Source organism: Dreissena polymorpha, chromosome 2, assembly GCF_020536995.1.
Source record: "Dreissena polymorpha isolate Duluth1 chromosome 2, UMN_Dpol_1.0, whole genome shotgun sequence".
NCBI lineage: Eukaryota > Metazoa > Mollusca > Bivalvia > Myida > Dreissenidae > Dreissena > Dreissena polymorpha.
Window position 1 is genome coordinate 42,208,017 of NC_068356.1, and position 120,000 is coordinate 42,328,016.

Here is a 120,000-nt window from a genome sequence, read left to right on the forward strand (position 1 = left end):
AATATTGGAATAGACCACAAACAAGCATTATTGGATTCGAAGATGTTCATATGGAGATAATATTGGAATAGACCACAAACAAGCATCATTGGATTAAAATTGTTATTTGTTATGAAACACCTGTTTTATTAACACACATAATCAGATTTTATATTCATCTAATCAGTTTTAGTAATAACATAGATACAAAACCCATAAATATACACACATATCAATACACACACTTTGTTTTTTTTATGCAAAAATACATGTTAAAAGGTATGTTTGCATAGTTAGTTGAAATAGCTTTTCATAAACATCACAGAATGAAACGGGGTCCCTGTCTCTGTCAATGTGGTTTTGATAATTAACTTGCCACATGTCACCTTCCGTGTGGTTTGATGGCGTTCATGTAGTTCTTAAACAGCTTCGAACCTTAAAAGCGTTACAGATCTTTCGACTAATCCTTTTCAAGTCTGAAAAACAATAGAAGTAAAACCCATTTTTAAGGATGTGCTCTTATTTTCTTTGTCATTCATTAAAAAATGGACCAAATTCAATAATCAGACAGAAATATCAATCATTATATTTATTTAAAGACAATAAGTAAACCAAAGAAATATTATATTTCAACATAACATGTATGCTTTTATAAGAATTATGTTCAGTTAAACATAAATTGTTTAATCATTACACGATTACTTCAGTATTCAATAATGTAACATTTGGTTAATTTGATATATTTTCAGGACAGACTAAAGTTTATGTTCTAGATTCTTACAAAACTGTGTTCATATTAAATGCAGAACTGACGGGCAAATTCTTGTATACCACACATAGCATTTAAAAAATGTGTCCCACACATAGCAGTATAACATTTATATACACACACTCAGAATTAGATGTATTTGCGCAATTATACAATGTAAGTAGCTTATATATGAAGAATAACAATGTCCGCCCTATTTTTTTAACCCTCGACAATATTATAATCAATGTTTTTGTTGATTGAACAAAAAATATACCACACATAGCATTTCACTTCATGTGTTTTCAAACTCGCGGTTGCACTTTTTAGAAAAAAACTTAACAAAGTTGTGTCTTTTTACAATGACCGGGCACTCGTCTTTGTTTTTTTGAAAATGGTTTTGAAATAATGAAGAAATAATCAAAAACGTTACCTGAAGCGACGTTTTGTTTACATCCGATTGTCCCACACATAGCCGAAAAAAATCACGTGGTTCAGGCACCTTGATCACAAGCGAAGAAAAACGATCAGATGATGCAAATGTGTACACTGACATTTACTTGTGTAAACATGTTTTTCTGAGGTGTTAAGGCTCCTCTACACGCCACAATGAGATACCCGGTATATGTAATAACTAAGTTCTAGATTGAAACATTTAAAGAAAGATTTTGATAATAATTTATTATGTTAACATATTGATATACTGTATGCAGCACAATTGTCCCCGGTAACTTTGCCATCTAAAATACTAATATATATATATATATATATATATATATATATATATATATATATATATATATATATATATATATATATACGCTTTAATATAACAGTTGTATATGCATGTTTTGCACGAAAATTTTATTAATTGAGTTGATTTTTTTGCTATCATTGTAATCCCACCTTGATCCCTAGGGATTCTTAACATATCATAGTAGTACAGCTATGAGATACTCAATAATGAAAATGACACCAATATTAATATTTTACGAACGCGTGTCAAATTCTTCGATATTTTCAATAATATTCTGTCCATGACAGCAACATCGGAAGCCTCATTTTGCCCTCGCATTGGATTTGCAAATGGTAGGATCGATTTTACACCATACCACTTTCAATTATTTGTGTATCAGCTTGTACTATGTTTGCTTTCTAACGCTATCAAACCATAGGCGGCCATATCGACATAATATAATGCCAGCATGATCTCAATTGTTAGAGATTAATCTGCAATAACGCGGCATTCTCTAGAGCTGCTAATGTTCGTGTCGTAAGCACGATAATAAATGTGTGAGTTCTGATCTCTAATTACAAATGACTTTTACTGGGAAAATGCACTTAAACACTCTTTATTCGGATATTGTATATATTTACACCTCTAATTAGTAAAAAAAAACCGGTATGCTTTGAGGCTTTTCTGTAAAAGTGAATATGCGAATTCATGTTTCTCTGGAAAGGCTATTGCACTGAAGCTGACTAGGAAACATCGCAAATTATGTTTGTCTCTTGGATACAACGTCGGAAACGCAGCATGAGGTATTTCTCAAATTCAGTCCTGTAGGAATTTAATTAGCGCTCCTCATATGAAGTTCTTTGACGTCCTTTCTGTGACAGCAAGTGTTAAAATTACCTCCACAGCGTTCGCAACTTAAGACATTCAGGAAATTGATTGTTTCGCGAGAAAGGAGGTGTGAAACGCATCCTCAGAAGTATCGAATGAATGATAGAACGTTGGTACGCAATTGACACATGGTGCCAAAATATCCTTAAATGGGATTATTGTGTGGAGTTTGCATGATGAAGATGTATGTGAAAAGTTTTTTCGATGTTAGATTTTGCTTTGCCGACTTCGGTATTTTTTTTGTTTAAAGTCTAAATTTGATACACTTAAATAACGATATAGATTTGCTAGTTCAAAGGGCTATTTTATCGTTCTAAAATTATATAAATACATTAATATGAACGTGTATGCCGTCGACGAAACGAGCCTCTATTCCGAAACAATAATTATTGTACACTCAAAGAAGCTCTTGATTACACTTCGTGTGATTGATATACAACTGTACAGTGTGCTGACTCATACAGACACCTATGGCGTACCATTTCGGTCGAAAGTCAACAATACCTTTTAGGTAAAAAGAGAAATGTACTTCGACGTACACAAATTGTACTTCGACGTACAAATATGAAATACACTTCGAAGTATATATTTGAACGTCGAAGTACAATTTGTACTTCGACGTACATTTTTGTACTTCGACGTACAAATTTTCTGGACAGCCAATCAAAACACTCGTCTCTTGAGCCGCCTTTCCTTCAGATTTATCAAAAATAAATGTGAAATATCTCTTTTTAATAGAGGACAAAATGAATAAGAATATCAAAATTGAAAACAAAAAAAGAAGTTTCAAGCATTTATTGCATTGAAACATATTATATACCAATTTGAAGATTCAATGTTACCTTTTATGAAATTAACATTATCAAGGATATTGTGATTATTTATTGACCATGCGGGGCGGAGTATTACGGTCCAGCGCATTACTGTGTAGGAAATTCCCAACGGTAACCAAACAGTTACCAAACGATTACGAGATTAAAAATGTATAATAACCTCCCTGGTTTGGTCGTATTTTGTGATAACCATTATTATTTTGCATACGTCAGAGGTTAATTCCGCCACGCCAGGTCAATAAATACCCACACTATCTACGAGTTAGCGGTCGATAGTCGCATAATTTAGTATAAATAATAATAATAATAATAATAATAATAATAATAATAATAATAATAATAATAATAATAATAATAATAATGTTCAATGTCAAATATCTCTAAAATCAACAGATGTAAGGCGTCTTCTGATTGGCTAACACTCAAGGGTCGGTAAAAACTGTACCTCGAAGTACAATTGTGTACATCGAAGTACATATTGTACGTCGAAGCACATTTCTCTTTGTACCTAGAAGTCTTGTTGACTTTTGACACAAATGGTACGCCATAGACACCCAGCTTACATCTGTTAAGTAGCGGGATGTAGCTTAATGTATGCCGCACTACATAACGCACGAGGTTAATTCCGCCACGCCAGGTCAATAAATACCCACATTATCTACGAGTTAGCGGTCGATAGTCGCATAATTTAGTATAAATAATAATAATAATAATAATAATAATAATAATAATAATAATAATAATGTTCAATGTCAAATATCTCTAAAATCAACAGATGTAAGGCGTCTTCTGATTGGCTAACACTCAAGGGTCGGTAAAAACTGTACCTCGAAGTACAATTGTGTACATCGAAGTACATATTGTACGTCGAAGCACATTTCTCTTTGTACCTAGAAGCCTTGTTGACTTTTGACACAAATGGTACGCCATAGACACCCAGCTTACATCTGTTAAGTAGCGGGATGTAGCTTAATGTATGCCGCACTACATAACGCACGAGTTCACCTGTAATAGAGATACTAGAGATAGAAAAGATAATACCTGCTATCAATTCAGTAAGACCTTTTGCGATGTTGTGAACGTTCAATCGCCACCAGCAGCCTATTAGAGATGTGTTTATGTTCTTTTATTCAATGTTCCAATTTTATTCATCTTGATAGGTCTTTAGCCGGAAAAGCAGAGATTCAAGTACAACATATTATCGCCGCACGGGTCGTTCATTCGCTTTGTGGTCGTGTTTCGAGCTGTTCTGGCAAGAAAGTTTAACGCGAGCTTCATTGAAAGGTGGCCCTCCACGCGCGTTAAGCACGTGGATTGAAGATTCCAGCTTTCAGTCATTTATTCTTTGTTCGTAGAGAGTATACGCGCGTGTGTGTAGAGAGACTAGTGAATCTGCTACATGGTGTAGTGACTGCGAGAGATGCCCAATATCAACGACTAGAGTTTGCGCTCCGTTTGATGGTAGCGTGGTGTCTCACGACAATCAACTCTCCATGTTCTGTTCTGCATGCGAGAGAATGCTGGTTATGTGTTTCAGAGTTTAGATAGGCAATGAATTAATTGGATTTAAAGGATTTAATTGGATTTACAGGATTTTTTTGAACTAAAATATTGAAACACTTTCACTCGGTGTTAGGTGAAAAGTTTCGTAGATAAAAAATGTGTTTCAAATTTTTCGATTGCTGTGATGGAATGAACAAAGCGGAGCGTGCGGCCTTTGAACGAAAGCTCCTGTTTGGATTTACGGCTTTGACCATTCTGGGTTACCTTCTGGAGATTATTGCAGTGAGCACCGACTCTTGGCTGCTGTTTTACATCGAGGGAGGACTGTACCAGAACGCCACCAACACGACCCTGATAAGGGTGTACAGCGGCCTGTGGCGGATCTGCAAGGTCAGCCGGCGAGTTGCAAACGACCCGTCAACACAAGGTAAATTGACTACGTTCAGTACCCGATAAGGTCATTCGACCTCGCTGTGGGAAAACGGGCTTAATAAATGTGCGTAATGTGTCATTCCAGCTTAACAATACTAAATAATAATAACATGTAAAGTCCGCATAGGCCAATGGACAACCAGGGACCACATTCTCCGCTTAAACTTGATTTTCACCTAGAAGAGACTTCCCTTAAAAATAAAATACCAAAAAAGGGTAAGTGCGTTTGCGGCCTCTCTGGTACGAGACTTTACGGGCATGCATTTAGCCCGGTTTTCCCAGAGCGGCCTCTCTGGTACGAGACTTTACGGGCATGCATTTAGCCCGGTTTTCCCAGAGCGCGGCTCATTTCTGTGAGCACGCATTTGATACATTATGAATCCGACAATTGACGAAAACTACGTACGAGCGAATGTCCATACCGCGATATGTGTGTGTATGGGTTTCCGTCTTGCAATTTTAACTGTGTGTTACAAATCTTTTACATTTTCTAGCCTGTCTAATCGAGATCTGGTCGCAAATATTGGATAACATCTAATTGATACAATATGTGTGTGCGTCTAATTTGTTAACAAAGAAGCTAGACATTTTGTGCATCTAGAATATGAGACATGTGATCCCTTTTCATTCTAACCATATGAGTCGCGTTCTGAGAAAACTGGGCATAATGCATGTGCATAAAGTGTCGTCCCAGATTAGCCTGTGCAGTCCGCACAGGTTAATCAGGGACGACACTTTCCGCCTAAATTGGATTTTTGTTATGAAGAGACTTCATTTAAACGAAAAATGCGGACTGCACAGGCTAATCTGGGACGACACTTTACGCACATGCATTATGCCCAGTTTTCTAAGAACACGACTAATATATTTTCAGCTCAAGAAGAAACATCAATGTTTATCGTGATTTGTTTCAAACGAATAACTCTTACAGTTTAATTGTTATGTTTGACCCACATGTGACATACGGTATATCAAATGTATAACATGTTTATTCACCGTTTTATCGATCAGAATACTACAGTTTTCAATGTGGGCGACGTTTCCCTCGATACGGCATACACACACGTTATACTATTAAAAGCATTCAATAATTCAGGCTATTGCGATTGTTTAATGATCACATTGTTAAGTAATAATTGTTATAAATATTACTTTCGCATGTAAAAGTCAGGATGTAACGTTATAAATATTACTTTCGCATTAATAAGTCAGGATGTAACGTTATAAATATTACTTTCGCATTAATAAGTCAGGATGTAACGTTTTAAATATTACTTTCGCATTTATAAGTCAGGATGTAACGTTATAAATATTACTTTCGCATTTATAAGTCAGGATGTAACGTTACCGTTATGGCGTCTCCGTTTTCACATTATATTTCATTTATAGTTGGTATATATCATTAAATGTGTCTGTATTATTACTTAAGTATTTCGTCACGTTTGTGTCTGTATTCATTGGACCACTGTTTGCAAATTTGATTTGCGGATTTGATGTGTTCTAGGGATTTGTACAGGGATTTTTGAAAAATATTATTCAATTTGTTTTCTGAAAAAAAAAACACTTTATAATTTAGAATAGTTTTAATAGTTAAAAAACAAGGAACATGTAACATTTCTCTGCGCTGGGTTTGAACCTGCAACCTCTTGAAGCATTTGCTGCAAGAGCTGCCACAACCCCACGCAGGCTAACGTTTATTTGCTGTTAGGGTTTGGTACTAAAGATGTTTACTATTTCCATTTAAAATTACCAATTTACGAACATTTAACTATAAGAGTTTTGAATGTTATGCATACATTCTGTTTTGAATATATGACAATTTTGTGGAAAATTGTCATTTACCAACTATGAACAAGTCCCTTCAATGTGCTCAGATGCAGTTGTAACGACCTGTCATGCATATGCATTGTTAACGTTATTTTCATCTGAACCTGCATGTTAGATGATAACACATGTGTTCTTGACAAAAAAGTTGGAATGTTAACAGTTAATTAGAACCGAAGACCATTCTAGACTTCAAGAGAAACCTTCTAACAACCATATGGTTCCTTCGGTTGGCGAACCACTTAACGACCGACAAGTTGAATGCCTGACATTTACTGTACACGCGTTCTAGTTAACACTGTTTTTTTCTCTACTTTGTTGCGCAATTCCACTGGATATATGAGTCGCTATCTGGGAATACCGGGCTTAATGCACCTAGGTATCGTCCCAGATAAGACTGCACATGCATAAAGACCAGCACGTTATTGTACGCATTTAATGGGCAGTCTCTTCTGAACCTTAATCCAGCCTATGCGAAGATAGTCGTCCCTGATTTGACTAGACCGGCTAAATAAAGCACATGTATTAAGTCCGGTTTTCTCAGAGAGCTTATATATATATATATATATATATATATATATATATATATATATATATATATATATATATATATATATATATATATATATATATATATATATACAGTGCTCCAGCTAGGATTTGAAAAGGGCAGGGGGGCTTTTTTGTCAAAAGGGCACTTTCGACGCGCAGTATTTTGTCAAAAGGGAACTTTCGACGCGCAGTATTTTGTGAAAAGGGCACGTTCGAGCGCGCTGGTGTTTCTGGAATGCTTCCTATTGCATGTAAATTTATATGTTATAAATAATTGTATTATTCCCATTATTATTAAACCATTCAAATATAATGTCTACAATGAGGATTAAACTAATTACAATGTATTAAGAGATTTATTAATTATCATATGTAAAAAAAAAAAAAAAAATTGAGAGGGGGGGGCAGGGCGGAGGTTCGGGGGGGGGGGGGCAGGGCGGAGGTTCGGGAGGGCAGGGCGCGGCGCCCTTCGATTTAGGCCTAGCTGGAGCACTATATATATATATATATATTTCCCATGGACATTTCTAATCCATGTATTATATCTACCCCTTAGTGTACAACATTCAATTTAAGTAATTACCTTGCGCTATATATCTCATTAAATGTTGACGCTGTATTAAAACATGCTACACTAGTTCGTCTTAATTTATGAGTACGAAACCAAAGTTAGTGGACAGTTGGCACGCTATCTTCTGCTGACATTCATTTCTCATCCCGAAACTAAAGTAATTATACTATAAATTATTCAACGTTCATATTTATGGAGCCAATGCCAGAGCGACCGTATAAATATTCTCAAATAAATCGGGTGGCTGTCTACGTCTCAATTATCAGCATTCTGTTGTAAATATTTAAACTATACTACATTTCGGACCCTGGCGTGTTCATGTACTCTATAAACTGGACTCGTCTTTACTCGGGTGTAAAGTTTTATATTTGTGATAAATGGACATATGTAATTATTATTTTTAAAATACGCTTTTTAAGGTAATTATTATTTTTGAAATAACATTTATAAAAAATGTAACAGACATGTATCTATATGTTGTGCTATATATCCCTTAACCACTCTCTTGCATAACACGATCCAATGTGTGTGAAATAACATCGAAACTAGAGTACAAAGGTTTGCATGATGGACCAACTACGCTACATCGTCATCGTGTTGTTTCTAACATGAGAATGCTGGTTGCAGAATTACTAGAATTTATATAAGGCTTACTTTTCCTTCTTTAACATCCCTCAAGTACATATGCATTTGTCCCCAATTTTCAAGTCTTAGTGGAGGGTTAAGTGGAGGGTAGCACCTCTGAGCAGGATTGAATATGAGCTCGGCTGTGGAAAAACGGGCTGGACAGTCAGTTACTCGCAGACTGTATATTTGGTTGAGAAGATACTTCATTTAATCGGACCATTTCATATATGCGGAAAGAGTCGCCTCTAAGGAAACAATGTAGAGTTCCTGGACTGCAAATACTAATCTGGGACCTTAAATTGCGCTTATGCATTAAGAAGCATCTCCTATATAATTGCACTGAAACTTCAATACTCTCTGGGTTCAGAATGTGTTTCTGCAATTTACCAGGTTCTCGTACCTATTGTTATGTTCGGTTATTCAATGAACACAAACTCAAGGTCGCCGTGGTGTAATGGATATGGTGTCCGCCTTGCGACCGGGAGGTCACGGGTTCGATCCCTACCGTGGGAGCGTTCTTTAGATCTCCCCCAAAGACACCATGTACTGGTTCTAGGCCCAGGAAACGGACTCGAGAGCGTTTATATAAGCCTAAGGCTTTCGACGCAATCGAGCTAAAATAAATAGGTTTAAACTAATGAACACAAACACCATTAAGTAAATATAAAATACATGTTTATCTGAACCGCTTGAACAGCACATCCAAAAGCGCCTGAATGTGTTTTACGGAATGAACCAGTCATTCAGAGCGAAAATGTTTAAATGTTTTCTGAAAATAATAAGGAACATATTTAATGTACGGTACTTGGAAATAAGCAGTTGTTGACATGTGGGAGCAATATGATCCCAAGGTTTTTCTCATTCTGCACGTAGATTGAGATGTTTGCTGCTGATAGCGTAAAGTTTCTGGTTGAGACGTCATGTTTCACTATTCACGGGTGTAAGCATTTTTTCTCGTCTTATTTTCTTTATAACTGCCACTACATGATTAATGTTTAAATATAACATAAAACACGTCTTCTTCAATGAGTTTATTTTTGCTATCGTAATGAGATTTAATGCGTAAATTCGTATTAATACTCAAATAATTTTCAATGACCAAACGAAGAAATTAAACACAGCATTAAATCTTGTTCTAAGATAGATAAGTTTCTGTTCTGCCAGTGCTCAAGCGAGTATATGTTCGCGGAGGTCATTCCGCGCCTGAGGCTGCATTAGTTGAGGACCCAGGAGGTTGTATCGGCGCTCTGAACTAATTTACTGACACGACTCACAAACATAGGGATGAATTTTGAATTTCTACAGCTTCCATTTGCAGTTTAATAGTTTTTACTGAAAGATATTCATATTTGGTGTGGTCTTGTCTTGTGGTGGGGTGGGGAAAACGGGCGTACCCTGAAGAATCCCATCCTGGACGTATGGAGACCAACAACAACACTCATCTCTGTCACATTGTGTCCAGGTAGCCTTGGTGAGTAGCGCTAGGTCCAAGCACATGAGCCAGTGATCATGTACATGCATAATTCTATCAATACCTGAATTGATCACCCGCAATAAATTATCTTGAACACGTTTATTTTATCTGACATATTTCTTGGGTAAAATTTCATATTAAATTTTATAGCTTATGAAATAGTTGAGACTACAGAAGTATGCTAAACTTAAATTGTTTGGGTTGTTATATAATGTTTTGGAAATGACCGGGAGTCACTTGTTTTCATTATATGAGTATATTGAACAATTTAAAGACCTTTGTTAAACCCTTAGGGCAATACTAATCCTTCTTTGCATTTAAGATTGTATCGTGGTCCTCTTTCAGTATAAAAAAGCATGACCCTGTCTGTATCAATAGATATCGCATAGTGGATCACTTTTTTATGTAAATTGTATATAGTAAACACTTTAAATCTATTTCTTTGAAACCACAAGGACCAAACGTTTTGAATTCGGCATGTGATCTCATATCTTGGTTCTTTGCCAAGTTCAAGCCACTGTGGTCAAGATTTTCCTCGCCAATGGTGATACTTTTTTCATGATATGTATTTAACGATAATTTGAAAAGCATCTTCTCTACAACCGCAAGGTCAAAAGCTTTAGCAATGCATTGGCGTCCAGAACCAAGTTTGTTCAAATCTTGCTCATTGGTACAAATCCGACCTGTTTTCCTTATGCTATCTTTATTTGTATAATAGTGAAAATAAAAATTCTCCCATGATATATAGTTGAATAGGAACCTATATATATACATATTCACAAATTGTCTTAGACATCATGTAATGGTAGGTACAAAGCTTTTTCAACTCTTTCCCAACTTTCCACTGGGATCATAACTTGCCTAGATCCAGAAGATCAAATGATATGTAAAGACTTTTACCGAAAAATACTTTGAAACTCTTCCCCTTTGAAAGTACAAGGCGCAGATGGTTCATACATATATTTGGTATTGCTAAAGCTGCTTACACCAGTACAGTTCCTTCGGGTCACAGGTGAGCGACCTTGGTCATCTGCCCCTTTTGTTATTTATTTAATTCGCATAACTAAATCGTATACCATACGCGTAGATTACCTAAATTTAATCAAGTAAACCAACCTAGTTTTCGAACCATTCATACCAAATATACATTGCAGATCTCACCACGTCACAGTCTCATGTTTCATTCTGAATTTAATCAGCTTATGAAAAATTCATCATCCAATCGAAGCAAGTGATGTTTCCAGTACCTCTTTACAAGTTCATGGTATATTCTGCGCAGTAAAGCACGAAATGGTTGCATTGTCTCTTCGCTGAATACTTGATTGCTAAGTAAAGTTCTCAATGAAAAACAAAACGAGTAGAAAGCGAAAAGTACAGTGATAATGGTTTAAGAGTAAACAAAGAATAAAGGTCTTTGTCGTAAAAAAACAGATGTCTCATATCGGGTTAATGTTTTTGGATTTATACTTGGCGTGACAACAATGAAATAACGTGCGTACTCTCCGTATAGATTTATATCCACAAACCGAATTTCAGCAACTTAACTGAAGTACTTATTGAGTTATCGCAGGGTGTGGATTCTAGTTTGACTTATTTCTGTAATCGTATCAAGCACACTTTTTCTATGAACAAAACAAAAACCAAAATAAAATGCAATTTTTGACGATGCTGGAACAGCGTCGTCTAAGGTTTGATAACCAGTAAAACAAATCTTCACAATTGGGACCTATGTAAAAGACCGAGCCAGTCCGATTGAGATAACTCGATTTTTCAGTTACTTCCCTTGGCATGCGCCACTTCGTAGGAGATTGCTCGTTGATTTTCATTGATAACATTCTCCTAGCAGAGTTGTCGTTCATGTTGATAAAGGTAAATATTAATAGAACAGCATATCCTGGGGAAACAGATTCAATAAGTGTATCAGAACGTTAATTTAAAATAAGTAATTTTACATCCATTTTAATTTTATGGACCAATGAAACAACTATATATTTTCTCTATTTTGTTTGATATTTGTTCTCGATTTAGTAAATAAATTGCGAATAAAAACATGTAATATTAACTTTTTACGTGATCACAAAACTAAAGAATGCGAACAATTTCGAACCTGCAAATTGTAAACGCTGCACTGCTATGATATATATAGATATGACAACATTTATTTGCGTAATTGTCCGTCCCGCTAGCGCAGTGGTAAGGACGTTCGCTTTTTCACCTTTACGACACCGGTTCGATTCCCGCTCCCGGCGCAATGTTATATTTTGTCTGTTTTGTGGTCACCATTCCGGACAGGTGTTTTTTTCCGGATAATCTCATCCCCCCCCGCAGCATTTGAGCAAATAAAAAATTAAAAAGTATTTCAGTACAAAACAAATAGCTGGAAATTGCAGCTATCATTCAAAATGCGTCCCAACTGTCGTCAATCTAATTAGGTAGGAGTGCTGGACACACTCCGGGTCCCAACATTATGCAGCCTCAGCGCGGAGGTAACTCATTTCCTTGGAAAAACACAAATACACAGACTGGGTGCAGCCTAGGCGCGTATAGACTCAAACAAGGCAACAAACTCAAGTGCGGGCACAATCATTTAAAATTTACATATTGAATACGATATTCTAACAGAAATTATACTACCACCTAAGTGTACATACCATGTTTGATATTTCGTTCGATTGTTAGATTTCAGCATATACATGTATAAGGTCATTTCGCTATTAGTTAACTTATCCATATGTTCGTGGGCGAACTCGGATAGTCAAGTGCTCATACGATTGAGCTCACATGGTCCGGCTATGTGCTCATACCTACTTTCGAGAATCATCATGAAGGTATTGCCATACTTAATGAACAAGAATGTGACCCGCCTCCCAGTTTCGCTCAATGGGTCAAGTTACCCACGGGTACTACTTCCCCGTACCCCTAAACTTTTTTCGTACCAAAAATGTTTCGTACTCAATTTTTTTTTCGTACCAAATTTTTTTTCGTACCCAAAATTTTCGTACCCAAATTTTTTATCGTACCCAAATGTTCGTATCAACATACACAATTGTGGTGATATAGATAGACTTAAATTGATGTTTTATATCCATCCTCTTCAAAAGCATCGTCACACCAGTACTGTCAGTACTTTGATTTACTACATGACCCTCGATGCAGACACCGAGTTTCATCAACCTTGCTTAAGAAATTTTAAAGAAGCGCATATGAAGCGCATATTCCAGATAAAAGTTTTCTTTTATTTCTGTTGCCATAGTACCCACAGAGTTGTCGTGCGAAAAAATTAAATACAATGACAATTCCCCATATGGCTCTGTATCCACATGTCAAATTTTATCAATCTAGCTTAATTACATTTGTGTCATCGAGAGGTATAGAAGAGTAAGTAACGCAACGTGTGGAGTGCGGTTTCCGTCTTCAATAATTTGCTTCAAAACGATCCCTCTCCCTTAATTTTTTTATATATTCTAAAGAAATTTGACGTGAATGATCTTTGGATGACTGGAGATTTGCTTAGAAGAGACTACATTGAAACGAAAAAAAAACACCAACCAAAGCGGAGAGTCTGGTCTCTGATTACTTTTGCGGACTGCACTTGCTAATCTGGCACGACACTTTACGCACATACATTACGCCCAGTTTACACAAAGCTTGGCTCAGATATATTCTACAAGATGCAACAAGGCACATACGTGCGTCATGTGATTTGCTTAGAACGGGAACTTTAGATCAAAAACGTAATCAATACTGCGTCGGTCCTTAACCCATTTATGCCTAGTGGACTCTCCCATCCTTCTAAATTGGATCAATTTATTTCCAAAATTAGGGATGTCTAGTATACTTATTTCTATATTTAGAATATTTATTACAGAAATTCCTTTAAGCAAACAGCGCAGACCCTGATGAGACGCCGCATCATGCGGTGTCTCATCTGGGTCTACGTTGTATACCAAGGCCTTTTTTCTAGACGCTAGGCATAAATAGGTTAAATTGACCATTGTGACAACTATAACGTCATCGTCTATGGTTAGAAAATGAATCAACCTTTAAAGAAATGAACTCAGTATACAAACCTAGAACAGTCGTTTAAAATTCAGTAATGTATTCACTAATGCAGTACATAATTACTTTACAGAGCATTCATATTGTTCCAATTTTTTAAACATGCTCTAGGTAAACTGTTATCCTTATTCTAAGAAACATCTTCCTGTTGTATGCGCAAAGAAAGTTTCCATGGTTTTACATCTGTAACAAAAAAGAACGCGCTGTCCTTCCAACTCGGTGACATATTGCTACTTCTTGCCAGGAATGTTGCATGTGCCGCTGGTGATGTTTTGTTTTATCTTCGACTAATGCACTTATACTGTTCTTATGTGAAGAGTAACGCTATCCATTAATACACTGTCTGCTGTGGAGTAACAGTATTACTGACGTTTGCGAGGAAACCGACTTATACAAGAGTTGCCAATAAAAAGTGGGTCGCATTTTAATCTTTGCTTCGTCTTATGTGGTTTGATGCTTGTATTTATGTATATGTTTTTTATATCAGCACATATAAACACATTCTAAACAAATTGTTTTTATCAAAAATGTTTTTATTTCGATTCGTACGAGGAATGCTCTTGTGATGCAGAACTTGTTTGCTTTACTTAAGAAAGCATTACTGATATTGACAATATCACTAACGGATTTCATCCGCCGTGGTTCAAACAAGCAATTTATCACAAACATGTGATCGGCACACTGCCCATCATAAATTTACCATGTAATGCATTACACTAAACTAAGCATACATTCAGAATTTTCCCTGATGTACTTATTCTCACTCTAGTTTGAACTGTTAAGAGGGAGAACTTTTGTTTAGTTTGACATGAAGGTTTCATTAATTGGCGACTTGTGCGCTATACTTGGCTCAAAGCTTAGATATGTCTTTGCCTCCGTGTTTCTCGCAATAAGAGATCACTGGCATAGTTAATTTGGTGCCGATGTCAAAGCAATAAATTTAGATCACGTCAAACCATTTGCACCTTCTATAGATATTAATCGTATAACGTACTCCATTATGATTTTATATACTGATGGTTTCTTCGAATCATCTGCCATATATGTTGATTTATTTCCTTTAGCAACTTCGTTGTTTACAAAGATTTGGGATGACAGAAGATACTTGGTACAGGTAATCGTAACTACTGAAGCTATCCTAACAACGACATTGTTGCTACGGTTTCGAATCACTTATACGCTATTAAGCTAAATGGCTTTGCGATTTACTGCAGTTATACACACAGCAATTCAAGCATAGTGACAATTCAGATACTCATAATCACTTATACGCTATTAAGCAAAATGGCTTTGAGATTTACTGCAGTTATACACACAGCAATTCAAGCATAGTGACAATTCAGATACTCACATTTCGTTCTCATGCTCTCTCTTGAGAGTGTTTAATATCGGCAAACTGATGTTGCTGATTCAGTTAAATCATTTCGTCTGCCCACGTTTGCATTGTTATTTGATTTTTTCGCTAAGTCTCTATGTTATCATACAAGTGCCTTTTGCGTTAAGGAAAGTTGCTTAGTTTTATTTTGTTTGTATATCGCACATCATAATTTAAATCGTTTTGTTTGTGAAATAAACATATCTAACGGTATATCTGTAGTGTATTTTAATCCAAGCAAGAACTTTGAAACCAACCCATCTATATATTATACATTTATTTCTAATAATTTACGGTGCGTAACACATATTCGATCATGTTGTTGAAACATGCTGTACTAGTTTGTGTTGGAGACCAAAGTTTGTCAACTGTTTTTATTGAAACTTCGAATGCGGTTGATTTTGTGAACCCGAACCAATCGTTCGCAGAACATGTCCACTCTTAAAATGTATTGAGCCAAAGTCATAAAGACGCTGAATAAGTAATCTCCGATGAATCACGTGTGTTATTATAGTCTCAGATTTCAGGATTCGGTTGTAAATATTTATGTAAGAACTGACACGTGTGGGATGTGAACTTTACGCGTGACTTTCAACTTTTGAACCCGTCCAAGGCGGTACACATGTTTATCGTCACGACCATAATTAAAGACATCCGACACTGCGTTCCATAAGTGTTACGGCAATTTAGCAAAAATTGTATTGCAACTGGAAATATTAAAGCACGAGCAAACAATATGTTTTTATATCTCGTAATATAAATACGCTTATGTACAAGCTTAGTAAATTAGTTAAAGTTTTTGAATAATTAAACAACGGATTATTTGTAGATGTGGCGAAAAGATTGGCATTGCATACGAAATATTAAATGTGGTAGAACACAAAATATTCAACAAAACATTTGCTCATTATGTCAGCTGGTGACATTTATATTCGGTATTTGCAAACACTCTCGAATAACAACATTCAGTACACTTTTACAAAATTAGTATTCATTCAATGAGCGAAAACTTTAAAACTGATTAGAAAATATTTAGCTTAAATAAAACATTATAACAAACTTGAATAAATGCCTTTGTTGATAGTTTACTTCGAAAAGCAGACATGTAGGAGCGTGGAAGTTCAAATAAAATAAAAGTATTTCCTCATAAATGTATCATCATGCACTTACATTTAGCTGTTTGCCGCTGATACTGTCAATATTCTTGAGGAGACGTAATTTTTCACTTTACGTATTGCATATATCGTTATAATGAACATTAACTTTATGAAAAATTGAATATTGGTTGCTTTTTTAGTAAAGTTGCTTAATTGTATTAGTCAGCGAAGTCTTTTTTTGAACTTTTAATATGGTAATTATTATATATACTACCAACATATATTTAGAAATAAAAAAATAGTGTTGAAACATTCATAATAATGTATGCTGTCCTGACCTTTTTACCTTCTAAACCGAAAATGGGCTTTGGGACATATCCAAACAATGTTGCATTAGATATTTATCTGCATCATTTTCTATGATGAGCAGTCATAATGTTCGTTAATGGAACCGCGAAACCTTGCGTGACTTCATATCGGGCATGGTAGCTCCTGACGCCCGACGCGACCCTTATGGACTGGCGTTTTCCTCTGATGTCAAAATCAATGCCGATAATAAAGCAGCTTATGAAAAATTAATCATCCTATCATCCAATCAAAGCAACTGCTGTTTTCAGTTATCTATTTAAAATGTTAGTACGGAAATTCTGCGTAATAAAACACGCCATGGTTTTTTATGGAATCTGTGTTGTTATATTTTTGACGGTTAGAATGCTTTGTAAGAATAATATACACTCATTTACGTAAAATAATAAAAAAAGATATTTTCCTTGGTAATACCAACACGGCGGTTAACTTTTCATAGAGGTTTCATTACAAGTATTTGTTAATTTAATTTAGTTCTGAATGAAAAGGTAATAGTAAGAAAAAAAATTACACAAAAATAACAATACTACACAATAATAACGTAGACCGTTGGTCTCAATAATCAACAAGGCAAGCCAATGTCAAGTAAACCGTTCGAACAAGCGGATCATAAAACGTACAAATGCCTTCAAAACCACTGAACCTATATTTGCGATGCTGAATGGATCCTAAGTACGACCATCTTTACAATCTGCAATACGAATAAAATAGTCCATAGTCTTAAACATTATACTCAACATAACAAAATAGAGACAATACATGTTTTTATAAATTCAGTAATGCTTATAGTTATGCAGTATATTTTGTATTCAGACATTATGCGATCATCGAAAGAAAAACCCTTTGTGAATGCACAGAGACAGTTCCAGGTTTTGATGCCAGTAACAATTGTTTAAAAAGAATTATCTGGCGTTCCTACTCTTCGGCATAATGTAAGACCTTGCCAGAAATGCTGCGATGACTTGTTTTATGAACGCCTTATGATGCAACTCTGGTCTTATCATATGTGCTGAGTAAAGCTAGTCGTACATCAACTGCATGTGGTGGATTAGCTTGCCGTGTCTGGAGATTGCACAATAACTGTGGAGGACTGAAATTGTCTGACTAACCAACAAAGCAAGGGGCCTCATGTCCTCCGTGCTTTGTGTAATATTGTTTAGTTTTTGTATGATTTCATGGTTTTAATGCGGACTCGTTATTTATATAAAAATGTATGTGTTAAAATAATACCAATTTCAACGTTGTAAGTTAAACTTAATTCAATACAATAGAACTTTTACTGTTTGGCTAGTTATGTTCATGAATTTTATAACTCAGCCACAATACTTATTCATTCATAAGAGCTATTCCATTATTTTGCATCAAATTTATAACGTCTTATTTTCACGAAAGCAATTTGTGTTTTCTACAAGATTTAGTGGGCGCTCTTTTCTCTTTATTTATTTGTTATACATCTGTGCTCCATTAATGATTTATTGATTGTATATCAATTTCTTAACCCGACGACAACAATGGGATGCCCCCAATTTAAAAATCAGATTTATTTGTACTGCGAGTCGTTCTAAGAATCAGTATGTCATAAAGTATTTAAAAAAGCCACGAATCGAGGTCGAACTTTGTATGCAGAGCAAATATATATAATTATAATTTAGAGGAATTCTTCAACTCTAAGGACACATCAATCAATCATTTAATTCTGCATGTTTTATCATATGTTATACCTGCTTTTTCATTGCAACCAGACGACACTCTCAACAGCACTTTCGTTACGGTAGAAAATCACTTCAATACCATTTAGTTCAATCGAATTTACTGCTGTTATACACTCACTAATGCAAGCTAACAGTTAAACTTTCAATGCAGATACACATCTTCCATTCTCTGTCTCTTGTACGAGAGATTATATTATCGACAGATTGTTGTTGCTCAGTCAGTTAATATGATTTTATCCGCCTACATGAATTGTGTCCATGTTAGTTGATTATACCGATCAATTACAAACAACGATGTGATGCGCCCGTTAATGAAAATGAGCCCTGATGTTTAGTCAACATTGCTTGTTTATTTAGCAGTCCTGTTGAGTAATGCTTATATTACAATTTGCATGACATGATGCAATGCTGGTTCATTGTTCATATAAAGGCGGTTCAAAAGCAATCTATATACATATATCACGAGCAACGATGGTCTTATATGTGCTTCTCTAATAACATTCGTACTCAAGACTTCCGGCGGTTATTTCTTTGGAAATGTGTCTCTTTTTATTGAATGACTGAGGTTACTCTAATTATTTTATTTCTCCATCAGTCTATACATAAATTATTCCTATTTGATACAATAAAAAATATATTTTATCGAGTATTGTCTTACTCGTAAGACATTGATAATTTATCTCTTTTGTAATTCCAATGATAAATCATTTTGCATTGTATCTTGGTTGTTATGTCTCTTCAGTAAAATGTTACGATCGTGCAATGACGATGATATTTTATTGTTCTTGAAATGCCAAAAAAATCATGCTTTTAAGAAATCCTTATGTTTATATTATAATGCATTTTGCTATGTCATGATTAATAATATCTCTTTTCATCATTCACTGTTTAAATGATTTTTTTTTTAATTGATAATACTTGTTTGAACAGAATCCTCGTTTTGAACTATAAAATAACTTGGCACCGACATATTGACTGTTTTATCTAATGTGTAGTTCTAGCAAACTAATCTTGCTCGGAATATATACACGATTTCATGTTTCATACGGTAGCGCCAATATGACGCCGAGACATAGCCAAGCTCTCATGGGATCTTTTCATATCAACGTTCAGGATTCAGCTCGTATATTATAATTATAATACTGATTTAAAAGATAAGAAGCTTTTAGTTGTGTAGCGTTATAAAACGAAAAGCATATTTTTGTAAATACGAGAGCTTGTGCCAAATTTGAGGACAGAAACTCTTTGAATGATTTGAGACGTCCAAGTAAAACTGCTTTCCGAGCGTGCTTTTGCAACTGAACGACCAATACCTCATATGTTGACTGAAACACTGTCTGTCGTAACAAGCAAGCAACATGTATAGATACTCGGCTGTAAAGAACGGACACTACAAACGCTTAATAACTTATCGTAAAATATTATGCTTTGTAGGATGATACAAATGTTGAGCATTTAATTATGGTCATTGCCATGTGAAAACGTACGTATGGTTAACGATGTGAATAATATAGAATAGTTCATTAATTTTAAGTTCAACTTAACAAAATAAATCCGTATTTATAATGATATATTTATATGCAACACGCGAGAGCTTCAGGGATCTTGACTTGCCTGCAAAATATGCGGCTACATGTCTGCATGTCTCTTTCATTTGTCTTAAATGGCTTGATTTGATGCTCACATCAATGTTTTTTTTATTCAGGACGGTATTCGTTCTCAATATAAATATGTAAAACAAACCAATGTATCCATGTTGTACTTTTCTATGCTTATTTCAAGAACGAAAAGTGAAATAATTGTTATACAACTTATTACAATACACAAAATGCAACACTAAACATACAATCAAGATTAAAGCTTGGGTCACGGCCTTGGAACAGTCTATGCAAACCAATGGGTTGTTTAACACCGGTTGAAGGGTTCCCCATCTTTATTAAGCTCAGAATTAATTAAAAAATATAATAGCATTTAAATGTAAATCATGACTGGTAGGACGAACTAATAAAAGGTTTTCGTCTGTTATTCTTATAACAAGCATACTTTACGTTGATTAACAACAGTGTTAGCAAATAACAAATAAAACGACTAATCAATACGAATCTCTAACATGTGATGGGCGGATTTACTTAATATGAAATAATCGTTCTTAGAAAAAAAGCGTCTTTTAAGAGACATGACGTTTGCCAAAGCTTTGTAATAAGGTTCTGGAACCAAAACTAAGTAGTAAGTACTTTGCTCATTGTTCTACGCAATACTATTTATCCTAATGTGTTAATCTGGCTTCAAACAGAGCCATAATAATTGCTTTATAATAATGTTGATGAACCAGATAACCTTTTCTTTCAACGAAATGTTAGTAAACATGTAGCTAGAAAATGTTAGTTATGTTTTATTAAACTTTCATGTCCATCGAATGCCAGTTGTTCCATTTTTGTTCATGTTATTCCCCACAAGATTCCAGATTAATCGGTATTCCAAATAATTGAACTTAGAAAGGCCATTTTACAATTTATAATTTAGGTTTAAATTCGGGATCAATATCCAGTTAGTTTTATAATGTCTTATTATTTGGACTAGATTGAACCATTGATATAAGTATGTAAGTACTGGCACTTACGAGTCCAGAAACTGCGAGCACGGTATGAACCTCCAATACTGTCAACCTTATGTATATGCACAAAAAATGTGCTTGTTTGATGCTTTATTTGTTATGACAAAAACAGCTACGTAATTTCAAAACAAAATTGTGCCATCGTAACTAAGTTGGATCTCTATCTGCACTCTATCAGCATCCGAAGAAGAGGTTTCCAATCAACAATGTAAATTATGCAACATGTAACAAATACATAGCTCCAGTATAAAAATTCTCATATTTTCGCAAATTAATTTAAATGCAAATGATAAAATACTTGCGATAATCTATGATTTCATTAAATATCATTTTTCGAATATACGCATTAGTGTGACGTTTTATCGTTGTGTTATGTAATATGTATGAGAGTGAAGACATACGCATGTAGTTACCGAAAGAAATATGTGTGCATGTACACTATTAATCGGGGACGATAAGAACATTTAAAAAACACAACTGCAACAATAATGCACGATACATTAAATAGACCGTTGGTCTCTTTGAAAAACATTGCTGTGTATGTTTTATTTTCTTGACGAAAACATGTGATCAAGGAGGTTGTAAATAATGCAAGTGTTTTGAGAACTACTGAAACTGTATTTGTGATGTTGAGTCTGTAAAATGTTGCAATCAATTATCTCAAGTTCCTACCCTCTCCTCGCCAGAAATGCTGCAGCTGCTGTTGGGGATGATTCGACTTCATATGGTGTATTAGCAATCTGTCTTGACTTTGCAAACTTATTGTGGGGAATCTCAATATTTAAACTAACCAGCACTGTCTGATGTTTTTGGTGGTTTCGTTAAGAATGTTTTTATTTCGGAAAGGTTTTCTATATAAATATTGATATGTTAACATATTTTAATAACTGAAAATAGCAAGGCTATAAATTAATCAAATTTCAGTTACATCAATTTACTATTTCGCTAGTAATGTTCATGAATGTTATATCACAACCAAGGTACTGATACATTTTTAAGAACTATACAAACATTTTGCAATAAATCATCATTAATCACGGAGGAGTATGTGTTAACAAGGTTATGTTGGAGCGTAATTTTATTCTTTTTGTATTTGTCATATATCTGCGTTCAATTAATGATTTAATGATTGTATATACTTTCTTACCCGATGGCTACAAAGCGATGTGCACATTTTATAGATCAAAAAGCTGTGAACATGCGGTTCATTTAAGGAATCCGTAAGCCAAATACAATGTGTTTGCTGTGGCCATGTCGGATATGACAAAGTTATCAACGAATTACAACCATTGCTCTTATAAGCAGTGTTTTAGTTCGTCCATATGCAAACCCATCGCTTAAATGTAATCGCTGCTTTTTCCGTTGGCATTACTGTTAAATAATGCCTGTAAAAGTAGAAATAAAATAAGGTTTAAGTTTTCACAGATGTTCAAGGCATATTTTTCCTAGTATTATAATTCAGGTGTAGGTTATGTGAACAATCTTCGTGAAAGTCTCGTAGTTTTAATTATCGATGGCTTTGTTGATGTTGTTTAATTGTGGTATATGATTTATTTTCATTCAACCTTGCTTTTTTATTGCGTTTCTACTGAACGTTGGGAACAAAGCGTATATACGGAACCAAAATCTATTAGGATTACCCTCTTAAAACATGTCTTACGGTACAAAATCAATTTCGCGCGATTAAGTTAAATGGATTTATGATATACCGTTTGCAAACGGTTTTGTAAACACAAAACAGGCCAATCATTCTCGCATTTGAGATACACATATTTCGTTGTTTCGTTCTCATGAGAAAGATTATAAATTTATCATATCGAGGGTCTGATATTGCTCATTCGGTAAATATTATTTCAACCGCCTACATAATGTTTCCCCATGTTGATATGATTATTTGCACGACATGATTCACTGCTTGTGAATTGCGCATACGAAGGCGGTTCGACATCAGGCAAGGTACATGTATCATGAACAACGATCGCATTACTTGTACACAACATGCATATTTAAAGCAATACAACCCCAAGATTTCCGACTATCGGTTCTATTGCACTAACCTGTTTGCACTGGTTCTCTTATGTCCCGCCTTTGACTTTATCGATGTTTGATTAACTTAATTATATTTGATGATACGCAAAAGAATGGCGTCGTATATTTTAGTACTCCTAGTGATTATTCTCATGTGTTACAGTTCCACAGATAGTGTAAATGCCAATTGACATATATTGCAATTACAATGATTATTGGTGCTGACTTGCGCGTGCATGTTGCATTACGTTTCACGATGCAAGTGTTGACTGCCGAATAAGACCGTCTTTATTTCCACATAATAATGTTTGGCTTAAGATGAATGATATTAATCTGGATGTTTCGATTATTTTTATTACAATCATTCAATACATTGTATATATAATCCAACCTCACTTTTACTTAACACTAATTTGGACTTCGGGTAAATCAAACCGTTCAAATAGTGGGAGGTTTCGGACTGAAAATGTTGTACATGTGCGTCTCTGAATGCATGAGCACTTTAATTATTAATATTACTCATGTTGTCAGTTATAAAGTAGCTGTGTTGTTCCAAATGTTAAACTGTTCACATAGCAAATGCATCATCTTAGACATTTCTAAACGAATATCGATACCATGTTTTTAATACTTCATAATCAACCACCATCATTTCAGAATAAAACAAAAACCGTAGAAGACGGGTGATGCTCCCCAATTTTTTTTCTTTTGTCACAATATTGCACTATATATTCAGATAAAAGGAAACGTCTTGAGGGGCATAACTTCGGACAAAATAATACGATGGATGGTTTAGCAACTTAAAAAATTCAAATTTCAAAGGGCCATTACTCTGAGAAAAATCATCCGACCATAACCGGCTGATAATATGCACATCTCCTGTTGGTAGTGAAGGTTCCCATAAAGTTTCATTGAATTCCCGTAATAAGTTGTTGAGAAATAGCTCGGACAAGAATTGCACTGTATGTAAAATGAAAAATTTCAAAGGGCCATAACTTTGTGAAAAATCATCCGACGAGAACAGGCTGATAATATGCACATCTCCTCTAGGTAGTGAAGCTTCCCATAAAGTTTCATTGAATTCCGGTCATTAGTTATGAGAAATAGCTCGGACAAGAATTGCACTATATGTACAAAGGAAAATTTCAAAGGGCCATAACTCTGTGAAAAATCACCCGACCAGAAACCGATGATAATATGCACATCTCCTCTTGGTAGTGAAGCTTCCCATAAAGTTTCATTGAATTGCGGTCAAGTGTTGCTGAGAAATAGCCCGGACAAGAATTGCACTATATGTACAGTCAATGGAAAATTTCAAAGGGCCATAACTCTGTGAAAAATCATCCGACCAGAACCCGCTAATAATATGCACATCTCCTCTTGATAGTAAAGCTTCCCATAAAATTTCATTGAATTCCGGTCATTAGTTTTTGAGAAATAGCCCGGACAAAAAGTGTACACGGACGGACGGACACACGGACAGATGAAGCGGCGACTATATGCTCCCCCCCCCCCAATTTTTTTGGGGGGGAGGGAGCATAAAAAGAATCCTCTTGCGCTAATCTAAATTCAAAATCTAGGCCCCGGAATCCCAGCAGCGTTTGAAAACCTCATCACCTAATTAGACCGAGTTATGTTTTCAGTTATCTGTTCGACCTTCTTTGCGGAGAATTATGTACTCTATGTGATTATTATTAAATATTGTCTTTACGGCATGCTAAACATGTTTGTTACAGTAAACACGTAATTCAACTAGGATCAGATCATAGGCATCTTTGATTAAACACATGTACACCTTCGTGGGATTCATTAAACACATGTACACCTTCGTGGGATTCATTCGTACGAGAAATACGGAAATTATATAGAAGTTGTTTGCTTCGGAAATTGCATACAAATAAAGCAACTCTAGAAACGTTTTCAGAACAGAAATGTGTGTATGCTTGTATTCTTTAACCCATTTATGCCTAGTGGATTCTCCCATCCTTCTAAATTGGATCAATTTATTTCCAAAATTAGGGAAGTCCTGTATATGTTTTTCTATATTTAGAATATTTCTTACAGAAAAACGCTGTTTGCCAATGCTTTTTTTTTAGACGCTAGGCATAAATGGGTTAAAGTCAAATTACACATCGCTTAAATAATACAAGACAATACATTGACTACTTCATTTAGGATGAAATCATGATTAAAGCAAGGGTCAATGCCTGGGAACGGTCGATGCAAAGCACTGGGTGGGGGGGGGGGGGGTCGTTGTTGAGCCGGATGAAGGACCAAACACCTAACACGTAGCCAAAAAAGAATCACATAAATTGCATGTGTAAATCATGGCTTTTGAGAGGCAATTATACATAAATTACGTCCGTACTTGTTTTAAAAAGCACCTCGTGCGTCGATTAACAAGAGAATAAGCAACTAAACAAACCCAAAACAACAAGCAATGCAAATCGCAAACATGTGATAATTGTTCAGTTGCAATTCATTTTAGTTATCATTCTACGTTCGTCAATAAAGAGTTAGTATATGAGCCGTGCTCTGTGAAAAGGGGGTTTAATGCATGTGCGTAAAGTGTCGTCCCAGATTAGCACGTGCAGTGCGCGGACTAATCTTGGACGACACTTTACGCACATGCATTAAACCCCCTTTTCACAGAGCACGGCCCATATATATTCTCCGAAAAATCATATGTTTTGTTATAGTCTCAGTTTAGCGATCTTTTAAACGAAATGAAAGCGGAAAGTGTCGTCCCTGACTATTCTGTGCGCACTGAACAGGCTATTCTGGGACACTTTTCGCACATGTACTAAGCCGTTTTTTTCCATAGCAGAGCTCAGATGAATTGATACTTGGAAATCATTGGAGCAGTCCATATCCTTTTGCTTTACGACTCCAATACACCCTGGTGCTACCATTCCCAGCAGCTTTAAAACACAAACAGGAGAATCAGTTTAACATTCCGCATTAGATCACATTAGATCATATCTATACCTTGGTCGATGAGACGGGCTTACTGTTCTATACTGGTATCGATCCTCTGACGGAAGCGAAAGCTTCTTCTTCCGGTTTTAGTACAATGTGGCCCATTGATAGATTTCTGATCTTATATACACAATAGCATTGCAATTACATTGTGTACTGAATGGAAATGTTGGTAAACGTTGAAAAGATAATTTTGAAAAGGCTTGATGGGATTTTTAGTTGATGTGAGCGATTTATCACAGACGCAAACTCGAAAAAGCATGTCAATATTACTGAGTACCAATACCGAACGGTATCAAAACAAACCATAGTTAATTTTAGAGTTTGTCTGTAATTAATTATTTATGATGTAATTTGATTGACGAGCTGTATACTTTTTAAAAATGTAGCTTTCCTTTTAATTTGTTCAAACATTCAAATATTCAATCGACACAATACTCATGTCCTCGAATATGGTGATATACATTTATCACAATGCAACTCGCAGTCTATTCTCGTTTTTTTTAAAGATAAGTTTTTAAGTAGACCAAAATAACTAACCGCGAATTTTTCGTCTTGTTGTTTTGTGAAAGCGTTTGTTAAATAACCGTTAGTTTATTGTGCATATAAATTATATGCAATAAATCTGCAAACGACTGAATAATCCTACTTAGAAAGCACTTATTGTCCCTATCCAGAAAGTACTAGTTGTCCTTACCAAAAAAACACTACATGTCGATACGCAGAAGCGTTATATATCCCTACACAAAAAGCACTGCATGTCCTTACCCAGAAAGCACTACATGTACCTTTATAGAAAGCACTGCATGTTGCTACTCAGAAAGCACTGCATATCCCGACTCAGAAAGAACTGCGTGTACCTTCATAGAAAGCACTGCATGTTCCTACCCAGAAAAAACTGCATGTCCCTACCCAGAAAGCACTGCATGTTCCTACCCAGAAAGCACTGCATGTCCCTTCCAAGAAAGCACTGCATGTTCCTTCCCTGAAAAAACTGCATGTCCTAACCTAGAAAGAACTGCATGTCCCTAACCTAGAAAGAACTGCATGTCCCTATGTAGAATGTACTACATGTCCCAACCCAGAAAGCACTTATGTCACTACTTACTAAGCGTTACATGTCCCTACCAAGAAAGCACTACATGTCCCTGTCTAGAAAGCACTACATGTCCCTGTCAAGAAAAAGACTTAGCATTCAACATTCATTTTGATTGATGACAAGTGCACGCAAACAATATTCGAATTCATTTTTGCATTCGAAAACACATATTACTTTTGAATATTGTATTGCTTACAACAAACTGCAAAATTGCATTGTTTATTTAGATTAGCTGATATATACGGAATATTACGCAAGTCAATTGTTCAAAGAGTTTGTATCACTCGAGTGGCTTGTGTGATGACGTATCACACGAGAGGCGGAGCCTCGAGTGTGATGTGAAATAGCACAAGCCACGAGAGTGATACAAACTCTTGGAACAATTGACTAGCGTAATATTCCTTTTATTATATACAACAACTAACGAAAACAGTTAACAAATGTTTTTTTTACTGTAACAAAACTGACAAAACAATGACTAAAACGGTACGCCATAGTTTATTTAAGACGCGTATGAATACAGTTTATGTAAATTAACGTGTAAACATTCGAACCGGGAAAACACAGGTTTCCGACACGCTAACCTTAATGCCATCGTTAATCCAATTTTTATAACTATTAAGTTGACAACTTTAATCCGATGTTTATAACAAAAACGTTTAAACGATATGCACTTCCACTTCTATCTTCCATGTCTTTATCGAAACTTAGTTTCAACCACACTATTTTATTGTATTCCTATCGAAATATACATTTATGCATGATAAACACACACTCCAAAATAAGTTTTTAACACATAGTTTACTGTTAAAAATCACCACGTCCGAAATGTCCTTACAGAGTTTAGATAAAACTATTGTGTTTTGTCACAGAAATGACGTCACACGATGTATTACATAATATATTTCGTAATATAAAATATTTATATTTTCGGTGCGTCTAATGTGACGTCAATAATGGGTCGAAGTAGTCCGGCTAGTATGGTAATACGGAATTGGAAACAGTGAGAAGCGTAATACGGGATTTTTTTATTTCAACGATTGATACAACCTGTATTTTGTTAAAAGCATTAAACAGGTATATAATAAAGTGTATTACATTAAGCTTGATTAGATATGCATTGGGCGAACAACATATTGTTTGTTAAACTTTAAGAGATGTCTTTATCCATTTCCTGAATATTTCAAAATGAAGTATGAAGGGCAATTTCAGGGTAACTTTTTAGAAATAAGAGATTTGTAGAATAATTATACTCCACCATTGGGTCAACGCGGTTTGGTACATGGTTGTATCTTTATCAAACCAAGAAAACGTGATTGTTCCGAAGACAATAATGTTAAATCAAATTAACCGTAGCAGGTTATAAATCGGCAAAATGGAATACTTGCTCAAATTTACAATCGCTCTATTTTCGAATAAAAAAGCTATCAGTGTAAAGTTTGTTCTGCAATCGCATAGAAAATTTAGTCAGAAGTACGCTATTGGTTATGTCAATACAAATCATATTACATCGTCATAACTTGTCTTCTTTATTGAATTAGTTAACTCCCAGATGAACTGCTTACTGATTGTTTCATCGATAACGGTTCTGTGCCGTTGTAACATTCTAACTAGTATTGTATCGGTAACGTCAACATGGGAGCTTATCGTCCTGGAGTTTTATGTTTGCTAAACATTATCAATGCCCGTTTACTTAATATCAAAATTCGCGTATTCATGTAAACCTAATAAATTGGACAGTTCATATACATTTCTCAAACATAATTATTAGTATTGCATCACACGAACACGCTTGCAATTGGTATGAACATCCTTTCTTTCGTTAATTACTTTTACCTTACAATTAACAATGAACGTTGAATGAACTTCTAAAAACTATGAAACGAACGTGCGACTTCGTGAGAAAACAAAAGGCCAACTAACGGTTACAGATCAAGATCAGCTGTGCGGTCGAGCTTGTTAATTACGTTACAGCGTAAGATAAACACTATCCAGAACAATAGCATTACTGTTATGGCGTTAGATAAACACCACACAGAACAACAGCATTACTATAAGTTATTACTTAATGTGCAGTCACAATCCACATTAACTGGATTGGCACTCAGCTCTGACTCCTCCGTTGACGGAGAACTATCGTACCTCGACCTGGATTCAGGACGCGTCATGACGAAACAATCAGAGGGTGAGCGAATTTCAATGACGTCATTACAATATGAGTCTATTATGTCTGAATTTCACACACTTGAAAAAGGTTTGAGTAAATTAGAAAAACTCGACAAGCTTGACCAGGTGGAAAGTACGTTAAAATTGCTAGATACATGACTTGTTGCACTGGAAAAGCGTATACTGGACTCAGAAAATAGCATTAAGGAAGTTGAAAACTCAATACAATTCGTGAGTGAAAAATTCGACGAAATTCCTGCAGAACGATATAATGATGATCTTAAGCTGAAAAATATTGATAGATCCTTTCATGACATTAGGCAGGAAAATGACGAAATACGGCGCGCTATTCTTGACATTAAACAATCAAATGCAGGCTTGAAAAATGACCTTGTTGATATTAAGAGCAGATTTATGCGAGATAATTTAGTGATTACAAACATTGAATACTGGCCAGACGAAGACTGTGAAAACGTTTTACGAAAATTTATTCGTGAAAAACTTATAATATAATATCGAACAGCATACAATTTGAGCGTGTTCATCGTTCAAACCCGAACACTGCCCGTCCCCACAAATTTGATAATAACGGGCGGCCTATCCCTTGACCAATCATCGCCAAATTCAGTTTCTTCAAGGACAGGGAGAGGATGCGCAAGAGTGGTTACATGTTAAAGGGCACCCCTTATGGCATACACGAACAGTTACCGGAAGAGATTGAGGCCACACGCCGTAAGCTGTATCCAATCCTCCGCCAAGCCAGGCGCGACAACAAGAAGGCCGTTCTTGTCAGGGACAGATTGTACGTCGACGGAACGGAGGTCAGAGCTGATGACCAAGCAATACCCGGACTGGGTCCCCAACGAGAACGCCGATCACCTTCGCAGCGCATGGCTTCGCGGAATACTTCCGGTGTGGAAACAACACATCTATAGGAAAGCAGTGGTGATCGTTAAAATACTGTCTCATTCTGTTGTGTGAATGTATGTGGACTGTCCTCTAAATTACTTGCTCCCGAGTTAACCGATTACATAACACAACATCATATAATTTGCTGTCTTGAAACATACCTTGATGATTTAGATTGTATTCAATGGCCTAATTATGAATGTATTTAAAAAAAAAATCGAAAACAGAACTATCTAAAAAATCAGGTGGAATTGCATTGTTTGTAAGAAATTCACTAAGTGAGTACTAAACCCAAGTATATACTGAAAGTGAATATGTTCAGTGGTTTAAATTAAATAAAATTATTTTTAAAACAAACGAAGATATCATATTTGAAGCTATATATGTACCGCCCGCAAATTCAAAATATTTTAAGCAGGAACTGTATGAAGAATTTTTGACCGAATATGAAATTTATTGTTGTAACAACTATGATGTAATAACTATGGGGGATATAAATGCGAGAACGGGAAATCTCGATGATATAACATTTGTCGATGAAAACATTTTTGATTTTATTGATGTTAACACGGATAACCTATTTGATGTTGATTTAATTAACGAAATCAATACTTACTGTTTTTTAGTTACGCGGAACTCGAAAGATAAATTTATAAATAAGGCCGGCAGAGATATTGTCAATTTTTGTAAAAGTAATGACTGTGTAATTTTGAATGGGCGAGCTTTAGAGGATAAAGGTATAGGTGAAGGTACTTGTCATGAAAACTCTGTTATTATGTTATTTCCTCATCATACTCACTAAGACTTTTCAGCTCTTTTAAAATTGACACTTTTAATGAGTTGCTATCTGACATCCACTGCCCCCTTATTTTCACTTTAAAGGTTCAAGATATTTGCAACAATGTCAATGTAAACCCCAAAAATGAAACGATTAAACCATGGAATGATGATAAGGCCAATATGTTTGAATTTAAAGTTGATGATGACAATACACGAAGGGTTGTTTCAAAAATGAATGATTGAGAAATACCAGAAAAACGATCGGCACACACAATCGTACAAATTCTTATCATACGAAACCAAATACACGTAAGCCTTGGTTCAATGACAAGTGCAAAGACGCTCGTAAAACATATCATTATTGCAAACGAAATTATCATTTCACTAAAAATCAGACAAACAAATCTGATCTAAACAAAGCAAGCAGGCATTATAAAAGAACATTACGCAACGAATTGTTAGTTTTTAAAAAAGAGTTTCGTAAAAAATTAAAAAGTATTAAATCTTCTAAACCGAAAGATTATTTGAATTATATAAATAGCATTAATAAGTAACAACGAATACCGGATGTTGATATAAACGTGTTTTATGATTTCTATAAGAACGTCAATGCTGATGAAACTGATAACAGTGCGGAACCTAATGTGGAATATCCCAGTATCGATTTCCAAAATAATCTTAATGCCGAAATATTAGTAGAAGAAATCCATAAAGCCGTCCGGACCCTTAAAAATGGAAAGGCATCGGGACTCGATCTCATCATTAATGAATATATTAAAAACAGTATAGATAAATAAACAGATTTATATTACAAATTATTTAACATGAACAGGTTATCTGCCAGAATCCTGGACAATTGGATGTATACTACCAATATAAAAATAAAGGTGACGTGCATCTGCCAGAAAATTATCGCTCAATAACACTGCTTAGCTGTTAAGGTAAACTGTTCACCTGTATTTTAAATAACAGACTTACTGAATATATTGAAACTGTTAATGCTTTAAACGTTAATCAAGCGGCCTTTTGAAAAAATACAGCACCATCGATAATATTTTTGTATTACACATGATTGCCGAGTATTTAAAAGTTAAAACGAATAAATTGTTCTGCGCATTCGTGGACTTTAAAAAGGCCTACGATTATGTATGGAGGGCAGGTTTGTGGTCAAAATTAATAAGATATAATATATGTAGTAACTTCCTAAATATTATAAAAATATGTATAGCTCCCAAAATTCATGTGTTAAAATATCTGGTAAGTGCTCTGAATTCTTTGTGTGTAGCATAGGCCTCCGTCAAGGGGAAAATTTATCCCCTCTACTGTTTTCCTTATACCTAAATGACCTTGAACATGTTATTACTACACGTAATGATAAAAGTATAGAGATATACGATGTAGATTTAGATATACTCGTCAAAATGCTTGTACTACTTTACGCCGATGATACAGTTATATTTGCAACTTCGGAAGAAAACCTTGTGTCTGTTTTGAACACTTTTTACTCGTATTGTTGCCAATGGAAATTAGAGATCAATTATGATAAAACTAAAAATATTGTTTTTGGTGATAAAATGAAACGAAAAAGGGATATAAAAACACATGAATAATCATTAGAGATAGTTGATTATTTTAAATATTTAGGTGTGATGTTTTTTAAAAACAGACAATTTTCCTTAGAAAAAAAGCATGTTGTAGAACAGGCAAGAAAAGCAATGTTTAGTCTATAAATAAAAGTAAGAAACCGCGATTTTTCTATTGAATGTCAATTGAAACTGTTCGACAATACTATTGTTTCAATTTTAACATACGGGTGCGAAGTAAGGGGGTTACGAAGACTTATCAATTATTGAAAAGGTTTACACAGATTTTTTAAAACATATTCTTGATGTTAAAAAAGGTACACCACATGTCATGATTTATGGGGATCTTGGTCGTTATCTACTATCAATTGTTATTAAAAAGCGAATGGTCGGGTTTTGGTATGACCTTGTTACAAATGATCAAAATAAGCTCAGCGCGATAATGTATAATGTAAAGTTCAAATGGATCGATAACATGAAATGTATCTTTGATCCGTGTGGAATGAGCTACGTCTGGAATAATCAATATTTTACTGGCACCAAGCATTTATTATTGGCAAAATTAAATAAAGTTCTCTGTGATAAATATATACAGCAATAGTCTTCCGATATAAATTCAATGCCTAAATGTCTCAACTATCGAATTTTTAAAGATACGTTTGAATTAGAGAATTATTTTGAGTTTGTACCTAATTATTATTTACCTTATTTTATAAAATTCCGTATGTGTAACCACCATCTGCCAATTGAAAAGGGCCGTTGGCAAAATATTGAACGTAACCTAAGAAAGAGTCAACTTTGTAATTTAAATGACATTGGTGATGAGTTCCATTACATTTTGAACTGTCCTTTCTTTGCAAACCAACGACAGAAACTACTCCCATAAATTAGACATAATACCAAAAATGCAATACTTTTTAAAAGAATCATGAATGAAACAGATAGATCAAAATTTTGTAATTTAGTAAAATTTATTAAGACTACTTTAGATTATTTTAAAAATACACCTGGCTGATATTGTTTATAAATAATTTTGCTGCTAGCTTTATGTAATGCTAATAACATATATATATATAAATAAATATATATATATATATATATATATATATATATATATATATATATATATATATATATATATATATATATATATATATATTGTTGATAATATACCGAGTGTCGTTGTACCCTTATTTTCTTGCTGCATCTGTATTTGTATTTATATACAAATATTATCTGTATTTGATCTAGTACTATGCTATTTGTTTATATTATCATAGTAACTGTGTTGTACAATAATATTGTATATGTTACCTTACCCATACAGCTTGACCTATACTTGAATTATTTTGAAACTCACCTTTATACCTTTTGTTCACATTGCAACAAATGTGCTAAGCGTATTAATAAACGAAACGAAACGAAACGGATAATGCGATTTGGTATTGAATACAGAAAAGATGATACGTTAAACGAGGAACGACTTGTGGTTATTTTTATATGTTTGTCACTAGTTCGATATGCCTTGTGCTAAAAACAAATGTAACATACATTTAATCAATCGAACGAAACGGAATATGATATTTACTTCCATACTCATTATGAGAGCTGTGCATCAAGTCGTTTTCTATTTCACTCAAAACTTTTTACGTCAATCAGACATGGAAGCACATGATACAGTGTTTTGCTTTAAAATTGGTCCTTCGATTGACCTTACTATTATATGCTAAATATTTCTCATGGCTGAGTAGTCTTAATCAGTTGAAGTCCATTTACGGTCTGTGATAGTGGAGTGAATCTGATATATCTATGCTTTGTTATTGAAAAATCGACCATACTCCGAGTGAGTAATTTTATATTCGCTTGTGCCAGTGATGAAAACACCAACACACACTTATGAAGATTGCAAACGCGGCATGCAAACGCATTAATAAATTAAACAACATTATGGTTCGCAGCTTTTCTCCCAAGTTGTTAATGATTTACGTTATATGCAATTACCATACACCCATTATTGCAATACAAATACAACTTAATATTATATTACACAAGCGCGATGTAATGGAGTGTTGACAATCGTTGAAACTGGCCTCTAGAGAATAAATTATAATATTGGCTTACCACACTTATGAATTACGCAAATGGAAACCAGACTGAATAAAAACACGATGAATAAAACTACAAGACCACAGGCTGAGCAAACAATAATACAAATCGCAGAAACTCATTTTGAGTTCCGCATGATCAATTGAGGTACAACATTTATCCGATATAATAGAGGCACGTTCTGGGATAGATGTGCTTAATGCATGGTCGTAGAATTTAGTCTCAAAATAGCCTGTGCAGTCCGCAATCAAATACTTGCTCCCCGCACAGACTTTATTGTTGTTTAGAAGTGGCTTCTTTTTAACGAAAACGTCTTAAAAGCGGAAAGTATCGTTCTAGACTATCATGTGCGGACTGCTTAGGCTAATCTGGAACGATGCACATGCATGTTTCATAGGCGAGGCCAAATACATCAGACAAGGTGGATCATGACCGCTTCATCAATACTTTGCCTTTTCTGTCGGGAGCATTGTTGAGCAACTCATGAATATGAGTTTTACACCGCAAAGGCGTTTGTTTTTAAACCCGATCTTACTTTGAACATTTTCCGTAAATAACACTTTTCAAAGTCATAGACGATTCAGTTTCATTCAGTAGGGACAATGGTAGAAATCAGCAACACATTATCAAAAACCTGTGAACATGTTATATTGTCCAGCGATGTATACGAAACTACGTTACCGTTTGCAACATCAAGTAACCTTCTAAAACAATAACAGGAAAATGTATCAGGGACATATTAGCTTGCGCCAGCACATTTAAACTTGAAACTTGAGCATTTGATTGAACGCCTATTTCTACGTATAAACATATTCAATGGCGTTGTACAATAGAAATAAAAACAAAAATTAAACACAAATAAAAAACATACAATAATATGGAGTGACACAGTAACCGATCCTCAACAAGCGAGCGAGGCAATCCTCTTCACAAGTTAAAGAACGAACAACAGTGCCAAGTATCAAACAAGTCTATACAAAACATTTATCAAAGGTACATCACGTATTACCTTTAAAATAATGCAAAAAAGTCATCGAAAAAGTATGTCTCAAGTTTTCTTTGAAAGTGTCTATTGAAGTACATTGTCTTAAACTCAAAGGTATGATGTTCCATAGTTTTGGACCCACAATTCCAAAGCTTCTATCACTGAATGTTCTTTTCTTGTTGAACGGTACATTAAAACAGCCTATTGATGATGCTGATGATCTAAGATTACGTTTAGAAATCGGAGTGGATAGAAGTTCGGTCAAGTAGGCAGGAGCATTACAAATTGAACAGTTAAACATGTATGTAAGAATTTTGAATTCGATTCTAGTCTTGATTGGCAGCCAGTGCAGGTCGTGAAGTGATTGTTTTGAACTATTACTCTTTCTACGGTTCAAAACCAATTTTGCGCACATATTTTGAACACGCTGTAATTTTGACAATTCACACTGGGAGATGCCGTACAAAATAACGTTGCAGTAGTCCAAATGTGAAATGACTTAAGAAAAAACTAGTGTTTCTGTAGCGTCTTGCGTTAGGAATTTACGAATGTTTTTTTATTTTAAAATAATTCAACATTGCAGATCTACACTTTCTCTTAATGTGTTCCTTGAAGTTCAGCGTTTCAACCAGAAAAGCGCCCAGATATCTGATGCTACTTTGACGCTTGATTTTGTCACCACATACATCAATGTCCCGAGTGTTGCACTTATTTAATTGAGAGCGACTTCCAAACACTATGTATTCAGTTTTTTAGCGTTCATTTTGAGTTTATTACTGTTCATCCAGTTGTTTATTTCTTGTGCACAATCTTGGAGTTCGTTGATGGCTTCAGTTTCTTCCGATAGAATCGGTTTGAAACGTTTGCTGACAGTATGGTCATCTGCAAAGCAATAGACAGAGATGGAAGGGAGGGGGTACTATGTCAAAAATTGTTCCTGCATATGTGAGGTAAAGTCAAGGACCCAAACAACTTCCTTGTGGGACACTGCATTTTAACTCACGTGGTTTTGACATGCATCCGTTCACACTTACACAACAACTTCGCGGCCGCAAGTATGAGCCCATCCAGTCCAGCGCCGCACCACACACGCCATATTGACTTTTCAAGACATCTAAGAGTATGTCATGATCTACGGTGTCGAAAGCAGCACTAAGGTCTAGTGCAATGAGTGCTGTTACCTCTTGGTTTTCCATTGCAGCTAGGAGATCGTTAACAAGTCTTAGTAATGCCGACTCACAAGAGTGATATTGTCTGTAAGCAGATTGGTTCTTTGGGAGAAGATCATTTTCACTAGCATGTTTGTTTAATCTATAGAGTGCTGATTTTTCAATTACTTTTGACAGAAATGCCAAATTACTCACTGGTCTGTAATTTGAAAAGGTCAATTTAAGGCCGGCTTTTTTTAACAGAGGTCGCACTACCGCTTGTTTCCACTTCGCAGGGAATACTCCTTGTGCCAAAGAAAGGTTTACTAATTTAGAAATGGTTGGAAGAAGCTCATTTAAAAACAACTTTAACACTTTTGTCGGTAAGATATCAATCTCGCAGGACTTTGTTTGTAATTGATTTATTATCTTTCTGATCTCATCTTCTGCGAGTTTTTCAAAATTTCCCAATTGTGTGACCTGTTTCGCAATCGGCGTGTGGTTGTCAAAGTCTTTAAGATTCTCTCGGATTGTCTCTATTTTCTGCATAAAATAATCAGCAAATGTGTCAGCTAAAGTATTTTCAGTTTGAACAGTTGGCAACGGGTTCTCAGACTTGCTTCCCGTAAGCTCCGACAAAAATTTGTACAGCTTTTTGGAATCACCTTTAGATTCAAGTACTTTCTGGCTGAGTGCCAATTGCTTTTCATTCTTTAATTCGCAGTGATATTTATGAAGCGATACTTTGTAGTTTTCGTAGTCTTGTGGTTTACGATATTTTCGCCAAATTATTTCTGACCTACGTAAAAGTCACTTTGAGTGAAGAATATTCTCACTGAACCACGGTTTTGGGGATCTATAAATTTGCATTTTTTCTTTTATAGGAGCATGTTTATCCAGAAGTCCCTTGATTTCATCCTCAAACTGATGGACATAAGTTTCGACAGAGTCAGATTCGATTGACAATTTAGCCAGATCACTCCCAAATTCAGAATTATCCAGGTCTTTGAAGTTTCTAAAAACTACAGATCTGCTGATTATATTTTCTATTTTCACTTTCGTAACTACTTTGTTAGCACAGTGATCAGAGATGAAAGGGCCAGGAACACAAGAAAGTAATTCTACACCGTTTGCAACTTCAGTTATGACTAGGTCAAGACTATGACCATGTACATGGGTAGGGAAATGTACATGTTGTTTCAATCCCATGGCAAATAAACAGTTGTTGAATTCTGAGATTGCATTACTATCTTCATGTATATGCAAATTGAAATTGCCCATGACCAAAAGGTTTGAATATTTTGAGACAATGTCTTCTAGAAATTGAAAGAAATCGCTCACAAACTGTACAGGTGTAGCCAAAGATGGAGGTCTGTAAACACCATCACAATGTATGGTAATATTTTTGGAAATCAGCTGCCAAACTCCGTACTCAAAGCTTTGGGTTGTGCCTGATAACATTTTACGCATGTTAACACTACTTTTGCAAGTCAGAGCAACACCACCTCCTATCATATTTCTTCGATTCGCAACACTAATTTTATAACCATTTTGATTTAAATCTGATGTTTCGAAATGATGTTGTTTTTCGTCTGAATACCAGGTCTCAGTTAAAAGAGCAAAATCAGTTTTGTCTTCACGGAGCATTTGACCAACGAGTACATCTTTCCTGACTAATGAACGGCAATTTAAAGCCAGACAGGTAACATTCTCTGTAAAATTGGCAAGAGTATTGCATCGTTTGGGGTATATCAAATTTGAAGTATTTACACCAATTTGTTTTCTATTTCTGTTGTGTAGAGTGTGTATTTTGTCTCCTGACCGGGTTCTTCTAAAGTTCAGTATACCTAAACGTTTTAATCTGGCTAAAACTTGTTGCTCAGGCTTAATCCATTGTCTAGGTAGTGAGCGAAATGTCATCAGCTCACTTGCGGTATATGATAATCCATCTGAGGCCCCAGGTTAATCCGTATGTTTATGCATTGAAAAGGTGTTCACCCAGTTACAACACAAATCCTTGTTATTGTCCAATTGTTTAAGGCACAAATACTTTGTAAACACAATTAAAATTCAAAAAACAAAGTTGATATTCATGATGCACACACATTTAATAACATCCACAGCAAAAATGAAGTCAGTACAATGTCTTTTTTTTCACAAATAATCCATTTTTTGTAAGATAATACGATTTAGCAGCCTAACACATTCGGCGCCTAATCCCGAAATCCAAGATCCAATCCAACATTCCAAGAATATGCAGAGTATCCCATTACTTATATCAACCAAGGGTACAAGAAGTATAAAGAAGACGCGTATTGACATATCTGTCAAAACAATAGTGAATATTTCAATTTATTTTAAGTAATCATAAAAAATATTGTATTACATGTTAAACCAAACCTGGCACAAACAATTAATACACGTATAATTGTTAATCGTTATTGTTATCATTGCAATGATTAAGAAGTACTTTTGCATGTTTATCCGATTATCTATGTATATATCTTTCTTAATCAGTATTCTGAATGATGCATATACTAACGAACTATTTATGAACATGTACCATTCACGGCCTTCTGTTGTACATAATGTAATTAATTGAATCACATAACGATGCTCTCGATATTTAATTCTAAGTATCTTAATATTTAAACCCAAAGTCGAGATGTCTTTGTTGTGAGTCATACTGTTTCACTATCGGGTCCTTAACAAAAACATGCTATATAAGGGTTCTCTTCGCACGGTGCAGTTGAAGTGTCACTGTGTTAATAAGGGCCTCGTCCCAAGCGTATCAGGAACAACACTTTTCGCGAAATTTAAACTAAAGTTTTCTAAAAGCGGAAAGTTTCGTCTCTGATAAGCCTTTGCCGACGACACCTTGCGTCCATGCATCAAGATCAGTTTTCATTGTGGGAGGCTCATACATTATATGGATCTCCAGCAGGAGCTTAGGTGCAAAATAGATATAAGTAATCACTGAAATATCACGTACAATATAATTTATTTGTTATACGGAATACTTCTTGATGAATTTTTGAGTGGAGTTGAAATGTGTTTATGAACGTATTATTTTTAAACGTTATTGTATATTGGTAGACATGTTCGTGCTGTCCATATACGAAAACTGAAGAAAGTGAAACTTAAGCTGTACCAATAGGATTATAGCATATGGTGCTTTAATTGTGGCAATGACCAAACTCCAACAATTCGGCGCAGAATAAAGGCACAATAAACAACACAAAATACATACTAATACAAACAAATAAAGAAGCAAACGATATTTTATTCAAAATTTTCCCCCTGAAATAAAATTGCATTTGAAAATAAGACCATGAAAATAATTGCACCACACATGTAAGCGTACATGTATAAATCAAATACATAACCATAATCTAAGAACAGTAGTGTCAAATCGTTTAATCGTTTAATCTGCGTGTCAGGAAAAATGAATCACATAGAATACGATTGCGAAATTCACGTAGAAAGATTTTTAGAGTTTGAGCTTTTAAAAATACAGGCAGGCAATTGTTACACATCGTGAAATAATTAAGTGACGACAAATGAATTAAATTTGATATTAAGTTATTATGAACTAGTGTAAAAACGGTTGTATGTTGCTATTCAAAGGTGTAAAAAGAATTAATATGAGATCAACTAATATCACCACGAAGTAATAAACACTTAAGAGCTATAACATGCAGATCAGTCTTTTCATTACTGAGCAAAAACTTGACTTGATGTGCAAATTCCACCGACATAAATATGTATGCATTTGATACTGAGCAATATGCGCAATCCATTATAAATATGTAATTGGTAGCATACCGTTCTTGTTCACTGTAAGTTTGAGTCACATGGGACCATTATTGTTGTCAGTGATCCGTCAGATAATGGTAGGGTTTTGTATCTATTCTGCAGGGATGCCCGCATCAATACCAGTGTGGTGTTGCTAGTCTTGGGTACAGTTGTTGTGAAAAGAAAATATGTAGAAATTATATTGTTAAATATCAACAATAAATATTATAAGTATTAGATGGAATAACAGTACATACTGGTTTATGTAAAGATTTTTTTTAGCTCACCTGAGCACAACGTGCTCATGGTGAGCTTTTGTGCTCGCCTTTTGTCCGTCGTCCGTCGTGCTGCGTTAACATTTTGCGTTGTGCACACTCTTAGTCTAGTGGCCACATTTAATGTCTGATCTTCATGAAATTTGGTCAGAACATTTGTCCCATTGATACCTCGAATGAGTTCGAAACTGGGTCATGCTGCTTCAAAAACTAGGTCACAAGGTCAAAAAATGAAAAACCTTGTGAACACTGTAGAAGTCACATTTGATGCCCAATCTTTATGTAACTTTGTCAAAATGTTTGTCTTATGTTGGTTGAATTTAAAATGGTTCCGGTCCGTTGAAAAACATTGCCGCCAGGGGGCGGGGCAGTATTCCTTATATGGCTATAGAGATACCTTGTGAACACTCTAGACGTCACAATTTTTGCCCAATCATCATGAAACTTGGTCAAAACATTTGATTCATTAATATCTCGGGCGAGTTCAAAAATGGTCCAGATCGGTGGAAAAACATGGCCGCTAGGGGGCGGGGCAGTTTTCTCTATATGTATATAGTGAAAACATGTGATCACTCTAGAAGTCACATTTTTTGGTCCAATCTTCAGGAAATGTGGTCAGAACATGTGTGTTGTGGATATGACGGCTGAGTTCGAAAATGGTTCGGATCAGTAACAAAACATGGCCGCTAGGGGGGGTGTCATTTTCCTTATATTTATATAGTTAAAATATCTTGTGAACACTCTAGAAGTCACATTTTTGCCTCATCATCACATTTTTTTTTTCAACCTTGATTTTAAAGATATCTCGTACGAGTTCGAAAATGGTCATGATGGGTGGAAAAACATGGCCATCAGGGACAGGGGCAGTTTGGTCTATATGTATATATTGAAAACATGTAAACAGTCTAGAAGACACATTTTTTGCCCAATCTTCATGAAATTTAGTCAGAAAATTTGTTTTCTGGATACAACAGTTGATTTCGACAACTGTTTGGATCGGTAAAAAACATGGCCGCCTGGGGGGTCTTTTTCCTTATATGTATATACAAAAAAAGCTTGTGAACACTCTAGAAGTGACATTTTTTGCATAATCATCATGAAATTTTGTCAAAACATTAGTTATGTGAATGTCTCGAACGAGTTTGAAAATGGTCGTGATCAGTGGAAAAACATGGCCGCCAGGGGGTGGGGCAATTTTCTTTATATGTATTTTATTTGACGCATATGTATTATCCATTTTAAACTATAACTGCGAAGTTTGGGGATCCATCAAAGCGGAAAATATTGAACGCGTTCACCGTAAATTTTGTAAAAGACTATTGAACGTAAAAATGTCAACAAATTCACTATCGCTATATACCGAAGTTGGTCGATTTCTCTTGCATATCGACAGATATGTCAGGATGGTTAAATATTTTTTGAAATTACATACTGTGAAACAGGGAAATTGTATTCTTAAACAAGTAGTAGTTTTACAAAGATTAGAAATTGAACGTTAAAATAATGCTAACAATTGGTCATCGAAAATACGGGACATTCTTAACCAAACCGGTTTCACCGATGTATGGCTATTCCCCGAATCTGTTAACAATGATCACTTAATACCGTTATTCAAAAACAGATTACGAGACCAGTATATTACCAACTGGGATGTCAGTGTGACGTCGTGTAGCTCAATGATCCTATATAAGGAACTCAAACCGGTTTTTGAAAATCATCATATCTTGTTGACAACAAAAAACAAAGGAACATTATTGCAAAATTACGTTTGTCCTCTCACAAATTATCCATAGAAACGGGCAGACACCAGAATATTGACAGAGATCAACGCAAATGTATATTATGTAACCTAAATTACATCGAGGATGAATTTCACTTTGTTCTTAAATGTCCTTATTATAATGATGTTAGGAATGCATTAATTCCGAAATATAAAATCCGGCCAAATATATTCAAGTTTATTAAACTACTTAATAGCTCAAACAAAATTGTATTAAGAAAGCTAGCTTTGTTTAACATGCTTTAAAATAAGAGAAAATGTCATATATATGTAGTGTTAAATAGAAATACATTTTTATAAAAAATAAGGTCAGAAATATGTAATTAAACCTATATTTGTAGACCTGTATGCATAACATTGTGTGACCACTGTGTATTAAACCCATCCATGTACCGTTCTCACGTAATATGTTCACGAAATATGTTTATTTCGTGTTTATTTAGATTATTTATTCTTTAAAATGATGTGTGTTTTTGTGTTTTTGTGTGTACTTCAACGCATGCTGTTATTTACATGTATGTTAATGACGATGAGCTTCACATGCTAAAGTAAAAAATAAACTATTCTGTTCTGTTCTGTTCTGTAACGCCTGCCTTGAAATTGTTTACTTTTTTTCTTACAATAATAATTCTTTAAATTACCATTTTTAATGACTTGTCAATTCATTAATGATAGTTAATAACTTATAAATTCATTAATGATAGATCAGGTATATTTTCATTGTATAATAATTCTTAAGAAATGAAATAAATGCTTTAAACTCTCTGTAAGTGTGGATGCAGATAGTTTACATCAGTGGTCAGTGCGGCATCTCTTCTGACCAGTGCTTATCTTTACTTGGTTGCTAAGAATAGCAGTGCTCTCATTTGATTGGATGTTTACCTAGGTTATTATGCCAGCTACACTTCAGAATCAGGGAACTGGTATATTGTTAGCCTTTCCCATAAGAAATATTCAACCGAAACATCTGGGTACATTAGTGAAACCCTTATTTTAGACCCCATGGCTCTAAGTTGAAAGATTAAGTCCACTAATTCAAAGATTGGGGTTAGTGAATTACTTACCTGCCAGACCTGTTTATTATAGCAACTGTTAGTTTTATCATGGAGGTGAGTTTAACGTTCTAAGTTGAAATTTCACCTAGTAAAAGTGACTTAGTCTTATTTTTCTCTCAATGAAAAATTTGAATGAATGATTAACTGTGTTTCACTAACTGGGAATGTTAAGTTAGTGGAGTTAGTTGAGCTTTTTTGACTAAGTGCAATTATTAACTTAGTGATAAGTGACATAGTATTTGTTCTCTCTAAGTGAAAATATAGAGTTAGTGATTTAATAAAGAACAGGACTTAGTGAATTTATGCAACAACAAGTTAGTGTTTTTAATAAGTGATGAGTGAACATAGTGAATTTATTAAATTACAAATCTTAGCTAGTCTTTTAATTAAAGTGACTTAGTGTTTTGTGATTAACGCAAGTTATAAGTGATTAATCAAAGCCACAGAAATGGATTTAAACTGTTTGTTTTCTGTAAGTGTGTTACATTAGACTTAAGTGAATAATACAATTAAAGAGAGTTCTTAATTATTTGTTTAGTGAAAGTGAAGTTTGTGAGTGAATTCAATTAAAGGGATCACGGGTGTTTGTTTATCCCAGTTCTTTATACAGGCATTTGCCTAATACTGAACACAAACTGTTGACCAAGTTTAGACATGAAAGTGTATAATTGTTTTCGCAACATTGTTTTAACTATGATTAACTTTTGAAAGTTTATTAACTGTATTTCTGTATGAATTGTGTGTATTGTTTGCATTATTTGCTTAAGTATAAATGATGAATGTTTGGAAAGAATAAAAATAGTTTAGTCACATTGTTGTTGAAGAACAGGTCATTTCGTTTTTGTCAGGTGAGCGACTTTGGGCCTTTCAGGCCCGATGTTCTCTAAAACCGGTTATTAAAGTTATAACTTTCTACTAATCCAATAAAATGAAAAGCTGCTCAATAAATTCCATGTTATCTTTTGAAATACGCACCGTTCGTTCTTATGCATGTCGAATGCTATTTCCAAGAACGTTAGGCCACAGCAACAAAGTCTCGTGATACCACAGTCCATTTAGAATCGAACTGAAAGTTGGTCATTCACTTTTATTCCGACGGCTGCACGTATTCTGATTTTGCGATGCAAAGTCGGCTCTAGTTTAAAAAATGACCACCATTACAGTGTACCTTTTTAAATGACCTATATAATATGGCTGTAAGTCAACACACTTTATTTACCATACTTAAAATGAAAACATCCGTTCTTTTGAAATTAAATGCATTGGACGAAATTGCATGGATTGACATGTACATTAAAAAGACATACATCATTGTATAACCCTCATGTATTTGAACCTTTAATTCAAATAATCCTCATTAAATACAAGTGTGTATTTGCATCTTCTAACTCTGTAATTGGTTTGCGAACAGACGAACAGCATCAACTGAAGAGTGTTCCGACAAAAATAGGCGTGGAATGCACAGTTGTATGATGCATTAAGACAAGAATTTACAGGAAATGCCGAAAGTTTTGTTCGATATGGGTTTTTAATTTGAATATTAACGTTTAATAATTTTGTCATATTATGTTAATTGGTGAAAGATGTAAGCACATTCCACCTTAACGTTGTGAAGCACATGCGTTTGTTACTTTAAAAACGCTGCAATTATTATTAATGAATGTACAGACAAAGTGTAGTAGAATAGTAAATTTGATGCCAGGTATAGTAGTTTAAAGTATTGTCAGTGTCCTCTGTTTAAAACCGGAGACCTAATTTTCAAATGTTTATGGCATCCAGTTGTTAACCCAAAATATTTAATAGTATACTGCAAACAGCTACGTATACTGAAATGGCATCAATAAATTCAGGGCTTGACACTAACTTTTTTTACCTACTGACCCAAAGGACCACCAGCTTTCAGAAATTACTGGTCCTCCAAGATTTTAAGTGGTCCGACAATATCTATGTTATTTTACCTAAATTTCAATTAACTTTCCGGACTATCCACAATGTATTGTGCATTTATAAAAAGAAAACTATACTATCTACTGAACTATCTCTCGTCCTTTTCATATTTGCTGTACTTCAAGCTTCTGTTCATTAGTTTTAGGGTTTTTATTTAGGCAGAGGTAACAGGTTCAACCACCCCCGGAATGAAATTCCACATCGTGAAAACTTGTTATCTTGAAAATACGCACGTTTATTCTCCGGCAATATCAAAACATTCGGCGCTCTCCAGTGTAAATTCGCACGGTAAACAAAGTATATTCTGATGGTACTAAGATCGTAAAATGCTGATTATTGCTGCTTTTTCAAAATAATAAATACCATTTTGTTAATTTCTCAATCCAAACGCTTCGATTTTTTTGTTAATTTGTGTATCGATCACGGCGAAGTCCAGAGACATTTGCGGAATGCAAATCGATTTTTTGATCCGACAACAGGTTTTCGTCATCCGGGCGTCTAGAAAAATTGGAATTTCCAATATGTTGCTATTTTTCATCCCGGTCTCGAGTCGGCCCATAAAATAATGATGAAATTATCGGTTTATTATGAACATATAAAGTTGTTTTATTGATGAAAACGGCTTTCAACCAGTATTTCACAATAAGCCGGCCACTCAGGCGGCCAGGATTTTTACCTGGTCCGACGGATCAACCAAATTTCTAGTTTCACTGGTCCTCCCTTTTTTTTTTTTATTGACCCCGGGTCAACGGACCACCGTTAGTGTCGAACCCTGAAATTATTATAATATTTTAATTTGCTTATTTGAGTGTATATGTTTATGTAAGTTTGGTTTTATTTCTTTACAGAAGAGAGATGCGACTTTCACAACTTCTTTCCTTCGAAAAAAGAAATAATTTACGACAAAACCATGGACAAACAGATATTAGGTAAGTAGACCAGTGATGCAATTGAGTGTTAGTTTGTGCATATTCTATTGTAAATAGTATATGTTTGCGTATCAATTAATTGAAATGAAATGAATTAAATGCAAAGCATTTTCATAACTAATTTTAGCTCATCTGAGCACAACGTGCTCATAGTGAGCTTTTGTGATCGCTTTTTGTCCGTCGTGCGTCGTCAGTCGTCCTTCGTGCGTCGTGCGCCGTTAACATTTGCATTGTTACCTTTCTAGTGGCCACATTTATTTCCAATCTTCATGAAATTTGGTCAGATGATTGGTCCCAATGATATCTTGGATGAGTTCGAAAATGGTTACGTTTGCTTGAAAAACATGGCTGCCAAGGGGCGGGGCATTTTTCCTTATATGGCTATATATGGCCATAGTAAAATCTTGTTAACACTCTAGAGGCCACATTTATTGCCTGATCTTCATGAAACTTCGTCAGAAGATTCATTACAATAATATCTTGGACGAGTTCGAAAATGATGCCAGTTGGTTGAAAAACATGGCCGCCAGGGGGCGTGACATTTTTCCTTATATGGCTATAGTAAAACCTTGTTAACATTCTAGAGGCCACATTTATTTTCCGATCTTCATGAAACTTGCTCAGAAGATTTATCGCAATGATATCTTGGATGAGTTTAAAAATGGTAACCTTTGCTTGAAAAACATGGCTGCTAAGGGGCGGTGCATTTTTCCTTATATGGCTATATATGACTATAGTAAAATTGTTAACACTCTAGAGGCCACATTTATTGTCTAATCTTCATGAAACTTGGTCAAAAGATTTGTCCCAGTGATATCTTGGATGACTTCGAAAATGGTAACCTTTGCTTGAAAAACATGGCTGCCAAGGGGCGGGGCATTTTTCCTTATATGGCTATAGAAAAAATATATATAGTAAAACTTTATTAACACTCTAGAGGCCACATTTATTGACCAATCTTCATGAAATATGGTCAGAAGATTTGTCTTATTGATATCTTCAGTGCCCCAGATAATTATTTGGGAAATAGGGTTTTTACCCATTGATTTTAAAAAATAGGGTGATTTTGGTCTTGAAATAGGGTGAAATGAGTTATAAAAATTCATACCTTAAAATCATTGCTGCTTTGCCCGTTTAATAAAAGCCAATCTTGGTCACTTCAACGTATCCATTCTGATTCAGATTACTTTTATTGAAGCTAACTTGTATTGATTCAATAAAACTGTAAACTATTATAATTAATTTTAATAAACTGATGTTTCATAACATCTTTAATTCTTGAAACTGTCCATAATATAACCTTTAAACTTAAAAATTCGATAACACGAATGATTTGTCACTTAATTGCACTTGCTTTCTTTGTTAAAAAAGTTTGCAATCGATTAATATTTTGGCGCAACAATCGCGGACGTCTTTCGGCCTCTCTTAGACATTATTATTTTGTATCGTTATAGAAACTGAAAGGACAGACGCTTTACAAATACATGTACAATGAGCGACGGATTAAATCAGATTGAAAACGCATGTTTGTCGTAAATAATTTGGTCAGATGCTGTAATTCACTATAAAATCTAGTCCGCAGAGCGTTTGAATAACTTTGAATGTTTCCTGCTCCTTCAAGAAGACGCTTGCTGAATAAATTCGACATCACATTACGATAATAATTGCAAAGAGGATATACCGAAAATGAGCGAAGAATTTTCGATTGAAGCTATTGTATCGTACGCATCGAATTTTAGGAATTTGCGTAAAAGTCAAATTGGTTGCGTTTTCAATACGCATGATATTGTATATCTTTGTGTTTTTAAACATTTTAATAGGGTGAAAGACGCAGATACGCAGCTTATCTGGGGCACTGTATCTTGGATTAGGTCGAAAATGGTTACGTTTGCTTTAAAAACATGTCTGCCAATGGGCGGGACATTTGTCCTTATATTGCTATATATGGCTATCTTGTTAATACTCTAGAGGCCACATTAATAGTCCGATCTTCATGAAAATCGGTAAGAAGATTCATCCTTATCATTTCTTTGACGGGTTCAAAAATGATGCCGGTTGGTTGAAAAACATGGCCGCCACGGGGGCGGGTCATTTTTCCTTATATGGCTATAGTTTACCTTGTTAACACTCTAGATGTCACATTTATTTTCCGATCATCATGAAACTTGGTCAGAAGATTTGTCCCAATGATATCCTGGATGAGTTCGAAAATGGTGTTGGTTGCTTTAAAAACATGGCCACCAGGGGCGGGGCATTTTTCCTTATATGGTTTTATGTGGCTTTAGTAAAACATTGTTAACACTCTAGAGGCCACATGTATTGTCCAATCTTCATGAAATTTGGTCAGAAGATTGGCCTCAATAATATCTTGGGTGAGTTCGAAAATAATTATGTTTGCTTGAAAAACATGGCTTGCAAGGGCGGGGCATTTTTCCCTATATGGCTTTAGTAAAATCTTGTTAACACTCTAGAGGTCACATTTACTGTCCGATCTTGATGAAACTTGGTCAGAAGATTCATCCCGATAATATCTTGGAAGGGTTAAAAAATGACGTCGGTTGGTTGAGAAACATGTCTGCCAGGGGTCGGGGCATTTTTCCTTATATGGCTATATTAAAACCTTGTTAACACTCTAGAGGCCACATTTATTTTCCGATCTTCATGAAACTTGGTCAGAAGACTTTTCCCAATAATATCTTGTTATCTCAGGTGAGCGACTTTGGGCCTTTCAGGCCCTCTTGTTTATTAATTACGACCGGGTTTAGTGCAATGAAAAACGATTAAAATAGATAGTGTTTGCCAATTGCAATACAGCACAATAAAAATGTCCAAAAGCTATGATTTTACCATAAGCAATCATCGCCAATCAATATTATAATGTTCCATAATATATAATATATATTTTTTGCTTGAAACCTCTTCTTCATTCTCTGATTCATGATCTAGTGATCTAGATTACGATAAACACGTTTATGCATTTGCTAGATCCATTACAGTAAAAAAATCAGCCCAATTTAAACACAATCTACAATAGTTTGCTATTTTTGTCAAATACACTGTTTATCCATTATATTAACCGGTCGACGATCGTTTGTCTACGAATTTATCATATGGATAGTTAAAGCTAGTGCATGCATATTTTATGAACAAACAGACGAACATAAATATTAATGTTTTGTTTTATTAATATTAAAAGAACAATGTTCTAAATGACTAATGATTTTAATGTTATGTCTTTTAAAAAGGGTGGTTAAGGCATTGTCAACCTTTATTTTAACTCACACAGAGACATTGCTCGTTTGAAATTTTAATATAAGGATATTCGGTTATATGATTTATAACAGCACACTTTTTCACAATGACTCTTACCGCAACCCCCGCGAATAAAAAATTGATACGAGCCTCGCTCTGAGAAAACGGGCTTAATAGCTTAAGTGTCGCCCTAGATAAGCCTGTGCGATCCGCGCAGTCTAAAAAGGAACGACAGTTTCCGCCTAAACTGAATTTTCGTTAAGAAGGGACTTCCTTCAAACCCAACGTACCATAAACTAATAAATGGTATCGTTCCTGATGTGCCCGTGAGAACTGCACTGGCTAGTCTTGGACGATACGTTACGCACATGCATAAAGCCTACTTGTCACAGAGCAAGGCTCCAATGTTCTTTTTTCAGACTACATGCGGACCGGGTGCGCGTTCAGCATCATCACTATTCTGCTCATGTTCCTGGTTCATCTGTTCGCCGTGTACACCATCCGCAGACCCCGATACACCATCAAACGTCTCACGGCCCTCATCTATCTGATGACAGGTGAGCCATTTAGCTTCTCCACTGTAAGATAATTGACACACCATTCGAAATTTATTGGAGTGAACTAGGTTCGACGATTATCGTTTTGTGATGCTGAGGCAGGAACGTAAGATCTGATGTTGATAACAACCAGTATTTCAAAGTACTTGGGTAATGCTTTTAAGTTTTAATTGTCCATATGGACGAATGACTGAACCATTAGTGTTCGACCTTTGTATTATATCTTGTAGCATATTAAGAGATGGAACAATTCTCCCATTAGACTAGTAATGACAGGTGATTCGTTTGGCTTCTTTTCTTCTTTGACCATGATAATTGCTGTGTATGAATAAGACTCTAACCGACAGCTGATCCGTCCAAGGTAATTGCTGTGTTCAAAAGCCGTTTCAGGTGAACTCAGTATATCTGTGATCTGATAAGTGTATTTTGTCGACAAAATACAATTCTGTGTAGAATACGGCATCTGTTGTTATATTATCATAAACTTGTTAGCTTTGCATTAAATGTGTCACTCTAAATTGACCAAACATAAAAGGCTTCGACCAGGTAAACCACGTCCTCAAACACGCTTAAACTGGAATTAAATTTGCTTCAGTATTTTAACATTTAGAATTGCAACTATTGATCGCATGCTTTTATGCACTACTTTGTTTTCAGTTGTTTTACACTTGCACAAACTTAAAAGATGACCTTAATTGTTTTCCGAATTTTATAATCACAGGTCCAATGAATAATTTAACAGTGTGTGCTTTTTGCGACAGTACTGCGAACATATTAAAATTGGCTGACACAAAAAACATAAAGGGATTCGGTTATCGAGAAGATTTTTTCTAGACCTGTAGCATTGCAAAACTCATTAGAAAAGCTTTCCAAGACAAAACAAGAGCTGTCACCATAGGATGACTTATGCCCCCTATAAACGCTTGATAGAAGTTATGAGCTTTTTTCGAAACCTAAACGCAGATTTCGAAACCTAAACGCGGACCCTAAGTTCAAGGTCAAGGTCACAGGGGTCTAAATTTGTGTACGTATGGAAAGGCCTTGTCAATATACACATCCATGCCAAATATGAAATTGCTATCTGAAGCGACATAGAAGTTATGAGCATTTTTTGAAACCTAAACGCAAAGAGTGACGGACAGACGGACGGACAGACGGACGGACAGACGGACGGACAGTCGGACGGACGGTCCGATCATTATATGACCTCCTTCGGGGGCATGAAACAACCGTAGGCAGTACACACTTCAGCATTTATATAAAGCTGTATTTTCCTTACGAACCATTGACAGTAAACAGCTGATATTTTGCCCCCAGATGCAAGAGATATACACAACTAAAAGCCATTTATGTAAACACTGTAAACAACGTATCGTGATTAATCATGATTGTCGCAACGAAAACACAAGCAATATGTTATCTGCAAACCGCAGATGTTTTCCCCATGAACATAGCGTGGGAAACTTTTTATGAAATAACCTGCGCTACTTTCGTTGAACGAATTTCAGAATTATCTGAAAGTAAATTATGTATTAAATCTGATAATTAATCGATGTTAATTTTTGAATAATAAGTATTTTTATAATAAATTATGACATTTAATTGTTTAGTAGAGAATCGACATTCATAATATCTGCCAAGTTCGTGTGTAAGTGTAAACCGCCTAGGGAGCAATATTAACGACTTGTATCAAATTTGAACTGTTTACCAAACAAACTGACAGATTCTCAATCTTTTGTCTGTTTTGCAGCGGCCTGCATCGTGGTGATGAATGAAGGGTTCATCCGCACGACTGAATACGCCCACGAGCACTTACCCGAGCGTTTCCCGACGTCAGCCAACCACGAGTATGGATATTCATTCGCGCTCTCGTGGATCGTCTTCGTGTTCTATGTGTGTGCGGGGCTCGTGTTCTTGTTTACCTCACACAAACGCAAAGCCAAGATGGCGGACTCTGAAGATGATTTGGCGGTGGATGAGCCGGTTCAGTTGAGGCGATAATTCCTGAAATCATTCGTTTGTATTTCATTATAGTGTACTTTTGTCCAAGCAATTGTTATTTCGTCTAAACTCTGTTAAACGTTGAATACAAATGGCAAGACATTCGATATGTCTCTGTGCTAATTTTGATGTTGAAGACGGATGTACACCTGCGTTCAGGTCGTATGGTAATTGAAAAATAACTTCAAGTAAGCATGAGACAAGTATGTATACTGAACATGATTCAATGTCCATACTTAACAATGTCGTTGAAATACGGATCCGTAAATGAATAATGCCAACGCTTCATACTTTGTAACAGTATCATTATCCGCACGCATTCATTTGTTAAACTTTTGTCTACTTTAATAATCTTTGTACGTTTTTATTGCATGAGTATCATCTTGAACTCCTCATGATAAACATGAACTTGAAATATGCACTTCTTTTTTCTTTCATATAAATCTACCCGCGACATTTTTCTGGAGACACAGCATGAAAACAGTGTTGGGAATATTATAAAAAACGATTGATAGAGCCTAATTTTGTGAAAGCTGTTCCAGAAATTCCAGAAATTGAGTGTTATAAACGTGCCTGAAGGCACGATATTGCAAACGCTTGAAAAACTAAATTTTTCCATTATGCATCGCAATGAAAACACGTGTCTAAAACAATTTTTGTAAATTATTTCATCAACATTTTATAATCTAGCTCATCTGGCAGTGCATTTATAAGCATACTATATCTTACAAAACACCTTACATTTCATCGAATTGTTTTTGAATACGCCGTCCTATTAAATTTGTTTTTGTGTAAGGAAGTCACGAAAACTCATTTGTGTTTGTATTTTGGCATTAAAAGAGCGGCTTGTTTATTATAATGAAAAATATCTGATATATAACAGATTATTAATATATTATTTATTATGTATAAACTCGTGATTGAATCAAAATATTTTTTAGCAAAGCGTTGATTATTGCGGTTATAACCCCCGATGCTTGTTATCACGCAATAACCCAAACTTAGCTGGACATTATTTCTTAAATATATAAGTTCTTCTTTTTAAAACATTTATGAAGACTGCTTTATAGCTGGTATGTACGATCTTTCAGACAAAAAAGATTAAAAACTGGTAAATAATACACTAGCGCACAAGTTTAGAATAAAAAAATACTAAAAGATCAGTGACATTATAGTGAATTTGTTCAGCGATAGCTCTAACTTGGTCGTAATGACGTTTATTAACGTTTTATTCAAGTGAAACCATTTGATAAATGGTACAATTAACAGATTAGTAATGCATTTTTATTGAGCGTATGTCTTTTACATGCATGTGTTGAGAAAATACAATATTGGCATTTAATACGTAAGGACCCGCTATAACAAAGTAAATTTAATTTGCAATTTCCGAATAGCTACTGAGGAATTCTTGTGGAAATAAAAACGATATATAATTGTAATACATATGCTCTGCGCAAAGTTCTTATTGCACGTTTGGTTAGTCAGTTCGTATTGTCATCCTACGGGTTATTAATCGTGTTTGCTTTCTACTGGTATGCTCCAGACTGTAATACACCACGTGTAGGACATTGTGGGATATGTTCCGTCAGACAAATATGTTCTGATTAATTTCATGTTGATGCTGTTTTAAAACACGCTTCTCAGCGATGACATCCTAATGTGCTCAATGCTTAATGTTTATTGCACATGCGTTTTAGTTGTTTTTTAATGTATGTAAATATTGTGCTTACATTTTATCTTAACAGTTTTCTTTTTCTTGTTGATGTCATCATTTCATTTGTGTTTGATACATGTACATTTTTTTTAAAGTTTTTCAACCTTGATAATGTTTTGATTTGATAGGTAAAAGAATGTTAAACAAACACATGTAATTTTGCCAATACTATTGCATAGTAACACCTTGTGACTAACCCGCGATTTTTTTCATAAAAATTGCAGACAATGTGTTTAATTAGTTAATGTAATTAAAACATAGTCCATATACAAGCAATGTATTGTTAAATAACGTTATGTAAAAAGTCATAAAAGTATTTTCTAAATGGTTGATATTTTCATGAATAATTATGCATTCTTAATAGTATATTCTTTGATATTCTTCCAGATTATAAATAGAAGAATAGTGTATCCATTATTATATATGTTCTGTATGTAATTATATGTACATAATTTAATTATCTCTTCTTATATCGTTTGGTCTAGTTATTCGGTAGATGTGCCCTGGTTAAATATAAAAAAAAACAAATTGTTGACTTTGACATCTTTTCATCATTTTAATTTAGTTGGTGCAACGTGTGGTGTTACTTAATTAAATGCAGAGATAATCAATTAGTATTGAATTTTAAAACCAATTTAAATGAGCTATAGTTCACGTCGAGTTTTTAGATTAGCCTGTGAGTTGTCCATAAACAATCCTTGTTGCTGTTGGCAATAGAGTTAAACATGAAGACATGTAATACATATTTTGGACGTTTATTTCTTCAGATATATCCATTAAGTCCTATTTAAGCATTCATCATTTATTAACATAAGCCAATTATATCTTTTAATTATATTTTTGTATGTACCACGTATGTCTATTTTAAGCATTTGTCCAATTGTATACATTGTTACCTTGTCACCGATTTTTCCATTGATATGTTTTACATGTATTTAATAAATTTTATCTACCAATCGCGTGTTATTATATTCACAATATGATTTCATGCTTGCATTGAATACTGGTTTCAATCGAACGCTCAACATCAGTTTTTTTTCACATATATATTTAAAAACAGGGATTCCAACTTTTCATGCAACCTGATACAAACAAGCAATTTGTATGTCGATCAGCAAAGGCCGAAAAATCATTCGTGCTTTTATAGTCTCAGTTTTCAGTATTCTGTTGTTAATATTTATACAATAACTGACATGTATAGTCCTTCAGCCAAGTACCCAAAATTGAGGTGGGGTGTACCAGTAAGGGGGGCAAAACTACACCTATATATCTTGGAAGATGCATGCCAGTAGCATATGAAAATGGTTGATAACAGTCTGGTACTGGCAGCTTTTGGTATTTTTTTCTCCTTTGAAGATTGGGCCTCAATCAGCTTAATTTTCATAAATTGTCTGGGAGAAATAAACCGAAGTAGGGTCAATATACACTTTGACCCCCCAAAAAATGCAACAAAACGTATTGTAACTGATCCTGGTACGGTAGAAGGTCCTTAAAAGCATATTAAAAGTGTACCACAATCTGACCTCCGGAAAGTTTTTTTTTCAAGATGAGCCAAGATGGCCGCCGAGACCTATTAATGATCATAACTATGTAACTATCCAATCAAATTTGATGAATTTGGTGTTTATACCTAGATTTCAAGGGGCAAATTACACATAATGATCATCATAAATTGTTAAGTTTAATTTAGTACACACTGTAAAGTTTAATTTAGTACACACAAATTCAACATGGCGTCGAAAATGGCCGCCAAGATGGCCGCCAATACCTTTTTATGATCATAACTATGTATATATCAACTTTAATTTGATGATTTTGTTGTCTATACCCAGGTTTCAGGGGTCAAAGAACACATTAATATCATCAGACAAAGACAATTATGTTACACAGAAATTTAACATGGCGTCCTAAATGGCCGTCAAGATGGCCGCAAAGATAGTCGCCCAAACCTATAAAATGATCATAACTATGTTACTATCCACTCAAATTTGACTATTTTGGTGAAGATACATAGGTTTAATGGGGCAAAGAATCCATTAAGATCATCCGACATTGTTTAAGTTTATTATATAACACACAAATCCAACACAGCATCCAAAATGACCGCCAAGATGGCCGCCAAAACATATTTATGATTATAAAATATAACTATGTAAGTATCCACTCAAATTTTACGAATTTGGTGTATATACCCAGGTTTCAGAGAGCAAACAAAACATTAATATCACATTTATATTATCAGACAAAATGTAAGCTAATTATGTTACACAGAAATCCAACACGGCGTCCAAAATGGCCATCAACACAATTCGAAGGACCACAAGTCCATAACTTGTTACTCAAACGTTATGATTGTTATGTAAAATGCCATAGTTTAGGAGACAAGAAACACTTAAATCGAATTGAGGTTATCACTAAGGAATTAAATCATCGTAAAATCAAATTTACGACATTTGGAAGAGAGAACGAACAAGCACATGACGTCATGATAGGATCAGGTTTTACTAACTTATGTAGACTTGAATTTTTACCGTTGCTGAAAATCATTGAAGATTAATTACAGCCTGAATAAGCTTGAGTTCTTTCAAAAGGTTAGTATTATACACTTTGAGTTCCTTTGACTAATTATTTACATACAAGTGGAAGTAGATGGTCTTATTGTTCCTTTTGGAGTAATGCAGGATCAAGATGAGCAAATCTGTATCCTAGCCCACCAACGTTGTGGTGCTAAGACGGGATCGCTATACTGTATTTAACAATTTGAACGTCTGCATCCCCTGAAGACAGAACAACATAGCATCCCATTTTAGTCAGACTTGTGCTGATCAGAGCAATCATGCCGGCCTTGTTTCTGTCACGAGACAAAAAGTCTTCCTTTTTTACATGAGAATTCTGTTTCTTTGCTGAAACTCAAAATATGATTCACGTTTCCGGTGCGTTTTGACTTTGTTATAATCACCGTCTTCGTAGCCATCGAACCCCACTGTCGCTTGTCCGTAATGCCTTTCACTGAATCTACGTAAGACTCGGCTATTGCGTTATATGAGTCGCTCTTCTCCATGGTTAACGATGCAGCAAAGTGCCACCATCATGCATCTGTTTCATGAATACAGTTCATCACAGCCTCACATGATTTTTCTACAGCATACTCTCAAATTTCCTGAGCGATCTGAGGCTTATCTGCTGTACAAAGTATGTTCTTGGCTTCAAAGAAGGCAACAGGATGGGAGCTCAGTTCATAAGACAATACGACTGCAAGGGAAGGATCTCCATATTTTGACTCCACCAGGAAACGCTGGAACAGAAGAGCAGGATCAAAAGCACTGTCAGAAGCAATCTTAACAGCCAAGCTATCCCAAAGAAATTGGCTCTGTATTTCTCGTGAATTTATAAGCAAAGACCGACTTTCCTATGGTATCTCTTATGATCGTTTTCCCAACCGCCTCAATTGCATTAAAATTGAAATGTGATTAAGCCACTATCTTATTGACCATGTTTCTGAGAGTAGGGTCAGCTGTGTATCGTGATCAGGTTGTAATCTGTGTCTGCATTGTCTTTAGATCAGAAGAATCCATTTTGATGCACGCTTCAGTTGAGTCTTTGTGTTGTGGACTTTTAGTATAGGTCAGGTCTGTGAAATCCTGCATCGCACTGTTTTGCTCGGATGTTGCAGTTAGGATCCAAGGGGTTGGCATTTCTGCAGTCATTCCTCTGCCGCGAGTTAGACCACATGTGCTCTATAAAAATATCATCAATGTTTGCTCAATAACAAGATCAAGTCCTAGCCCAGCCTAGCACTGATGGCTCCTACAAACAACGTGAAAACCAATACCGAACTTTCGATAAAAGTCCGGGTGCGTTTCCTCTAGGTTGCTTATTTGCTGCAGATATATGTAGTAATACGCAGATTGCAGGTAATGTATCTAGCAGCAGCAAAGATGTATAGCAATTTGGGCACTGCCTAATGCATCAACCAACACCCAGTACGATATGCTTTAATCAACACCCTTGAATTGTTAATCATTAGCTAATAATTCAGCCATACTAAGCTTGTCTTTGAGGTCTGGACAATTACATATGTCTACTCCTCTGTTGCCCTCTCGAGTTTGATCAAAATCGCATAACATATCTGCTAGCGTCGTTTTTCCCCTCAAAAGTACAAATCCTTGGCATGATCCAGCAGCATCTGAATGTCTGCATCTTCCTTGGTCATTTCTGCTGAAAGCTGGCTGTGTAAGAACTTTTCAACAATAAGATGGTCCCGTGAAGCCCTCTGGACAGCTTTTCGTGTCACAATGTGCACAATTGCATTTCTCAATAGACAGCCTGTTTTGAGAACGGTTTCTTCCATGAGGGATCCTTTGCCCCCCCCCCCCCCCCGCCGCAAGTTCATACGTTTATGAAACATCCCAAATTCTGAACAAAATTGTCAACTTCTTTGTGGCGCATCAATGATGATTTCGGCAGCTTTCCAAATCAAGGGTTGGTCAAACGTTACAATGGTGTGAAGGTTGTGGCAAGGTTGCAAACTAAGGCTTATGTTGACAGAATGCACGCTTTGTCCCCATATGTACATTTGTACATATTAATCATAGGCAAGAATTTGACTGACAACAGCTCAGGGTACTGTCTTTTCTGATGCAAGATACGCATCATTCCCGGCCAATTCAGTGTTGCCTAAAGCTGAAAAATATCGATCCTCTTGTCAAAATCCAGAAATTGCGACAGGTCCAAACTATGGCGTTTCACATAACAAGCATCACGTCAAAAGTAATCGACTTGCGGTTCGTCGTATTGTGTCATTGGACGCCATGTGAGATTTCTGTGTAACATAATAAACTTAAACTATGACTAACAATCGAAATGTGTTATTTACCCCTCGAAACCTCGGTATAGACAACAAAATCATCTAATCTGAGTGGATAGTTACATAGTTATGATCATTAATAGGTTTTGGTGGCCATCTTGGCAACATTTTGGACGCCATGTTGGATTTGTGTGTAATATAGTAAACTTAAACAATGTCGGATAATCCTAATGTGTTCTTTGCCCTTTGAAACCTATGCATATCCACCAAAATAATCAATTTTGAGTGAATATTTACATAGTTATGAGAAATAATATGTTTTGGCGGCCGTCTTGGCGGCCATTTTCGACGCAATGTTGGATTTTTAGTACTATTGTACACTTAAACAATGTCTGATGATCTTTATGTGTTCTATGCCCCTTGAAACTTAGGAATAGACACCAAATTCATCAAATTTGATTGTATAGTTACATAGTTGTGGTAATTAATATGTATTGGCGACCATCTTGGCGGCCATCTTGAAAAAAAACTTTCCGGAGGTCCGATTGTGATAAACTTTTGATATGTTTTAAAGAAGCTTCTACCCTTTTTTCATATATTGACCCTACTATTTTGGAGGCTCGCTAGTTTTTAGGGAACTTTTCTTGCAATCTCATTAATATTCATAGATATGCAAATGTATTAATGTGCATATTTAATTGCAGATCATAATAGGTAATAATCATAATCTTCATTTAAACAACACTCTTATTTTCTAGCACCAATTTTGAAGAAATATTTGAGAATTATACTAGCTAAACTAGCTATTTAGTCAAAGCCTGACGGTTGCCATAGAGACAGCTCAATAATAACTTATAGCTGCCCAACTGAGATTGTTATCACACATTTTGTTACTTTATATTGAGTATACAATCAAGTAAGATAGGTGTTGTTTTTCTCCCCTGAGTGGTACACCCCAACCCATCTGGCTGATAGACTAATAAAAGAGGTTCTTACTCGCAAGTCTTTGAACGTTTGAATCTGTCCAAGGCGGCACAATCGAACACGCGATACTTTGAACTTTTGAACCCGATATGTACATGACTAAAGACATCCTAGAAACGCTGTGTTCCACTAGTGTTTTGAAATTCAGCGACGAAAAAACTTCACAAATTAAACGCCTATGCATTTTAATATTAATACGATATGTAAACGCTTAGTTCGTTAATTAAATTATTGAAATAATTACTCCACGGATTATCATTTTGTTAAGTAGCGGGATAATTTGCATAAAACAAAAAGATAGTGGCTGTTAAAAAGTATGGTCGAAAACGTAATAAAAAACCTTTCTCAATACGTAAATTGGTTATAATTACTTTCGGTGTTTGCGGAAAATCTCGAATATTAGAATTCACTTCATTGTTACATAATTAACGCGTAGCTCATGAGAAAAAAACATGTATGCCCATTTAAATATAATGCGCTAAACATCAATACATAATAGAAAAGGAAGATCCGATATAACCTCGTGAATGTATCGTACTGCACGTACATTTAGACGTTTGCCGCTGATACTGTCAAGTTTCTTGCGGATTCTTCATGTTTCACTTTACATATTGCACTTATTACGTTATACATGAATGAACATTTAAGTTTGCATGTATGAATTGATTTTATTTAGTTAGTGTAGTTATTGCTAGGTTGCTCAATTTAATGTTTGACTGTTATATTGATAGCGATGAGCTGTAAAATGCGAATAAAATATTTGTTCTGTTCTGCTAAAGTTAATTTTTAGTTCAGACAACCTTTTTTAAACTATATAAATTATTATATAAAATACAAGATAAGTTAGACATTCAAAAAAGCCTTGCATTAAGTGTTGAAAACTTAATAATAATGTATACAATCCTGACCTCTCCGCTTAATAAACTGAAAATAGGCATGAGGAAATATCCAAGCGATGTAGCACCAGGTATTTATCTGCATCATTTTGTATGATGAGCAGTCATAATGTTCGCTACTGGGACCGCGACACCTTGCGTGACTTTATTTCGGGCATGGTAGCTCGACGCGACCCTTATAGTCTCGTGGTTTCCTCTGAATTCAAAATCGATGCCGACAATAAAACAACGGATGAAAAATTAATCAGCCAATCAAAGCAAGTGATGTTATCAGTTAAATTCATCATGTCATTACGGGAGTTCTGCGCAATAATACACACAATAGTATTGTGTTCTTCTCTGCGCTTTATATCTTGGTCGTGTATAAAATGAATGGTACAAATAATGTACTGCTGTACAATTCATTGAAAAAGTATATGTTTATTGTAAGAAGATAATTCCCTGGATAAAATAATATGTAAACATAGCATGGAGGTTTCTTGATAAGTTATTTTGTATCTAATGAAGTTGTCAATGAAAAAGCAACAACACAAAATGTATACACAAATTCAAAAATAATTCACAATACATAAGATCGAATGCTGGTCGGTCGCAATAAACAACATTGCGTTGTCTGTTGTCCTGTCTTTAAATAAACTTTCGATCAAGGAAATTGTAAATATAAAAAAAATGCCTTCAAAACAACTGAAACTTTATTTGCGATTATAAGCCGGGCTTAAGGAAAATTATGCTTACGTCTCGAATCTGAAATATGGTGCAAATAGTTGGCAGTTATACAACGTCTTTACATAGCCAACTGAAACAAAAAATGTGTGTCCAAATTCAATAATGTATAAAGTCATGCATTATTCAATGCAATAATCAGTTTGAAAGCCGACATTGTGTTGTCAAAAACTTCCTTTGTGAATGTACACATCCAGTTTGTATGTTTCTACGCAAGTAACACTTATCAGATGCAATTGCTGACCCACTCGGCAACTTAATGTAAGACCTTGCCAGGTTGCTGTAGCTGCTATTGTCAATGAGACTTGTTGTATATGCGCCTGATGCAGCAACACTGATCTTATCATATGTGCTGAGTAAAGCTAGTCGTGGATCTAATGCATATGTTTCAGCCGCAATATTTCTTGAGCTTGCAAACGTATTGAGGACGAATACAATTGTAGACTAACCAGAAAAGTAGACTAGCATGTCCTCGGAGCTTTGTCTGATATGGTTCGGTTTCTGTATTATTTTATACGTTTAATTCGAAATGGTGATCTGTATCAACTGATATGTTTACATAAGTGCAATTTCAACGTCATAAATTACTTGTCTTGAAGTTCAATAAAATAAGAAGTTTTAGTATTTGGCTTTTTATGTCCATCAATTTTATATCACAACAAAGATACGAAATTCATGCATAATAACCACACAAACATGTTCATCAAATTCATATTTTCTCATTTCTAGAAATGGATTGTGTGGTTTTTACATGGTTGTGTGGGGGTATTGTGAATGTATGTGTCATATATCTTTGCGCCAATAATGATTTAATAATTGTATATAGTTTTCTCACCCTGATGGTAACACAGCGATAGAAACTCTTTGTAAATCAGAAATGTTTTGACATGCAAGTCGTTTAGGGAATCAGTATGTCTCATAAAATATGTTTGCCTGTGTTAAGGCTTAAATGACGGTAAAATACATGGCTCACTTCTTACTGTGTTTTAATACGCAGCGTACACGTACGTCGCTAAGGAAAGCAATGGCAAACATGTCATCGCCGCGTTGTTTAGTTGTATAATCAAAGATAAATAATGCATATTAAAGAACACAAATAATTGTATGTTAACAGTTTTCACATATATACTTAGTCCCACCCACAAACAAGCCTACACAGGACCAAGACTGTTCGTCCTGTTAAGAGGCAACACTTTTCATAGTATAACAAGTGATGTGCAGCTTATTTGGTTGACAACTGCTCGTGCAAGTCTATTACCGATAGCTTAGTTAATATGACTTGAAGGAAATTGCCAGGAATCAAGGTCAAACTATATTTGCAGAGCATATAATTATGTAATTGATCATGTGATTTTTATTTTTCATTTGATCTTTTTGCAGTGCTTTTGTTCTAACAGGTGGGAAGAGAACATATACATGGAACCAAAAACTATTCTGACGACCATCTCACCGACATTTTGTTATGGTAGTGAATCAGTATTACACCATTAAGTTAAATGGCTTTAGGATTGACTGCTGTTATACACTACGAGCGTACTGGTAATTCAGATACACATCTTTATTTCTGTTGATCTCTTGAGATATATCATAATATCGACGGTCTGAGGTTGCTTTTTTCTTTCAGTTAATATCATTTCGTCCGCCCACATCAATTATTTCCGTGTTATTAAGTTATAGCGTTCAATTAAAAGCAGCGATGTCTGTGATGGCTGCATTCGGGAAAGAGCCCTGGTAATGATTCAACATTTCAAGTTTATTTTATAGTCCCCATGAGTATATTTTACATTACAATTTGCATGCAATTTGGTGGTGTATTTCGCATCTGAATACGGTTCGATAGAAGGCAATGTACATGTACCATCTTAAACGATGTAGATAACCTGCAACTCGAAAGCAATAAAAACGAAAGATTTCCGTCGAACTGTTGTAATGTATTATTATGTTTTTACGTATTGTCTTATACCACGTCGTTGTCTTCATTGATGTTTGATAACATTACATAAACGAATGGTATTTATTGTGGAAGTCTTAGTGATGATAATTCTCATTTGTTGCAGTGCCCATTGTTATATTTCTGCGTCAATGATTTATATGTCTATACCAATGTCAATGAAGGTTTCATCTAACATTCCTGTGTATGTGCAATACGTAATACGATACCCGTGTTTTGACTGCCGACATAGACTGGTTATGCCTGAATATTATAATATTTGATGAAGATAAACGATATTTCTCAGATTTCTTTCATTATTGTATGTAATGGCTGCATTATAAGATCAGACAGTTTGATTCAAGAGGTATATAGCTTTCCTTTCGACCGTTCGTCTTTACCTAGTTACTGCGTGAAAAGTTAAGGAGATTTTATATAGCAAATACAATTCTTGCTACACAATTTTATACTTGCAAACGTTTGATCATGCTCATTCCATATCTAATCATGTCACCCATCCTCACTTTGACTTTGACCTAATTTGCACTTCAGGTAATTAAATTTTTCCACACTTGACATGTTATAACGCGTTTCCGTTTCGTCGAAAACTGATATCGCTTTCAATATCGCATGGATACCTATTACTTTGTCTTACTTTGCTACATCAAACGGATGAAAATGTGTTGATTATGACCGCCTTCAATCCACCCGTATAATCCAACCTCACTGGGATATTGACCTTGAGCAAATTGAACTTGATTTGTTTAGAAGGGTCTCCGTTTCTTTAAAACTCCTAATAATGATTTTAAGAATCCAAACGGCTCACCAGCACCCAGTTGAAGACGCCAACCGAAGGCACCATGTGTGTTGAGCGTGTTGATGCTGCATTCAATAACATATTTTTATAACATGACCTACGCTCCAAGAGTGAAATAACGTAATGCTCAATTTTGTTTATTACACGCGTGTTATTACACTAGTTGTATAACTGTGAAATTACGTCATTTTTGTGAAATGACGTCATTCTTCCAGCGAATTTCTTCAGTTAAACTCTTTTACATTGTGAATAAACAGTGAAAAGACCATACAATAAAAAGAAAATTTGTTGGTCATGTTATAAATAGAATGTTAGAGTCGTGGTCATTTTGTATTGACTTTATTTAACTCGTCATCTAAATAAAGATAAAAACTCGGCAAGCCTCATTTTATATTTATTTAGATGACTCGTTTAAATAAATTCAATACAAAACGACCACTCATGCAAGATCGTATATTAACATTTATCCTTATCTGGGTGTACTTGAACCATATTTCATCTCGTATGATGTAAATTAGTATACGTATACTAAAAAATATTTTAAAATAGATAAAATGTAATACAGGGTGAATAGGTAGCCGGACACCTAGCAATTAATAATGGTTATTGGCACGTGGTGCCGTAGGTTTTGTCAACAATTAGTACAGTAACATTTTGTTCACTTTAATGGAATAAACCCGTACATAATAGTGATATATATCTAATGGCTGAAACTAATTAAACTAAAACCATTTAACGTTCGCAACACATGTACGTATGTTAGGAAAAAAAACTTTTACAGCTTATTTCGAGTACCAGATACGTTGGAGCGTGGAAGATCTGATATTTGTACGATAATCACTATTACTGCACGTACATTCAGATGTGTTTTGTTGAAAAAGTATAATTTATTTATCATACATCAGATTTCACTTATGAGAGCATGGAAATTTTAATTTATTAATTATAAATAAGTCATCAATTATCTTGGAAGTGTTTCGTTTGAAGTGATAAAGCGTTTTATATAACAAATGAATCCTCTTAGACTGTTCTAAACGAGTATTTGAATTATTCATAACCAACCACCATAAATTCATTATTGAAAACAAACTCCGCGTATGCTATCTACATTTTTAATCTATTCCGCCAATCCAAACAGTATATGAAAACTTCATAATCTAATAAGAGCGAGTTAAGTTTCCAAGAATACAAGAATTTTGATAAACTGGCCCCAATACTATAATTTGATAAAGTGGGCACATTTCATTCTACAAATGTTATCTCTATCATATCAAAACAGTATACTTATTGAATTTGTTATTATATGTTTATTTGTAAATTTCTTATATGTATCATACAAAAAGCATAGCTTTATTTACAAAATCAAGATTTCGATTTAGCATTTTTAAACATTTTGATACTGATACTTTCAAATCTATATGCATGTATATACAAGCAAATTTCAATTTCAATACCCATGTCTATACTTAGATGCTCAAAACAATACCCATATCTATAACTTGAGTCGAAAAACACACCCCATATTTTTGGCACACCCCTATATACCCGTATATACGAAGTTACCGCATCTCTGGGGGTCTGCAGAGAAGTTTAATACTTAATGTTCTTTTAAAGCAACATGAATACTCAAAATCGTTAAATAAAGTAAACCCATGTTCCTTGTAGCAACATAGACTTTACGAGATACAAAATGCTCATTTTTATGTTGTGTCACTATAAATTCCATGTGCGTTTCTCGCGACGATATCCGTACATTTACGAGCAAACACGAGATTGCATTCGGGCAGCTCATAACAACTACGTCGTGCTTCATGACAACGTTAAACAATCGTTGAACATGCCAGTACATTATTTACTAATACTGGACTTATGATGTGAATGAAACTTATGTTTATCAGATAATCAAAATAACATACTCTTAAATTGTTTCTTCAATGAAACAGCTCATCTTGTTAGTGAATGCCCTGACAGAGCTTTAAAGGTTCTACCCTTTCCTGCTAAAAAAATCTCAACCTGTAACTTAACTTTCTCTGATATGGGTTGATTCCATCGTTAAAGCTTTGTTTTGTTTATTCAGAATGATGTTCTATCCGTAAATTAAAGGGTAGACAATCAGAAAAAATATATAGGTATACGTAATCACTGAAGCAATCAAATATATTTTTAATTTAGATTCATACGAGAAATACGGATTTTACATAATAGACGTTTGCGTCAGAAATGTATATAAATAGTGCAAATCCAGAAACACCTCCTTCAGCGAATTTTGCGTCTTCTATTACGTTATTTCAGAAAAATAAAAACATTTCTCACACAACTTATGACAATACATAAAATGCGATATTAACCATAGAGTCATGATTAAGTCGTCTGGCGCGACGCAATAACAAGCAGATATCGTCTGTCATTACTATAACAAGCATATTGAACGTCGATTAGCAAAAAAGTTAGCAAATAAACAAACCGTAAGCTATAAGCAAAAGTAAATCGCAAACATGTGATGGGATGTATGTATAGGTGTTTGCACGGATTTACTTAGTATAAAATGATCGTTCACAGAACCAATACGGTTTATTCTGTTAAGAGGCAGCACTTTTGCCAAAGCGTTATAATGAAGTTCAGGTGCGAAATCTAAGTATGATATATATATATGCTTATAGTTCGTTGTTTTTCGGAATTAGATTTAAACACATTTGTAAATCGCCTTCGAAGAGAGCTATTCAAATTACTTAAAAATGATTTTAATGAACCACAGTATAGTTTCTTTCCACGAAGTGTAAATACAAATATAGCTAACAAACTTTTTTCCTTTAACTTTAATGTTCTTCCAATAGCATTTGTTCAATGTGTCCTCATGATCTTTCCCATTAGGGATCCATATTCCAAATAATTGCACTCAAAAATGTCTTATTATTTGGACTGGATTGAACCGTTCATATAAGTATGTACGGACTGGCACGTATGATTTCAGAAACTGCGAACTCGGAATGAACCTGGAAATACCGTGAACATAAATGTATATGTTATAATTATATAATATAGAACAAATACGTGCTTGTTTTGCACCTCGGTTATTTAGTCATATTCGACTCGCGCATGTATCTGACAGTCCTTAAGTTGTTTCACACCAGTTTATCACCACTCATCATGGCTACGGACCCCGAGGCGGCATTAATTCCCATGCTATCTCATCATGTTACACACTAGGTTAAATCTGTTTTCATGTTCTGCCTGCTACCCAAGTCCCATTTGTTAAAGTATATTATCGAAAACATATTTTTGTACGATGTGAATGTGTTGTTTGACTTATCTTGGTTCTAATATTTTGAATACAATTAGTAAACTGATATATTTGTCAAAAATGTCTGATTTTAATTATCAATTAACTAGAATAATGTTAATGATATATGCGTGTTCTGGACAAATAAACCGTTTGGTCGAATTTGAATAAATTACTGAGTTATGACACTTGTGTATTTAAGTATAAACGCCTTTATGCCATATTCAAACGTTTTTCATTGCCTTCTCACATATATTTACTGTCTCGTAAAGATATGAATTGTGATGTAAAACGTATCTCATTCAATATGGTATACATACCAGAAATATGGTAGGCAAATACAGTTGACTAACATACATTTTTCACAATTTAAGTCTCAATAAAACATCTCGATAATACAAAGCATTTTGTACTGATATTTATCGACATTGATTCATCGCTGCAGTGTATATGTTAGCTTTACGGTCTCTAAAACAGAGGGAACTTTATGATTCATTTTAGCCGTATTAAATAACGTTTAATGTACATTGTGTTTAGATACGATCAGAACAAGTAACAGAGGTACCAAGTCTTACTCACAAAACAAGCCTTCAATTCAGATACACATCTTTCGTTATCTCGATCTCTCGAGAGAAATTAATAATATCGACGGCCTGATGTTGCTCATTCAGTTAAAAGTATTTCTACCGCCCACATATTTTCCAAACATGTTCTTCAAGTACACGCAGCGATGTCAGTAGTTGCCGCACACTGATGTTTAATATAGTTTATTTAACCGCCCCAATGAGTAATGTTTATATGACAATCTGCACGAAATGATTCACTGCTTGTGCATTGCGCATATTAAGACGGTTTGATATCAGGCAATGTACATGTATCATGAACAACCATGGCCTTACTTGTAGACAACATGCACATTTAAAGCAATGTGAACCCAAGATTTCCGTCTTTCGGTTCTATTGAGCTAATCTGTTTGCACTGATTTTCTTATGTCCCGTCATTGACTTGATGTTTGATAAACATAATTACATGTATATTCGATGTAAGGTAAAATAATGGTCCCGTTTATCGTGGTACTCTAAGTGATTAATGTTCTCGTGTGTTGCAGGGTCACATATCCTTTTTCGGCGTAAATGATAAGTTACATCTTTTGCGATGACAATTCTTATTTGTGCTTACTGGTGCATGTATGTGCATTACGAATCACGTCACCCATGTCGACTGCCGATTGATACCATCTATGTTTCCGAATGATAATATGTTGATTAAAATGTATATAAAGAAGTGAACCCCCCGTTGCTCCGGCAGTATTGCCTTCCTATTATACACACGTTCGTGGTCCTTTATTTATGGCAAGTAACCAGTTGCCAATCAATGATAATGTCTTTGGATGCTACGCCTATTTTGTATTATGTTCAAGTGTTAATAAAAAATCCAATTTGTTCGATGCAAAAGGCATATGGTGTGCCCTTTCATCCGGTATGTTTAACTTCAAGTTGAGAAGACTTCACACAATAATATTTGATAAAAATTAATGATATTTCTTTGGATGCTACCCTTACTTTGTATTATGTTCATGTGATTATCATCCGATTTTTGGCCTGGGGCGTAGCTCCAAGGCCATAGTAACGATACCAATTTCTGAGCCTATCCGAATTGGCTGGCTGCCAAACTCCAAATTCCCAAAACTCCAATTTACGCGCAATAAAAGTAGTTCATCGCAAATCTCAATAACCCGCCTCATAAATACAGCACTTCACTATATAACATGACAGGCTCATAGAAAGTGTAACAAAATATTATTGAAGCAAATTGCTAAACTTTGCGGCGCCGAGTTTTTATTGTTTACTTCTAGAATAAGTTCTTCACTTGAGGGTCTAGGCAAAAAAGATACGAGTGTTTACGGAGACAGTAAGAAGAATTTTTTTTCTGAAACGTTTTTTGAAAACCTTATATTTGGTATTTATATACATATTTTAAAATAGTGTTATTTTATTTTTCGTTAACACGACATTCCAGAAAAAAGAAAAATGAAAAAAATAATAATTATCGATCATTTTCAGAAATAGACGAAGTAACCGAACATGGCATTTCACTGCGAAAATCGAGCGCGAAAAGTTCTACGTGAGATAAAGTACACAATCTGTACACCGTTCTTTATCAGGGTACATGGATTTTCTTTTGTATACACATTACAGAGGAAGTACAAGATAAGTATTGATGCAAAGCATCAAAAGGCGTCGGGAATTTCAATGTAAAAGACACTCAATGAAGTTGCATGGGACGATATTTTTTCTACTGTAAATATTAATATATTGGCCGATTATTTTAAACAAAATAGAAAAAGATACTGGTATAACTATTATCTATGATTTTGTGTTATAACCCCCAAATAATCATTATCTATGATGTTGTGTTATAACCCACAAATAACCATTATATATGATTTTGTGTTGTAACCACCAAATATTTCAAAGTTCATTTTATTTACATTGGTTTCCTTTTTTTACTGGCATCCGTGTGCAGTTTCATAAATGGAACAGAACTGTGTAGGTTTAAAAAAATCTGCTTCATCTTGTAAGCGTAATTTCATATTTTTCTCAACTTCAAGGGAAGATGATTCTGAACTTATTCTTACTTTGCTCATTTACGATAGGGGTTGAGTACTCATTGATATAAAAACATTGTAAAAGTTTTAATGTGTTAACGAACCCCCCGCCCCACCCTCACACACATATATTTCATGGGCATAATAAAAACAAAAAATGGTTAAAATAAAACAGCATATTTATTTAAACTAAAATGTCTACATCAAAACAAAAAGTTAACATAGAACACAAATACAATAATTTTAATTTACTGGGGCTCGAACCTTGGGCCTCTCACATGTGAAGCGAGCGTATAACCACTACACTACGGAATCGATTGAAACTTCACGTTCTAACTAAGATATTTATAAGCTATTAATAGTCGGTTTAAATTTAAACCCGGAAGTTAAAACGCTGGATAGTGAGCGGGGTTAAAGGTCCATACCAAAGGGTCCATACCACTGGCAAGATAAGGGTCAGTGCTGCGGCCTTCTATATGTGGTTCTTAACAAAACCTGTAGGAGGACTTGATAGTAATGAGACTGGGGTGCTGTGATGGTGCTCCTCATTGATAAGCGACTGCTTCCTTTATCAAGACTCATTATTACAATTAATAATACGTGTCGCGCTCTATAGCGCCTTTATTAGTAACTAGGTGGTTGCTAGGATAGTGGAACAAAGAAGTTTTCTTTTTATACAAAACCAGAAAGTTTCACCGGTTGGCGTATTTGCCCAGTGCCTGTGATCTTTTATTATTACCCAGTCCCTGTGATCAGTTATTAATTAAAAGTATTAGCTTTGCATTATTGGCAATAAATGTTGTAGTAAATGTAATACGTACAAATGCAGTACTTATTTACACTTATTTACACAAAAAATCACCACTATGCAAGATATTCTGACAACATAAACATATACATTGATCCGTAAAATAACTTCTCCTCCCATAAGCGAAAAAAAAACGTATTACATACTAGTCGCCGCACTTTAGTGCGACCTCAATGAGTGTTTTTCTGATCCGTTATATATAATAAAAAGCTATTTTATGCTATTGAAAGTGATTTATTTGACGCCAACAATAACAGTTTTGAGACCATGTTGTTGTATATCTTCACCGCCTATGTAGAAGAACCTCTACCAAATCTGTATAGTTGAACAAAAGGTTATCGTTCCCACCACTAGCATCGTGTAATCCTCAATCGTCTATGTACAGTGTAGTATATACACAAATATTGTCTTTTCTTGGAGTCTCTGAGCTTCTGCACCCAACTGCTAGCGTCGTATAAATTCGGACAAAGCGAGAAATTCGGACAATACTTTTTCCCAAGCACACTCAATCTAGCCACAAGCCTTTAGAGCCTACAGCGCTTTGATTAATGAAGGAGGCATATAGAGTGATCTTACATCCGGTATTGTTTCCCTCGAAGTACAAAGATTTTATCGTTTCGTCAAGCACAGACAATGCTTGCTACACAGTTTGATATTTAAACACGTTTCGATTATGACTATCCATTCTATACTCGTATCATCCAACCTCACCATGACTTTGGACTTATTTGGACTTCGGATAATTGAAAACGTCCACACTTTAAAGGTCTACCGTTTCGTTAACTAGAACATCGCTTGCTCAATTACACGAATACTTAAATTTTTCTGCTGAGGACTATTTCCAGTTCTAACTTATCATCTTAGGTCAAGTGCTTTTTGTTATTAACCCAACCTGCACTTAAAATAATACAAGCCGTCCGACCGCGACAGATGAGATTTTTACTTAGAGGTTTTGCTTAGAACTTGAAACATTTGCTTAAACTCATATCTCACACAGTTGAAGTTGAAACCTATTGTCTATCTAACAAACCTGAAATTGACATTAACAACCAACGTTTAAAGTATTTAAATGGGCTACTAAATGATTTCTTTCAACACCAACACCGCTTTCTACATAAAACGGATACTTATACATGTGTCAATTATAACTTCTTCAATTCACCCATATCATCCAACCTCAATAGGATCTTGCCCTTGAGCTTATTTTTACTTGATAGGTTAAGCCGGCCCGACTATTTTAATTAATCAAAATAGACGACACTTTCGCTATTGCAGCGTGTCACATACACTATATAAGTGTGATTTGCTGTGAGAACAACTGCAGCTAATTACATACTAACATGCATGCGGGCGATTCAGATTAAAAATCTTTAAAATGGCTCTCAAGTACATTCAATATATACAACCTGTTGGAGCCTATTCGGGAAATACAATCTGTGTCATCTGTGTTTGCCTTTTAATTAAAGGGGCCTTTTCACAGGTTTTGGCATGTATTGAAAATGGTCATTAAATAGTTTATATTGATAAATGTCAACAGTGGATCTAAAAAGCTCCAGTAAATAATCAAGAATAAAAATAAAGAAAGAAAAAAGATAACGCTGAACTTGGCTCGAACCCCTGACCCCTGGAGTAAAAGTATATAGCTTAGACCAATCGGTCATACGTGCTCATACAATTAGTGATGTACTAGTATTTTATACTTTATATATGCAAACCTCGTCGTATCCCAAAATATAACGACAACAACAGAACTCTCAAAATTATTCAATCGTTTCGCGCTGCAACGCTTTATAATTTTTAGGTTTTTATATCGTCAAAAGATTCATATAATAAATATTTTAGAGCATGGTAAATGTTCAGTATTACTGTTCTCTTACAAATATCATAACTACAACGAACATTTGCGAATCTGAAACAATATTTTAAATTTTGTCAATTTTTCAAAACGTAAATAGCCCCTTTAAATTCATTTATTCCCTTCAACATGCACACGTGATTGCTGAGTTTTGTGACTTAGCTTGTGTTTATGCTTAATTCAAGGTAACACATGGGTACGTTCGAAAATAAAACGAAACAAGCTAAAAGGCTTGTGTAGTGTGCCGCACATCGCTGTTAGATATCAGGCAATATTTCATCAATAAGGATTCCGTTGATGGCACGCACCTCGATAGAAATACAAACCGAAGACTTCTGTCTTTGATTATCTAGAATTATGTTTGTTTTTATTGAATTATTATGATGCGTACATAAGTTTGTCCAATGTATTTTCACATTTGTTTACTGTCTCGTATTAATGTGAATAGAAGTCTGTAACGTATCAAATGCAATACGGTATACATGTCAGAATATATGTTTAGCAAATGCACTTAATTGAAATGCATACATTTTACACATTTTAAGTCCTAATAAACTCAATTATGCTAAGAGTAATTTGTCCTGGTCTGTATTGACATTGATTCATTGGAGTAAAACGCTTTACGGCCTTTGGGCAGTGGGAACAAAAGCTTTTTAATTCCATTTAGCAGTATCCATTAAAGTCGATTTTTCATTGTTTGTTTTTCAGACAGTATCCGGGTATCAGGTTACGCCAGTAAGTGAAAAACATACTGGTCTGATTGAAATACGCTAGTTCCTTAACTCGAAATTAAAAACACGACATGATTCTAATTGGTGTTTTTCGTTTGAAGTATTGACTCCTTCGTTCATGTCTTCTTAGTGAATTATACGCTAGTTAATCAGTCATATCAGTCATACAAGAAAGATTCCTTGTAAATAAGAACACAAATAATTCATTTTTAAATTCGCCAATATGAAGCGTGAGTCATATCAAATGGTGCGTATATGGTAACGCTGAGGTTGAATAATGGCTTGATCACGTTTAAAAGTAAACAAACAAGGAAATGAACCATGCATAAGAACAAGGTCAAATGCTTTATATTGTTGAACTCAAATGACAGCGACGTTAATTCAAAACAAATTGTATCAAGTTGTATATCATTCTCGTTCTATAATTCCCACTACACCAAAGTGGCATTCCGTCTGCATGAGAAGTGGATGCCAAAAATATGTATCTTTGCAACACGTAACAAACATAAAGCGCCAAGTGGGTCGCTGTCCAATATTAATAAATGTAAAGTAAGGAATTTACTTGAAAATTAAGCGACATTTATTACTACCGGTGAATAAAGAATGTGTGCTCAGAATTACGTTGAAAAGTCATACATTCTAATTCCTATGGTAATCTTAGTGTACATTAAATATTATGTTTTAAAGTTCAGGTATATTGGTGGCGTTTTTAGAATTTTGCTATGTAATGTGTATGAGAATAAAGACATTCTCATGCAGGTATCGAAAACACACGTATGCATATACACTTTTAATAGGTGACTGTAACATATGGTACTTCTGATACTTGAGTTCTTGTTAGATGCTTCTTACACAATATCATAAACGGAGGCTTTACATTGAATGCGATCGAGGCCATATTGTCTGTTACAACAACGGACGTTTGATTCGTTTAAGCTGAAACACGTCATGTACTGCATTAAGCTCTTATTTTAATGACCAGCTAAACCAAGTTTATAGTCTTAGATAGGAGCGATGCTTAAGATGGTGTGTGTGTTTGTATTAGTTGATTTACATACATAATCGTTCGTATTAAGAAAAACGTGTGTTGCGACATGTAGCTTAACAACATGTTGAAGGACATTTTCTGAATTGAATGTTGGTTTGAAATGTTTATTTTATCATTTCTGTGTCGATTCTACGTCATCGATGTTTTCAGTTTCATGTTCAGCTTGTGAATATAAGGTTGTTTTTTTTACTGTTGAGAGACTTATATAATTATTATTTAAATGTCAAACATGCCGTAATAAATTATAAACATTAATCAAAGACAGAAATATGTTAACATCGCGAATGTAGGCTATTGTTTATTTATCAATAAATATTCATCGTAACGATGCATTGCGCTTTACGTTGAAATAACCGCTGACAGAACCAAATATCAAGGTCTGAAACAATCTGTTATCTAACTAATCATATTGTATTTATTTCTAAATGCAACTGTGTTTAGGTTTTTAGGAAACAGACTACTGCAGTACATTGTGCTGGTAGGCGAAATACGGCTGTTTGTTTCGACTTAGTAACCGAATCGAATGTGTGGGACCGACCCGAAACTGGTTGGTCTTTACCGGTTGAATTTTCGGTCAGCTCACAAAAATAACTATTAAGTTTGTGATCGTGTTCGCTATATTCGATAATATTAGCTTAATTTATATGAACTTACATTAGCTAAGGAAAGAATTTAAAAAAGATTTTTGCAAGACTTCTGCATTCCATATTTAATTGGGAAAAGTTGAAAATGTTCAAGACAAAACAGTTCAAACGACCTAGCTTCCTTATTTTTAAATGTTAGCGGAAACGAATGACATTTAGCATATAGCTTTAAATAGAAATTAATTTAAATAGTCTTATTAACAACACACAAAACTTAATTTCCATTCTCAATGAGATAGTCAAAGCTGCTGAGTTATTTGACAATAATTAACCGTGTATTATTTCAAGCAAAATATATCGTGCCGGTTCTTCATAGAAGATACGAACTATATACAATGCCTTGAAAATTATCTTATTATTTTCCCAGGTCAACATGGGTATGTTCTGTGTTCAGTGTCTGGAACACAGTATTATATTAAGTTGATCATAACACGCTCAGAATATTCATTCGAGTTGAATCAAGTCCATCAATTACATATCTTGTATTGTGTTTTTTTTATCGGGTGTTCTGCAAAGCGCATGGTTTGTATTACATTGTGGTCTTAATTAATTGTATTAATTGTATTATGAATGTTACAATAATCTACAGCATAGGTTTGCTACCGCGGCTATATGAAAAACAAAACAGGAGCCATTTTAACATTCCTCATTAAATGCTATCTAAACCATTGGTCGATGAAACCGTCTTATACTGGTATCGATCCTCTGACGGAAGCGACAGTTTCATCTTTCGGTTCTATTACAATGTGGTTCATTGAAAGATTTCTGATCTTATATACAATAGCAGTGTAATTACATTGTTTGCTGAATGAATGTGTTGGTGAACATTGAAAATATAATTTTGAAAAGGCTTAATGGGATTTAAAGTTGGTGTTAGCGCTATATTATAGACGCAAAACGTTTAAAAAAATGTCAATTTTACTGAGCCATGATCCCAGTTGTATCAAAAACAACCCATGGTTTTGCGTTTTGATTTTAAAATATATTATGTATTATGTAATGTGCTTACAGATATGCATACTTTCAAAAACGAAGCTTTACTTATAATGTTTTCAAGTTATCAATCGATATAATAATAATTTGAATGAGGCTGGACTCACATTTATCATACTGCGTCTCGCGATCTATGTGTGTCGATCTTTAAAATATGTTTCAATTATTTCAAAATTATATAACATGTACTTTTCGTCTGTTTTTGTATGTAAACGTTTTTGTTAAATATACATATGTAGTAGTATTCTTTAAAATATATGCAATAAACCTGCAAACGTCTTTAGTAAAAAACGACGTCATGTCCTTAACTGGAAACCTCTCTGAAGAGGCTTAGCGCTCAACATTCATTTTGATGGATGACAGTTACAAGAATAAACATGGCATTTTTGAATGGAAACAATTAAGTGCTTAATTTCATTATTAATTTACATTTGCTGAAATAATGTTATTCATTTCGCTGGATAAGATATGCAGTTGTTGAAATCAATATTTGATGCGAAACTTCATTAGGCATCTCTATCCACATCCTAAAATTGCTGAATAAAGTATTATAGAAAATTCGAGTTTAACGTTTCATACTTAGGGTTAACTAGAATAACTATACTCAAACGTAAGGTTAACGCGGTCAGGCCCACGGTATTGTCCACAATACAAATCTTTCAGGCGACTCGAAAAGTAACAAGAGGCCCATGAGGGCCTGAATCGCTCTACTGGCTTGAATCAATATGACTCAAGCCCTTGATAGTATGAACAATCTGAGTAAGTTTTAAATAAACAGACCCAAAATGGGAAATTTATCGCATAAACAAGAAGAAACGTAAAATTTAATTTTCAGATGGCTCCTTTTCATCAATAAGTTGGACAAATTGTCTTCATTCTCAATGGGGTTCTGGCCCTTGATGATATAAAACACCGTTGAAGTTTCAAAAGGATAGAACTTATATGTAAACAAACAAGAAATGTGTTTGTCGGAAACACTATGTCCCCTTCTGCGCCGCTTTGATTTTTTTATGCTTTGACCTGGAAGGATGACCTTGACTTTTCACCACTCAAAATGTGCAGCTCCGTGAGATACGCATGCATGTCAAATATGAAGTTGCTATCTTCAATATTGCAAAAATTATGGCAAATGTTAAAGATTTTCTTTTTTTCTCAAATTCAAGGGGAGATAATTCTGGACATATAACTCCGATATTGCTCATTTTCAATACGGTTTGACTCATCATTCAGATAAAGACAATGTGCAAGTTGGGAAATGATTAGATGAAAACTGTGGACTTAATTGCGTAAACAAGCCGTATTTCACAATTTTCTCAAATTCAAGGGGAGATAATTCTTGACTTTTTACTCTGATATGACCCATTTTCAATAGGGTTCGAGTCCTCATTAATATAAAGACACTGAACAAGTTTGAAAAGAATCGGATGAAAACTGTGGACTTTATCGCGTAAACAAGAAAAAGTCTAACGCACGCACGCACGCACGCACGGACGACGGAAACCAAGCCATAACATAAGCTCTTCAGGCCTTCGGCCAGTAGAGCTAAAAACGTATACACCTTATTAGGTTGAAAAACATTAAAATAAATACTGTGTCAACTTAAACAATGTATTTCTATTAAGAGTCAAACAGCTTACAGTTTTGTGTTTGTTCTGCATCGAATGAAAATCTTTCGTTGAAGGAATGATCACACTATTGGTTATGTCTATACAAATCAAATTACATCGTCATAAGCGTGTCTTCATAATTGAATTCGTTACCTCCCTGATGTCCCGCATACTGCTTGATCTATCGATTCTGGTCCCGTGTCGTTGGCATTTCTTTTGGATGGGTATTCATGTTTGGGTAAGGTTAACATTGGCCGCTTATCTTCTGGAAGTCTGATGCATGTAAACCTTATGTATTTGACAGCTCGTAAACATTTCTCAAACATAATAATATTTCAAATACCGAATATAAATATCGCCAGCTGACATACTGAGCAAATGTTTTTTGTATATATTCGTGTTCTACCACATCTAATATTTCGTATTTACGGAAAATGTTTTCGCCACATCTACAAATAATCCATTGTTTCATTATTCAAAAGTAACCAAGCATAAACACATATTGTTTGCTCATGCTTTAAAATTTCCAGTTGCAATTAATGTTTCGCTAAAAATAATGGAACGCGATGTCGGATGTCTTTAATCATGGTCGTGACGATAAACATGTGTACCGCCATGGACATTTTCAAAAGTTAAAAGTCATGAGTAAAGTTCACATCCCACTCGTGTCAGTTCTTACATAAATATTTACAACCGAATCCTGAAATCTGAGACTATAATAACTTGAAACTAAACTTGAAACTTGCTAATTTGATGAAACGCCAATTTATATAATTATATTCAATGGCGTTGTACAAAACATATAAATATACATGCAATTGATAAAAATAAGAGTGATTAATACTTTTATGCAGCATTAATTAAAGGATTAATAATCTAAAAATGTGTGATATAAATAAAAATGCTGTAAGAAACTTAAGCAATAAAACAATACAGGCTACGATATTAAAACACAGGAAAAATAAAAAAATTATGTAATAAATTGATATAACTAGGGTTTACCATATGATAACACACGTGAGTTATCGGAGATTATTTATTCAGCGTCTCTATGACGTTGGCTCAATACATTTTAAGAGTAGAAAAGTTTTGCGAACGATTGGTTCGGGTTCGCAAAATCAACTGCATTCGAAGTTTCAATAAAACACAGTTGACAAACTTTGGTCTCGGACACACACTAGTACAGCATGTTTCAACAACATGATCGAAGATGTGTTACGCAAGGTAAATTATGAGCATTACATTTATAATATATAGATGGGTTGGTTTCAAAGTCCTTGCTTGGATTAAAATACGCTAGAGATATACCGTTAGATATGTTGATTTAACAAATTGATTTTAATTATGATGTGCGATATACAAACAAAATAAAACTAAGCAATTTTCCTTAAAGTAAATGTATGATAACATAGAGACTAAGCGACGAAATCAAAATAACAATTCAAACGTGGGAAGACGAGATTATTTTAACTGAATCAGCAACATCAGTTTGCCGATAATAACCATTCTCAAGAGAGAGCACGAGAACGAAATATGAGTATCTGAATTGTCACTATGCTTGAATTGCTGTGTGTATAACTGCAGTAAATCTCAAAGCCATTTAGCTTAATAGCGTATAAGTGATTATGAGTATCTAAATTGTCACTATGCTTGAATGCTGTGTATATAACTGCAGTAAATCTCAAAGCCATTTAGCTTAATAGCTTATAAGTGATTCGAAACCGTAGCAACAATGTCTTTGTTTCTGCTGTCAACCCAAATCTTTGTAAAGGAAATAAATAAACATACAGAAATACATGGCAGATGATTTGAAGAAACCATCAGTATCTAGAATCGTATTGGAGCACGTTATGTGATTCATATCTATATTGTGTGCAAATTGTTTGACGTAACGTAAATGTTTGCATTTGACATCGGAACGACATTAACTATGTCAGTGATCTCTAATTTGGAGAAACACTGATGCAGATACATATCTTAGCTTTATGCCAAGTATAGCTCACCAGTTGCCAATGAATTATACTTTAATGTAAAACTAAACAAAAGTTAACCCTCTTAACAGTTCAAAATACCTTGTTTATGTGTAAGCTTTTTTAGAGTGAGGATAAGTACATCCGTGAAAATCCTGAATGTATGGTAAGTTTAGTGTAATGAATTACATTGTTAATTTATGATGGGCAGTGTGCCAGTCACATGCTTGCGATTGGCTATCCTGTCCTGGTTGTTCTTCGTGTGTTTACTTGAAAGCGCTTTCACTAAATGCCGCTTGTTAGAACCAAGGCAGATGAAACCCGTTTGTGATATTGTAAAAATCTGTCATGCTCTATAAAGTAAAGCAAACAAGTTCTTCATCACAAGAACATTCCTCGTACGAATCGAAATTAAAACGTTTTGATACTAGTAAATAAAATGTGTTTATAATGTTTTTATTATGGCTGATAAAAAAACATACATAAATACAAGAATCAAATCACATAAGAAGAAGCGAAGATTAAAATGATGCCCTTTTTTACTGGATACTCTTGTATCAGTCAGTTTCCACAGTTTCCCAGCAGACAGTGTATTAATGGACACCGTTTCTCGTCACATAAGAAAAGTAATATTAAATTAGTCGAAGATAGAACAAAACATCACTAGCGGCATATGCAACATTCCTGGTTTGTGAACTGTTGGTATTGTACCTTATAATACGGTCGATGTCGCAAACCAAAGCCAATCGTTCGCAGAATATATATATGGGCTATGCTCTGTGAAAAGGGGTTTTAAAGCATGTGCGTAAAGTGTCGTCTCAGTTTAGCATAGAAACGCTGTGTTCCACAAGTGTCGTGCAATTCAGCGACAAATACATCATGAATAAAACGACTTAAGAAAGATTTAAAAATCTTTTCTGATGATTTTATGCATTTTAACATTAAAACGATATGTGAACGCTTAATGCGTTAATTTAAATTCTTTAAATAATTACTCCACGGATTATCATTTTGTTGAGGTTGCGAGACAATTTGCATTAAACAAAGAGAAAAAGCATATATGTATTAATTATCAATGAAGCAATCAAATATATTTTTAATTTAGATTTTTACGACAAATACGGATATTACATAAGAGACGTTTGCGTCAAAAATGTATATAAATAGTGCAATGCCAGAAACAACTCTTTAAGCGAATTTTGTGTCCTTTCTTACGTTATTTCAGGAAAAAATAAAAACATTGCTCACAAAACTTATGGCAATACATCAAATGCAATATTAACTAAAGAATCATGATTAAGTCAGGGGTCACGGCCCTTGAACGGTCAATGCAAACTATTGGGGCTTTACATCGGTTGAACGGATCCCAAACCTTCCTGCTTAGCCCATAATTAATAACACAATATTGAACGATGGCTGGCGCGACGCAATAACAAGCAGATCTCGTCTGTCATTATTATAACATGCATATTGTACGTCGATTAGCAAACAGTTAGCAAATAAACAAACCGTAAGCCATAAGCAAAAGTAAATCGCAAACATGTGATGGGCTTGTTTGTATAGGTGTTTGCACGGATTTATTTAGTATGAAATGATCGTTCACAGAACCAATACGGTTTATTCTGTTAAGAGGCAGCAGTTTTGCCAAAGCGTTATAATCAAGTTCAGGTGCCAAGTCTAAGTAGGATATATTTTGCTTATATATCGTTGTTTTTCTGAATGAGCTTTTAACACATTTGTAAATCGCCTTCGAAGAGAGCTATACAAATTACTTATAAATGATTTTAATGAACCACATTATATTCTCTTTTCACGAAGTGTAAATACATATATAGCTAATAAACTTTTTTCTCCGTTTACTATTATGTCCATCGAATAGTGTTTGTTTCATGTGTCCTCGTGTTCCATCCCAGAGGATACAGAATGATCCATAGTCCAAATAATTGCAATCAGACATGTCTTATTATTTGGATCAGATTGAACCGTTAAGTATGTACGAACTGGCATGTGTGAGTCCAGAAACTAAGAACTCGCAATGAACCTAGAAATACCGTAAACATTATGTATATGCTATAATGATATAATATAGCACAAAATGGTGCTTGTTTTGCAGCTCGGTTATTTAGTCACCTCGACGATGCATCTGACAGATCTTAAGTTGTTTCACACCAGTTTATGACAACTCATCATGGCTACGGATCCCGGGGCGTCATTCATGCCCATGCTGCCCCATCGTGTTACACACTGAGTTACAAATTCATTTTTTTTTATTTTCTGCCTCCTACAGTAGTCCCATTTTTAAAGTGTATTATCGAAACCATATTTTTGTACGAAGTGAATGTGTTGTTTGAGTGATATTGGTTCCAATATTTTGAATACAATTAGTAAACTGGAATATTTGTTAAAAATGTCTGATTTTAATTATTAATTAATTAGAATAATTTAAATGATACATGCGTGTTCTGGACAAATAAACAGTTTGATGGAATTTAAATAAATTGCAGAGTTAGGATATTTTTTGTCTTTAGTATAAACGCCTTTATGCCATATTGACACGTGTTTCACAATGCCTTCTCACATATCATTACTGTCTCGTAAAGATATAGATAGTTATGTCAAAAGTACCTCATTCAATATGTTATACATATCTGAATTGGAAGGCAAGTACAGTTAACTAACATACATTTTTCACAATATAAGTCTTAATAAAACAACTCGATAATATAAATTATTTTGTCCTGGTATATATCGATATTAATTCATCGATGCAGTGTGTATGTTAGCTTCGCGACCTCTAAACAGAAGGAACTTCATGGTTCAATTTAGCCGTATTAAATAACGTTGAATTTATATTGTGTTTAGATACAATCAGGAAAAGTCACAGAGGTACTTAGTCTTACTCACAAAACAAGCGTTCTTGCAACACATACTTCGTTATCTCGTCTCTTAAGAGAAATTAATAGTATCCACGGTCTGATGTTGCTCATTCAGTTAAAAGTATTGTCCACACATTTTCCAAACATGTTCTTCAAGTACACGTCTATCGGTTCTTTATTGTATTAATCTGTTTCCACTGATTCCCTTATGTCCCGTCATTGACTTTGATGTTTGAAAAACATAATTACATGTATATTCGATGGATGTAAGTTAAAATAATGGTACCGTTTATTGTGGTACTCGAAGTGATTAATGTTCTCATGTGTTGCAGGGCCACATATAATACTTCGGCGTAAATGATAATTTACATCTTTTGCAATGACAATGCTAATTGGTGTTTACTAGCGCATGTATATGCATTACGTATCACGTCACAAATGTCGACTGCCGATTGATATGTACTATGTTTCTACATGATAATATGTTGATTAAAACTAATATAAAGAAGTGAAACTCCAGTTGCTCCAGCAGTATTGCATTCTTATTATAAACACGTTTGTGGTCCTTTATTTATGGCAAGTAACCAATTGCAAATCAATGATTTGTCATTGAAATCTACGCCTATTTTGTATTATGTTCATGTGTATATCATCCGATTTTTTTATGAAGGATGCATATGGTATGCCCTTTCATCCGGTATGTTTTACCTCGAATTAAGAAGATTTTATCGTTTATTCAAGCGAAGACAATGCTTGCTACACAATTGTCTATAAACAAAAATAATGGAATCCCAATATTTCTTGTCGCTTTTGCCAATAACATTATAGTTTTACGAACGAAATTTGTTTTTAGGAACGTTTTTCACATAAAACGGTCTAAGAAAAAATATTATATTTCGGATTAAATGTGTTTTTACAATTCAAAACATATTAAACTATTAAAAGGTGTACGAAACTGTTGGCACTTTATCTGATGCTGTAGTTTTCTCCAACAAAAACTTATCTTACTCAGTTTTAAATGTTTTGTGAACTATGTAAAAGTATGGGTAGCTGGGTACGTGGTGAATGTTCTGAGGCAAAAGAAACAACAGAAGTTTATCAACATGAAGCCTTGTTTTAAAATGAAGGACAGAATCACTTAGTATGATTTAAGGCGTCCGAATAAAAATGCTTGCCGAACGTTCTATTCCAACTGAGCGACATACACCACAGACTAAAAGATTGTCTGTCGTAACAACTAACGAACGTTTAATGATACTTGGTTTAAGTGTTGAGACACTACACATACTTATAATAATTAGTGCAATCCTAAATTTTATTCAATGAATAATACAATCGCAGAGATGGCATAAAAACGAATCCCGAAATTAATAATTGTCATTGACGTTTGGAAACGTATGCATGGTAAACAAATGGAAATATAATTTAACAATATTGGGTTAACTTGAACGTTTAACCCCGTGCATTACAGTGATACATTTCTTATGGGTGAAACTAATGGAGCTCAAGCCTTGAAATATTATCAACGCGTTTATTTATAACAGAACACGAGTCTTACCAGTCATGTGGGTTTTTATATTGTCTACGATAATTTCTACCACATCACGTACATTAAGATGTTTTCTTGTGAAAAAGTATCAATTCAGTCTGAGACATCATGTCTCACCATGCCTATGCGTCTGTGAATACATGGAGACATCATGTCCCACAATGCCTATGCGTCTGTGAATACATGGAGACATCATGTCCCACCATGCCTATGCGTCTGTGAATACATGGAGACATCATGTCCCACAATGCCTATGCGTCTGTGAATACATGGAGACATCATGTCCCACCATGCCTATGCGTCTGTGAATACATGGAGACATAATGTCCCACAATGCCTATGCGTCTGTGAATACATGGAGACATCATGTCCCACCATGCCTATGCGTCTGTGAATACATGGAGACATCATGTCCCACCATGCCTATGCGTCTGTGAATACATGGAGACATCATGTCCCACCATGCCTATGCGTCTGTGAATACATGGGCATTTTATTTATGAATCATACATATACCATCAATTAAAAGTCAGCTGTTTGTTCAACGTGTTAAAGCGTTTATATAACAAGTGCATCTTCTACGATAGATCTAAAAGAGTTTGGAAACCATGGTTTGAATACTTCATCATCAACCACTATCATTTCATGATTAAAACAGAATACTCGTGTGTTATCTGAATTAAAAATCTATGACGGCAATACCAGCAGCACATAAAAACTTCATCATCTAATTGCGTTTTCAGAACCTGCTTAACGGAGAATTCTGTACTAAATGTGATGATTATCAAATCTTTTCTTTATGGCACGCTAAACATGTATGTTATAGTGAACAAATAATTAAACTAGGATCAGAGCATAGGAATCTTTGATTAAACACATGTTCTCACTCTTTTGATTCATTTGTACGAGAAATACGGATATAATATTGAAGATGTTTGCTTAGAAATAGTGCAACGCAAACAACATTTGCAAATGACAATGTGTTTCCAGTAGTCTTCTTTAAATGAAAATGACGTATTACCTTAACACTTCAATACATTACATTGACTACGACATTTAATATAAACGCATGATAAGAGCTGGGGTCAAGGCTTTGGAGCTGTCAATTCACAGCATTTGGCGGGGGAGTGGTTTAACCGGTTGAAGGGATCCCAAACCTCACACGTAACCAAGAATTTATCGCATACATTACATGAGTACAAACGGAGACCAAATATAAGTATGAAATATGTTTGCTTATTGTTCGTTGTATGTCGGAATGAGATTCAATTCAGATCTTTGGATTAGAACCTTGTTAATTGCTCGAACACACTTGAATGATTTTGCTTAACTACGTATTTATGTTGTTCAACAAATTGTTAATACATGTCAATAAGTTACCCAATTCATTTAATTGTCCTTAAATCTTCATTTGTCTACATGATCGTACTCACAAGACTTCAGACATAACCGTAGTACAAAATTGATGACTTTGCTCAAACAAGTAACCATGGTTTGCAACTTTTTGTTAATACATGTATATAGGTAACCCACTTTATTTAATTCACTTTCATTTGTCTCCATTATCGTACCCACAATACTTCGTATCCGTAGTCCAAATTATTGTATTCAAAAGGGAAATATTTCGATTTCTGATATGTGATATGTTGTTCCGCTCGGTATCGGTGTCAAGTGATATACATGTACTGTTTAATTATAAACTGATTGAACTGTTGATGCAATTATGTTTGGACAGGCACGTATGACCCCAAAATATTCCGAATGAACCTATCAATTACATAGCACTTAAAAGTGCTTGTTTTGTAAATATTTTAGCTTCCCAACTACTCCTCGATCATGCATCTGACAGGTTTAGTGTTGTTACATATAAGTTTTATAACACTGCTCATTACTACGCAACTCCATGCGGCTTTTATTGCCAATTTGTCTCACACACTGCTTTTTTCTGCCACCTACCTCAATCGCTTCTTAAGTATTTTATCGAAAACATAATTATCGACGAGGGGAAGGTTTTTTTTTACTTACCTAGTTTTCATTATTTTCTGTTGAATTAGAAAACTGATAGATTTGTAAGAATGTATGATTTAAATTCTAAAACAAATAACAGTTAACGTTGTATGCGTGTTGTTAAACAACTGAAAGGCATTAATCTAGTGAATGTAAAGCGTATAAGCGTTTGTTCGATTTTAAATACATTATTCAACAGACCTGGACCAGAATAAATGAAATTTTGTTGTCGTTAGCTAAAATAGTGACGCGTGCATACGTTTTTCCAAGTCATTTTTACCTTTGTTTACTGCCTCGCAATTATGTTCTTGTTATGTGTAATTTATCTCATGTAATGCGGTATACATACCGGAATCAATGTTCAGCAAATGCCCTAAAATGACATGCATACATTTTACACACTGAAGTCCTAAATAAACTCGATGATGCAAATTACTTTGTCCTGGTCTGTATTGACATTGATTATTTTTAAATCACATAAATAATATATATTAGAAAAAAACAATTCACATTATCAAAAACATGTGAATATATATAATTTGCAGCGCTATGATAATTATGGTATATTAATTTCCACGCAAAACTACACAGTCGTTTGCAACATCGAGTAACCTTATAAAAAAAATACGGGAAAATGCAACAGGGACAATTGCGTGCTCCGAACATTTCCAGGAATATTCAGAGGAATCAATTACTTACACCAATCAAGAGCATAACAAGTATCAAGATAGAAACAAGGTGGTTTCTTCTTGTCATGCATTGACATTGATATCAATTTACAGCTGTCAAACACACTTTGGAATGTTGTAGGTGCTGTAACTTAACCATACCAAAACCTATTTCTTTTCATGCAAAAACAAACACGAAACGTTTGTTTAAATAATTCACGTTTTATTGTTACTCTTAATTGTATTCATTTCTTTTATTTAGAAATACATGTGGACTTATATCCGGTGATTTATGTGTATATCATAATTGAGTAGCCTTCTGAATGATGCAGATATAAGTCAATTATTTATTCACTTCTACCATAAATTACCGTCTTTCTTAAATAATTTAACCATATGAATAACATTACTATGATCTGGATATTTAATTGGGGACACACGCTACCATAAGGCTTCCGTGGTGCAGCGGACGTTACTCTGAATGTTTAAATATGATATCAATCTTCTGCAGGAGCTTAGGTACAAGTATAGAATTAAGTAATAACTGAAATATCACGTAAATTCAAAGTTTTCGTTATAAAGGGTATTTCGTAGTGAATTATTGCGTGGTATTGACAAACGTTTAATAAATATATTATTTAAAATATTCAATTTATATCAGTAGACACGTTCGTGTTTGCCATATACGAGATACGAAGAAAGTGAAACTATTGCATGATCAGCGGGAGTTAACTCTGATTATACCATATGGTGTTTTATTTAAGACAAGGACCGCAACCCAACAATGTGGAAATGATAACAAAGATTAAAAATGAAACAACACACACATGCGCCAACAAAACACACCAATGAAAGATTTTTGTTACGAGCTTTTTCCCCGGAAATAAAATGGTGAGGTCCTAACTGCATTTTTACCATTTGTTAAGAGATCATGAACGGATTGCACCACTCAATTAAACAGACAGACAGACAGACAGCCAGACAGACAGACAGACAGACAGACAGACAGACAGACAGACAGACAGACAGACAAACAGACAGACAGACAGACAGATTCTTTATTCAGACTTATACAAAATTACATCGTCTTAATACACAAATATACACATGATTCTCTGTCACGTGACTACGAATAACAATAAAGCATTACATAACATATATAGTCAATTTAAAATACAAATACAAATAAACACAATCGATGGTGAGAACACAGTATTTCTATCTAGCATAACATAATATATATAGTCAATTTAAAATACAAATACAAATCAACACACACGATCGATGGTGAGAACAAAGAATTTCTATCTAGGGGGTGATGAAATCTATTAAACGATATTATTACGGATGGTATTTCTTATAAATAAAGCTTTTTTCAATATACTTACATACATTAAAATAACTAATCTATCACATGATACGAAAAACTTGTGGAATTTAAATACCGATGGCTTAACATAAAATTATATATTTTTTTCTTAGATCAGTGTTACAGCGGCATAAACATATAAAATGATATTCATCTTCTAAATCTAAGTCGTTACAACATAAACAATAACGTACATTTCGCGGGATGTTGTTATGTGCATATCTGCCAGTTTGGATCCTCAACGGATGTGCAGAAACTCTTAATCTTACGAAAAATAAACGAAGACGTCTAGGGAGTAAGTCCAAGTATTCTTCATATTCCAAAGAGGTTTTGTATAGTTCATACATATCTAAAACAGGACTGTTATTTATTTTACCGAACCACTCTTGTTTAAAATTGTCGACAAGTCTACATTTGAATTCATTTACAAAACTATTTATTTGCACAACGTTTGGATTTTCAAATACATAACCAAATCCATAATTATTTAACATATTATTGACATTCGTGAGCCAATTGTTATAACCTGTATTACAATCGTTTAAGGCTTGTCTGTATACAGTTTGCATAATAATATTGTTATTGTTTACAACTTTAAACCAATATTAAATAGTTTTAACAAACCTATTTATATACAATGGATATCTACCTAATTCTCCATAAACAGCAACATTACATGTATTTATTTTAACCTGAAGCAATCGTTATCAACATTTTAAATGAATGCATTTAATATCATCGGACTTTGTGAAACCCCATAATTCCAAAGCATAATTTAATATAGAACCCACAAATGAGTCAAACAGCTGGCATTTTTTTTTTGGTTTTATGTCAAAGTCGTGGCATTTTGTCAATAATGTATTCATGGCTTTAAGGGCTTTACCAACCAAATGTTCTTGGTTTAGTTTAAAAATAGTTATAATTCCTTCTGTCCATTTATCGGGGAAAAAGCCCGATACAAAAATACCGTTAAACATATCAAACAATTGTGCGGACAAAATATCGCTACATTCAAGAAAATATTCGTTCAAAATACAATCACTACCTGATGATTTATTTCATTTAAATGTTTAATCGCATTGCGAACTTCCTCAACAGATATAGGAACGTCAAGTTCTGGGAATGTAGAATTTTCCAAATTAATATCATTATTTAAACAAAATTCTTCAGCTTTATTATTACAAAAATCAGACATATTGCTACTGAGGTTTTTAAAAAACATTGTAAATTATTCTTATGATATTTTAATTGATAACACATTATTTTTAGATTTGAAAAAACGCCAAAAGTATCTCGGTTTTTGTTTTCTTAAATTTTCAATCTAACAACACGCTTTCTTCTTGCGGATTCAGTCCTTATAATACTTTTTACGTGTACATAAATGTTCTCTGTTTGTATCTGTTTTACTGGAGTTAGAAATACGTAAGGCGTCGTGGTACAATTTGTGTGCATCATCGCACTCGTGATCAAACCATTCTGCATTCTTTATACATTCTATTAACATGAAAACTAGGATCTGTTTTATACACGCATGTTTTTGAAAATAACGGGTCAGCAACACTGCGAATAGTGTCAGTAAATCTAATCAAAACTTCATTAATTGAAGTTGTACTTGAGTAATCAATATGTTGTACAATATTGTTAAAAACAGGTAGCATACAAATAATCCCTGAGCGAAATTGCCCACATAAATCATCATTCCATTTATATTTGACATCGGTGTAAGACTGATACTGAGTCGGTGAATTGTTACATAATAAAGTAAACTGTAAAGGGGCATGATCACTAAATACGTTAAAATCGTGCACGGTAAAATCTGCTATAGACGAAAAGTTGTATTCGTTTGTAAATAAGTAATCAATGACACTAGTACCGTTATATGAATACAAAGTTTGCTAACAACTATTATCAACTCTACCATTAACAATACATAGGCATGTGGATTTACATAAATCAAGTAATTTCACACCATGGTTATTAAGAACATTATATACTGAGGCCCTAACAGAGGCAATATCTGGATAGAAATCAATATCATCATTAACAGTTATAATTTTATTATGCACAATATAATCGCATTTATTACTAACTCTACAAATGAGATCGCCAGCAACAAAAAACTTTACCAAATTCAGAATTATAAGAAATATCATTTTCTAATAATTCAAACAAATCTACATTGAATGTGTTATATACGGGAGACTCTTGCCCCCATATATACGTTGCACAAATATACAAATCATCTGATATATTAAAAAATGTGTGGTCCAGTTTTAACCAGATAATTGTGTCATAATGATTTTTTACAACAACAATACCTTTAGCTACTTCTTCTTTTATGTATATTACAATGACACCACTATTTCTGCGAGATTTTATATTCTGGAATTTTCAAAAGAAGTTAAAAGACAAGTATCCACTCAAATCAATATCACTACTACTATTCGTCCAAGTTTCATACAAAAAGCATATATCATTAGTACCCAAAATATTTACAAAGAAAGGGTTACTTTTTTACAATTCGTAAAGGCATTCACATTCCACGAAAGAATGCTGATTTCTCCCCCGTCGTGCCCCTAATCGTGAACTGGTCGCCCATCGACGTAGAGAGTGTCGTAAACGATCCACGACCGCTTGCCTTTGGCTCTGGCCTCATTCATCTTGGGAAGCATCTTGCGACGCTTAGAAACCACTTCCGGCGGAAACTGTTCAAACACATTAAATGCGACGCCGTACCATTTCCTTGTCATTGAAAAATGTAAACTTCGCTATGATTGAGCGAACCTTTCCACGTGAGTGTTCCGCAAGCGATCGATGAACCCTCTCAAACCTGATAGTGTCCGCAGTTTCATGAGCAATTTTGAGGGCATCGCTCAAATGTTTCCTTAGAGTCTTCTCTGTGGTCTCAGGTGACTCGTTCTCTGTTTCTGGTACACCAGTAAATACAAGGTTATTTCTCATGCTTTAAGCTTTCATGTATGTCAAATCGTCACGAAGACTATTACGCTCACGCTCAAGATCATCTAATCAACTGCTCACCTGTTCGGCTGCAATATCCGCCCCATCGGAGATATGTTCGAGCTTCGAAACGCGCTCTTCAACCGTTTTGACTTTATCGTCAAGAGCCAACCACAGAGTTTTCATATCTTTCTCTAATACTGCCATGCGGTGGTCCATATTATCTAGGCATTGTAGTTTGTATTCTACTGCAGAGAGTCGTCCACTTATGCCTTCCAGCAAACTCATTACGTTATGTAATGTTGGCTGCGCTGCCGCCATGGTGTTAACCTTCTGTTGGTCGTATGATTCCTGGTTGTTTGTAAAAAAATAAAAATAGAATTCGATAATTCACTGTCTTCCTCGACGTATAACACAGAGTTTGTATGTCCAAGTAAGTCACTAACAGAGAAAGAAGTATTCGAAATCTGATTCTCACCGGACGGGCCTCTTTGTTTTTGTATCTTTTTACTCTTCGTATTTACACAGTCATTTTCACTGTTTATTTCTTTTCGTTTACTATTTCTATTTCGGCCCATCAGAATATATATAAAGGAATAGTTATTCACATAATTCCAGTTATCTAAACACCACTTTATTTATTTAAATTAAAATTATTTCCAAAATTCGACACAGAACAAAAACACGACCGTTTTCCCGCGTAATCACGTAAACATCCATATCTTAATAAAGTCTATTGTATTTGGTTATCGCATATTACTTTCAAATGAAACAACGGTTCAACATTGCTTCACAAACGTGTTAAGGTTATCATTCGCTGAGCATCAAAGAAACTATGAAATCATATATACCAAAGAATCATTAAATGAAGATCAGTCTTTTAATTGTCTTTTCATTACTGAGCCAAAATTAATTGATGTCAAAGGGTTATTACACTCTGCATACATTAAGAACATAAGACAATACCAGTTCCATGCGTCTCAAAGCTGCTATGTAATTGTTTCGAGGCGCAAATTCCACCAACATTCTTATTTATACATTTGATACTGAGCAATATGCACAAGCAATTAGGCATACGTAATTGGTAGCATGCCGTTCTTGTTCGCTGTAATTCCGAGTCACATGGGACCATTATTGTTGCCAGTGATCCGTCAAGTCATGGTGTGTTTTCTGACAGTTCTTGATGCGTACATGCAACCGTGCCAGTGCGGTGTTGCTAGTGATTGGTACCTATGCTGAAAAGCGCAAATATCTCGAAACTGTTTACATAATGTGTATTTTAATTCTATGGTTAAACATCAACAAAAATCATGAGTAGTATATTAAGTCTTAAGAAATATTAGTATTTGAAGGATAATGTTTTCTCTTTCAAATCAGTTTTGAAAGTTGTACTGCTCAACCTTCAGCCAATCCAATTAAATGAAAATTTGCTTAATCATATTTTTGTATTTCTTTGAAAAGAAAAACGATTTAATTCAATTCTTTATTTCATACATATGGACACCGGCCCATATATAACATATAAACAACATAATATACAACGAACTGTTGTATGTATCCTCGAAACTGAACAGTTTAAATCGCAATGTCTATGCAACAAAGTCTCGTGGTGCAACAGTTAATTTATAATCAAACTGGATTGTGTTCAGGCACTTTTATTTTGACGGCCGTACGTAGCCTATGTTTCCTGTGCAAAGTAGGCTGCATGTTTTAGGAACAATGCACTACTTAACATTATGCCTTTTGATCAGTTTCAAATGTCGCAGCTGTTATTTAGCTCACTTGAGCACCATGTGCTCATGATGATGTTTTGATCGCCTTTTGTCCGGCGTGCGTCCTTAACATTTTTCTTTGTTAACACTCCAGAGGGAACATTTATCCGATCATTATGAAACTTTGTCAGAAGATGTGCCCCCAATGATATCTTGAACAAGTTCGAAAATGGCTCCGATTGGTTGAAAAACATGGTCGCCAAGGGAAGTGGCATTTTTCCTTATATAGCTATAATAAAACCTTGTTGACACTATAGAAGTCACATTTATCATCCAATCTTCATTAAACTTGGTATGAACATTTGTACAAATGATTTCTTGGATGAGTTGGACAATGGTTCCGATCTGTTGAAAAACATGCCCGACAGGAGCTGGGCACTTTTCCTTATATGGCTTTAGTAAAACCTTCTTAACACTATACAAGTCACATTTATAGTCCAATCTTCATGAAACTTTTTCAGAACAATTGTTATAATGATATCTTGGATGAGTTTGAAAATGAATATGGTTCGTCGAAAAATATGGCCGCCAGGGAGCGTGGCGTTTTTCCTTATATGACTAAAGTAAAGCCATGATTGCACTCTAGAAGTCACATTTTTCGTCCAACCTGCATGAAACTTGGTCAGAACATTTATTCTAATGATATCTGGGCTGATAGCCAAAATAGTTCCTGTCCGTTGAAAAACATGGCGGGCAGGGGCGGGGCATTTTTTATGGTTATAATAAAACCTTGTGAACTCTCTAGATGGCACATTTAGGGTCCAATCTTTATTAAACTGTGTAAGAACATTTGTTCGAATGAAAGCTCGACTGAGTTGAAAAAATGGTTATTTTTCGTCTAAAAATATGGCTATAGTTTAACAATGTTTAACACTCTAGTCACATATTAGTCAAATCGTCATTGAACTTGGTCAGAAGATTTGTTTCCATGATATTTGGGCTTAGTTCGAAAATGGTTCCCATCTGAAAGAAAAAATTCATGTCCGCAAGGGGCTGGGCTTCTCAGCGATGACATCCGAATGTGCTCAATTCTTAATGTTAATTAGATATCCTTTTCAGTGTTTTTATATATGTAAATAGGGTGCTTACATTTTATCCGAAGTGTATTATTTTTATTGTTGATAGCATCATGTAATTTGTGTTTGATACGTATTCATTTATTTCTTGAAATAGTATTGCGACGTTGACAATGGTTTGATCTGTTGGGTAAAAGAATATTAAACAAACAAATTTTCCTATCCACTATTGGATAGGAAAATCTTTTAACGAAATCCCATTTCTTGCCATTAATATTACAGAATGTTTTTAATTATTTAATGTAAAATTAGCTTATGCAAAAAATAAAAAATAAATCATAAAAGTATTTTCTAGGGAGTGGGGGTGATCTTTTAATTAATTGTTATAAATTCTCGATACACTGATATTTATTCATATCCATCCACACCTTTGAAGAAAGATTGCTACACCGTCTTTGTAACACATGGAATCCGCTTGGGGACACATTGAAAGTCGCGTGTCACCCTTTGAGATCGGCAAACGGTACTAAGTGCAACACTCAATACTGCTTCTTTACTACCTGCTCACGACATTTGAATACTTTAATTGGCGTACGGTTGCGCTAGGTATTGAACAAAAAAGCGTACTGTTGCTTTAGCCCCTTCCCAACTATGTTTTCAGTTCCTGAGTAATAAGATAGGTGATCAGATAGAGAGTACGCTTACAGGAAAGTGACAGTTAATTTATTTCTGTTTTGGTATGATGGATTAGCTCTGACAAGTCCATGTGTTGTTATAAACACACGTTTTTGTAAGTTCCAACCCTTCTCAGAATCAAAGATGGATAATTATGGCATGCGCTTGCCTCACAAGCAACCGTTTATCTAATCTGTGCATACAATACTCAATGTGAGCTCTACTATGTCCATCGCCGCTCAGTGTTGCCATGTGCGGTGTGCATCGTCAACTTTAAGCCACTGCCACTCGAGAAGCCACATTTTTCATACAATCTTTATAAAACTTCATTTAACTAATCAAGTGGAAAATACGCCTATTTTAAATCTTGGCCATGTGCATCCAAAACAAAGTCACAACAATAGCGGTACAGTTAATAAAGAAGGGTGCATTAAATAAAAGAGGGGAATATGTTTGCTATCTCGAGGAAACGGCTGAAACTGAGAATTCTATCAGCATTATCTGCTAAATTTTCAATTTTCTACACATATTGACAATTAAGAATGGAATGGTATACATACGTGACAGTACACTTATGTGAAATTTGAACGTTTCATTAAATCCATAGAGAGTTCCTGTTTCAAGACCACATAATATTGAGTGCGTCTTTATTTAGGTTTGTTCCGGAATAATATTTATGTATCTTTTCTATCGTGTGTCAAGATTTATACGCCGAGTTGGCTTAGTCATGTTGTAGAAAATAATTCTGTAACAAGAGTGTCATTGGAACATGTTCACTTAGGTGATTTTTTAGATGTGGATCTATTTAATCACTGTTTAATCTTTTGCTGCTTCTTTCTACCAAAGCCCACAAATAGTAAACGGCATTTTCGAACGTTTTATGTGTATCTTTCTTGGTTTTAATGAATAGTTATTGAATTTGGGAACTGCATTATGACAGCTACACATAAATAAACCAAATAGGTGCAACCGATATTACAAGACTTACATTTAACTTCTTAAATATTATATTAAATCTTTTAAGGCACAATTTGCTGTTTGTCTGAGGTCCGATGATATGATTGTGTACTTTTGTTACAAAATATAAATTGCAATACATAAAGATTACAAAGCGAGTGATTTCTGCTTCGATAAACTAGTATTGCTCAGGGACCACTTAGCCCTAATGGATATGCATTTACGTTTTATCGAACGGAAAAACTACTTCATCCTCTCTCGTTATTGCATAATAATATATTAGATTATATACCACAATCCGAGATATTTAAGACCTCATTATTTGTCTCCATGGAACATTAAAAACGGAAGCTTCTAGATTTTTCTTGCCATTACGTGGTCATTCAATAAAAGGTTCATTTTATTCCAAGTGATGTATAACAGCATCTATACTTTCTTTCTCCGATAATAGAAATACAAGAAGAGTTAAGATAGTCTATTGTCCGTAAAGATTGCAATGAAATGTCATTTCTAATGTGTACGCAATGTCTGTTTATGGAGATAATGTGGATTGAAAACTTCAAATCAGTCGGCATGCTTACCAGAATATGTAGCGAATGAAGCCAGTTGTGTTGTCAAAGAGTTTTTTCCCCAGAATGGACACAAACTTAACAAGCACTATTCCAAACGAAACTTTAGACGGAGACAGTCAAGCGTTTTTTTTAATGGCTTCATAATTCAAACACTGTTAGAAGGGCTGTTCCTTTATCAACAACATTTTCTACTGTTGAGTACGGATATAAAGATTTTCCTGAATTTACGTTTAAGTGTGGAGAACAGAGAAACATAAATGACGACAATAATTCTATAAAGTACCTCGGCATCAGCGCTAGTTACAGGAGCCTTGGTGTGCGAATACTGGGCCTCATGCACGTGTCGTCTCATATTAGCCTCATACACGTGTCGTCTCATATTAGCCTCATACACGTGTCGTCTCATATTAGCCTTATACACGTGTCGTCTCATATTAGCCTCATGCACGTGTCGTCTCAGATTAGCCTCATACACGTGTCGTCTCATATTAGCCTCATGCACGTGTCGTCTCATATTAGCCTCATGCACGTGTCGTCTCATATTAGCCTCATACACGTGTCGTCTCATATCAGCCTTATGCACGTGTCGTCTCATATTAGCCTCATGCACGTGTCGTCTCATATTAGCCTCATGCACGTGTCGTCTCATATTAGCCTCATGCACGTGTCGTCTCATATTAGCCTCATGCACGTGTCGTCTCATATTAGCCTCATACACGTGTCGTCTCATATTAGCCTCATGCACGTGTCGTCTCATATTAGCCTCATGCACGTGTCGTCTCATATTAGCCTCATGCACGTGTCGTCTCATATTAGCCTCATACACGTGTCGTCTCATATCAGCCTCATGCACGTGTCGTCTCAGATTAGCCTCATACACGTGTCGTCTCATATTTGCCTCATGCACGTGTCGTCTCATATTAGCCTCATGCACGTGTCGTCTCATATTAGCCTCATGCACGTGTCGTCTCATATTAGCCTCATACACGTGTCGTCTCATATTAGCCTCATGCACGTGTCGTCTCATATTAGCCTCATGCACGTGTCGTCTCATATTAGCCTCATACACGTGTCGTCTCATATTAGCCTCATGCACGTGTCGTCTCATATTAGCCTCATGCACGTGTCGTCTCATATTAGCCTCATACACGTGTCGTCTCATATTAGCCTCATGCACGTGTCGTCTCATATTAGCCTCATGCACGTGTCGTCTCAGATTAGCCTCATACACGTGTCGTCTCATATTAGCCTCATACACGTGTCGTCTCATATTAGCCTCATGCACGTGTCGTCTCATATTAGCCTCATACACGTGTCGTCTCATATTAGCCTCATGCACGTGTCGTCTCATATTAGCCTCATACACGTGTCGTCTCATATTAGCCTCATACACGTGTCGTCTCATATTAGCCTCATACACGTGTCGTCTCAGATTAGCCCCATACACGTGTCGTCTCATATTAGCCTCATGCACGTGTCGTCTCATATTAGCCTCATACACGTGTCGTCTCAGATTAGCCTCATACACGTGTCGTCTCATATTAGCCTCATGCACGTGTCGTCTCATATTAGCCTCATACACGTGTCGTCTCATATCAGCCTCATGCACGTGTCGTCTCATATTAGCCTCATGCACGTGTCGTCTCATATTAGCCTCATACACGTGTCGTCTCATATTAGCCTCATGCACGTGTCGTCTCATATTAGCCTCATGCACGTGTCGTCTCAGATTAGCCTCATACACGTGTCGTCTCATATTAGCCTCATACACGTGTCGTCTCATATTAGCCTCATGCACGTGTCGTCTCATATTAGCCTCATACACGTGTCGTCTCATATTAGCCTCATGCACGTGTCGTCTCATATTAGCCTCATACACGTGTCGTCTCATATTAGCCTCATACACGTGTCGTCTCATATTAGCCTCATACACGTGTCGTCTCAGATTAGCCCCATACACGTGTCGTCTCATATTAGCCTCATGCACGTGTCGTCTCATATTAGCCTCATACACGTGTCGTCTCAGATTAGCCTCATACACGTGTCGTCTCATATTAGCCTCATGCACGTGTCGTCTCATATTAGCCTCATACACGTGTCGTCTCATATCAGCCTCATGCACGTGTCGTCTCATATTAGCCTCATGCACGTGTCGTCTCATATTAGCCTCATGCACGTGTCGTCTCATATTAGCCTCATACACGTGTCGTCTCATATTAGCCTTATGCACGTGTCGTCTCATATTAGCCTCATGCACGTGTCGTCTCATATCAGCCTCATGCACGTGTCGTCTCAGATTAGCCTCATACACGTGTCGTCTCATATTTGCCTCATGCACGTGTCGTCTCATATTAGCCTCATGCACGTGTCGTCTCATATTAGCCTCATGCACGTGTCGTCTCATATTAGCCTCATACACGTGTCGTCTCATATTAGCCTCATGCACGTGTCGTCTCATATTAGCCTCATGCACGTGTCGTCTCATATTAGCCTCATACACGTGTCGTCTCATATTAGCCTCATGCACGTGTCGTCTCATATTAGCCTCATGCACGTGTCGTCTCATATTAGCCTCATACACGTGTCGTCTCATATTAGCCTCATGCACGTGTCGTCTCATATTAGCCTCATGCACGTGTCGTCTCAGATTAGCCTCATACACGTGTCGTCTCATATTAGCCTCATACACGTGTCGTCTCATATTAGCCTCATGCACGTGTCGTCTCATATTAGCCTCATACACGTGTCGTCTCATATTAGCCTCATGCACGTGTCGTCTCATATTAGCCTCATACACGTGTCGTCTCATATTAGCCTCATACACGTGTCGTCTCATATTAGCCTCATACACGTGTCGTCTCAGATTAGCCCCATACACGTGTCGTCTCATATTAGCCTCATGCACGTGTCGTCTCATATTAGCCTCATACACGTGTCGTCTCAGATTAGCCTCATACACGTGTCGTCTCATATTAGCCTCATGCACGTGTCGTCTCATATTAGCCTCATACACGTGTCGTCTCATATCAGCCTCATGCACGTGTCGTCTCATATTAGCCTCATGCACGTGTCGTCTCATATTAGCCTCATGCACGTGTCGTCTCATATTAGCCTCATGCACGTGTCGTCTCATATTAGCCTCATGCACGTGTCGTCTCATATTAGCCTCATGCACGTGTCGTCTCATATTAGCCTCATGCACGTGTCGTCTCATATTAGCCTCATACACGTGTCGTCTCATATTAGCCTCATGCACGTGTCGTCTCATATTAGCCTCATGCACGTGTCGTCTCATATTAGCCTCATGCACGTGTCGTCTCATATTAGCCTCATGCACGTGTCGTCTCATATTAGCCTCATGCACGTGTCGTCTCATATTAGCCTCATGCACGTGTCGTCTCATATTAGCCTCATGCACGTGTCGTCTCATATTAGCCTCATGCACGTGTCGTCTCATATTAGCCTCATGCACGTGTCGTCTCATATTAGCCTCATGCACGTGTCGTCTCATATTAGCCTCATGCACGTGTCGTCTCATATTAGCCTCATGCACGTGTCGTCTCAGATTAGCCTCATACACGTGTCGTCTCATATTAGCCTCATACACGTGTCGTCTCATATTAGCCTCATGCACGTGTCGTCTCATATTAGCCTCATACACGTGTCGTCTCATATTAGCCTCATGCACGTGTCGTCTCATATTAGCCTCATACACGTGTCGTCTCATATTAGCCTCATACACGTGTCGTCTCATATTAGCCTCATACACGTGTCGTCTCAGATTAGCCCCATACACGTGTCGTCTCATATTAGCCTCATGCACGTGTCGTCTCATATTAGCCTCATACACGTGTCGTCTCAGATTAGCCTCATACACGTGTCGTCTCATATTAGCCTCATGCACGTGTCGTCTCATATTAGCCTCATACACGTGTCGTCTCATATCAGCCTCATGCACGTGTCGTCTCATATTAGCCTCATGCACGTGTCGTCTCATATTAGCCTCATGCACGTGTCGTCTCATATTAGCCTCATGCACGTGTCGTCTCATATTAGCCTCATGCACGTGTCGTCTCATATTAGCCTCATGCACGTGTCGTCTCATATTAGCCTCATGCACGTGTCGTCTCATATTAGCCTCATGCACGTGTCGTCTCATATTAGCCTCATGCACGTGTCGTCTCATATTAGCCTCATGCACGTGTCGTCTCATATTAGCCTCATGCACGTGTCGTCTCATATTAGCCTCATGCACGTGTCGTCTCATATTAGCCTCATACACGTGTCGTCTCATATTAGCCTTATGCACGTGTCGTCTCATATTAGCCTCATGCACGTGTCGTCTCATATTAGCCTCATGCACGTGTCGTCTCATATTAGCCTCATGCACGTGTCGTCTCATATTAGCCTCATGCACGTGTCGTCTCAGATTAGCCTCATGCACGTGTCGTCTCATATTAGCCTCATGCACGTGTCGTCTCAGATTAGCATGTGCCCATGTGCAGTCCGCAATATGATATTGCAGGTGTAAGAGTAATTACAGCAATAGCGTATGGAATTTGGCAAGACGGGAAAACGTTAAAAGTGGTAACAACATTAATGCAACAAATGTTATGTTAATAATATGATTCTGTTACTTCAGCTGTGCTTTTTGAAATAGTCGTTTGTGTTCGAAGAAAGTTACTACAAAATACCTATGATAATTCGAGTTCAAAAAAGAGACAGACATTAACGACAACGCTAGTTGGAAAGCATGCTATGATTACAGTGATCTCATAGGTAGCGCTTAATTAGTCCCCTACCGGTTTCACCGGAGGGGGACTTATGGTTTGCGCTCTGTGCGTCTGTGAGTCTGTCTGTCTGTCTGTCTGCCCGTCTGTCACACCTTTCTGGATCCTGCTATAACTTTAAAAGTTCTTCATATTTTTACATGAAACTTGTAACATGGATAGATTGCAATATGGACATTATGCACGTCATTTTGTTTTGTTCCTACGTCAAAAATTATGGTTGCTATGGCAACAAATAGAGTAAAAATACTGCTGAAAATGGTGGTTTTCTGGATCCTGCGATAACTTTTAAAGTTCTTAATATTTTTTTATTGAAACTTGGAACATGGATAAATGACAATATGGACATTATCCATGTTATTTTGTTTTGTTCCTACGTCAAATATTCTGGTTGCTGTGGCAACAAATAGACTGAAAATAATGCCGAAAATGGTGGTTCTCTGGATCCTGCGAAAACTTTAAAAGTTCTTAATATTTTTTCATGAAACTTGTAACATGGATAGATGGCAATATGGACATTATGCACGTTATTTCATTTTGTTCCTACGTCTAAATTTCTGGTTTCTTTGGCAACAAATACACTATAAATACTGCTGAAAATGGTGGTTTTCTGGATCCTGTGATAACTTTAAAAGTTCTTAATAATTTTTCATGAAACTTGGAACATGGATAGATGGCAATATGGACATTATGCACGTCATTTCATTTTGTTCCTACGTAAAAAATTATTGTTTCTATGGCAACAATTAACAAAAATATTCTGACAATGGTGGAATTTCTGACAATGGTGGAGCCGGAAGGGAACTTTTATTGCTTGGCAATAGTCTTGTTAAATGTGGATTGTCCCTGTTTATATCGATATATTTTATTATATTACCTGATGTACTAGCTTGCGAATTGTACGCCACACAATAAATTATAAATCGTTCGTCAATGTGTTCTCTTTTAATATCGACTTCTATTATGTTTCTTTTTACTTCTTTTTCAATGAAATGGAGATGCGACTTTTAGAACATTGCTTCATTCATCGTACGAAACCCCACCTGTTTAAGTCATCGGTATCTTGAACTATATTTTGTAATAATTAGCGCTGTGTATAACCCTTTACGTACAATTAAATTCACCAATTAGTTTATAGAAACTTACTCGAATGTTAATAAGGTGGAATTAGGCTTAATAGTGAGTGTGGTTTCGGCTAATGCGATGGAAACTTGTTAATCCTTAGTTAAACCGTCTTATTGAGAAATACAGATTATTGTATTTAGCTAAAAGATCGAAATCACACAAAAAATCACGTTTTTACAAATTTATGAATATTCTAAAAAAATGCTTTATGTAACGTTTAACTTTACAAACAGCAAAAAAGTCACAAAACGTAATTTGTAATTTAGTGTGGTCTTATTTTAAATTGGAATCGGCACAACAGCCAACTGTAACTTTTGTGAAACTGAATGTTAAACTATTCCATGTACATTTTGGGTATTTAAGCATGTCAATCAGTTAATATAATAATTCTTTTTCCTGATTTAGTCATTTTTCAAACATTCTAAATATATGTTCCTTTAAACTTGTATATGCAAATACAAATGGATCTTTGAAGGTATTTTTTTCAAAATTTTTATTTATTAATTTATAATGAACAAAACTAAACCCACAATTAAAGCAGCAAAATCGAACCTGTACTGCCATGTACCTTAATTATTTCGATTATTTGCCTTAAAGTGATATTATGGGCATCTAACAGTTTATAGGTGTCTATCGCATTCGTTGTTTATTTTTGTTGTTTTCACTGCATATACACTTATATTTGTTAATGCAGCATCAACGTACTAAAACAATATCCCGGAAAGAGAAAAAATAATAAATTTGAATATCAACCGTACTTTCGTTTTGACAACTTACGACAGCAATAATTCGATGTACGATGTGAATCTAAATTACGTTTTAGTGCAGATTCGTTCATACGACACAAAGACACTATTTTATTTTACGGATATTTCGGCTTACATGACTCACCAGTCCTGTAAAATATGGAATATAATATAAATATTTTATAAACAACTGGAAGCAAGATGAGTTGCAGATATTGGTCAGTAACAATATTTTAACTAACTCGTTTGACCTGTTAATTCTTTTAAGCTCAATTCAACAGTGAAAAATGCCTATAATATCACTTTAAAGTAAAAAATGGTAACTAATGTTACCTCTTTTATAGTATGTGTGATATTGGAAATTAGGAGAGATGTTTTGCCAATCAATACTTTAAAATGTATATGTTTATATTTTTAATTAAAAGTAAAAGCGTTCAAATGTAAAATTTGTTATAATGTGCATATATTGCATGTTGTGCAAGCCACTGCGTTGTCAGCTCAGCCGACAACAATATTTAAAACGTTGAGAGGGAGGCGGTGTATTTGTGTATCCATCTTTTAACCTTGAATAAATATTTTTCCCAAAATGTAACAACGAGTCCGTATAATTATCAAAATATGTATAACATACATGTATATAATCTTTTAAATACGATTGTCGGAGGTTCAAGCCAGGGAGGGGGACTTTTTCCTTCTTTTCTGCATTAAATTATATTTGTGTATTACATTGGAGCTCTTTAGTTACGATGCTAACAAGTATCCATTTAAAACATCAAAATATGAAATCAAGAATTACATATTCATTTTTATACTGAAGTTAATGAATTACAGCAAATGAAAATGGTAACGAACCAGAAATTAGTCTGACGATTATGTTGAATATTGTACGGAAGACATATAAATCTTCTTTGGTCATTGTAAATAAGGAAGCAGAAAATAGCTTCTGTCAAGTTTCATTATCTCATATTTACGGGGGTACGTAATTTTGACAGAAAAACACAACGGCAACCCTACTCGATCCATATCCATTAAGCACATCAGGAAAATCGACCGGTTAAAAGTAAGTGTTCAATGCAAAAATCAGATTGAAAAATGCATTTAATGTGAAATATGGCAGTCTGCAATACATCAAGTAATAATCAATTGATCGGTTATGTAATATCAACTGACACGAAGGATTATTATAGAGATTGATAGAAACCAAAAATAACAAAAACATGTCCCACCAAGAAGACAAGCTGCGGCCCAAACATCGCTCCAACCGTGCACAAAACGTTCAGACAGCCAGTGGTCCTGGTGATATATAAATGATCCTTTTGGAAAACGGGACTTCATTCTATGTGCATGAAGTAAATCACCAGATTAGCCTGTGTAATCCGTTCAGGCTAATCGACACTTTCCGCACGGACATGATTTTCTTTTAGAAAATACATCTTTTAAACTAGAAACGGCGCGGCAGATGCCGACGCGTATCCCAACGCCGCATGTCTGACCCAGGGGGCACCTCAGGGTTGGTAATGGGGCCAGGCATAGTTGGGATTGACCGTATTGTAAGAGATGTTCAGTATCAATTGGAAGTGAATTGGTGATGAAATGAAGAAGTTAATGTAAAATAACATAAAACAAGAGATGTGTTGTCAGAAACACAATGCCCCCTCCTGCGCCGCTTTGATTTATTAAAAAAAACACCACTCAAAATGCGCAGCTCTATGAGATACACATGAATGCCAAATATCAAGTTGCTATCTTCAATATTGCAAAAGTTATGGCCAATCCACCATACCGGGGGCATAACAATGAGAGATAATCTCTGACCCGGCCCCACTCCAACCACCATAACTTTTGACGCAAGAGTCAGATCAAAATTCCAACTAGTGCAGGGTCGCACATATGTTAATAGCTACCATGTATGTAAGTTGCAAGGCTCTAGTGCTTATAGTATAGGAGGAGATAGTGGCCAGGACGGACGGACAGTCGGACGGACAGACGGAGGTGCTTTTTAAAAAGCTTGGGGATACCAAAAAAAATCCACAACAGCGAAAAGAGTTATTGTTTTGATTGTTTCCCCATGTGGCCCCGATACTGAAGTAGACGACCATTGCAAAACTGTTGGTCAACCCGCTTTTATATGGCGTCTCAAATATAAATAACACAATTTTAATGATATGATTAAACATTGTATAACTCCATTGCAATTATCACTGGGTCATCTAAAAGATTCCTCTATGTTTGTAGAATTGGTGTTTTAAATGTCAACGGAGTTAAGTATATCTTTGAAATAATTGCCACCAGCTTGGTTTTGGGGTATAGATAAAAACATACTGAACTATTTCAAACGAAATTGTTTCCGATTATGAAGTAGATGCGGATGCTTTGTATAATGCCACAGGTGAGACCCTGTGACGAGTTCCTACGCAAGTAAAAATGCCTGGAGCATTCAGCAACAAACTATCAACACAGCACTCACGTCCGTCATGGAGTGGGCGGCCTGTTATCGTACTCCTACACCTCACAATAAGCTATATCCGGACGACACGTCGTCAGGAAACAGCAGATCGCGTTCGGCAGCGATGCACAAGACACCGTTGCGTCGCCGATTGATCCGGTAGCGTTGAAGTCACCTGGTCACCGGCTTGTTGGGGCTTGTTGGTCATGATAATCGAGGCGTATACACTGAACGCTACGACGGTCTTCGTGGCATGGATGAGAGCGGGCAACCGCCATGGGAAACGTGAGCAACCGCAGATCTGCTCAATGATATTTTCTGCACTTGCAGCGCCGCTATTACTCTCCATGACTCTCGATATAATTAGATATTGATATTTGATAAAAAAAGACATATTTTAAATGTTTATATAACATATATTGCAAGCGTTTGTACCGTAAGTTTACTTATCCTTAAAGAAAGCGCGATATTAACGTGTGGTTCGTGGATTTGCAGTGTCGTAAAAGGTATAAATCACGTTAAACGCTTAACCTATAGAAACCACAAACGTCTGCATATATAGTTAAATTCACTACACGAACCCTTACCCTATAGTCTATTGTGGCCAAATACGCTCCTGCTGTGAGTCCATGTATTTTAATATTGAAGCATGTTGTTTGAATTTCAAACAAGCATAACATGTTTTTTACTGAAGCGGTTATCAGTAATGCACGTGTTTTGATTCGGATGTACCTCCCGTAGTTCACTTCATGTATGAAAAAAAGTATTTAACCAAATACGTATGGTTCCTGTTCTTTTGAAGATGTATTCACAAAACACGGAGAATCGATACAGTTAAATGATGCAAAGTATGTCAAATTGATAATCTGTGATGTCTGGTGAAATACTTCACTTTTAAGAATTGAGTCTATAAGAAATTGGTACGTACAACCATATGGTAAATATGCTTCAATCTCGGTATTTTTATAGATTAAAGTTGTCCCATAAAGCTACTACAAAATGTTGTCAAGGATGTTTAAACTTTTTTTAAGAATTAAGATTCGTTGCCTTATGCCCTTTCGTAAAATAACCTTTTGAATTAGGGTATGAAACTTAGGGAGAAGAAGAATTGTGTGTAACCTTTTGAATTAGGGTATGAAACTTAGGGAGAAGAAGAATTGTGTGTAACCTTTTGAATTAGGGTATGAAACTTAGGGAGAAGAAGAATTGTGTGTAACCTTTTGAATTAGGGTATGAAACTTAGGGAGAAGAAGAATTGTGTGTAACCTTTTGAATTAGGGTATGAAACTTAGGGAGAAGAAGAATTGTGTGTAACCTTTTGAATTAGGGTATGAAACTTAGGGAGAAGAAGAATTGTGTGTAACTTAAACAAACTTATTTAAAAAAATTAACATGAAATATTTTCAGAGTGTTTGGGATTTAGTTATTGGATGCATACGGTACTGCACATTCTGGGTATATATTGTACAGTCTTTTTTATTCAAGATGCTGACTTGAATTTGCTGAGATTGACCGTTGTGTGTTAAAATATTTAAAACTAGATGTTTAGAATGTAACATGTGTATGTTCCGAATAGTTTGGGGAAAACTTATGTTCGTTGAGGTGTAATGTAGAAAGAAAATTATATATAAAAAAAAATCCTGTGGTAATAATATTGTAATTCGACTGTCAAATCAAATATCGCACATTGGCACCATCTTCTTGGCATTAGCTCCATCTCTTTGTAGAAAATGCAAAATTATCTTGTCGACCGGCCAAAAACAAATGTTTATGTTGATACTATACCTTGCATGTTATGAAAGCAAATGTTTGATGTCATAGCTGCGATAATTGTGTGGAAATGTTGTCTTCACAAAGGTAAAATCAAAGATTACTTGATTCAAATCCGCACAGGAGCCTGACTTATTAAGCTTCAAACGTTCCGGAGTTTACGGGTTAATTCATTTTTGATGAATCGCACAACTTTTGCCCGATTTAAATTTAAGACAAAATATTTTGCATTCGCAGCAAAACCTTATAAAAAAATATAGATTGTTTCAACATTTTCAAAAATTTCCATGTCCTTAGCGCCAACTAAAAAGTTTGATTAGATCATTTATTAAAGGGATCTTTTCACGCTTTGGTAAATTGACAAAATTGAAAAAAGTTGTTTTAGATTCGCACATTTTCGTTTTAGTTATGATATTTGTGAGGAAACAGTAATACTGAACATTTACCATAGTCTAATATAGCCATTATATGCATCTTTTGACGATTTTAAAACCTAAAAATTATAAAGCGTTGCAACGCGAAACGATTGAATAATTTGGAGAGTTCTGTTTTTGTCGTTAAATTTTGTGAAACTACGAAGATTGCTTATATAAGGTATAAAATACGTCAAGCATGTGTACTTGGCGGAATAGCTCAGTAGGCTAAAGCGTTTTTACTTCAGGACTCTGGCAGGACTCCAGGGGTCACTGGTTCGAAACCTGCTCCGGGCAATGTTCTTTTCCTTTTTTTAATTTTAGTCTTCATTTTTTACTGGAGCTTTTACGATCCAATGTTTACATTTATCAATATAAAGCATTTAATGAATAAATTACAAAATGCCAAAATCTGTGAAAAGGCCCCTTTAATGCATCTCCTAAAAATGTTACGCTAATGACAAAACGGCCGTGAGTATGATTCGTGGATTGGCATATTAATATAACAAAATGTATTCATAGACATACATAGACCTATATCCGTGTCTTGAAATTTGGAACATCATGTTAAAACGCTAAATCTATAGAAGCCACATAGTAGTTTATGTCTGCATATGTATTAAAATCTAGTACATCACGTCTTACCCTTATGTGTATTTGCCACATATGATCCGTTTACGTTATTAAATATTGAAGCATGTTGTTTGAATGTCAAGCAATCATAACCTTTTTTCTGACGCGCTTCACAAATCACAATCATGCACGTATTTTATTGGGAGGTTTGGTCTCTGTTGCGTTCCTCTCCAAGTTGAGATGAATAATCATTAAACATTTAACAAAAAATGTTTGGTTGCCGTATTTAGATGTATTTAAAACGTGGAAAAATCCATAAACCAAAATGCTGACAAGTATGCCATAATAAGCTCATTACTGATGTCAGGTGATAAATGTTACTTTCAAGAATTCAGTACATTCAAGGGCCTTTCCGTTTAGAGATGTTTATAGATGTTATCATGTATTTAAAAATATGTATGCTTAAATATTACTATAATGTACGTTATCAAGTCGTACCATTCACAATAATTATGAGAACCGTGAAATGGGCATCGGCAGATAACGTCAATAATAAATCAGTTATGACATGTAATCCCTCACATTTTTAAACAAGATTCCGATTATACTTTTATTAAATCACATATATATCCTTAATCATAAAAACGATGTACTAAAGTTACGATAAATCTAAATCATATTTAAGTCTGAATTAATTATATGTTGTGTTCTATTAGTCTCGATATTTTTCCAATCGGTCGCGTACTAGATTTCCGTAGATGATATTTTCCCCGCACCCACTGTAGCGTGTAACAGGTCATGTTTTGACAATTAACCAATTTAAGCCTAGTGAACTCTCCCATCCTTCTAAATTGGATCAATTTATTTCCAAAATTAGGGAAGTCTAGTATATTTATTTCTATATTTATAATATTTCTTACAGAAATTTCTTTAAGCAAACAGCGCAGACCCAGATGAGACGCCGGTCTACGCTGTTTGCCAAGGCCTTTTTCTAAACGCTAGGCATAAATGGGTTAACGATGTAAAACCATCGGGTACTGATCAGGGTCCCTACTGGTCCGTGGGCAGGGATACGTCCGTTAGCCCGGCGTCAACTAAATCCCCCCTTATAGCGTTAAACTCGTCAGCTTTGAGCGAACGTAACGGAAGACGTACGGGGCCTGCGTCGAGACCCGTCAGGATTTTAAACATCGCCTTAGCCACGTTAATTCCACCTGAAAATGCGATCTTCGTTATATACAATAATATGGTGTAAATTGTTATGTAAATAATTAAGTAAATTGAATTTGCATCTTATATTAAAGACTTCCTGTAGAATTTTAACTGAAAATATGGCTCAGCTACAATTGAGCCGTGCTCTGTGAAAAAGGGGTTTAATGCATTTGCGTAAAGTGTCGTCGCAGATCACGGACGACACATTGCGCCAAATCTAGATTTTTGCTAAAAAGAGACTTTCTTTAAACAGAAAATATCATAAAAGCGGAAAGTGTCGTCCATGATTAGCGTGTGCGGAATGCACAGGCTAATCTGGCACGACACTTTACACACAGGAATTTGGCATGTTTTTTCCGAAGACTGGGCTCAATTTTAGCTGTAGACATTGTATTATAAATTACACATGTTATACGTGTATTATACATGGTATTAAACATGTCGGCGCATGAAACGACATAAATAATCACAGAGCGAGATTTAATAGATTCAATAACGAAATCTACTTTGTTAAACGGTCTGCTGATAAATAAAATGAGACTCGCTCCGTAGAAACTATTCATAAATACTAATCAGGGACGACACTTTTCGATTGCATGGTATTTGTTGTTGGAAAGGAAGTATCTTCTTTGAGAAAATTCAGTTTATGTGTAGAGTATCGTCCCTGATTAGCCTGTGCCGACTACTCGCATATGCATTAAACCCCGTTTTCTTAGAGTGATTCTAGATTTTTTATATTCTTTAAATTTCTGAGTAAAACTAATGACATATATGAAGCGAAGTGAAATATGGGGTTACCTCCGTGCTTATTCCGAATGTTGTTGATTTTGTGAGCAATGTTCTGTAATGTATATAAAATATATATTGTCAATTAGTCATTGCAATAGAAATTAAGACTTTGTCAAGTTTCAACACAACAGTTGGCATAACTAAACCTATACGTATAACGCAAATATTTATAAACAAAATCAGATTTATACAATCATACAATTCGGGAAATTTGCTTTTATCTTACAGTTTGTCCTGAATAATTAAATGCAAATGTTATATGCAGTTATAATATTTCAATACTTTTCAATAAACAGTTGTATTTAAGGTATGACGGCACCTGATGCTCGAGTGCCTTTGCCGTGTCGCCAGTCTGATACGCTCTGCGCATGTCATCAAACAGGTTGCCTAGATACGAAGCCACTACAACCCCCGAAATGCCGTGCGCCAAATAGCTTAAATATTGCTGCAAAATTATAAATATAACACGTAAAATCATGTATTTGCGCAACGACAATAACGAAGTGTTGGTTTACAGGTAATAAAACCCTAATTATCGTTGTCGGATTACGATGAATTGAATAAAATAAAACTTTAAAAGAGAAACGGTAAGTAATACGGCGTCGGAAATGTATCTTTAGGCGTGAACAAGAGAAGAGTGATCGAGAGGAGAGAGGAGAGGGAGATATGTGTTCCTAAACAAATGAAATCAAAACCTCCGTGTGTGGCACTTAATAAATCATAAAATCTTGCTAGAATTCGCATTTTTGGTTGGATTAAGGTAAGATGCTTGGGTAGAATTGATCTTCTAATGTCTAGCGGGCTACGATTATTCTCAGGTTCGCAAGAAAAATATGAGACTCTCTCTGAGAAAACGACAGTCTGCACAGGCTAATCAGTGGTCTACACAGGGTAATCAGAGGTCTACACAGGCTAATCAGTGGTTTACACAGGCTAATCAGTGGTCTACACAGGGTAACCAGAGGTCTACACAGGCTAATCAGTGGTCTACACAGGCTAATCAGTGGTCTACACAGGGTAATCAGAGGTCTTCACAGGCTAATCAGTGGTCTACACAGGCTAATCAGTGGTCTACACAGGCTAATCAGTGGTCTACATAGGCTAATCAGTGGTCTGCACAGGCTAATCAGTGGTCTGCACAGGCTAATCAATGGTCTGCACAGGCTAATCAGTGGTCTCCACAGGCTAATCAGTGGTCTGCACAGGCTAATCAGTGGTCTGCACAGGCTAATTAGTGGTCTACACAGGCTAATCAGTGAACAACACAGGCTAATCAGTGGTCTACACAGAGTAATCAGTGGTCTACACAGACTAATCAGTGGTCTACACAGGTTAATCAGTGGTCTACACAGGCTAATCATTGGTCTACACAGGCTTATCAGTGGTCTACACAGGCTAATCAGTGGTCTACACAGGCTAATCATTGGTCTGCACAGGCTAATCAGTGGTCTGCACAGGCTAATCAGTGGTCTACACAGGCTTATCAGTGATCTACACAGGCTAATCAGTGGTCTACACAGGCTAATCAGTGGTCTACACAGGCTAATCAGTGGTCTACACAGGCTTATCAGTGGTCTGCACAGGCTAATCAGTGGTATGCACAGGCTTAGTAGTGGTCTACACACGCTAATCAGTGGTCTACACAGGCTAATCAGTGGTCTACACAGGCTAATCAGTGGTCTACACAGGCTAATCAGTGGTCTGCACAGGCTAATCCGTGGTCTACACAGGCTTATCAGTGGTCTACACAGGCTAATCAGTGGTCTGCACAGGCTAATCAGTGGTCTACACAGGCTAATCAGTGATCTACACAGGCTAATCAGTGGTCTACACAGGCTAATCAGTGGTCTACACAGGCTAAGCAGTGGTCTACACAGGCTAATCAGTGGTCTACACAGGCTAATCAGTTGTCTACACAGGCTTATCAGTGGTCTACACAGGCTAATCAGTCGTCTACACAGGCTAATCAGTGGTCTACACAGGCTAATCAGTGGTCTACACAGGCTAATCAGTGGTCTGCACAGGCTTATCAGTGGTCTACACAGGCTAATCAGTGGTCTACACAGGCTAATCAGTTGTCTACACAGGCTTATCAGTGGTCTACACAGGCTAATCAGTGATCTGCACAGGCTAATCCGTGGTCTACACAGGCTAATCCGTGATCTACACAGGCTAATCAGTGGTCTGCACAGGCTAATCAGTGGTCTACACAGGCTAATCAGTGATCTACACAGGCTAATCAGTGGTCTACACAGGCTAATCAGTGGTCTACACAGGCTAATCAGTGGTCTACACAGGCTAATCAGTGGTCTACACAGGCTAATCAGTTGTCTACACAGGCTTATCAGTGGTCTACACAGGCTAATCAGTGGTCTACACAGGCTAATCAGTGGTCTACACAGGCTAATAGGTGGTCTACACAGGCTAATCAGTGGTCTGCACAGGCTAATCAGTGGTCTACACAGGCTAATCAGTGGTCTACACAGGCTAATCAGTGGTCTGCACAGGCTTATCAGTGGTCTGCACAGGCTAATCAGTGGTCTACACAGGCTAATCAGTGGTCTACACAGGCTAATCAGTGGTCTACACAGGCTAATCAATGGTCTACACAGGCTAACCAGTGGTCTTCACAGGCTAATCAGTGGTCTACACAGGCTAATCAGTGGTCTGCACAGGCTAATCAGTGGTCTGCACAGGCTAATGAGTGGTCTACACAGGCTAATCAGTGGTCTTTACAGGCTAATCAGTGGTCGTCACAGGCTAATCAGTGGTCTGCACAGGCTAATCAGTGGTCTACACAGGCTTATCAGTGGTCAACACAGGCTAATCAGTGGTCTGCACAGGCTAATCAGTGGTTTACACAGGCTAATCAGTGGTCTACGCAGGCTTATCAGTCGTCTACACAGGCTAATCAGTGGTCTGCACAGGCTAATCAGTGATCTGCACAGGCTAATCAGTGGTCTACACAGGCTAATCACTGGTCTACACAGGCTAATTAGTGGTTTACACAGGCTAATCAGTGGTCTACACAGGGTAATCAGTGGTCTACACAGGGTAATCAGTGGTCTACACAGGCTAATCAGTGGTCTACACAGGCTAATCAGTGATCTACACAGGCTAATCAGTTGTCTGCACAGGCTAATCAGTGGTCTACACATAAAACAACAGTAACACAGGCTAATCAGTGACGCCAAAACTTAATTTTAGATTAGAAGAGCATTCATTTAAATCAAAATTCCATAAATGCGGAAAGTGTCTTCCCGGATGTACCCGTGCGGAATGCACGCGCTTATCTGGAAAAATACTTTACGCCATTCATTCACTGTGCACAGTTTTCCCAAAACTATGCTCAAATATGGATTTTAAAAGGTGAAAGAAATTTGCAGTATTTAGAAATGCAAATATGAGCTGCAATATTATATCAGAAACGTCTGAAATGATTCAGATGGGTCAACTTAAATAAATTCGTGTATGTTCTTGAATTCAGGGGCCTTTTCACAGATTTTGGCATTTTTTAACTTATTCATTAAATGCTTTATATTGATAAATGTAAACATTGGATCGTAAAAGCACCAGTAAAAAATCAAGAATAAAATTAAAAAAAGGAAAAGAACATTGCACGGAGCGGGTTTCGAACCAGTGACCCCTGGAGTCCTGCCAGAGTCCTGAAGTAAAAACGCCTCAGCCTACTGAGCTATTCCGCCGAGTACACATTCTTGACGTATTTTATACCTTATATAAGCAATCTTCGTAGTTTCACAAAATTTAACGACAAAAACAGAACTCTCCAAATTATTCAATCGTTTCGCGTTGCAACGCTTTATAATTTTTAGGTTTTAAAATCGTCAAAAGATGCATATAATGGCTATATTAGAGCATGGTAAATGTTCAGTATTACTGTTTCCTCACAAATATCAAAACTAAAACGAAAATTTGCGGATCTGAAACAACTTTTTTCAATTTTGTCAATTTACCAAAGCGTGAAAAGATCCCTTTAAGACTTCAAATGTCAATTATAACTGATGACCTCTGATCACAGTTCGCCCGGGCGATTTACCAGACAGCGTCAATTTGCAGATTGCTAGCACATCTTGTGCATTGACATACCTACGAACACCAGCGGACCAAACTATCATCAAGTGTTCCTTACATGTATGTGGTTTAACCCATTTATGCCTATCGTCTAGAAAAAAAATGGCCATGGCAAACAGCGTAGACCAAGTTGAGACGCCTCATGATGCGGCGTCTCATCAGGGTCTGCGCTGTTTGCTTTAAGTAATTTCTGCCAGAAATATTCTAAATATAGAAATAAGTGTACTTGACATCCCTAATTGTGTAAATAAATTGATCCAATTTAGAAGGATGGGAGAGTCCACTAGGCATAAATGGGTTAACAATACATACAAACAGTATGATGCAATATACTCTTCTGTAATATACAACGTTATTCGTGTACACAGAGAAGAAGCAAAAAATTACATTGTTATGAGAGGCAATAATTGCAGCATCTGGCAATACTGATGTTAATGTAACATGAGTATAATGAGTTACAAAAGCAAATAGGTTTGGTTGCTAGTTCAATAACCTTTAAAAATTCGAAGCAATTATATTATTGTTAAATACGTTATATAATTCCATTATCATTCGTGAAGTAGATTGGGACATTGGACAGGGAAGTATTAATCAGACCATGTTACTTCAATTCCATCCGTTTGCGCAAAGCTGCATATTAATTTATATCGAATTTCAATTAGAGAGAATACCGGTGATGCTATTGATTTTATTATTCTAAGACAGCATAAATCTGTATTTGAATGAAGTAAAGATATTTTTTATAAGTATGGTACATATAAAGATATTCTAAAGGCAGTGTTCTAAACCGAGACTTAACATAATTTATAAGTTGATCAAAGTAAGTATGCAAGCGGATATTGTTGACACACCAAACGCGCATGCGCCATACCACGTCCGTGCCGACGAGCACCTGGCATTCCTCGACGAAGGTGCAGTCATATGACCCGGGAATCTCCCGTGAGGAGTTCTTCAGTCCCCGCAGGGTCGGGATTCGCGCCTTGGCCAGCTCCATGAACTTCCGGATGTTGACTGGAAGGGAAGGGGGGATTTTCGGTGAATAAAACCTACATACGCTCACAGAGAGACTGCAAAAACCCCTTCATCGATACAATTCGATGAGAATAAAAACTTGCCAAGTGTCGCATTTGCTTCAAAGAGTCCTCAAATTATAGATTTCCAGGAAATTAAACATGAAAAAATGTCACACAAATAATAGAACTGCAAAATTATCGCGTTCATAAATCGATTTTCAGGAGAAAAAACAACAACTTGACTAAGCCTACATATATTCCTGTTGCAAATGACTGTCTCTGATGATAGTAAACCTTTGGATCATTTCAGACGCTACTTGTATGATCAAAACAAAAATAACCCTGTTTTCGAAAAGAGTGTATGAACGATTGCAAACTATTATTTTACTACGGTACTTACTGTAAAGTCCAGTGAAGAAGTTGATGTCGTAATAATAGAACGGAGTGTTGGGCGCAGCACCAGCAATAAGGGACATAGTCTCGACAAGAATTTCTGAAATCACCGCAAAAGTTATCGGTAATCTCCAAGTGCAATAATGCATTTGAACTGAGCTCTGAAAAAAATACTCGATGCATGTGCGCCATATTTCGTCCCAGAATTTCGCTTGCATGAGACTTCCTTGAAACGAAAAATATCGTAAAAAGGGAATGTGCTGTCCCAAGGTGCCTGAACCACGTGACTTTTTCGGCTATGTGTGGGACAATCGGATGTAAACAAAACGTCGCTTCAGGTAACGTTTTTGATAATTTCTTCATTATTTCAAAACCATTTTCAAAAAAACAAAGACGAAAGCCCGGTCATTGTCAAAAGACACAACTTAAGTAAGTTTGCGCTAAATTAATTAAGTAATTTTTTCAAAAAGTGCAACTGCGAGCTTGAAAACACACGAAGTGAAATGCTATGTGTGGTATATTTTTATTCGATCATTAAAAACGTTGATTACAATGTTGTCTAGGGTTTAAAAAATTGGGCGGACATTGTAATTCTTCATAGAGAAGCTACATACATTGCATGTTTGCGCCAATACATCTGATGCGGAGTCTGTGTATGAAAATGTAATGATGCTATGTGTGGGACAATTTTTTTTTAATGCTATGTGTGGTATACAAACTAAACTAGAGAATCGAAAGATTGACATTAACGTCAATAATATTTAAAGTTTGTCTGAATAACAAAAGTTGGTCAATAAACATTGTTGGTAGTGTTTTGCGCGCCTTAATTATGATAATTCTACGTTCATGTTACTCAAAATTATCATGATTGTCGATAACTTATATTCATATTTCGTTTACTTTTAGAATGCCATTTGTTTGCGAACAGTGTGGCAGAGAGGTCAAAACACGGTCGGGGATCTCCTAACACAAAGCCACCCACGCATGGACAGGAAAATAGTTTCGTTGGGCAAACTTTTTCTTGTTCGTTTCTATAAAATTGATTGTTACAAAATGTTGAATTTTCAGTGAATTGTTACTGCCAACTCGTGCACTTGTTTAATACACACAATCGTAAGGATTGTTTTAGCAAGATGTCATGTGAATATTATTGCAACAAAACTACAAAAAGTGTTAGTTGTGTGTTTTTTTTAGCAGGAATGTGTAGGCATTTTTGACTGTAACGATAGTTATTAAATAAGCATAAAGAGATCATACAGTATTTTGAAACAAATAGACACTAGGATTAATAACTTTTTTTCTGGAAAATCATGTATTTGTATCTAAATCCTATTGAGCTATCTGATATAGCACGCATGCTATTTTTTTAAGTGTAACAGTTTATTTCATTTATATTTTGTTCTTTTCAGGGAGATTAAAGTATTTTTGGAAGCACCTTCAAGAGACGTACTGATATCTTGATCAATGAAAAGTTGTCATATACAAACATTTATAGTAAATGCTCAAAAGTTTAAATGACTGTTTGTTTTATTACCAGATGGTGCAAGTATTGCAGGGAAAGAAAACAATCAAAGTAAACATTACATACAAATTTGACATTTCAACAAATTGAACAACATTATATGATTTAATGATAATTACTTGGTGCAGTGGTAACAAGATCTTGCAGCGCCCTTTCATGACCGGGGCGAATGAGTATTTTCATTAAACATCTCAAACTATTTTCAGTTATTCAGATTTCATTTGAATTTGAGTAAATGAAGTATTAATGCAATTCAAAATGTTTGTTGGTATAATAACCCCCACAAGTCAAGACGTTTTGGCGATGATCATTTGTTATGACTTAATTGGAGCATTCATATGTTTGAATGGCAAGATTTGCAAATTCATAAATTGACTGATTACAATTTCTTTGTGAATACTAATGTACTTCTTTGTGTATTTGGTGCTTTAATTTCTATTGTTACATGTGCATGCTAGTTATAAAGTAATGTTATTATTAATGACGTGTTTATTTTGATATACCGCAGGTATTCATATGGAGATAATATTGGAATAGACCACAAACAAGCATTATTGGATTCGAAGATGTTCATATTGAGATGATATTGGAATAGACCACAAACAAGCATCATTGGATTTAAATTGTTATTTGTTATGAAACACCTGTTTTATTAACACACATAATCAGATTTTATATTCATCTAATCAATTTTAGTAATAACATAGATACAAAACCCATAAATATACACACATATCAATACACACACTTTGTTTTGCTTATGCAAAAATACATGTTAAATGGTATGTTTGCATAGTTAGTTGAAATAGCTTTCCATAAACATCACAGAATGAAGCGGGGTCCCTGTCTCTGTCACTGTGGTTTTGATAATTAACTTGCCACATATCACCTTCCGTGTGGTTTGATGGTGTTCATGTAGTTCTTACACAGCTTCGAACCTTAAAAGCGTTTCAGATCTTTCGACTAATCCTTTTCAAGTCTGAAAAACAATAGAAGTAAAACCCATTTTAAAGCATGTGCTCTTATTTTATTTGTCATTCATTAAAAAACGGACCAAATTCAATAATCAGGCAGAAATATCAGTCATTATATCTATTTAAAGACAATAAGTAAAACAAAGACATATTATATTTCAACATAACATGTATGCTTATATAAGAATTATGTTCAGTTAAACATAAATTGTTTGATCATTACACGATTACTTCAGTATTCAATAATGTAACATCTGGTTAATTTGATATATTTTCAGGACAGACTAAAGTTTATGTTCTAGATTCTTACAAAACTGTGTTCATATTAAATGCAGAACTGACGGGCAAATTCTTGTATACCACACATAGCATTTAAAAAATGTGTCCCACACATAGCAGTATAACATTTATATACACACACTCCGAATTAAATGTATTTGCGCTAACATACAATGTAAGTAGCTTATCTATGAAGAATAACAATGTCCGCCCTATTTTTTAAACCCTCGACAATATTATAATCAATGTTTTTGTTGATTGAACAAAAATACACCACACATAGCATTTCACTTCATGTGTTTTCAAACACGCGGTTGCAATTTTTGGAAAAATTACTTAATTAATTTAGCGCAAACTTAATAAAGTTTTGTCTTTTAACAATGACCGGACACTCGTCTTTGTTGTTTTTTTAAATGGTTTTGAAATAATGAAGAAATTATCAAATACGTTACCTGAAGCGACGTTTTGTTTACATCCGATTGTCCCACACATAGCCGAAAAAGTCACGTGGTTCAGGCACCTTGTGTCCCTGATAAGTCTTTGAATACCACAAATTTTATTCTGGGACGACACGTTAAGTTCATGCATTTAGTTCCGTTTTTTCTAGAACGAAGCTCAAACGGTTTAGTGTGGCATGTAAATTAACACATATAATTATGATTCATGACCAGGTTTTACTTATACAGTCAAAACTGAGAACAGCGGTCAGTCAATGGAAATTGCCAAAGTGACCGTTGTCGACGAGTGGCCGCTATTTTCGGATCGTTTTAGATGGTTCGTCAGTTGGAAGTATTGCCACATCTGATTGGATACGCGCATGTTTCCAATCATATAAATAACGCACTCCTACTATATAAATTGTACATAAAGATGCACATGAAAACTAGTAGAAATAGAGGAAAATAAGTCATATGAATGAACTGAACCAGTGTCACCTTCGCTTTCCGGCTTGTAGTAGGATGGGGAGAGTCCAGCGATGGCAGTGGCCCCTATCTCCTCTGCATGGCGGGCCTGATTATAAGGGAGCCATGTGAAATCATGAAATTTGAAGGATCAGATCGTGGATCGGTGGTGTTTTTATGTAACTTTTTAATCATTATTATTTTTAATCAACACAATCATGTAAGCCAACGGCAATATCAAATGTTGCTTATTGTGTGCATATATATTATGTTGTAGCATTGAAAATTGTTAAGATCAAACTTATCGCTCTGAGAAAATGGTGTTTCACACATGTGCGCTAAGTTTCGTCCCCAATTAGTCTG

The 120,000-nt window shown here is 35.4% G+C and overlaps 2 protein-coding genes and 1 long non-coding RNA gene across 6 annotated transcripts in view; 1 reads left to right on the forward strand and 2 right to left on the reverse strand.

Annotated features, from left to right (window-relative positions):
* Nucleotides 1-4,215: 4,215 nt before the first annotated feature.
* LOC127866780 (epithelial membrane protein 2-like) lies at nt 4,216-55,434 on the forward strand. The gene is made up of 4 exons (XM_052407586.1): nt 4,216-5,114; nt 46,874-46,954; nt 50,626-50,763; nt 52,514-55,434. Exons 1-4 carry the CDS (start codon nt 4,844-4,846, stop codon nt 52,762-52,764), a joined length of 741 nt encoding a protein of 246 aa, XP_052263546.1. The 5' UTR covers nt 4,216-4,843; the 3' UTR covers nt 52,765-55,434.
* A 53,623-nt stretch (nt 55,435-109,057) lies between these two features.
* LOC127866776 (N-acetylneuraminate lyase-like) overlaps nt 109,058-120,000 on the reverse strand; it is a 24,903-nt gene continuing 13,960 nt past the window's right edge. For 3 of the 4 annotated variants that reach the window (XM_052407580.1, XM_052407581.1, XM_052407579.1), the window contains 6 exons: nt 119,671-119,746; nt 115,968-116,060; nt 115,426-115,565; nt 110,782-110,907; nt 110,472-110,514; nt 109,058-109,675 (listed from right to left, as the gene is read on the reverse strand). In XM_052407580.1, the coding sequence (XP_052263540.1) occupies nt 109,512-109,675; nt 110,472-110,514; nt 110,782-110,907; nt 115,426-115,565; nt 115,968-116,060; nt 119,671-119,746 (642 nt within the window). In that variant the 3' untranslated portion in view covers nt 109,058-109,511. The remainder of the gene's footprint in view (nt 109,676-110,471; nt 110,515-110,781; nt 110,908-115,425; nt 115,566-115,967; nt 116,061-119,670; nt 119,747-120,000) is intronic. The other variant, XM_052407582.1, reaches the window with a different exon arrangement.
* LOC127866785 (uncharacterized) lies at nt 118,095-119,254 on the reverse strand. The gene is made up of 2 exons (XR_008043103.1): nt 119,188-119,254; nt 118,095-118,461 (listed from the first exon to the last, which is right to left on the reverse strand). It is a non-coding gene; the product is annotated as an uncharacterized LOC127866785 (long non-coding RNA).

Bases quoted from the DNA above. Each gene is read 5' to 3' on its own strand.
- LOC127866780 (XM_052407586.1), top strand. From the start codon at position 4,844: ATGTGTTTCAAATTTTTCGATTGCTGTGATGGAATGAACAAAGCGGAG. The intron at 5,115-46,873 runs GTAAATTGACTA...ATTTCTTTACAG, and splicing joins AAACGACCCGTCAACACAAG to AAGAGAGATGCGACTTTCAC. The intron at 46,955-50,625 runs GTAAGTAGACCA...TTCTTTTTTCAG, and splicing joins CATGGACAAACAGATATTAG to ACTACATGCGGACCGGGTGC.